Source organism: Nycticebus coucang, chromosome 10 (genome assembly GCF_027406575.1).
Source record: "Nycticebus coucang isolate mNycCou1 chromosome 10, mNycCou1.pri, whole genome shotgun sequence".
Lineage (NCBI taxonomy): Eukaryota > Metazoa > Chordata > Mammalia > Primates > Lorisidae > Nycticebus > Nycticebus coucang.
This window is the reverse complement of record NC_069789.1, coordinates 58583328-58726801: the sequence shown is the minus strand read 5'-3', so window position 1 is coordinate 58726801 and position 143474 is coordinate 58583328. Positions and strand designations below refer to the sequence as shown.

The 143474-nt window shown below is 45.8% G+C and overlaps 1 protein-coding gene and 1 non-coding gene across 7 annotated transcripts; both read left to right on the top strand.

Annotated features, from left to right (window-relative positions):
• The first annotated feature begins 37606 nt into the window (after positions 1–37606).
• Positions 37607–141958, top strand: ATP2B4 (ATPase plasma membrane Ca2+ transporting 4). 6 transcript variants are annotated; one of them, XM_053605553.1, is made up of 22 exons: positions 37607–38031; positions 92138–92783; positions 104419–104616; positions 105204–105461; positions 105947–106072; positions 106769–106894; positions 108000–108035; positions 109456–109617; positions 113322–113536; positions 113895–114137; positions 115025–115266; positions 116544–116775; positions 118317–118496; positions 119219–119306; positions 119728–119834; positions 121856–122047; positions 122509–122722; positions 124540–124751; positions 125735–125842; positions 127621–127797; positions 131193–131300; positions 137395–141958. In XM_053605553.1, the coding sequence occupies exons 2-22, from the start codon at positions 92600–92602 to the stop codon at positions 137704–137706; spliced, it is 3720 nt and encodes a 1239-aa protein (XP_053461528.1). In that variant the 5' UTR covers positions 37607–38031; positions 92138–92599; the 3' UTR covers positions 137707–141958. The 6 variants fall into 6 exon arrangements, with proteins under 6 accessions (XP_053461528.1, XP_053461526.1, XP_053461527.1 ...); XM_053605551.1 differs by having other exon boundaries at positions 131193–131373; XM_053605552.1 differs by lacking the exon at positions 108000–108035 and having other exon boundaries at positions 131193–131373.
• On the top strand, positions 67253–67443 carry LOC128598068 (U2 spliceosomal RNA). The gene has a single exon (XR_008383572.1). It is a non-coding gene; the product is annotated as a U2 spliceosomal RNA (small nuclear RNA).
• Positions 141959–143474: the final 1516 nt, after the last annotated feature.

The following is a 143474-nucleotide window of genomic DNA, read 5'->3' as shown; positions in this document are numbered from 1 at the left end:
ATCCTCACCCCCACCCTGCTCTGAGAGGGACTAGATCACTATTCTCTATCTGGCGCCCTCCCAGCACCGTTCCTTCCAGTCCCTGTCCTGTACTCACCTCCGAGAATCTCGTGTTCAATTTGTTCTGGTCTAATGGATGTGGCTCCTCCATTGCTGCTTGTTATCTGTGCTTACGGCAGGTCTGACTCATCAGAGGGCTGTCTCCCTCATTACATGGAGACTTCCTGATCCTCATCTTCTACCTCCAGGGTCCTCTAGAATTCTATCCTTGGAGTGCACCCAAGACATAATTTTCAAGGTTCCAAGGTCGTTAGTTTGCGGAGAATCCTGATGGAGACCAGAGAGACCTCAGAAAATAGGTGCAATGACATGAACCTGAGGCCACTTGGGTTCCAAGAGTTAACAGCCTTTCCCAGAAAAGGCTGTTGAACTATCTATCATACTAGCATGGCCTGAGTGGAGAGCAGCCCCCCATTTATTTTTTGTTTTTTTTTTTTTTTTTATTGTTGGGGATTCATTGAGGGTACAATAAGCCAGGTTACACTGATTGCAATTGTTAGGTAAAGTCCCTCTTGCAATCATGTCTTGCCCCCATAAAGTGTCACACACACCAAGGCCCCACCCCCCCTTCCCTCTTTCTGCTTCCCCCCCCATAACCTTAATTGTCATTAATTGTCCTCATATCAAAATTGAGTACATAGGATTCATGCTTCTCCATTCTTGTGATGCTTTACTAAGAATAATGTCTTCCACGTCCATCCAGGTTAATACGAAGGATGTAAAGTCTCCATTTTTTTTAATGGCTGAATAGTATTCCATGGTTTGTTTGTTTTTTTAGAGACAGAGTGTCACTTTGTCGCCCTTGGTAGAGTGCTGTAGCATCACAGCTCACAGCAACCTCCAGCTCTTGGGCTTAGGCAATTCTCTTGCCTCAGCCTCCCGAGTAGCTGGGACTACAGGCGCCCGCCACAACGCCCGGCTATTTTTTCTTGTAGTTTGGCCAGGGCTGGGTTTGAACCCACCACCCTCGGTATATGGGGCGGGCGCCCTACTCACTGAGCCACAGGCGCCACCCACCCCCCCATCTGTTTTTTTTTTTTTTTTTTTGTAGAGACAGAGTCTCACTGTACAGCCCTCGGGTAGAGTCCCGTGGCATCACATGGCCCACAGCAACCTCTAACTCTTGGGCTTACGCGATTCTCTTGCCTCAGCCTCCCGAGCAGCTGGGACTACAGGCGCCCGCCACAACGCCCGGCTATTTTTTTGTTGTTGTTGCAGTTTGGCGGGGGCCGGGTTCCCCCATCTGGTTTTAAAGGTGAGAGATGCTTCTTGCTCATTTCCTTGAATTCCCTTAGAGGGTCACCCTGTGCAGGAGCATATGGAACTAAGCCAGCAAGGTGAGAAGGGCAGTCTCATGGAGGCCGTGGAGGGCAGGGGTCAGAAACCAGAGCCACAGAGGGAAGGAAGGCAGGGGTGGAGGAAAAGACAATGGAAGGAAAGTGGGTTTGGAGGAAAAAGTCATAACCAAGACAAACAGAATGGGGAGAAAAATGAATACTGGCAAAAAATAAATAAAGGTGGTATGACAGAATCAGAAACCAGAAAACCAAGAAACATTCACAACGGCAAAGCTACAAGAACACTTTTGCCAACAGCTATAAGAAATGTAAGAAACATTCTCAGGAATTATTAAAGTATCCAGAAAGAAGGCTGGGGGTTTTAGCATTTTAGTGCCTGTTATGGCCTAGTGGCATTCTATATATTAGATCTTTCAATTTTACAATATCCCTAAGAGGCAGGTGTTATTATTAATACCTTTTTCCAGCCAGGCATGGTGGCTTATGCTTGTAATCCTAGCACTTTAAGAGGCTGAGATGGGTGGATTGCTTGAGCTCAAGACTTCAAGACCAGCCTGAGCAACTGCCAGACCCCTGTCTCTACTAGAAATAGAAGAACTAGTCGGGCACTGTGGTGGGCACCTATAGTCCAGCTACTTGGGAGGCTGAGGCAGGAGGATTGCTCAAACCCAAGAGTTTGAGGTTGCTATGAGCTATGACACCATGGTACTCTACCCAGGGCAACTCTTACCCAGAGTAAGACTCTGTCTCAAGCTCCACCACCTCCCCACCCTCCCACCAATGCCTTTTTACAGATCAGGGAACCCTGGGTTAGAGTGACATCTCCCAGGTCACAGGGAGAATTCAAGGCAGGGCTAAGATTCAAATCCAGGTCTGATTCCAAAGTTTGTGCTGTTTGATCACACTCTTCCTTCTGTTCTCCAGCTGTGAAAGTACTCTCACCTTGGACTCTAGTCCTAGCGAGACTGAGGTCTGCCCCAGCATGATACAAACATGAACTGAGTGCTTGCTATGTGGCAAGGGCCTCTGTCCATCAAGGAGTTCGCTGTCTGGCTGGGTTGCCAGCTTTCTTCTAATGTTTGATGGCTTGGTTTTGAATCTCTAGGCTAACAGGATCCCTCTGAAATATAAATAGCTGTCCCTTTCCTCCAAGGTCATGGCCAAATTAGAGTCAGAGACAAAAGGGAGCTCTTCTTGGTCACCTAATCTGGATCCATCAACTCCCAGTTAGGGAAATTTTCTTAGGGAAACTTAGTCTGCTCTAAATTCCAGGTCCTTCTTAAGTGCATTTATTTTGGGAATGTGATCTTGGGAAGATGGTAATGAACCAAGAAAAGAGGGTAGTGGAAAGGTTATCCAGAGCCTACTTCCATAGGCCCATTTTCCCCTAAAGGCAACAGTGGTCTCCTCCCTGACTCTCTTCCCTGCTGAGACAGTGGGATAGGTGGGGAGGGCGGATGAAGTGGCAATTATCAGATGGGTTGGGAGCACTGAGAGGGATGTAAAAAAGACTAGGAGAGCTGCCGCCCAGAGCCCAGAGCCCATGTCTCTTCCTCACACAACCAGAACTCACTAGCCCAACTAAGGAAAGAACACCTGACCCCTGACCATGCCGGAGGAAGGGCAGGTAGCAGAATAGGGGCCTGGCTGCACTGGGGTCTTGGGAATCCTTGCTTTAGGCTTCAGGCTTAGACCAGAGCAGTTCCAGTGTCCAGTGAGTTACTAAGGTCTTGCCTAGAGGCTGACGGAAGGGAGCTAGGACTAGACATAATTGTACATGAACCATTCAGACATATAAAGGTATAAACAGTAATATGAACACACTTTAAAACTTCCCTTTCTAGCTTAAATAAACCACTGATGATACCACCGAAAACCCTGCCTAGCCCCGCCCGCCCCCCGCCAACATGACTGCTGTTCTGGCTGGTGTGGATTTGAAGCTTACCACCCTCGGAGTATTCTCCGCCCTAGGGCTCCTGCTGCCTCTCCTTCTGTCACTTCTGTCACCACTGGCATCCCTCTAACTCCCTCATATCAGGACTCCGTTCATCCAGGGCTGCTAGATAGGGCTCCCCTTGCTGCCTGGCCTCTCTCTCCCTGCCCAGGTGGCCGAGCAGACATCAATATTTATGTGAATCCACCAGGCTGGCCTTCCACAGGGAGGCCCAGCAGAGAGAGGCAGGAGTGGCCATCCCCAGCATGGGCGGGCTTTAACTCAGAGCAAGTGGAGAGCTGTGCCAGGCCCAGGTGTCTGGTATCTTGGGCTGGGCTGAGGGCAGTGTGAGCCAGGAGCTGGCCAGGCCCACAGACTCCAGCCCTCATGCCTGCAGGATCTGACGTGCGCCCATGCCCCTCTTCTCATGGTGGCAGCCCCTCCCACCCTGGCTGAGGTTTGCAGCTCCTGTTTACTCTGGTGGTGGGCCAGGCGAGATCCCTGGGTGAGGCTGAGGGGAGAAGATAAGCAGTTTATTTACCCCCAGGGTGCAAGGCTGCAACACAGCTGGCTGGCTGGAGGAGGTTTTGGAGAGCTGACCGATCTGTCCCCAGGGTTCCTGTCTACCCACCAGCAGCCTCTCCTCTCAAACCTATTATGTGCCACACTCCTGAATGGGACCCGGCTCTCCAGTGTTCCACATCAATCACTCCACTTCCTCTCAGCATGGCCTCTTGGTTCTGGTCCTACTGTCCAAACCAAGGACAGGAAGGATGGTCCTCCTGGTCCATCCTTCTCAGGAAGCCTTTCTTGGTTAAACTTCCCTGGCCCTGACTATTCAACCCTCCAGGTTCCCTCTATTCTTCATTATGATTAATTGGCACAATGATAATTTTTTCTGGTAAAAATACGGCCTCGTGTACTGAGCAGTATCTTCCATGCCTCGACAAGCTTCTGGAGAGCAGGGACCACAGCTAATCCATCCTGGGAATCTTTCACAGCTATTTTCACAAGTGTTTGTTGAGTGACTGAAAAACCTCTGCCCTCCGCATCTTTCTGAGGGTTTCTCAAGGATGGGGCCACCCAAGTTTTCTCTTTTCTTGAATTCTCCCAGTAGAAACAATAAAGGGACACCATTTCTGATCATTGCATGAGTGGAGAAAAGCCTTAAAGAAGTGTTTGCTGATAACTAATGAGCCTCCCTCCCCACCACCCACTGCTCACCTGCTCACCCCAAGGTCCACTAAGCAGCAGGAGCAGCATTTATTATTATTGTTTGTTTGTTTTTTGTAGAGACAGAGTCTCACTTTATCGTCCTCAGTAGAGAGCTATGATGTCACAGCTCACAGCAACCTCCAACTCCTGGGCTTAGGCGATTCTCTTGCCTCAGCCTCCCAAGTAGCTGGGACCACAGGTGCCCGCCACAACGCCCAGCTATTTTTTTGTTGCAGTTTGGCCGGGCTCAGGTTTAAACCCACCACCCTCAGTATATGGGGCCAGCACCCTACCTGCTGAGCCACAGGCACCACCCAGCATTTTTGATTATTATTATACTCTCATCACATTCCTTTGTAAACCCTGGCTGATCTTATTTTGGTTTGAGGGACCTGGTCTGAGCATTTGTCTTCTCATTCACTAGACTCCACGATGTTCTTATCAAACACCCTAAAATGACAAAGCAATCTTCCTGCAGCTTTCCCATTTCCACCCTAAGATGGAGTTTTTACCATATATTTGATCTTCATGGGTGGGTCTCCATTCTACAGATAAAGAGACTGAAGCTTTCAGAGATGGAATAACAGATCTGGAGTTCCCAGTTTGGACACAGGTCTTCTGATGCCAGCCTACCTCATCACCCTGACACCGCTCCACCCCTCTCACCACCTCCAGCAAAGTGTCTCTGCCTTTTTACTGCCCACAAAGGTCTTAGAGGACAACGAGAGCTTCATGCAAGAAAAGAGAAGACTGAGGTAGCCTTAGGTCCATACTGGGGATTTTTGGTGGGCATGGCAGCTCCCGATGGAGGGCAGTTCTGGCCAGGCAAAAGAGGTGCGCCACTGCAGAGCCAGTATTCCTGCCTGAGGAGCTCCACACTTCCTTCCACCCACCAGCGACTCAGACAGCACCATAGATCAGTGATTTTCAATCAGTGTGCCCTGGCCTACTGGGTATGCCATAAAATTTTTTTTAAATCATTAAATTATTTTCAAAAAATGTTCAAAACACAATAATACATTCTTTGTTTTATTCTCTCTTTTTTTTTTGTTTTGATCAACATAATTTAAGTGTGCTGTGGAAGTTTAACTATAGATTCAAGTGTGCCTTGAGATTAGAGAAGGTTGAAAAACTGTCACAGATCATTAAAGTAGCACAGATACATCCAAGACACCCCCCTGCTTTTTTTACTCTTGGCCAGATGTGGACAGCACCCAAGCTGTCCTTCTTTTGGTTTCTGCAAGGGCCCACATGGTTACAGCTGCCACATTCTGAAGACTTAGCACAGAGCCCTCTGTTAAGCACACACCTCCATCATCACATCTTCCTCACTGAAATTACCCACAAGGAAAATGAGTCCTTGTTTATAGATGAGCCAATGGGAGTCCATAAGGTTAAATAACTTGTCCTAAGACTTGTAGCTAGTAAGTGGCAGTATGCAGATCCAAACCCAGGTCTTTCTTTTTTTTTTTTTTTTTGAGACAGAGTCTCACTCTGTCACCCTGAGTAGAAGGCTGTGGCATCATAGCTCACAGCAACCTCGAACTCTTGGGCCCAGGCAATGTTCTTGCCTCAGCCCCCTGAGAAGCTGGGAGCACAGGTACCCACCACAAAGCCTGTTTTTTTTTGTTTTTTTTTGTTTTATAGTTTTTGGCCAGGGCTGGGTTTGAACCTGCCACCTCCGCTTTTAATTGCTTTCAAAAGCGGCTCCCCGGGAATGTATTCTTGAGCCCCCTTTGAGCCACAGGCGCCACCCCCGTCTAGTTTTTCTATATTTAGTAAAGACAGGGTCTCACTCTTGTTTAGGCTGATCTCAAACTCCTGAGCTCAAAGAGTCCACCTGCCTTGAACTCCCAGTGTGCTAGGATTACAGGTGTGAGCCACCGCGCCCAGCCGCAAACCTAGGTCTTTCTAAAGCTAATTCAAAAACCTGTCCATTATACTGCTTCCCATAAACTGTTATTTCCACCATCCTGCTCATTAAGACTGCAGATCACCTAGGCCAGGAAATTTATTTTTCATTTTATTTCTTTATTTTTAATAGATCAAATAGTTACAAATACAAATATTTTAATACATTCAAATAGTTCAAAACATACGTTACAAAAGAGTGTCCTATGAAAAGTCTTCCTCTCATATTTGATCCCCAAACATGTAATCACTCTTCCCAGAAGGAACCGATATTATCTGTTTGGTATATATCCTTTCATATACACATTATGCAAACTCAGTAATTATGCATAAATATTCCTTCCCCGCCCTTTTTAACAAATGACAGGATATTATACACACTGCTCTGTGTTTGCATTTTGTACTAAACAATATGTTCTGGGGTTTATTCCATATCGAGACATGAAACGTTCCTCATTTCTCTTGATAACTACAAAGTATTCCATTGTCTACAAATCCATTTAACCAGTCCTCTATGATGAATGTTTAGCTTGTTTCTAATCTTATGCTATTAAAAAGAATGTGACAGTGAGAAACTCTGTATATAATGTCATTTTGCACATGTGCAAGGCCATCTGTAGGATAAATTTCTAGACATGAAATTGCTGAGTAAATAGGCTGTGGAATGAAACATTCCCCATGTGAGGCAGAATAGATTGAAGGAGAGAGCATTCTGGTGCCTTTTATCCTGACCCTGTCACTTCCCAACTGGGTGACCTCAACTGAGTTACATAGCCTCTTTATTCCTTGGTTTCCGAGTCTGTTAAAGTATTTGCCTCCTTGTAGAGTAACTGCAGGGTTCGAGTAAAAGAGGTAATGTATCTACAGTGCCTGGAACAAAGGCTGGCTCTGGAGATACTGACAGAGGGGCCAACGGTGCATTCCCTTGTTCTCCATTGCTAGCAGAAGCTTTTCCCACTGACCTGTCCTCTCGCCCTCCCTCTCTCTCCGTTACTTTCTTGCACTGTAACACTTCCTTACACCATCTGCCTGGTACCCTAGTCTTTTGTGTATATCTCTTCCCAACCTGGGCTATCTCATTCATTTCTGAAACACCCTTACGACCTATCATAGGTCCTGGAACACGGTAGTTGCTTAGTAAAGGTCTGCTGAATCAAAAGTCACTCTGGAAAGTATCCCTCCCAGCTCAACCTCCTACATGCTTGGTACTTCAGCAAAGAGAGACAAGGGTCTCCTCCAGCCAGCAGGCTGAAGAGGCAGCCAGCCTCCCTTCCTTCCTCACTGAGCCTTGGTAATCAGGAAAGGTTTGTAAAACCCCCAGCTTCTGTACACCCAGAGCCTGGTGGAAAACGTTCAGAAATCCTGCTTCTGGGGAGGAGGGTGGAGCATGTCCCCCTCCCCTCCCCCCTCCATCCCCTTCCTCCGTGTCCCCCGTTTGGACTGTACACCACCCGGAGATCATCGCTGGGGACTGTTGCCCGGAGAGCGTAGGGAAGTGGGAGGAAATCATTTCAATTTCTCTCTGGGAGCATAAATGCTTTTTTAATTGCTGTCAAAGCGGCTCCTCGGGAATGTATTATTGATAGTAGTGGAAATGAAAGAGAAGAAGAAAAGCAGCAATGTCTCCTTGGCTGGCAGGGCAGCCCTCCCACTGCGGATCTTCCTCCCTGCTAGACTCCGGGCTCCAGACTCCCCTCATCCACACACTGGCTCTCAGGGTCTCCTCCTCCACCTCCCCTGCCCCAGGCCTCTCTTCCCACCTGCCTGGAGTTTGGGTTTCCCGGATGTTGCTCTCTCTAGTCCCTACCTTCCTCCCTGCTCCAGATTGGTCTCTTTCCCTGCCTTGCAGGAGCTCCGTCCTCACTTGCTGTCTTGGCCCTTATCCCCATGCCCATCACTCTGCAAATCCAGCTCGCCTTCCTCTGCCTGGCCTTCCTTCTTACCTCTGGGCCCCACCTTTGCCTTCAGCTCCACCCCGAAGCCTCTGCTTTCGTCTCTCTTCTCCCTGCCTTTCCCATGTAACCCCTCTAACCACTGCATTCTAACCCCCTCTTAGCACCTCACCCTCTCCCTTTTCTACTTGGCTCCTTTTCCTGGGGTCTTGGACCCTTACACCCCCAAACCTGGAATATAAATATTTTTATTTTCATTCTCCTCTTGCACCCAGACCTCCACCCATTTTCAAAATTCCCAGTCTTTAATCCTTGCTGTGTGCCCGTTGGTCAGGTGGACTTTCATCTATCCTGCTGGCTTCGCGCGCCGCTCTCATAGAACCCAGACGAGCTAGCCCTGAGGACCCCAGGTGTAGAGAACACCCAAGCTCCTTCCTGAACTCCAGCCTGTGTCTCAAGATCCTCCCCCCCACAGAGTTCTCTTGCAATAGGTCTCAGTTTTCTCTTTCCTTATCCCAGAAGCTGCCAGTCCTGTGGGCTGGATATTCCAGGCCCCCAAAAGGGCCTCCTGTGCCTTTAAGAAGGCACAAGCCTTCAGGCCCACCTGCTCCTCTCTACCCCTTTCCCAGCTGAAGGGAGGGGAGTCAAGCTGAATATTCCAGTACAGCCCCCTCCAGACCAGCTCATAAATACTGGCTGATCTTCACGTGGGGGACAGGAACTGTTCTACTCTTGTGGAGCCTGGGAGAAGGGTGACAAGGCTCATTTATCTCCTCCATTCTCTCACCAGTGCCTTCCCTTTCCCCCCTCTTTCCTATTCCCCTTCTCACTCCCAGAGCCTAGAAGAAATGAGGAACAGGATGAGGAGGAGAAAGGATAATTGAATCTCCAGCTCTCCAGGCTCTCAATACCCTCAAATGTTTACTGAACAGCTACTGAGGCTGCTGACTTACACAGCAAAGTATGCCCAGCCCTATCCCTGTTCCTCAGACCCCCCCAAACTATCCTTCTCGCCACACTGCCAGAGGTCCTGATCAGAGCCTCACTCCCCATCCCAAAGGACCAGAGCTGTAGCCTGAAAAGTAGTTGCTATCAAAGCAAATCTAGTTGCTATGATGGCTGCATAGTTTTAGTTTTCAGACCAAAAGGCAGTAAATTTCCCAAACCTCTCTGCAGGACAAGCCCTTGTTCCTACTTCTCCTCCCCTACGCTGAGCTTCACCACCCCTATATCTCTCACAGGGCTCCCCCACCTCTGGGGCCCATAGCACCCCCAGTCCTGCCAGCTCCCTATGCTAGCCAAGTCTGGTTCAGCTCAGCTGGATCTGACCCCCCAGGCTTGGTTCTGCCTCCGTGCCTCAACCTGTTCATTAAGCTGTATCTTCTGCAAAGCCTGTATTTGAAGCTGTGGAAGCAGGTTTATTTGTTTGCTCGTTTGTTTGAGACAGAGTCTCATTATGTCGCCCTAGGTAGAGTGCCAGGCCGTCACAGCTCACCACAACCTCAAACTCTTGGGCTTAAGCAATTCTCTTGCCTCAGCCTCCCAAGTAGCTGGGACTATAGGTGCCCGCCACAACAGCTGGCTATATTTTTGTTGCAGTTGTCATTGATGTTTAGCTGGCCCAGGCGGGGTTCCAACTCGCCACCCTTGAGGAATGTGGTTGGCTCTGTAACCACTGTGCTAGGGCACTGTCCTAGAAGCAGGTTTCTTTCAAGTCCCTCTGAGGCTGCATCCTCTCACTACGCTTACCACAATCCGACCCCACCAGGACTTGCTCCGGCCCACAGCTACCTGAAAGGCACCATGACCACACCACCACTGTTAAGCAAAGCTCTGTCCTACCCACCCTCCAACATCCCAGGCAGACGGGCTGCCTTGGGGTCAGCTAATGCCGGGCCTGTGCCCCTGATGAAGGGGTCTGGAGAATCATGCTGTCTTCCGATCTAATCACACTGCAGCAGATAAACAATTACCAATGGCTGCAGTAGACTGGGGGTGGGGGGCCTGCCAGGGGCTCCTCCTCTTGTCCCTCTAGGGCCCCCCTCCATGCTAGCACAGTAAACAACACATAGGGGCTGAGGAGCACTGCCTTCCCCAGCAAACTCATTGCTCCGTCTCCTCTCTGTTGTTTTCACCTCGCTTTCTCTGTATCTCTCTTCTGAGTTCTCCTCTCCTCTCGTTTTCTCACATTTCTTCAACTTCTTTTCTGCCTTCGCCCTTCTTTATTTCTCTCCCCCCCTCCCTAGTCCCTTCTCACCCCACAAATCCATACCACCTTCCCTCCCTCCTGCCTCTATATTTAGTTCAGAGCTGGGGGTTTAGAAAGGCTGCCGCTGCTGGAGCTGGCATCTAGTGTTGAAGGGTCTGTTAGCATTTCCATAAGAGGCTCAGCTGGGATGAGTTTATAACTGAGACGTTTCCTTCCTTAACTACACCAGGCCCTGGGCTGAGCGTAGGCAGAAAGGGAAACTGAGTACATTGGCGAGTTCTCCCCAGACATGCGCAAGCTCTTTTTTATTTTATTTTAATTTTATTCAAATTAATATGAAGGTATAATATTTAGGTTACATTGTTCTCATTTCCAGGGTAAAGTTCCATTCGTAAAAGAGCCCCTCAACCCGGAGGAGCGTGTTATCCACCCTCACAATGGGCACATGAGGTGAAATCTTGCCTGGGGCCCTCCCTCCTTCTGCTAAACATCTTCCTCCCTCCGCCCTCCGGTTTCCCTCTACCCCCCAACCTGGACTATAATAGTGTTTTAGTGTTCTTATGAATTAATTCTTAATTGTTTGTATATTGATTTCATATTAGTATGAGTACATTGGCTATTTATTTTTCCATTCTTGAGATACTTTACTAAGAAGAATGTATTTCAACTCCATCCTGGTAAATGTAAAAGATATAAAGTGTCCACCTTTTTTAATGTCAGGATAATATTCCCTGGTATATATATACCACAGTTGGTTGATCCATTCATGAGTTGACGGACACTTGGGTTGCTTCCATGACTCATGACTTGGCAATTATGAATTGAGCTGTAATAAACATTCTAGTGCAGATGTCTTTGTGGTAAAATGTTTTTTTGTTCTTCTGGGTAGATACTTAATAATGGGATTGCACAGTCAAATGGAAGATCTACCTTTAGATCTTTGAGGATTCTCCACACTTCGCTCCAAAAAAGCTGTGATTAGTTTGCAATCCCGCCAGCAGTGTAGAAGTGTTCCCTTCTGTCCACATCCATGCCAGCATCTGGTGTTTTGGGACTTTGTGATGTGGGCTAATCTTGCTGGAGTTGGGTGATATCTTAGAGTGGTTTTGATTTGCATTTCTCTGATGATTAAAACATGATGAGCATTTTTTCAAATGTTTGGCCATTCATCTGTCATCCTTGGAGAAATTTCTGTTCAAATCTCATGGGCATGGCTCGGCACCCATAGCTCAGTGGTTAGGGCGCTGGCCACATAAACCAAGGCTGGCGGATTCAAACCTGGCCCGGACCTGCCAAACAGCAATGACAACTACAACAAAAAAATAGCTGGACATTGTGGTGCGCACCTGTAGTCTCAGCTACTTCGGAGGCTGAGGCCAAAGAATCACTTAAGCCCAAGAGTTGGAGGTTGCTGTGAGCTGTGACGCCTAGGCACTCTACCAAGGGTGACATAGTGAGACTCTGTCTCAAAAAAAAAAAATGTCATGGGCAAGCTCTTTAAGAGAAAATATACTATGGGTTAATTCTAAGAGTGGACCTGGGGCCTGGGTAACCAGCATTCAGGAGGGCACAGTGAGTTAGGACTCAGACACAGGTAGGATTTCAGAAGCCTAAGGACAGAGCCTCCCTAACCAAAAATGGAGCAAGCAATTGTTCTCATAAGTCATCCTTGGAGAACTTAGAAAGACCTCCTCCCCCAAAGTACCTCACCAGCCTGCTATGGTGTCCGGAATCCCCACCATTAAAGCCATTTCTTTATGTTAAACCAATGCTTCTAGAAGACCTCCGATAAAAATTATATCAAATATTTGAGGGACACTAAACAGTTCACCAAATAGTTTGAACACAGCATTGCTTTTGAGCCTCACGATTGTGCGATCAAGACAGAGAATTAGTATAATATGTTGATGTAACTTGCAAGGACAACAGTTTAGTGTGATAAAGCTTGAACTTGAATGTAGGTCTTTTACCTCTAACTGTTGTGATCTCTTCCCTGCAGTGAATTCACCTGCCAGCCCTGGGGTTAGGCCACAGGGGGAGGACCTGCCACTGGAAGGTCAAGAGCCTCAGGCACAGGACCAGAAGCCCGGCTGGAATCCTAGTTTTGCTACTTAGTGCTAAGTCACCTTGGGCAGGTCACTTCACTTCTCTGAGTCCAAAGGAGGACTTTTTCTGTGAGAGTTGAAGGACAGAGTGATGCAAAGCTCTGCACATAGTAGGTGTTAACAAAGGGTAAAAAGAGCACTGATATGTTCACATAGGGCTCAACCAAATTTCAAGGGAAAGGACGGCAAGGGTCTGGGGAGGGGTAGGCCCAGCGTGTAGGAGCAGCAGTGAGGGCGGGGTGAGGGGTTCAAATGTCAGCTACTATGTAGTCCTTGGAGTTGGCCCAGAACTTTGTGATATATAAACACCATTCACATCTATCCATTCATATACTCCTAAGGGCTTGAGATGGCTGAGAGTGGGAGACAGGACCAGCGTTATAATCCCCATTTGGCAGATGTGGAAACCAAGATTCAGAAAGGGAAGGCAATCTGCCCAAAGTCATAGCTAATTACTTCATTCATTCACTTCCTTATTAGATGTTTATTAAATCGTAGCTATGTACATTAATGTGATCATGGGACACCATACACTAGTTTCATAGACCGTTTGACACATTTTCATCACACTGGTTAACATAGCCTTCCTGGCATTTTCTTAGTTATTGTGCTAAGACATTTACATTCCACATTTACTAAGTTTCACATATACCCTTGTAAGATGCACCACAGGTGTAATCCCACCAATTCCCCTCCCTCCGCCCACCCACCCCTCTCCCTCCCCTCCCTCTCCCCCTTCCCCCTATTTTTAGGTTGTAACTGGGTTATAGCTTTCATGTGAAAGCCATAAATTAGTTTCACAGTAGGGCTAAGTACATTGGATACTTTTTCTTCCATTCCTGAGATACTTTACTAAGAAGAATATGTTCCAGCTCCATCCAAGTAAACATGAAAGAGGTAAAGTCTACATCTTTCTTTAAGGCTGCATAATATTCCATGGTATACATGTACCACAATTTATTAATCCATTCGTGGATTTATTAGATGTTTAGTGCTCACTACATGCAGATGCTGTGTTATTCATTGGAGGCCAAGGTAGGAGGATCACTTGAGGCCAGGAGTTCAAGGCCAGCAAATTAACTGAACATGTAGCCCAGGCAACAGAGTGAGACTCTGTCAAAGAAAGGAAAGAAAGAAAGAAAGAAAGAAAAAAGGCCGTGTAGCATGTGGTAATTTAAAAAAAAAAAAAAAAAAAAGATTACTATGTAGCCCTAAGGTCACGGTTACTGGTTCTACTGGTGACAAGTGGGGGTTGAATATAGGAAAGGAAAAAAGTCCCCAGCACTCCTGTATGTACCATCTCCAATCCTTTAGCTTTATCCCCCAACCCCAGCTTGAAAGGGCCTCGTTGCTGCCGTGTGTCTCTGAAAGGTGGGCAAAGACCTTGGCTGAGTGTGCTCACACCTCTAATCTGGCACTCTGGGAGGCCAAGGTGGGAGGAATGCTTGTGCTCAGGAGTTTAAGACCAATCTGAGCAGGAGTGACCCCCCCATCTCTATGAAAAATAGAAAAATTAGCAGGGTGTTGTAGCCAGTGCCTGATTCCCAGCTACTTGGGAGGCTGAGGCAGTAGGATCATTTGAACCCAGGCGTTTGAGGTTCCTGGGAGCTAGGCTGATACTATACTACTCTAGTCTGGACAACAGAGAGAGCCTCTGCTTTAAAAACAAAAACAAAACAAGTTAAGTAAAGAGAACTTGAGCCCTTCTAGGCACTTCATCTTTCCAGAGCCAAACCACAAAAGCTGTATCTACCACCCCATGGGAAGATGGCTATTCCTCTTTAGCAAGAGCAGCTGAAGGTTCCCCTGAGTCTAGGACCCAGGAAGCCTGACTCTTTCTTAGTCCAGGATAGGGCTGTGAAGACTTCAAGTAAACTAGAGAGCAGATGGGAAGAGGTATTCCATTCCATCCACTTTCCTCCACCTTCCTGGGCCAAAGGGAGTTACTTCCTGGCTTCTGTTATACCAATTTCTTCCTCCTGGGGTAGAAATGTCTTTTATAACATGAGGACATGTGGATGAGTAAGGGGTGGGAGAAAGGAAGAATAACTTCAGGAGTTGTAAATAGGATCATGGGGTTGAGAGAGTGTAACCTGAGTGACTATGCAATTTCCCTAAATCTCTTGGGGTGGCGCCTGTGGCTCAGTGGTGGAGCGCTGGCCCCATATACCAAGAGTGGCTGGTTCGAACCCAGCCCCGGCCAAACCGCAACAACAACAACAAAATAACCAGGGCGGTGGGTGGCGCCTGTGGCTCAAAGGAGTAGGGGTCCGGCCCCGTATGCTGGAGGTGGCAGGTTCAAACCCAGCCCCGGCCAAAAACTGCAAAAAAAAAAAAATAAAATAATAATAATAATAAAATAAATAACCAGGGTGGCACCTATGGCTCAGTGGGCAGGGGGGCAGAGTGCTGGCCCCATATACTGAGGGTGGCAGGTTCGAACCCGCCCAGCTAAACTGCAACAACAATAAAATAGCTGGGTGTTGTGGCTGGCACCTGTAGTCACAGCTACTCGGGAGGCTGAGGCAAGAGAATCGCCTAAGCCCAGGAGTTGGAGGATGCTGTGAGCTGTGACACTACAGCACTCTACCAAGGGTGATAAAGTGAGAAGACTGTCTCTAAAAAAAAAAAAAAAAAAAATCCCTAAATCTCATCCATTCATTTACCCACCCATCCACCCCAGCCACTCATCCATACTTCTAATCAATCAATCTAATTTACTGGGCATCTAAAAGACAAATATTAGCACCTCAGTTTTTTCCTTTTTTTTTTAATAGTTTTTGGCCAGGGCTGGGTTTGAACCCACCACCTCCGGCATATAGGGTTGGTGCCTACCCCTTTGAGCCACAGGCACCACCCTCAGTTTTATCCTCTTTTTCTTTTTCCTTTTTATTCACAAGACCTACGGGTAGGAAATAGGCATGATATTTTTCTAGAGGCCATCTCTTCAACCCATCAGCCTCTAGGAAGAACTAACTCCCCAAGTAGATAAACCAACTCCTCTCCCCACCCCCCATCAGCTCAGGCCTGTAGTGAGCAATCTTTGCTGCCCAGATCATGTATATTTCACCCAAAGCCCTCCAGAACCATCTACCTGTTTTCATTGTCCCCACCCCCACCCCAGGGAACCCTGCTGCTTCTCACCTGTGCTGTTTTATTTTTTATCTGCTTCCTTATTCTCATGGCTTTCTGGAAAGAGCTACAGTCTCAGAAAACCTCATTTTCTAGCTCTCTCACTCACAGTTATGTGACCATACCCTCAAATTCTGTAGGCCTGTTTCTTCATCTGTAAAATGAGCATAATATTATCCGTTGTTGTGAGGATCAAAATGAAATAATGGAGTGAGAAGCCATTTTGTAAGCTTTAAACAGTCCTACTTATGTAAAGGCTTATCATTAATTCCCCTTGTTTCTCTGACACCAATGAGAAATGAGCTGGGGGAAGCCTCAGGACTCTAGGTCAAAGTTGGGAATGATGCATTTGAACCCTAATGCTGCCCTCTGGCTCGCCAGGTGACCGTGGGAAAGCCATGTAACCTCTGAGCTTCAGTTTCCTCATCAGGAAAGGAGGTTTGCCTCCACAAGCCCAGGAGAGGAGATGCTCATAAACAGTGATTGTTCACCCTCTATTTTAGAGATGACCGCCAATTACCATTTATTGAGCACACGTGATGTGGTCTCCTGGGCTAGGTAAGCAGACCTTCCAAAGACTGAGGCCTTGCCCAGAGAGAGCAGATAACCTAACCCAGCCCTGCCAAGGGGCACAGCAAGGTACCCTTTCACCCCATGTGTTCTCTGCCTTCTCTGCTCCTTGGATAACTGACTTGGGTAGAAATGGCAGCCAGACCTCTTCCCTGGCATAGGGCACTATGGTGGGACCCTGCAGTATCAGAAAAAGGGAGGTGCTGGGTATAGTAACGAACATCTGTAATCCCAGCACTTTGGGAGGCTGAAGCAGGAGGATCCCTTGAGGCCAAGAATTCCAGACCATCCTGAACAACATAATAAGACCCCATCCCTACCCCCCAAAAAAATTTTTTTTTTTTTTTTTTGTAGAGACAGAGTTTCACTTTATCACTCTCGGTAGAGTGCCGTGGCGTCACACAGCTCACAGCAACCTCCAACTCCTGGGCTTAGGCGATTCTCCTGCCTCAGCCTCCCGAATAGCTGGGACTACAGGTGCCCGCCACAACGCCCGGCTATTTTTTTGTTGCAGTTTGGCCCGGGCTGGGTTTGAACCCGCCACCCTCGGTATATGGGGCCAGTGCCCTGCTCACTGAGCCACAGGCACCGCCCCCTACCAAAAAAAAAATTAAAAATTGGCTGGATGTGGTAGCATGCACCTGTAGTTATTGCTACTCAGGAGGTTGAGGTAGGAGGATCTCTTGAGCCTGCAGTCTTTAAAAAACTTGAGACCGTCTTTAAAAAACTTTTCTTTTTTTAATTTAAAAGAAAAGGAAAGGTTTCCTTGTCAATGTCTGGGTCAACTCAAGGGCTGCTAATCTCTGTGTCTCGGTGTCTTGCAGCTGTCCCTGCTTTCTGCGTCTGCCATCCTCCTGGAGGAGTCTCAAGCTGGCATTGTTGCAGTAACAGCCTAAACAGTTCCACAACTTTGTCCTTGCTTCTCTCTTATACATTCTACCCAGGGCTGTCAGATTAATCTTCCTGAAATACCGCGTTAGCCTCTCAGTTTCCTGCTGGGCACTTTCAATGATGCCCTGTTGCCTAGAGGATCAAGTTTAAAACGATAACTTCATCAGGTTGACCTGATGCCAATCCTGGCCCTGCCCTCAATGGATAGGATACTTCAACCTCTCTGAGTGGTTTTCTCAACTGCAAAATCACGCAAATAGTACAACTATCATGTTACTCTGAATAACTTTTAAAATACTGTCATACACTGCATGACAATATTTTGGTCAACAACAGATTGGATATATGACAGTGGTCCCATAAGATTCTAATACCATATTTTTACTGAACCTTTTCTGCATTTAGTTAGGTTAGGACGTACAAAGATTTACCTTCGTGTTATAATTGCCTACAGTATTCATATAGTGACATACCGTACAAGTTTGTAACCTAGGAGCAGTAATACTGCTGAGGTATATAGTGGGCTTTCCCATGACAAAATTGCCTATGATATACTTCTCAGAACCTATCCCCATCTTTAAGTGACACAGGACTGTATATGCAAGGTGCCATGCCCAGCTTGTAGAAATGACTCAGTATCCGAGGTCAAGTGCAGTTCTCATGACTGTAGTCCTTGCACCCTGGGAGGTTGAGGTGGGTGGATTGCTTGAGCTCAGGAGTTCAAGACCAGCCTGAGCAAAATAGAGACACTGTCTCTACTAAAATAGAAAAGAAAACAAAAAATCCCAGGTGGGCGCCTGTAGTCCTAGTTATTTGGGAGGCTGAGACAAGAGGATCGCTTGAGCATAAGAGTTGGAGGTTGCTGTGAACTATGATGCCACATCTCTCAACCCCAGGGCAACTGAGACTCTGCCTCAAAAAAAGAGAAAAGAAAAGAAATTACTCAGTACCCATTTTCTCTTCCCCTTTTCCTCTCCTCTTTTTCTTGGCCTCACTTCCCACTACAGTCTCCTCCAGTAAAAGGCATGGTGTGAGCCCTGACTGCACGTCACTCTGGGAATTCTTGGAGGCTGATGATAACAACCAATACATAACATTTACAAGGACCAGGAGGGCCCAGAGAAAAAAGTAAAGATTTAGGGATTGAGAATTAGGCTGCAGACACATCCAACTTTAAACAAAAAGGGGAGATGAAGCCTGCCCCAACTACAGTGAGCCCTGAGAAGACAGAAAACACACCCTGAGATAAGAACACTGGTTCTTGATATATGAGAAACACTGTTAGAAAATATTGAGCATGTAACTTAAATGGGCTTGGCTCAGCCTCTGGGGAACCATTCATTATTCTTTCAAAGACACTATTAAAAAAAATAATAAAAGGCCAACATTTGCTCCAGAGTTCATGCTCTAGCACGAGCAACCAGGAGCCTTGAGGCACCAGAGGGATTAGGGGCTGATGGGTGCAGCCACAGAGCAGTGGCGACAACAACAGGATGACTTCATTTACTGAGTTATCAAAACCCACAATGTCTGAAAACCGCAATGTCTGCCAAGAAAGAATATGAGTCACCAGGACCTACAGGAAAGAGGGGCCCAGGGTGGGGTGGGGTGGGGTAGGGTGGACAGGGTAGGGTGGGTCGGGTGACATGATGAAAAAAGCAAGTATTTTGACAACACACGGATTCAAATCCTGACATAGCTTTGGGTACTTCAGCTTTCTGAGTCTCAGTTTCCTTATCTTTAAAAGTGGGGCATAGTGGCCGGGTGTGGTGGCTCCCGTCTGTAATCCTAACACTCTGGGTGGCCAAGGCAGGTGGATTGCTTAAGTTCAGGAGTTCAAGAGCAGCCTAAGCAATAGTGAGACCCCCATCTCTATTAAAAATAGAGAAACTGAGGCAAGAGGATCGCTTGAGCCCAAGAGCTTGAGGATGCTGTGAGCTATGATGCCATGGCACTCTACTCAGGGCACCAGAGTGAGACTCTGTCTTAAAAAGAAAAAAAAGGGGGGGGGGGAAATAATAATAGTGTTTATTTCCTAAAATAATCCTATGAAATAAGTAAATAAGGTTGTTTTAAGGATTAAATGAGTTCAGTTGTAAAAAGGACCTCAGCAATAAACGGCACTTATTATAGTGATTTTCCCCAAAGCTGTTGAAAGGACCTCACTCTCTCCTCATTTTCTACTACCTCCAATAGGAATCCTTGGTTTCAATTTTTATATTCTTTGGGGGATGATCCCCTCAAAGCTCAGGCCTCACTACTTTGGTTCTCTGGGAGGTCAGACTGCCTGGTTTAGATCCCTGAAAACTGAGAGACTTGTATCAGCTCTCAGTGGACATTCCGTGACAATTCCAGTGCCCGGTCATCTTACTCCCTTTGAAAACACAAGGCACTTCTCTTCTGATCTACTTAACAGAAAACCACAGACTATTCTGGGACCTTCTCATGTCATTTGTGTCTTGTTTTTTACTCAGGTCGTGAGTGTAAGTTTCTACATCCAACTGTACCATAACATTTTCATAACTCTTCCTGCAGCTAATACAAAGCTATGTCCATACTTGATGCTAAAGCTACATACCTATATTCTGAATGAAGGAATAAGCTTAGCTTAGTTAGAGCATTAATTAGGCTAATGGGATGGGGGCTCAGGTCATTCGTGCTGCTCTCGTATGAGGTGGGGGAAGGAAGTGGGGAGTTGAGTATTGAGAGAGTCTCCTACCACTGACAGTCAGAACTAAGGCCTGCAGAGGGGCCCAGAAGCTTTTTCTTCCCTTACTTTATTGTTTTCCGTGACAATGATCTAATGCAAGGTGGCTGGGCCCTTTAGGAAGGGAATAACCAGATGGACTCAGACTGAGATATCAGTGCAGACACAGCTGCGGCTGGGGCAAACCTCAGTCTGGCTAGGACGAGAGTCCAAGACAACGTGAGTGTCTCTGTGTGAGTTTGGAAGTAGGTGGTGCTGTGTGTCTAGTCAGCCTAACGGGGCATAGCAGCCAGCAATGTATGGGGCAGCCGATTATCTGGAATCCACGAGAGGTGCTGTCATCAAAAGAGCAGTTCAAATGTAGAAGGGCCCCACACAAGGCAGCATCCAGCCTTGGGGAGGCACCTGTGGACTGGGCCACAGCCAAGAGAGGGACTGAACCACAAGGTCTCCTGTCTGATTGGTGAGGGCTCTCGGAGGTGAAAGAAGCCTGGCAGGCATGGCTGCCTCATTATTCTTGGGTTGGGATAGTCTTCAGCCTCCCTCCTGCAGGTAAATACCTGGTTAGAATGTTCTTCCTCTCATCTAAGTTCAGAATCTCCAGATAAAGACGAGGAAGCCAGAGGGAAAGAATACTGAGAAGGTAATTCATACAAGTCTTGCTTCTCCCACTGGCAATAAATAAACCAGAGCTGGCCAGAAGCCAAGGTAGGTACAGGAACTGGGGAAGACAGAGGAGGGGAACAAACAAAAGGAGCAACTGACAAATTGATCTGCAAGACAGGATAAAAGAAGGGTTCTGCTGGCTAATGTATTTCACAGTATCTTCTAAGTTGAGAAATCTCTGAACAGTATGACCCATCCAAAGTGCGACCTTTAGATTTGTTTCCAATGCCTGCTGAATTCCAGGCCCCTTTGCTCTTTTGGGTAAAATCACACACACTCTCCCTCCCTCTCTTTCACATACACACATGCACACGCGTGAACAACCCACTGGTTCTCTGAATGGTGGGGGCAGCGGAAGAGTTGTATAAAAAGGATAAGAGCAAGGCCTCCAAGTATCCCAAAGTTTTGAGACAAAGAAGAAAGTAATTTTAATCTCAAGAAACAGAAAGTACAGAGCTGGACAGATTGTCCATGAGACCAACCCACAACCAATAGCTACCCCTCCCCACCCAAGCTTAGGAACTAACATCCTCAGGGCTGTTCCTGGGATGGGTTGCAGGCTGGGGTCACCTCAGACCGAGGGCTGCTAAGGCACATTGCTTTTGTCATGGACCCCTCATGGCCTCCCCTGCATGGCACTATCAGGATAATAATGTCTGGTGGTCTGCCTTTCCTCCATCTTCTACACACGCCAACACGCTCGCCCTGATGAAACCTCGTTATGGGCCCAGCACACTTGCGCTGCTCTACTCTGCCACCTCTGATGAGGTCAGGTTATACCAAACTGCAGGGAAGTTAAAAAAAAAAAAAAAAAGGGAGGGGGCTCAATGTATAACAGAAGATACAGGAAGAAGGAGAAATTCATTCCTGTTCCCTAGACTAGTGGAAAGAGACAACTGGGGTTTTGTTTGTTTGTTTGTTTTGTTTTTAATGAATATGGGCCATGGGTCAGGATTTTTTCCATTGCAATTAAGAGAAACCCAACTGTAATCGGCTTGAGTCAAATTTATGTGCTTATCAGGCCCAGTGCATACACAGCTCACAGGATATGAGCAGGACTGATTCTTCCTCAACTCATCACTGGACTTTTCTTTATGTCCACTCCACTCTCAGGCAGGCGTTGGCAAGGCAGCTCCCAGCAATTCCAATTAGTTAGCAACCCCACCCACTAGTTTCAATTCTACTGGTGGTAATTTAAACCAAAGACCCAGAATTGAGTCTCCTTGCCTGGTTTGAGTTATGTGCACACTCCTGGAACCAAGGGTAGAGTCAACTGCTCCCAAATAGCACATTCTTAGCATGAGAGAGCAGTGATGTTTCCTAAAAATGAGCTGTTACCAGAATCAGACAAGACTGCAAATGACCACTACAAAGACTATCTTGAATCAGTGGCATCAATCAACCACTACATGTGTCAGGGGAAGGTAAATGGGATGACATAAAGAGCTTCTTTTTTTAATTTTCTCTCCTTTTATCCCCCCCTTGAGACAGGGTCTCTCTCTGTCTCTCTTTGTTGCCCAAGCTGCTGTGCAATGGCACCATCATAGTTCACTACAGTCTCAAACTCCTGGGCTCAAGCAAGTCTCCTTCCTTAGCATCCCAAGTAGCTGGGACAATAGGTGCACACCTCGTACCATCTTGCCTGGCTAATGTTAAAATTTTTTTTGAAGAGGCAGGGTCTTACTATGTTGCCTCAGCTGGTTTCCAGCTCTTGGCCTCAAGCTATCCTCCCACCTCAGCCTCTCAAAGTGCCTGACATGAAGAATTTCTTTCTTTTCTTTTCTTTTTTTTTTTTGGAGACAGAGTCTCACTTTGTTGCCCTGGAGTTGAATGCCATGGCGTCAGAGCTCACAGCAACCTCAAACTCTTGGGTTCAAGTGATCCTCTTGCTTCAGCCTCTCAAGTAGCTGGGACTACAGGTGCCTGCCATAGCACCGGGTATTTTTAGAGACAGGGTCTCACTCTTCCTTAGGCTATTCTCGAACTCCTGAGCTCAAGCAATCCACCCCCCTTGACCTCCCAGAGTGCTACGATTACAGATTACAGGCATGAGCCACCATGCCTGGCCGAGACGAAGAATTTGTAACAAACTCTTGCCTCTCCAAGAGCCAGGGCTCAATATTTATTTATTTTTTTTTTTTATTTTTAATTTTTTTAGAGACAGAGTCTCACTTTGTCACCCTTGGTAGAGTGCTGTAGCATCACAGCATAACCTCCAGCTCTTGGGAGTAGGCAATTCTCTTGCTTCAGCCTCCCGAGTAGCTGGGACTACAGGTGCCCACCACAACGCCCGGCTATTTTTTTTTGTTGCCGTTTGGCCAGGGCTGAGTTTGAACCCACCACCCTCGGTATGTGGGGCCCGTGCCCTACCCACTGAACCACAGGCGCTGCCCCCAGGGCTCAATCTTATCCACCTTTGTCTTTCCAATCTTAAAACAGAGGTTGGCATACGGTCAATGCATTGAACTACCCACAAAGCATAAAGGGAAAACTAAGTTCAAGAAAAATGAAGATATAGTTAGAAGGGATAAACACTAGTATTTTGTAGCACAGTAGAGAAATTACAGTTAATAATTTTTTTTTTTTTTTTTTTTTTTTTGAGACAGAGCCTCAAGCTGTCACCCTGGGTAGAGTACCATGGCATCACAACTCACAGCAACATCAACTCCTGGGCTCAGGCGAGTCTCCCGCCTCTGCCTCCCAAGTAGCTGGGACTACAGGTGCCTGCCACAATGCCCAGCTATTTTTTGGTTGTTTGGCGGCTGAATTCAAACCTGCCAGCTCAGATGTATGTGGCTGGCGCCTTAGCTGCTTGAGCCACACGCACTGAACCTAGCTTGAGTTCTTTGAGGGTTCTCCATACTTCCTTCCAAAAATGTTGTATTAGTGTGCAGTCCCACCAGCAGTGTAAAGGTGTTCCCTTCTCTCCACATCCACACCAGCATCTGCAGTTTTGAGATTTTGTGATTTGGGCTATTCTCACTGGGGTTAGATGGTATATCAGGATAGTTTTGATTTGCATTTCTCTAATAAATAGGGATGATGAGTATTTTTTCCATATGTTTGTAAGCCATTCATCTGTCTTCATTAGAGAAGATTCTATTCATGTCTCTTGCCCAATGATATATGGGATTGCTGGCTTTTGTCATGTGGATTAATTTGAGTTCTCTATAGATCCTAGTTATCAAGCTTTTGTCTGGTTCAAAATATGCAAATATCCTTTCCCATTGTATAGGTTGTCTATTTGCTTTGGTTGTTGTCTCCTTAGCTATACAGAAGCTTTTCAGTTTAATGAAGTCCCATTAGTTTATTTTTGTTGTTGCAATTGCCATGGCAGTCTTCCTCATGGAGTCTTTCCCCAGGCCAATATCTTCCAGTATTTTTCCCATGCTTTCTTTGAGGATTTTTATTGTTTCATACCTTAAATTTAAGTCCTTTATCCATCTTGAATCAATTTTTGTGAGTGGAGAAAGGTGTGGGTCCAGTCTCAGTCTTTTACATGTGGATAACCAGTTCTCCCAGCACCATTTATTGAATAGGGAGTCTTTCCCCCAGTGTATGTTCTTGTTTGGTTTATCGAAGATTAGGTGGTTGTGAGTTGTTGGTTTCATTTCCTGGTTTTCTATTTGATTCCAAATGTCTATGTCTCTTTTTTTGTGCCAGTACCATGCTGTCTTGACCACTATGGCTTTGTAGTACAGCCTAAAATCTGGTATGCTAATGCCCCCAGCTTTATTTTTATTACTAAGAACTGCTAAAAAGAAGAATTGTAATGATCCCAACATAAAGAAAAGATAAATGTTTGAGGTCATAATACATAGCCCAATGACCCTGATTTGATTGTTACACATTGTACACAGGTATCAAAATATCACACATACCTCCAAAATATGTACAACTATTACATAACAATTCTAAAACTTTTATTTATTTGTTTATTTATTTATTCATGTATTTATTTATTTATTTATTTTATTTTTGAAGACAGCATCTCACACTGTTGCCCAGGCTAGAGTGTCATGGCATCAGCTTAGCTTACAACAACCTCAAACCCCTGTTTCACGTGATCTTCCTGCCTCAGCCTCCTGAATAGCCGAGACTGCAGGTGCCCGCCACAACATCAGGCTGGTTAATTTTTCTATTTTTTAGTAGAGACAGGGGTCTCACTCTTGCTCAGGCTCGTCTTGAACTCCTGACCTCAAGGGATCGGTCCATCTCAGCCTTCCAGAGTGCTAGGATTACAGGTATGAGCCACATCACCTACCCAATAATTCTAAAACTTTTAAAACGTTTAAACAGGGTGGCGCCTGTGGCTCAAGGAGTAGGGCCCCGGTCCCATATGCCGGAGGTGGCGGGTTCAAACCCAGCCCTGGCCAAAAACCAAAAAAAAAAAAACGTTTAAAACATTTAGCCAAAAAAAAATCACCTCTCCTGGGTATCCAAAAGAGGTAGAAACTACTTGAAAATTCTAGTTTTCATAATTCAGGAGATCTGATGAGTTGGGGTTGAGATTATTGTGAAGAAAGTGAAGGTAACACTAGGCTCAGTGGCTCACACCTGTAATCCTAGCAGTCTGGGAGGCCAAGGTGGGTGGATTGCTTGAGCTCAGGAGTTTGAGACCAGCTTGAGCAAGAGCAAGACCCCGTCTCTACTAAAAATAGAAAAAACTAGCTGGGCATCAGGTGAGCAGCTATAGTCCCAGCTACTGGGGAGGCTGAAGCAAGAGGTTCTCTTGACCCAAGAGTTTGAGGTTGCTGTAAGCTATGATGATGCCATGGCACTCTACCCAGGGAGACAGAGTGAGACTCTGTCTCAAAACAAACAAACAAATAAAAAACCTGAGATAACTTTGGTGTCAGACAGAGAAGGTTTTGTTTCTGGTGTGTCAGGGGAAGATGACAGAAATGTCCTTGGCCATAGACTGGGAGGGAAGGAATGGAAACCTGGGAGAGGGAACAGAAAATGTGGCAAAGCAGCTGGTACGTGAGGCAGCCTGTGCTTACCAGCCCTGCATGCTGGAGACTGGAGACCTCCTGGCTCATCCACCAAGATGTCAGACCTGGTAAAAAAACTATTTTGTGAACTTTAAACAACTGACTAAATCTTAAGTACACAAGAGGGCAAGTGGAAGCAGTGGGTAGGAATGGAGGAAAGTTAGAGCTCCGGAAGCCATGTACCCCAACAGCAGAGTCTTTGAAGGAGAACATAGGGGCTTTAGAGTGAGGGAACCAGGTTTGAAACCAAGTAATGCCACACACCAGCTGTGTGACCGGGTAAGTTACTGAATCTCTCTGACCTTCAGATTCCTCATCTATAAAATGAGAAAAATACTAACCCCAAGGTGTCATGAGGTTCAGACATATTCGAAGCCTTTGGAAGTGTATGACCAATGGTGGGTATATACTCCACCAACATATCCTATTTCAAAGATTTATGAGCATTTCAACATTTGTTATGCCACAGGCAGCCTCAGAAATGGGGGAGGGAAGAGAGTGGGTTCCTGAAGGAGCGTCATTAACCCTGCTCTTTATTTCCTTGCTTGGTGTCTGTGGCTTCCAAGGGAGTCAAAGACCCACAGCTCTGTCCCCAGGTCTTGTAGGACCCAAGGTTAGAGCAAACCAGGCAGATGGCATGTTGCTCCTTCCTAAAGACCTCCCCAGATTGTAGGTTCATGGCCTGCCTGCCTCTGAAATTCTTTTAGTTAGTTTCTTGTGATGATTCCTAACCCTTGAGCATCAATAGTAATTCACATTCATTCATGTGTTCATTCTTTCCTTTTTGCTATAATAATTATTAGACACCTGTTATGCCAGGCACCATGCCAGCTGCTAGAAATATAAAAATGAGTAAGAACCTTCTGCCCTCAAGGAGTCTGGAGTCTAGTAGGAACGAGTAGACAATCATCATGGTACACAGTAAGCGCCTTAACAGAGGTTAACTCTAAACACTTTGGAAGCCCTGAAGGGCTGCTCACCTGGATTTGGGAGAGGTGGGTGATTCAGGGAAGCTTCCCAGGGGAGGTGACACGTGAACTGAGCTGCATGTGTGCATCTGAGCCACAGTTATTTTGTGACTATTTCTCAGACTTTATCATGCAAAAAGCACAATAGGTTGGTTATTATCGCATGGGGATGATAACACGTTCTTATCATGCTGACTGCACTTGGGTAATTACCAAGCAGAAGTTACAGCTCAATGCCTGTGAGTACAGCTTGGGCACTATGACCTCTGGTGGTGAATGGCACCTTATGGTCCTGAAACCCGTGGTCCAGTCAGGATGAACCACAGGGGTCGTTGCAGCCTCCTTGATGGATGGAAAGTGCTGGAATGGAGGCCAGGGCCTCATAGAGAAATCAGGAGTGGCCCACCAGGAAAAAGTGTGTCCACATAAAGCTATGGAATCAGGAATCATCTTTTCCAGAAATCTGTCTTGATTCAGAATCAGCTCCTGTTCAGGCAGTAGCAGGAGCACTCCTGCCTGGAATGTGGAAGGGGAGAACCACGTGTTCTCTGAAGGTCCCCACCTGTCAGAGGAGCCCATTTCAGAATGTACCTCTATATTTCTAACTTATCCCAAGGGTCTTGGCTCAAGGTACTGCACTTAGCCTTCCCCTCTCATTAATCAGCCAGATTGCACACCGCCATGGGAAAGGCACCCCATTATATCTCTCAACCCGTCCTTCAATGCCACAGATATGTGGCACCAACAGTGGTCTAGAAAAGTTAAGCATTTTGCAAAGGCCACTCAGCAAACCCAAAATAAATATTGTCTTTGGTCACTAGCAGACAAGCCACACCCCTCCATGTGACTCAACAGGATTAACTTTTCCTGTCCAGAGACTTTTTTTTTTTTTTTTTTGTAGAGACAAAGTCTCACTTTATGGCCCTCAGTAGAGTGCCGTGGCATCACACAGCTCACAGCAACCTCCAACTCCTGGGCTTAAGCGATTCTCTTGCCTCAGCCTCCTGAGTAGCTGGGACTACAGGCGCCCGCCACAACGCCCAGCTATTTTTTGGTTGCAGTTCAGCAGGGGCCGGGTTTGAACCCGCCACCCTTGGTATATGGGGCCGACTGAGCCACAGGCGCCGCCCTTGAGACTTTTTATTTTTTGAGACAGGGCCTCAGGCTGTCGCCCTGGGTGGAGTGCCGCAGCATCACAGCTCACAGCAACCTCCAATTCCTGGGCTTAAATGATTCTCTTGCCTCAGCCTCCCAAGTAGCTGGGACTACAGGTGTCCGCCACAAGGCCCGGCCATTTTTGATTGCAGTTGTCTTTGTTGTTTGGCAGGCCTGGGCTGGATTTGAACCCACCAGCTCCAGTGTATATGGCTGGCACCTTACCCACTTGAGCTACAAGCGCCAAGCCATGAAACTTTTTTTTAAAGACAAGAGTTTCACTTTGTCGCCCTCAGTTGAGTTCTGTAGCATCATAGTTCACAGCAACCTGAAACTCTTGGGCTTAAATGATTCTTTTGCCTCAGCCTCCTGAGTAGCTGGGACTACAGGCATCCGCCACAACGCCAAGCTATTTTTAGAGACAGGGTCTCGCTTTGGCTCAGGCAGGTCTTGAACTCCGGAGCTCAAGCAATCCACCCGCCTCGGCCTCCCAGAGTGCTGGGATTACAGGCAGGAGCTCCGGTGCTGGCCCCGTCTACAAACTTTCTCCCCAGCACCAGCCACCAAATCCCAGAAGAAAACTAAGATGGCAGATGAAGCCAGCCTGCACCAATCCCTCCTCCCCACCTCCTCCCTGGCTCTGGCAGGCACCTCTCACTTTCAGTTCCAGGTGAAAAAGGGACCTCTAAGGTACAGCTCCAGGCTATGAATGTCAGTCTAGAGTGGGGTATTGGGGAAGACTCAGCAAAAGCCTTAAAATGCCACCTGAGTTAGTGCCCACTTTTTGTTTCTGGTGCCCCGTGAGAACCCGCGATAAGGACTGAGGGTAGACGTTCTGAAGAATGTGCTCACTTCTAATAGATCAAAGGTGTAACCCAAGGAGGCTGCAGAGTTCCTCAGAGGAGCCTCTATTTGATGAGCTCGGAGGCAGGGCCGTGGCTTGAAGACCTACCAAGGCTCTGGGTGCCCCCTTCTCCAAAGGTCTGGTGAGACTCAAAGGAGTAAGGACGAGAGTGGGGCAGACAGTCACTGGGGAGTGAGCAATTTTTTTTTTTTTTTTTTTTTTTTGGTGTGGTTTTTGGCCGGGGCTGGGTTTGAACCCGCCACCTCCGGCATATGGGGCCAGGGCCCTACTCCTTTGAGCCACAGGCGCCACCCGGAGTGAGCAATTTTTTAAACATTCACCTACTCCAGCTCTCCTTCTTCCCACCCTGCCCACTTCCCAGGTTAAATACAAAGAGTCGCTGTGCTCTACTCTGAGGACAACTGAGATGGACACCGTCTTGACAGACATTTAAGATCATTCTTCTTAACACAATAACTCAGAAAATGCCAGGAAGGCTATGTTAACCAGTGTGATGAACATGTGTCAAAGGGTCTATAAAACCAGTGTATGGTGCCCCATGATTGCATTAATGTACACAGCTATGATTTAATAATAAATAAATTTAAAAAATCATTCTGAGGTCTTGCCTTTTCTTTCTTTCTTTTTTTTTTTTTTTTGGCAGTCTCACCCTGAGCAGTGGGTAGAATGCTATGTTATTCCTGCTCACAGCAACCTCAAAGCTCAAGCAATCCTCTTGCCTCAGCCTCCCAAGTAGCTGGGACTACAGGCACCTGCCACAACACCTGGCTAGTTTTTTCTATTTTTAGTAGAGATGGTATCTTGGTCTTGTTCAGACTGGTCTCCAACTCCTGAGCTCAGGAGATCGGCCCAGAGTGCTAGGACTTCCTGAGGTCTTAAACTGAGAAGGACACACCTTGGCAGACATTTAAGACCTCTCTTTACCTCTTCCTCAGACACTCTGGGTTGGGTCTGGGCACCACTATTTCTCTTCCTGGTTCTTAGTCCTTTCTGAGTTTCATTTCTTATGAAATTAGGGTAATGACACCTACTTCTTAGGACATGGCTAAGTGAGAGGAAATAAATGCAAGTAAAGTGGCTTGCTTCATGTTTGGTGCACAGTAGGCTCAATAAATATTAGGTGAGTGAGCGACTGGAGGGTAAGTGCACAACCCAAGCCTGGGAAGCTTTGGAAAGGGTCAAAAAAAAAAAAAATGTGAGTGAGGAGCTGCTGAAATAACAGAGCGACTGAGGGTGGCTAGATCAGGTCTGAGCCTCCGCAGCAAATTCTACTAGGTTTTCTAGAGACCCTTTCTTCTGAGGTCTCCTGCAGGTGAAAAGGGAAGGGAAGGAGAATTTCTGGAATCCAGGCATCCAGGCTCCAGTGTCAGAGTGAGAACCAGAATGCTGAAATTCAGTTCCTAGAATGAAAACAGGTTCTACTGCCACCCCTATCCCTTTCCCAGGAGCCCCTCCCAGCCAGGGCTGCTCTCCTAGCATTCCCCCAGTCTATGAATCCAGAAGCTCAAAGAATTGGCCTGGGACGTTGGGGGTGAGAAAGCCTGTTACCTCAAGGCAAGGGGAAGAGCCTTGGACCAGCAGTCAGAAGACTTCCGTTATATTCCTGCCATGAAATGTGTGCTGCCGAACAATTTAGTCAACCTTTCTGAGCCTCAGTTTCCCCAGTTATAAAATGCAAATTTTATGCCTTGTCCTTCCTATCATATGCAACTATTACAAGGATCAAATTAAATAGCATATGTAGAAAAGCACTTTGTAAACTGCAAAGTACTGTGCAAATGTGGGAGCACTATTAAAGACTCTGGAACAGGGGGCATCTGAGATGGGACAGGTTGTAAAGTCTTCCTGTCTAGCATGGGGCCAGGAAGGATCTTTCCAATTGGGTTTCCTTTGATCTTCATTTGAAACTTAATGAGTACTTAGAGCAATGCTGACACTCTAATTAGGAATTCAAAATTAAATTTTAAAATCATCACTTGTTCCCTTCACTCACTTCCTCAGCTCTATTGAGCACAAACATTAACAAAAACTGTTTCTAAATGGCACTAATTTGCTGTACCCTGAAACAAACTAGAGACAAATATTTTGTTAGAAAAACAAACCACCAACCAAACTTGAGTTAAAGAAAAAACAAAACAACCACCTAGTTAATGAGTTCAAAGTGAAATTCAAACCAAACCACTGTAGCTTCCAAAACATTTGAACCAGAATGAAATTAGAACAGTAAAATATGCTCCCAAGTAAATCGACCAATTCTGCATATCATCAAAGGCCCTGAATCAAAAAGATGCTTCTGGACCCTACCTCCTGTATTTCCGGTTTTCCCATGTCAAATTCTGCACTCCTTCGTTTAACAGGATGCACAGATTGTCTTTGATGCTGCTAGTCACTGGGACAGAAAGTCCCCGAGATAATCCCCTCTCCAAGAGCACACAGCTCAGCCCACAGGCTTTTCCTGTGAACAACTTGCTCCCACTGTCTGGCTTCACCTGCCTTTAACAGGACATCTGCCTGAGATTGCAGAGTAAAATAGAACTCTTGGCACCACCACTAACCCTCATTATTGCCAGAATCAGAGCGTGAAACCAACAATATACAAAGAACAAAAAATAAATAAATAAACAAAAGTTGAGCAATGAAGACCTCTGTGGTACCAGTGACTAGGTGGTCCTCTTGAGACCAGCTCCTCAAGCCAGCAGAGAAAGTGTCCTTTGATTTAAATTCTGCATTCTACCCTTGCAGATTCAGACACACTTTATGATGATCTCAGTAAAGGTTGTTCCATGCAGTCTCTCCACAGGAATCCCAGGAAGTGGGAAAAATGAAATTGTTGCTGTGCAGTAAAGCTGACCACCCACACTCAGCAAGGGGTGAGCTGGAAGTCAGGCCTCCTGTGGAGGGCCCAGCAAGGTTCCTGCAGTGGAGAAAGAGGCCCAGCCTGCTGCTGTTATTGCCGCTGAGACAGCTGCTGCTATTTGCTTATCTCTCATATGAATACAGACAGAAGTATCCCTCCTTATCTTCCTTAGATCCTCTCAGCTGAGCAGAGTCCTCCTGCCTGATTCCTGAAGCAATCCCCACCCTGGACTTGAGAGTTCCCCGTTTTGACTGTAGATGAGACTGTCTTGGAGGGTAAAGCCTGGCCATCTGGGTTCCCATGGGCCTGGGCCAAGTCCATGGGCTTCTGCCTTAGTGTCTCTGCCTAGCATTCTTACCGCCTGCCCCCAGCTGGAGCTCATCCAGCTTTTGGGGCCAACCTGCAGCTAAATTAGTTTCCCAAGCTGTCTTCCTGGATCCTGTTCCTTTCCCATCAGAACACTTGCCCTGGGTTATGTATGATAAGAACAGACAAAGGGCATGGAGGCAGACGTTACTTGGATAAATGCCCTGCCTTCAGCCATCACCAGGCCTGCTCTGCAGGAGAATAGAAAGAAAGACACTGGGAAGCATTTCAAAGTCCAGCTGCAGTCCCGCCAACCCTAAGAAGTGCTCCAGCCCATCTCTTCAGCTTCCCTTTTGCTAAGCTTTCCCTGGGCTTTTCATCTGGATCCAAGTTTTAGACTTAATCATGTACGTCATTCTGTTGTTATCCGTTTTATGTGTCTCCACAACTAGATCAGAGGCTTCTGGAAGGCAGGGACTATGTTACATATGACTATGTTCTGTAAAATTGCTCAGCTAATTACACCATGTCTAATTATCCCTCCCACTGTCTCTATGTTTCCAATCTACCCTACACACTGCCGTCCCAGCCAGTTTGCTAACCATAGACCCTGTGAGGCCACTTAGGGTCCTCCACAGATGAGACCCAAAACATCTCCCCAGCCTTTCCCCTTTTTTCTTTCTACTGCAGACCTCTCTCCATGTCCTTCCCTTTACTTCCCCACTCCACCCTCATTCCTCACGCAAAGCAGGTAAAAGCTTCCTTTCAGAGATTTTTTTAGGTACTTCCAATTAGTTTCTCCTTCCTAGAGCTTTCTAGTAGTCTTGACAGTCCCTGAAATTTCTAGCGAAATATTTTTATTTTTCATCTTTTAGCATGTACTACCTAGCACATAGTAAGCACTCCATAAATATGTTACCAAGAATAAGTATAGCACCACCTTCTATTGTGGTTTTTATGCTATGAATCTATCTTCCCCCGCGCTCCTCTAAATTCTAAGCTTATTGGGCGGTGCCTGTGGCTCAAGGAGTACGGCGCCTGTCCCATATGTCAGAGGTGGCGGGTTCAAACCCAGCCCTGGCCAAAAACCACAAAAAAAAAAAAATAAATAAAAATAAATTCTAAGCTTATTATCTTTATATATCTCTTTGGGGAGGGGGGAATGGAGTCTCTTTTCATCACCCTGGGTAGAGTGCCGTGGCATCTTAGCTCACAGCAACCTCAAACTCTTAGGCTCAAGGGATCCTCTTGCCTCAGCCTTCCCAATAACTGGGACTACAGCCTCCACCTTGATGCCAGGCTAGTTTTTTCTATTTTTAGTAGAGACAGGGTCCTGCTCTTACTCAGACTGGTCTGGAACTCCTGAGCTCCAGAGATCCACCCACCTTGGCTTTCCAGAGTGCTAGGATTACATGTGTGAGCCACCGTGCCTGGCCTTATCTCTGTGTATCTTATCTGGGTCCAGTGGATGTTGAAACAGTAGACATTCAATAAATGTATACTGAACCGAATAGTGGGTATTCAGCAACACTTATTGAATGAATAAAATGCCCTGAAATGAGTGTACCTAAATCGTAGGTACTAGCTCAGTGGGTTTCTATATTACTTTCTATATAACATCTCTATATTACATAGTACAAGTGACCAAAAAACCCAGTTTCGTCTAGCGTAGGCATGCATAATGAGTCATATAACTCATGTACAGGAAAGGCAAGGGTACAGTAGGATGTGAGGTACAGCTGCCTCCGATGCTGCCAGCACTCATCCCTTAGCTTTCTCTCTGCATGTGATCTGGAGTCTTCCCTGGGGTGGGGAACAAGGCTCCTGAAACTTCCAGAGCCCCTTTCCTTACAGTGCTTACTGCCAAACCAAGCCTAATTCTTTCTGCGATTTTAAGTTTAAAAATCCTAGGAAAGAACGTAATTGGCTCAGCATGGGTCAGGTGGGGGTAGGACCTCTAAAAAAATAAGTTTCCATTTTGACAGTGAGGAGAAAGAACACCTTAAAGAACCAGTGGGCTAACTGAGAGAATGCCAGGAAGGCTGTTAACTAGTATGATCAAAGTGTGTCAAACAGTCTGTGAAGCCAGTGAATGATGCCCCATGGTCATATCAATGTACACAACTATGATTTAATAAAACAAAACAAAACAAACAAAACAAAAAAAAGAACCAGTGGGCCCAGGGAGAAGGTGAGACAAAAATGGTAGTATCCACAATAGGGATTGATGCCATTTGCATTTAGGGGAGATGGCTGGGGATTTGGGGAACTCGAGTAGAGCTTTCAAGAGGCATGGAAACATATTCTCTTAAACACATAAGAGTGTCCTGTAAGTGCCTTGATTGTATTTTCTTCAAGTGAGAGATGGACTGGGGATAGGGTCCACAGCAATGTGAGCCCTGCAGAGATGGACCTGCTCTGGGGAGACCACAGCACCTGGCTGACGAGAGGGTAACTGTAAGGTCAAGAGGATGACAGGGGAAGAGGGACTCCTCCGAGGCTGAGCAAAACCTGCAGAATAGTCTACTATGAATTTCTGATGCTTGTGGCAGTGCCCTCCCTATTGCCCCAGGGGGGCCAACTCCATTTTCCCACATCTTGTGGTTATTTTTACGGATAGACTTTATTTTTATCTGTTCTAGACCTCAAAACTGCTGCTGGAGGAAACAAGCCACCAAGGCTTCTGGGTTTCCAGAAAACAGGCTGCCACAGAAGATCAGGAACCTGTGATCTGGAAGACCAGAAGATCAAGCTACGGTCCCCCTGGAGTCACATTGACTACCTCCTGTCTATAGCAGGAATGGGGATGAGAATGACGTGGAAGAAGCATTCCTCTCCTCTCATCCCATAACCACTCAACCAGTCAAGGGGGAGCACTGCTTTGAGAAAGTGAAGATCAGCGGCCACCAAAGAAATCATAATCTCGCCTGTCCCTGAATTCTGGCTGTCCCTGAATCCTGCCAGCCAGAGGTGGGACGGCCATCAGAGCCTCTTTAGACAGCACTTCCGCTGAAGAGCCTGTCTCCCTGGATGAAGAGCTTACCTTTCAAACAATAATCAGCTGTGAAGGGGCATCATTTCCTGGCCCCCACAGGCCAGTCAGCCAAAGCAGACTTTTTCCTTAATGGGACCAAACATCTGCTCTAAATTGTAATTCCCCCAAGACAAGTTTACTGAACAGTTAGGCAATGCCTCCACACACAGCCACGGAAGATGAGCTTAAAATATACTTTAATGCATTTAAAGAGCCATTTCAGAGATTGGCTTTCTCATGATAGAGATACAACTGACACTTACTGGGTGCTAAAATGTCAAGTTATTGCCATCCAGCAGGGAGACCAAAAAGCCATTAAATCTGAAGCTCTGTTCAGTTGATTCCTTTCCTTTTCTCCTCCAACAACTGATTCAGGCTCCTGAAGCTGACATTTTGTTAGGACCTACCAAAATCTAACAAGGTACCATTTCTATCTTTGAAATGCCCTGGGGAGGTAGAAAGAACCAGAGGAGTTGGGAGAGGGGTAGGGAGCAAATGAGAATAAAGGTCACCTTGTGTCCTGTAAGTACCTTGAGGGTGAGACCTTCAATCTCTAGAAAGGAAGAATTGCTTAGGAAATAATCGTGAACAGTTTCTGTAGAGAGTGACTCTGAAATCTCCTCCCACCCCTGCAGCAGCCCTACCTCAGCTAGGCTGGGCTGGAGAGGAGAGGTCCAGGCATAGGCAAGGGCCTACTTGGGATTTGGTTCCCAGGATAGATGGCGGCAGGTAACCTCCAGCACCACTCCGACGAACTCTGAGTCCCGAGCCCAGCCAAACGCTCTAGAAAATGTCTTTCCTTTTGTCTGTTTAAGTTTTCCTTTTGTCTTAGTTCAGAAATGGGATGTGGATGAGTTATTCAGGAAGAGTAGGATAGGAAAACAAGGAGAAGAAAGAAAGGAGCTCAACAATAGGAAACTGGGAAGAGTACACATGGATGGAGGGAAACCAGACCCCTGGGTCTTACCCCCAGCTCTGTTTCTCCACGTGCACACGGCCCTGTGTCCTCAAAGGAGAGCGGTGTGTTGTGAGGTGTTGGGGTAGGATGATAGGATCAAAGAGGCCATTTCCCAACCCCCTTTTAAGAAGACTGGGAAGTAGTGTCCAGTCACCGTCCTCACAGCATAATGTACAGCTATCACCCGTGAGAGATGTATGTCAGCCTGCCTTCCATAAGCATATCAGTATGAGTGAGTGTGTTTTACTGAGGTAGGTGTGGGAATATATCAGTCAAGGAAGACATGTCATGTGAACCAGCTGATAGTGCAAGTTTGGACTTGAAAGCCATAAAGTTCTATGCAGAATCTATGGGTGGCACTGTTGCACAATGCTGGTGGGTATGTGGGTACAGGGGTGTGATTAACAGTTTACAGGCTGTGCATAAGTGCGCATGGATGTCTGAGTGTGTGCACATCAAGATGGAAATGTGTGCCAGAGAATGATACAAGTACAGGAAAGTGCATGGACTTTGGAGACAGTCCAACTTGGCCTTGATTCTTGGATCTGTCCTTAACCAGATGTAGAACCTTGGGCGAGTCACTTAATTCTCAATTTCCTCAACCATGAAATGAGGATGATAATAAGTACCTTTCAAGATTGCCATAAGATACTAGGCGCAGTGGCTCACGCCTGCAATCCTAGCACTTTGGGAGGCTGAGGCAGGTGGATCGCCTGAGCTCAGGAGTTTGAAACCAGCCTGAGCAAGTGTGAGACCCCCGTCTCTAAAAATAGCCGGGCATTGTAGTAGCTGCCTGTAGTCCCAGCTACTCGGAAGGATGAGGTAAGAGGATTGCTTGAGCCCAAGGGTTTGAGGTTACTGTGAGCTATGACGCCAGGGCACTCTACCCAGGGCAACAAATTGAGACTGTCTAAAAAAAAAAGAAAAGAAAAAAGATTGCCATAAGAATTAGAAATGAGGTTCGGCGCCTGTAGCACAGGGGTTGTTACGGTGTCAGCCACATACACTGAGGCTGGTGGGTTTGAACCCAGCCTGGGCCTGCTAAACAACGAATGACAACTGCAACAAAAAATAGCTGAGCATTGTGGTGGGCGTCTGTAGTCCCAGCTACTTGGGAGGCTAAGGCAAGAGAATTGCTTAAGCCCAAGAGTTTGAGTTGCTTTGAGCTGTGACACCACAGCACTCTACTGAGGGTGGCTTAGTGACACTCTGTCTCAAAAAAAAAAGAAAAATTAGAAATGATATATACCAAGCTTTTGGTGCCATAACTCACACATAGTAGGACTCAAAAGTAGGCAGCTATTCTCTTGCACTATGAATGTATCTCTGGTGGGTACAAGGGCAAGAGGAGCAACATGTGACCTGTGAAATGTAGGTGAGAAAGAATGTGTGTATGTGTGTGTACAGTCCTATCTTCCCTCTTTCCAGCCTCCTATTGAGATAGGAGTAGGAAGGTGGGAGGGGATAATACAAATGTCCACAGACACTTGGGTTTCTGGGTCCTGAGTGTAAGTGAGCAAAGGTTGAGAGGCCTGTTAGGAGATGCAGGAAGCCAACGGCCTGCAGAAGCTTCCTTTTTTCCCCCCCCTCCACCCAGCGACGGTTGAATACCACCACCCACATCCACTCCCCACCTCCATCTCCTCCCGCCTTCAGATTTCTTTTCGACAAGTGAATGCAAGGGCGGGGAGGAAAGCCAGGAAGAAAGCCTAGGGGAGACAGGATTCCTCCCTTTCCTTTCCCCATTCCTCCTTAAGTCAAACCAGGAAGCAGCCATAGCTCTGAGCCAGGCCACCTTAACAGTAGAGTAATGGTCTGGCGTCGCGCCAAGTCCCACCTCTGTTCAAGCTCCTGCTCCTCCCCTTTCTCCTCCCGCACTGGTCGGGGAGAGCTGGTGAGCAAGAGTCTGGCCCGAGTTGGCTGGAGCTGTTGCCATGACAAGCATTTTCTCAAGAAAGCGCTGCTGTTGAGACTGTTCAAAGCTGGGGTTTGGTTGGGGGGGAGGAAGGCACGAACTTCCTGGGGAACCATCCCTCCGAAGAGAGCAAGATCAGAGACTCCCGCCCAGCTCCCCTGCACCCTTTTTCTTCTGGAACCTGAGAGGTCCTTCCTATTGGAAGGACGGGGGGAAGAGACCCAGCCCACTCCCCGCCGTAGCTGGAAAGGCAAGAGAGCAAAGCCAGCATCTCTAGCTTGTTTGCCACTCTGGGGAGACCGGTGGGTGGTCACCCACCGTATCCCCATCCATGGAAACCCGGAGGGAGAGTCCCGCTTGGAGAAACCTGGATCTTTGCTAGAAAGAGAGGTAGGCTTGCTCAGAATGAATTGACTCGTGATTTGCAAACTTTGTTTCTTTCTTTCCTCTCTACTGCTTCTAAAACTCCCTGAATTTCCTCTTCCTAGCATATTTCTCGCCACTGGGTTTGGGTGATTTATTTTTAATGTGTGTGCACAGATTTATCAAAAACTGCATTTCTGTCTTATTCTCAGTCCTGAGAAATGTAATCACACAAGTGATTTCTTTTTCTTTTCCTAGTTTTTGTCATTCCTGGGCCATGGGGTAGGGAAATAGAGGGACTGTCTTTCTCACACTAAAATTGAGATCTTGGAAAAAAACATTTATTTCCTCTCCCGAATTCGTTCCTGCACTCCCCCTCCCCCTTGGCTTGGGAATGAGACGCAGAATGGAAAACTGTTGCAAAAATATTTTCCGCGTCTGTTCCCTTTCTTGAAAGCCCAAAAGAGAGATGGGAAAAAAAAAAAAGTAAGAAATCTTTAGCAGGAAGGAGGGGCTGCCTCAGGGACTGGGAGTGGGGCACAGTAGGGGAGGATGTGGGGTAAGCTAGGAGAAGTTGGGGGGGGGAGAGTATACAAATTAAATTTCTTTGGCTTTACAGAGGAACCTCAGCAGTTTCTCTCTCCTGCTTACAAAACATCCTCGACTTTCACGTCTATAATTAGCTATGGAAAAAGCTGGGAGTTCCCTGGTATTGCTGTTGTTTAAGTGAGTGTGAGCGTCCAGAACCAACTGTATGAGTGTCTCTGAGGGCACCGCCCCACACATCTCTGGTCCCAGAGAGGAAGAAGGAGAAGAGGGTGAAGTTGAAAAGTTTTCAGTTTCCAGCTTGAAGATTGTGGGGCTAGGGCGTGTTAAGCAGATGGTAGGGACCACGGGCGAGCTTGGGAAGGTTCCTGAACATCTTGGGTTGCAGCACCAGCTTGCTGAGGAGCTGGAAATTAAGGCATTGGGATTATCCTTCCTGCTCTTCGTTCACACACACCCCACACACTCACATACTTGGCTCGCCTCATTCCCTGAGGCGTCTAGCTTCACACTCCTCCACCTTCCTGAGGGTATGGTCACTCTTCTCCTTCTGGGTGTGGAGGGTGTAGGAGTGGCCTCCTGCTTCCTGGGTGAGCAGTGGGCACTCTGCGGGCCAGAGACACCTCCCTCTGGGTCATTCCTGCTGGGCTTACAATAACTCTTGGACTTGAGGCAGGCGCCTGCTGGCTGGGTAGGGGGAATGTCAAATGAAGAAATAGGCGGTACTCTACTGAGGCCCCTGCTGGGAAGGCAGAGGAAGGTGGGGAGGGCGAAGAGACAAAATCCCATTCTACCGGATATATGAAGTCTTACCCTTCCTCACTCCTGATGATTGGAAGGTCCTGAGAAGAAGGGGTGCTGGGGCTGTTCAGCCTGCAGAACATGGCTGCCACCTGTCAACAATGCCAGCCTTCATCTGCACACCACCTTATTCAAGAATTTGGCTTTTCTTTATAATCTCTATAGGTCCTTTTCTCTTTCTTCAATGCTCCTGGCCTCACACTCAACTCCCAAAGACAAGGGTCAGCCTTGCCCATCTATCATAGAACATTCCAGATTTACCAAGCTTTGACAGGAGAAAAGGGAGATGTTGATTCTCAAGACCCTAAGAAACTGTTCCAGCTTAGTTTAAATTGCCACCAGTGCATGGTTTGACCTTGTAGGGGAATGCCCCACCTAAACCTGTCTGTCTGTCCCTGGAGAGATTCTTCAGGCAATCTGAATTCTTTGCCCCCCAGGTTGCCCCTCAGACCGGGTTCCCCTACCCAGCCTAGTTCTCTGCTCCTCAGACAAGCCCCTGTCATCTCCAGTTGGTATTTGGAAAGTAAGAGGGAGAAGGAAAGCGGAATGACAAAGACAAGGCCTCTAGGCCAGTCAAACTGGGATGACAACCTTTCTCTGCTCATTTCCCCTTTTCTGTAGGTCATAGGAGTGGGGCTGGAATCCAGAAGACCTATGTGGAGTGTTTTGTACTTGGCTTCCTCTTTCCCCTCTTTGTCTGCTCTTTCCTTTGTATGAACCATTCTTGTTTCCCTGACTTATTTCCTCTGTGTGGGTTAAAACAGAAATGACAGGGACTTTTTGCTTCTGCTTCTACCTTGAGCCAGTCTTCTGTGTTCAGCCCACATGAGCTTGGGTTGAGAAGGAAAACCAGGCAGGATCTAGTTAGAACAAGAGCCAAGGGCTGCAGGTCGGAGAAGAGGCTGCTGGGAAACAATCTGTGTGTGGTGAGATAGTGGAGAAGCCAAAAGAGAGAGAAGGGGCGAGATCAGAGGTGTCAGAGGATACCCCATCCCCCCTTCCCATTACTCTAGCTCCTTTCTGACTGAGGTCTTCAGCACCAGCCCTTCTATCTGCCCTAGTTTTCCAAGTTTCATACACAGATCTCTGGAATAATTCAGAGAGGGTGAACTGGAAATGGAAGACCAAGGTCCAACTTGTGGCAAAATCAATGTTAGGAGTGCAAACCAGTATAACTCCTATAGAAGGGAAGTTAGCAACATCTAACAAAACTATATACACCTTACTCAGCAATCCTACTTCTAGGAATTTATCCAGAAGATGCTTATTCACAAATACGGAAAAATAAATGCACAAAGTGATTTCGTTAAGGCGTATTTGTAAGAAGAAATCACTGGAAACTAACCAAATGCCCCCCCTTCTTTTTTTTTGAAACAGAATCTTACTCTCTTGCCCCTGGTAGGGTGCCATAGCATTACAGCTCAACCTCAAACTCTTGGGCTCAAGTGATCTTCTTGCCTCAGCCTCTTGCTGGGACTGTAGGTGCCTGCCACAACACCCAGCTATTTTTAGAGATGAGGTCTCGGTCTGGCTCAGGCTAGTCTCAAACTCATGAACTCAAGCCATCCACCCGCCTCGGCCTCCCAGAATGCTGGGATTACAGGCATGAGCCACTATGCCCGGCCACCAAATGCCCATTCTTAAGAGACTGGTTGAATGAAGAATGGTGCGGTCTAGAGCCACACAATAGGGTGCTAGGCAGCCAAAAAAGACAGGAAGAAGGAAGGAAGGAGCCCTATTAACTGATATGATATGATTTATAGAGTATGTTATTAAGCAAGATGTAGAAGATTGGATAGTATGCCGCCTTTGAGGTGAGAAAGCAGGAGAAACAAGAATATTTTTGTAAACATGCACACACACAGAGAAAGGATTAATGAGAAATCCGTTAACATGGGTAGGACGTGTGGATGGGAACAGGCTGGAGGAGACGGGTGAGAGTGAGACTTTTCTGGTTATACCTTTTTAGACAGTTTTAATTTTTGTACCATGTAAATATTTTACATATTCAAAAGATAAAACTGACCATAACAAAAACAACAACCAAATATCAATTCAACTACAAAGGAAAGAATTAATCCAAGTAATTTTTAAGCTTAATATTCTGATCCTTAGTGGAATTTACATTAAAGAAAAAAAGACTTTTTTTTTTCTTTTTGGCCGGGGCTGGGTTTGAACCCGCCACCTCCGCATATGGGAGTGGCGCCCTACTCCTTGAGCCACAGGCGCCACCCAGAAAAAGAGAAGTCTTGAACTTTACATTGTAGGTTTACAATTGCTTGTGATACTGCTGTCATAATTTGGAAACTATGTGGTTTATTGTAGGATAGATTGATGAGTAACTGTGTTGATATTTCTAGAAATTGGGGCCTGACTATGGAAAAAGAGAGATATAAGTATGAAATGGGAGAAAGGGAGGAAGAATCCTGTGGGTTTTTTGTGTATCTTGTAGGTCTGTCCACCAAAAATGCTGGAAGCAATGCTCCCCAATAGCACTGAAAACACCTGATACCTGGATTTTTATTTTTAAATATCACTTCCCACTAAAAGAAACCAGTGCTCCTTCGAGAAATGGCTGATTCCAAGTCTGGGACTGAGAAAGTACAAGTGAGCCAAGTGCCAGAAAGCTAGGGCATGCTTATGTCAAAAGACACAGGAGTAGGCTTTAAGGGGCTCCCTATCAGGTGAAGGAGAGACACCAAAAGGATAACAGTAATGGGATTCCTGAAAGATTCCTTGAGTGTCTTCTGACAGTTAATGGGTAGCAAAGACCAGGAAGGGAAAACAGAAATGCCGACTAAGGCCCATGCACTCTGGGAAGGAGAGGTCAGGAATTCAAAACCAGCCTGAGCAGGAGTGACACCTCATCTCTATAAATATAGAAGAATCAGCAGGGTATAGTGGTTTGCACCTGTAGTCCCAGCTACTGAGGCAGGAGGATCACTTTAGCCCAGGAGTCTGAGGTGAGCTATGGTGATGCCATCATACTCTAGCTGGGGCAACAGGGCAAGACTGTCTCAAAAAAAGAAATGCCAACTTATAAAATGTGGAAGTAATGGCAGATCTTGTCTTCAAATTTAATTTAATTTCTAATTGAAAAGTAATAATTGTATATATGAGGTACAGTGTGACATGTGTATACATTATGAAATGATTAAGCCAAGCTAATCATCATATCTTTCACCTTGCCTAGTTATCATTTTTTGATATAAAAATGTAATTTCTGCTCTCTTGACAATTTTGAAATATGTGTTACATTACTGTTAACTGTAATTGCCATGCAATAGATTTCAAAAATGTATTCCTTTTATCTAACTGAATCTTTGTACTCTTTGGCCAACATCATCAGAACTTTAAATCAACCAGTTTGTAGCCGCTGATATTCTAACTGAGTCAGGCTAGCATCTATGAAAGCTAAAACCATTAGGTAAAAGGTTGGTTCTTACTGTATTTTAATTCAGGCTGCTAAAACAGACCACCACAGACTGTGTGGTTCAAACAACAGAAATGTATTTCTCACAGTTCTGGAGGTTAGAAGTTCAATGTCAAGGTGCCAGCAGGTTCAGTGTCTGGTGTGAGCAGTCTTCCTGCTTTGCAGATGACCTGCAATTTTTTCATTGTATCCTCACATGGTAGAAGGAGGGAAACATTGTGTCTCAAGTATCTCTACTTAGAAGGCTGCTAATCCTATTCAGGAGAGTTCCATCCTCATGACCTCCCAAAGGCCCCACCTCCTAATACTATCATGTTGGGTTTTAGGCTTCTTCATATGCATATATATTCATAAACATTCAGTCTATAGCACAATTTATCAAAAATAAGTCTGTCTTACAATGCAGAAATCCAGCATTTACCACCTTAACCAAGTAATCAAATATTGGCAGTGGTTGAGACTACCTGACATTAGAGCTTCCTTGGGTTGCAGTAAGATGTTTGGCCATACAACTTATGTGCTTGTCAAAAATGTTTATCCTGAATCTAAGAAGAGATGGTGGAAAAATTCAGAAAGTGGATCTTTCTCAATGACAAGTGACTGAGACGCTTCAAAAAAGTAAATGTCATAAAAAATATAAAAATTTTGCAGCTCGGCTGGCTTGGCACCTGTGGCTCAAGCAGCTAAGGTGCCAGCCACATACACCTGAGCTGGCAGGTTCAAATCCAGCCTGGGCCCGCCAAACAGCAATGATGACTGCAACCAAAAAATAGCCAGGCATTGTGGCAGGCATCTGTATTCCCAGCTGCTTGGGAGGTGGAGGCAGGACAATCACTTAAGCCCAGAAGTTGGAGGTTGCTGTGAGCTATGATGCCACGGCACTCTACCCACGGCAACAGCTTGAGGCTCTGTCTCAAAAAAAAAAAAAATTATGTGTTGTAGGGAGAAGGGTGGGGAGGTGGAAAGCAGTCTAGAAACTAAAAAGACGTTATAGCCAAATGCAATAAATGAACTTTAATTGGATCCTGGGTCAAAAAATAAAAAAGACTATAAAAGATATCTTAGGAAAACTGGGAAATTTTAAATATACAGTAGAAGTTCCGTAGTTGACCACCTCCTTAAGTTGACTTAATTTTCTTTCTTTTTGTAGAGACAGAGCCACCCAGTTGACTTAATTTTCATAGATGGGACGCGTTCCACATGTATGTACCAGGACAGTAGGCCTAGTTCCTTATGTTGACCACCTCCATAGGGTGACCAGTTTGTTACAGTCCCTTGGGTGGTTACCTTACAGAAGTTCTACTGTATATATTAAATGATATGTGATTTTTGTAGGTGTGATAAATGCTAATGTGGTTTTGTAGGAGAATATTCTTATTCTTAGAGATTATGCAAACATATTTAGAGACAAAGCGTCTGTAAGTTATTTTAATGGTTCAACAGAAAATGTGTGTGAGTATATATACACATCAAGAGAGTGTGTACAAAATATCAACAATTGGTGAACCTAAGTGAAGGGTCTATAGTTATTGCACTGCTCTTTCAATGTTCAAGATTTGATATTTTTCAGAATACTAAGACAGTGAGAGAGGTCAACACCCGAAAACACTCCTAGATTCCTGGACTCCTCTCACCCATTTCCCAAACTCCAGACCAAAAGGATCATCTTTTCTAAGTTCCAGAGTGCTGAAAGTCCTCCAAGGGCACACAGAGGGATCTGTCTGACAAAGTGATTTCCCTCTGGGAGTCTTCTTTCCCACCCTCACTGCTGTCAACACCAGGCTTTTCCTTCCAGGTGGGGGAGGCTGGGCCACAACAGGTAGTGAAGATGGGAGGCAGGATGACAGGATGACAGGTGTATATTGCACCATGGGCCAGCTAAAGAAGCCTAGGGATGGAGGGCTTCCAGAACCTCTGGCCTGTCTTTTGAGAAGGAGGGTCTCGGATAGTAAGTAAGAGGAGAAATTCACCAACAACACAGAAGGCTGACCAACCTTTTGCATCCCTTAGAATTCTCTGATGAGGTGATTCTGAGAGAAATTGGCTGTCCCTGCCCTGAGCCTTCAAGCCTGAGCTAAGCAAGGTTTTAGAGGCACACACACCCCCACACCCCACACCCGCCCCACCATTGGCAGGGACCACCCCACCATTGGCAGGGACCAAATCACCAGGCTGTATCCACCCCCCACCCCGCCAGTCTGGTCCTGGCTGTCGAGAGAGATCAGGTTTCCAGGATGAATTTTTTTTTCTTACTTTTCTCCCTGGAAACCCTGGGGCTAGTCCTGTTATGACTCAGGGCTCTTTTCATGTAGGAGAGGGCTGTTGATCCTGTAGTCAATTCCCCTTCTGTCTTGGCTGGGAAGCTTGAAAGAATGGGAGCCAGGAAGCTGGAAGGGGGTAGACAGGGAAGAGTTTGCCCCAGTCCCCCTGCTAGAAAAGAAAACTGGTGGTCTGAGCTCTTGTCTGCTGTGTGACCTTGAATATCTCTGAGTTTTCCTCTCCTGCACTGAAACCACATTTAGACATGTCTTTTCTTTTTCTTCTTTCTTTATTATTATTTTTTTATCAGACAGTGTCTCACTGTGTGCCCTAGATAGAGTGCTGTGACAATCATAGCTCACAGCAACCTCAAACTCTTGGGTTCAAGCTGTCCCTTTGCCTCAGCCTCCCAAGTAGCTGGGACTACATGCACCTACCACCGCACCCAGTTAGTTTTTCTGTGTTGGGTAGAGACAGGGTCTCGCTTTGCTTAGGCTGGTCTCAAACTCCTGAGCTCAGGCAATCCAACTGCATGGTCTCCCAGAGTGGTAGAGTTACAGGTGTGAGCCATCACTCCCCGCCAAGTTTGGACATTTCTAATTCAAGACCTTTTCTATGGAAGACAAAGAGATAAAACTCGTAATGTCCAAACAAAACTCTTGTATCAAGGAGCCTTGTATAATGTAATACAACCTGCAACTTTTCATCCTACCCAGGATGGCCAAAAAAAAGTAACCAAAAAGGGGCTCGGCACCTGTGGCTCAAGCGGCCAAGGCACCAGCCACATACACCTGAGCTGGCAGGTTTGAATCCAGCCTGGGCCCGCCAAACAACAATGACAGATGCAACCAAAAAATAGCCGGGTGTTGTGGCGGGCGCCTGTAGTCCCAGCTACTTGGGAGGTGGAGGCAGGAGAATCACTTGAGCCCAGGAGTTGGAGGCTGCTGTGAGCTGTGATGCCACGGCACTCTACCCAGGGTGACAGCTTGAGGCTCTGTCTCAAAAAAAAAAAAAAAAGTAACCTAAAAGGATCTGCTTTTGGACCCCCACCCTTGAAGTTTGGAGGTAGAATAGGTTCTAAGATTTCCCACATCCATCTGCCTGGAACTCCACTTGGGAAATATTTACTCAGTACCTTCCAAGGCCATAATTCTACCATGTTCTAAGCTGGAATCTAAGAAATATTGGCTATAGGCAGAGAAGTCCAGGGCTGCAGCAAATTTACTATCTTCTAGGGAACATGATCCCTCAAAAAGTTATTAGCTTGAAGCATATGAAATTGCCAATAGCACTTTTGACCTACAAAAGGCAATTTTACCTCTAATCAAACAATCCCTGAAAAAAAAGAAAAACCAATTTCATATGGTTCTACCTGATAGTAACATGGTTAGGCACTGGAAACCAGGGAGTGCAGTCAATGCTGTAGGCTAGGGAGATAGGGTTTTTATCTGAACCTAATCAACCTGAGTTGGGTTAGGAGACATTTGGGTAAAGCTGCCAGGTGCCAGACCAGCTTGCCCTCCCTCTCAATCCAGTCTCTTGGCCCTAGAGGTAGACACATTGGCCAAGCCCTTGTCCAGACACTGGTTGAGATTCCAGCATTAGTCCTCCTGGTAACTGGCCAGGGCAGCTGCCCAAGAGTAGAGAGGAAAGTACTGGGCAGCTATAGTCCACTCTGCTGTATCCTGAGTACCCTGCTTCACGTCTTGGAAACTGAAAATGGAGGAAACTTTTAATAAAGGAAGAAAAAGGAAATACTAGCCCTTTCTAGAGGCAGACAAGAGCAAGAACACGCTGGAAGCTTCATCTGGCACAGGGACAGATGGCCTAGTGATGGCTGGTAGCTGTTAATGGAATGGCTGGGGGCTGAAGAGGTGTTAGTGGGAATGGGGAGACCAGAATTTGTCAGGGTTCAACTGGAAATTATTCTGGATGAGACGATTGCGAAACATAATTTGAAGGAGAAAGGATAAATTTGATCAAGGAGAGGACAGAGGAGGGAAGGGGAGTTTGGGAGGAAGGGCTCTGCTGCTGCATCAGAGTGATGACAGTCTGAACTGTGGAGGATCAGATGCTGTAGCCAGTGAGGGTGGCTGTCTGCTCTGACCCACTGAAATGCCTCCAGCTTTTGTCTGAGCCAGTGCTGGTATCATGGGCGGGATGGCATCTGGCCTCAGTGGCAGCCTGCTGCCTGCCTGGCTCTCCTGGCACTCAGAGACCATTAGGATGATTTTTTGATGTTTCCTCCCTGCCATCTGTATTATAGCCTTCTTTGTGGGGAGCACTCATAGGACATCTGTTAGGACACTAGGACAGGCACAGCTGGCATCCATTCTTCCAGGAGCTTTCTGACCTTGTACAGGGGAGGTCAGCCACCAGGCTTTAAGCTAGAGGGGCAGCTCATTGTATTGAGCCAGAGCATTTGAGATGATAGAGTTGAAGAAATAGTCCAATTTCCCTTTATCACCTGTGAGAAACTAAAATGTAGAGATTTGCCCAAAGACACTGGACCAGGGCTCCAGCCCAAGTTCTCCCCACTCCAAGCCTGTGACCCTCAACCCCATCACTGCATCACTGTGTGATCAGATCAACACCAAACCTCCTTGGTACCCAACATCTCTGCCCACATCACGGGACATCCCTGTCCCTCTAAGGATGGCATACAGTATGGTGAGGCCATGTGCTAGGAGCACTTTGGAAGAAAGCTTCTCAAAACCATAAAGGTGCCGTGCAATCATTGTTATTGTTGCTGCTATTATTAACAATTAAGGTCATTAGCCCTAGAAAAACTGCAAAGAGAAGTACTCTTGGCACCACTCTCCTTGCTGTGCAGCTCCTAATGGTCCTCTCCACAGCTCCTCCCCGCACAGTGGGCCTTGAGCTGGGAGCTGCAGGGTAATTGCCAGGCGAAGCAGAAGTCTTAGAAAGGGGTGGGCAGAGCCTTCCTCCTGCCCTGCCCTTTCCTTGGGTCCAGCTCCTCTGAAAGGTCAGAGGAAGCGTTGAGGGAAGTGCTGTTATCTTTACTTCTTCCATGGCAGCCGATTAAGCCAGATTGGCCACAGAGCTCTGATTTGGGGTCTCAGAGTAAACAGGACCAGGCCTGTATAATGTGGTGGCACAGGCCGATTTTATTGCCAGAGCCAATCTGTGATTCATTTGCTTGTTCATTTATTCATTCAGCAAACATGAAATGAGCACAGACCATATGCCAGGCACTATTTTAGGGTTTGAGGAGAAGCAGTATCCAGGAGGCCAGGAGGCACTGAACATCACTGACCTTCAACAAGCCCTGACCGCAGCAGTGTTCCAGGGAATTTGCCTTTGTTTCCCTAGAGATCACCTTTTACCTCTGGCTTCAGAGAATTAAGGCCTAGACTCCACACACATCTGAGCTGGGAGGGGCCTTAGACACCAGTGCAAGGAAGTTCCTGGTGTTACCAACGAGACTATGACCTGAATGGTAGAGGACTTGCCCGTCCTTTTTTCAAGGAAGCCTTCTTTTGGACCAGGGTGTAGTGCTAAAGCTGAGTATTGGTCCAACCTGGTTTATGCAGTCTTTGGCTTGGGATCCCAGTGTTGCCTGATTTTACAATCTTCTGCTTACATCTGAAGCCTCTGACTTAGAAAGACAGAGACGTTCTGTTGCTGGGATGCCCAGAAGGGATCCAAGGGATACCTAGGAATAAAAAAAAAAATTCCAGAGAAACCCTTCAGTTTTTTCTCCAATCCTCACTTCTCATTGCAGCCCCTTCCCTCTACTTTCAGAGGCAATGTGGGATAAGGGATAAAGGAGTGGATTTGGATCATGCTGTGCACATCTTTCCTGAGCCTTGGTTTTCCCATCTCTAAAGTGTGTATACAGTGAGCTATGATGTCCCCATTGCACTCCAGCCTAGATGATAAGACAAGAACATATCTCAAAAAAAAAGGATGTATAATATTATCTTTCCTTATCTACCGCCTAGTGTGTTGTGAGGGACAAATGTGCACACACATTGAAGTGCTAGATATATGTCAAGCTTATTATTCCAGTGCTCCCTTCTCGTTCCCCACTCTCTCTCTACAGCCCAGCCCACACCCCAGAACATCCTTCTCTGTTCTCTCATTGTCCACTCCAGATCCCCTTCTTCTCGTGCCCTCCTCCTTGCCTAGATCAAGACCTAAAGCAACACTTGCTGCATCTTAAATGACAGTGACAACAGTAGAAGTGATAATCCGAGCTTACATTCATGAACTGTGTGCGAGGTATTAAACTTGGAGTATCCCATTGAATATTCCCAGTGAATAGTGAGGTCAATACTAGTATTGTCTTCATTTTGCAGATTAATAAAAATGTTCATAAAACATGAGGCTGAGATTTAACCCTAGGCTAGCCCATTTATGGATTTCCTTCTTCCATGGCTGAGTGAAGAGTTGACAAGCACGTGGAGAGTTTCGACACATTTATTGAATGTCGACTAAATGCCAGCTGCTTTCAAACTATGTCACAACAACCACCTTCCGAGACAGGTATAGGATTTGTCTTAGAGATCATCTGGGTGTGAGAACAGAAGCGTACTCAAAGAAGCAAAAGTAAAAGGGGGCCTTATTAGAAGGCTGCAGGGAAATAGCAGGGAAGTGAGAGTGGGAAGTGGAGTTGTGTGGGCTGTGCCTTCTCCCTGGGGCTGCAGCATTCTCTTCCCCACAGATGGGCTGCTCTGCTCCCTCATCCACGTGCACAGGCCCCATTGTGGTTAACCAAGCAGCAGGTTCAGCCTCCAAGTCTATGTGGCCTTCCCATCTCACTCTCCAAAGTAAATCAACTCGATCTCTCAATCCAAATGCCAAGCAAGGCTGATTATAGCTTAAATCCACGTCCACCCCTGCTCCAGTGATCTGTGGCCTGCTACAGGGAATGGAGACTAATGAAACACAGCCACCCAGACTCGTCTCTTGCACAGGGGCTATGGGTGGGAGCAGATGTTTCTAAAGGGAAAATTCATTGACTTAGGTTGATTCAAAACCTCAACTGTGTTCTACACCACACCAAACTGTCTCTCTGATATCTCACAGATAATGCTTTGGTTGAAAGCCCTGATTAAGAGCATGCAGGCTGTCTCAGAATCTGTGGGATCAGGGGGCCTTGCTGTGTGCCAGATGTTTTATATACATTATCTTTTAATACTTACAACACCCCTACAACTTATTATTGTCCCTGTTTTACAGATAAGAAAGCTAACATTCAGTGGGTTGAGTAGCATGTCCAGAGGTCATCTGGCTGGTTAGGGTTGGGGCTGATATTTGGCCCAGGGCTATCTGACACCAAAGCTCATGGCCTTTCTATTACACGACACTTCCTTCCCAGAAAGATTGTTTTACTTTGATTCTTCTGAAGTGCATGCTTTATGAAGGCAAAGGTCTTAATCTTTTTGTTCACTGGTATATCCTAAGCACCTAGAATAGCACTTGGCGCATAGTAAGTGCTCGGTCATTGTCTAGTGGATTTTGCTTTGGTAACTTCTGCAATCCTGGGATCCCCAAAGTCGGGGAAAAGAGGGTCATTTAATAAGTCTTGGAGAATGGGTCATGGAAATAAGTGGGGTAACCCTCTGGATGTACTTCTGATCCCTAACTCCCACAGTCTACTTTGATGGTAACATTAGGAGCAATGTAGAAAAGTCTAAAGGAAAGTATGACCCTAAATTTCTCCCTTTCTTATCTATGTTTCCTGTTTACACAGCTGACCTAAGACATTTAGCCCTGTGAGTGGAGCAAGTGAAGGGAGATTTTCCAAACATTGGAAAATCCACTTACTGGGGCTAGGAAACAGGACAATCAGGTCTATAGTGATAGAGAAAAGAATGCTAATTTCCATTGGGGTTTTAGTCCCAGGGTTAGAGCTTGCTAATTCTGAATCCTGTCCTGTGCCTTTCTCTATAAAAATGCCCTATGTCCCAAATCACCTAGTTGCCTCCTAGTCCCAGCAAACGTTGTTGGGTAAGCGCACAAGTTTAGGGGAGTCAGGGAACTGAGTTTAAGTCTGCCTGGCCAGGTTTATAACACAGCCCATTATTTCCCAGTGCATAAATTACTTAGGCTCCCAGGTACAGTTTTCTCTGGAAAATGGGAATGTACATGAATAAAGAGTGGTATACATTCTGAGTGCCTGGCCCGTAGTAGCGATCATCGAATTTTAATTTTTTTCCTTTTTGTCAGTTCATTTCTCCCTTTTTAGTGGATCCTGGCACCAGCATGCCCACCTTTGCTTGGTAATCTTTGGGCTCAGTGAATTTATAAAAAGGATCATAGCCCATTTTCTCCCAGTAACTGAAAGGCTCAGAGGCCACAGCCCCTGTAACTCTCCAGTAAGGGGCCTACAAGAGCTGACGAGGGGCTCTGCCATTTCCCTCTTGGTGCTTGAGCAATACGAGTCCTGGCAAAATAAGGCAGAGTGATAGGTGGAGTGCTGCAGCCACCGCACCTTGTTTGCTCTTGCCCTGTATTCCTCCCCCAGGAGCAAATGCTGTAAGAGTCAATTCTGGGAAGAATCTTGGAGGGAGTCAGACTGGGTAATGATGCTCTACTTGCTTTTGTAGAAGCTATGGCCCAAGGGTACCATCAGTCCTTCGGATCAGCCATTAGCTGCCACTGTAATTGAGCAGGCCACTGAATAAAAGGGCAGGAGGGTCCCAGGCTGGAATCTCTCCCTGCTCTTCCCAGCACACACTCACACAGAGGCTTTGCCTGGCATGAAGTAGCAGCTTTGTCAAGGTCATGCATGAACCAGAACTTGCCTTCCCTTAGCTAAAAGGGGCTTGGCACTGAGTGTATTTCTTTCTCCTGCTTCCTATGGATCACTTAAGTGTTCCAGGCTCTCTTGGAGTGGGAGGAATTCTCCAGTTCCCTCCCAGTTTCTCAGGGATAGCATCCAGCAATGATAGATACTTTTAGAGAAGTGATTAACAGACGAGGTGTGACTATTAGCTGGGAGTTCATGTGAACAAGCCCGTGGCAGCATGGCTGCTGAGATGCAATGACTTGTCAGTTCTGGCTACAGTAGCCTGTGAGCTACTTGAAGGAGGAGTGATGCCTTGGTCGCTTCTGTATACCCAGAGTTTAGCACAGTCCTTGCCACATAGAATGAGAATCAGTAAAATGTAGAAAGATGGATGGGTGGATGGATAGGCGAATAAATGAATAAACAAATAGAAATTTTTCCTTTAACTAGGGTTAAGAACACAATAAAGTTTACCTTCCTTCCCAGCGCCCCATTCCCTGTTCCACTCCTCCACATCTCATGTCTGAATAATTGCAAAGGCTTCCTAATGATATGGAGGGTGTTCTAGAGAAGTGAATTCTGGATTAGAAGCTGGGAGATGTGGGATTTGAAACATTTACGTTTTTCTGTCACTTTGCAGGGGTCCTCAAACTACGGTCCGCAGACCACATGAAGTGGTGTAATTGTTCCCGTTTTGTTTTTTTACTTCAAAATAAGATATGTGCAGTGTGCATAGGAATTTGTTCATAGTGGTTTTTTTTTTTTTAAACTCTAGTCCGGCCCTCCAACGGTCTGAGGGACAGTGAATTGGCCCCCTGTTTAAAAAGTTTGAGGACCCCTGCTAGAGAAATCACTGAACCTTTCTGGGCTTCAGTTTGGTCATGTGTAAAATGAATAGTTTGGGCTAAATGTACTTCAAGGATGTTTTAACTCTAAAATCCTCTGCTTCCTCCTACCCAAACAACCCTGCAGATTAATTATAGTTGGGTGCCAACATTTAAAAGTAAGATTTCACAGAAATCCAAATTGCTTGCTTCTTCTCCTAAACCAGAAGCTCTGATAATACTGCCCTTTCCCCATGGCAACGGTCAGCAGCAGCTGAGTAACAAGTGTGCTCTGTTCTGTTTGCCACGTTCTCCTCCTCTCCCTGTAGCCTCATGCTCAGCTTGCTTCATTTATTTGTTGCCTTCCTGGTCTCTGTAGGCTTTTGAATGTGCAAGCCTAGAAATGGGGAAAGTAAAACTTCTAAGAGCAGAGGCAAGGGTACTTAGGAAGGGGTAACAGCCTTGGGAACCAGCTGTCTTGCTCAGCTGAGCTGGGCTTAGCTGGCAGACATCAGGGCATCTTCCTAGCAAGTTGGTGACTTAGAAGTATGAAAAGAAACAGTGCCCAGTGTCCCAGGATACTTTACTTAGAGATTTGGTTGCCCAGAATTATGTGGAAGCTCCACCTTTATCTACCCCTTCTCAGATTCGTCCTGGGGGCTTGTAAGGCCCTGCATACTTTATGTGGCCACCTTTCCCAGCTAGAAAGGAGAGCTGGGCTCCACTCAGAACCTTGGCAACAGTGGTAATTCCTTTTTTGTTTCTTTCTGGTATCCAACCTCCATTAGTGTCTTTGGCACAAAACAAGTCGGGCTATTGGAAGGCCAGCCTGCTACAGTGTGAGGCGAGGAGATCCAGGAGCCCAGCTGTATTTAGATCAGTGAAGTGCATTCTCCTGTTTACTTACTTGGCTTACTTCATGCCCTGTTGCTGTGAACAGCTACATTCCAGTGCTCCCCAGTCTGGCGCAATCCACACTTCAATACCCCAAATTCCTTGTCTAGGTGGGAGCTAACCTCTGCCTCAGTTTAAGGCAGGGCTGTGTCTCCCTCATCCCCTGTCCTCCTGTCTGAGCCCTAGGCAATCTTGTCTCCCTCATATCCTAACCAGGTAGATCATCCCTGCTTACCCAGCTCACTAACTCGTCCTACTTTCTGGTTTGTTCACTTGGCCTATGCATATTGCTTCATAATCTGATCAATGAATCTACCTATAATCTAGGGGTGTGTGTGTGTCTGTGTGTAGTTCTTTCAAAAAGTATCTACATTATCTTTCCTTTCTTTTTCTTTGTTTCTTTTTTTTTTGAGACAGGTCTCACCATGTCACCCTCAGTAGAGCGCTGTGGCATCACAGCTCACAGCAACCTGAAACTCTTGGGCTTAAGTGATCCTTTGTCTCATCCTCCCAAGTAGCTGGGAGCACAGGCACCTACCACAATGCCGGGCCATTTTTGGTTGCAGTTGTCATTGTCGTTTAGCTGGCCTGGGTTGGGTTTGAACCCGCCAGCCTGGTTGTATATGGCTGGCGCCATAACCACTGTGCTACAGGCACCGAGCCAGCATCTACGTTTTCTTTCATCAACTTTGTATTTCTCAGTTATCATTCCTCATTTGGCAACTTTCTCCCTTCGAATATTTCCCTTTTCATATGCATGGTAACATAGCTAAACCCTACTTTATTTTGTGTTCATTCTTGTTTCAGTCGCTTTCAAGAGACACTGCATCTTTCAGGAAGGCTTTGGTTGTTTTTCCAGTGTGCTTTAATCCAAAAGGAGAATTTTTAGCAAACTGGTTCTTTGTTTTCAAAGAATATTTACTTTTTTCCTCGATATAAAAGTAATACATAAAAATATCTCACCTTTACCGAGCACTTATTATACATCAAGACAAATGCTAGAGTTGCAGGACTTCATTTCTTCCTCACGACAACCCTATAAGGAAGGTGTCATTCCAATCATCCCTTTCAAAAAAAGAAACCCAGGCTCAGAGAGATAAAATACTTTTTCCAAGTTCCCACGGCTGCTAAATAGTAGATGTGGAATTCAAACCATGCCTCCCAAACTTGAGAGTCTGAGCTCTGCACTGCTTCTGTACAAGATCATTCCAGAAAGTCTGGAATATTCAGAAAAGGCTAAAGGGAAAAATAAAATCTCCATAAGTCCATAGATAACTTTTAATATTTTGTTGTATTCCCTTTTATTCTTTTATGTGGATGATTGTGTACATTTTTTAAACAAAGTTGGAAGCATGCATGTGGACCTTTTGTTTGAATTTATTCCCTACTCAGTAGTGTATATCACGAGCATTCTCCTAAGGAATTGGTCACAAATCAGCCCCAAACATAGTCCCTTGAAATCTAATAATAGCAGACAACCAAAGGCAAAATGTCTGCGTGGTTTTAGAAATAAAGATGCTGGTGGCCACAGCTTTGCCTTGAAAGCTGCCCATCTGGAGCCAGCCAGGGCGGGGTGCATAGGCCTGAACCTGGGATGAGAGATCAGAGGGGGAGAAGGCTTGGCAGTCTTGGGTTGCCTTTGGGAAGTGCTTCCCTCCCTCTGCCTGTCTGGATCCCACATGAAGGTGTGAGAAGATGAGCAGGCCAACTTATGTTTGAAGTGGGAGTTAAAATGCAAAGTGGCTTTTACACAGGCTTAGTTAAAGGGCAGGCTTTCTGGAAGAAGATCTGGAACACCCTGAATAAAGCCCCCTGGAAACCCGTGAGTGGGATTACTCATTAATGGCACAGAGCCTGGCTCCTTCTGCTGGTTTGGTTTCTCACACTGGCCCGTGGTTGGAGCAAACCATAAAGCTTTCTTGCCTTCGTTCTCTAAAATGTGTATGTGTGAAAGAGAGGCTAAGTATATTTTTTTTTTTTTTTTTTCTCATTTTTTTTTTTTTCTTTTTTTTTTATTGTTGGGGATTCATTGAGGGTACAATAAGCCAGTTACACTGATTGCAATTGTTAGGTAAAGTCCCTCTTGCAATCATGTCTTGCCCCCATAAAAGAGGCTAAGTATATTTTATCTGCAGCTATCTTTTTAAAGAAAAGAAACTCTTTAAAAAGAAATCATCCAAGAATAGAACAGGAAGAGACGGAGAGAAAGTAGTTAGGGAGATCGGGAAGCTGTCACCAGCTGAAAGGTAATTAGCAAATGTAGGGCTTGGGGCAGAAACAAAAAGTGTCTAGTGTATATGGTGGGGATGGAGAGTCGCATGAGGTGGGCCTCTGGATGCCCCTCAGCACCAGGGATACTTTCGAATGACCTGAGGTGCTAGCCTTTTGGAGGTTATACCAACTAGCTGCTACAAATTTAAGAGTGACAAAAAGTCCCGGGAGCCTCCAAACATACGAGTTTGTCTAAGGAATGTTGACACACATTCAGTGCAGGATCTAGGGCCAGGACATGAAGTCTTGGGTTCATCCATGAGCTGGTACCACATTGGTATATGACTCTGGGAAAGCCTGAGGCACCACTCTCCCCTGGTCCCTAGGGAAGTTTCACCCCTCCACTCCCCTCTTTCCTGGGCATTTTGGGGAGATAAATGATAAAAATAGAAGGGGGATGTTTTGGGTTTATATTCTTTTTTTTCCTGAACAGCCCAGAAAGTTAATAAAGGATTTTTGATTATTACATTGGTTACCCCAGAAGAGAAGAGGGTGTTACTGTTGTGTCCCTTTAAACTTTAGCTTTTCACTCTCTTTAAAATACCAGATAATATAATCCTGTGTCCCTTAAAGGGTTATTACAAGAATCACTTGAGATAAGGGATGTACAAGTGCTTTGTATACCTAGAGTACCTGCAAAACAAAGATGATTATCTGTGGAGACTCTTAACTGGGCAAGTCCCTCCCTGCTCTCCTTACTCCTCAGAGGTTTGGGAGACATTTCTCCAGTCCCTGTAAAATTTGAGCCCTCTTTCTTGAGTAGGTGGCTTCTCCCCATGCCGTAGGATGGGAGTTAGTTCCAGCAAGTGTGCACGACATGCTTAAAGTGGGTGAAAAATCGAGAATGTTGGTGCATTAAAAGAGTCCCTCAGTTGAGGTCCACTCTTGACCAAGCCAGTAGTAGCTAGCAGTGTGACCTTGAACCAGTGTCTTATCCTCTGAGCCTCAGTTTCCTCATTTGTCATTTATTTCTCACCACAAAGGATAGTTATGATAATCTAGGGGCAGAGGAAAGTCAAAAGCACTGTGCTCTACAGATCAGAAACATTAAGGCCACAGAAACCCTGTGGTCCCCACTTGTACCCAGTCAGGTGGGTCACAGTCTCCACTCTGTGGCTCAGGGGCTCCCTAGGTTCAGTGGAGTGTACTCCAGGTTCCCTCCCCCTCATCCCAGCGCTGCTGAGGAGTAAGGGAACACTCCCTTGTATACCCTGTGATATCTGTGTTGAAGCATCTCAAATTTACCACAGCCTTCCCTCCCACTGTGATGTAAACAGAGCAGCTGCCACACTGGCATCCCAGAATCACCCCAGTTTTGCCCCTTCCTCTGGCGTGTGTCCCTGGATCAGTTGACCATCATCAAGCACGCCTGTCATGTAAAGCATGGAGCCAGGCCCTGTTCCCAGGGGTGTTGGCAGCCCAGGCACCGGGCTCTCCGGAGGAAGCTGTGCTGAGAAGTGGGCTGAGCCACCGAAGCCACAAGCTTTTGTTTCAGGGAGGCCAGGTGAAGGGCGGGGGGGGGGGGAACTGGCGGGGTGCCGGTGTCCTCCCCGGGCTGTGGTGCAAGATGAAGGTCCTGGGGGAGGCAGAGGGGCTGCTTGGCTGGCTGAGCCGCGGCACGGCGCCTGCCCCCCTCGAAGCATCGCTGCTGCGGCGGCGGGACCGCCCGCCTTATTTTGGACTGTTCGCCGAGGCAGGCCTCAGGGCTAAAAAGCCATTTGTTTCTCAGCTGCTCCCGGGGCCAAGCGGGGAGCCAGCTGCGCCGCGCGCAGAGAGGGAGTCGCGCCCAGGGCGAGGGCGGGAGCTGCAGGTCGGAACTCGGCCCGCCCGGAGCGGGGCGCGGGGCGCGACGCGGCGCTGGCGAGGCTGTCCCTGCGCTCCAGTTCCGGGGCTTACCTGATTCTCTCACCTCGGCCTCCCGAGTAGCTGGGACTACAGGAGCCCGCCACAACGCCGGCTATTTTTTGGTTGTAGCTGCTGCCCAGCTCCCCGGCCGCCTGCCACTCGTCCCTGTCCTCCAACTCACACAGCCTTCACTCCCTGCCTCGGAGGGGCTAGTCTGCATTTTAGGGCCCAGAAGTCTTGGAGAAAGGGGGTTTGGGTTCCTCCCCAAGCTGTTTTATTTTGGGTCCCAGATTGCATGTGGTCCCAGTTGATAAGTCCCTGTGAAATGTGATGCCGGCCCAAAGCAGGACTCCGGGCCACTGCGAACTTCACACTCCTTCTGGCTACGGTCCCTAGAGGAGGACTGAAGTTCAGCACCCCTGCCCTTCTACATGCCCTCTCATCCCCTGCCTCACCCACATCCACCAAAGAGTCAGAATTTTTAAATTGATTGATATTTCCTTATTAAGCAGATATGGTCAAATGCAGTATATTGACTCTGCCTTGCCAATGAAAGTTGTCCGCTAAAGGAGAGTCCTTGAGGGGCACAACCATGACAAGAACCTTACTTAACAAATGCAAACATTGTAACCTAATTGTACCCTCATGTTAATCTGAAATTTATTTATTTATTTTTGAGATAGAGCCTCAAGCTATTGCTCTGGGTAGAGTGTTGTGGCGTCACAGGTCACAGCAACCACCAACTCCTGGGCTTAGTGATTCTCTTGCCTTAGCCTCCCAAGTAGCTGGGACTACAGGAGCCAGCCACCCAGCTATTTTTTGGTTGTAGTTGTCATTGTCGTTTGGCTGGCCCTGGCCAGATTCGAACCCACCAGCTCTGGTGTATGTGGCTGGCGCCTTAGCTGCTTGAGCTACAGGTGTCCAGCCTTAATCTAAAATTTAAAAAAAAATGAAAGACAGTCTTGCTACCCTTGGGTGGCTCCATGGCTATCATTGAGTGTGCAGGTTAGAAAATGTTGCTGGCTGGACCTGGTGTGGTGGGTGCCTGTAATTCCAGCTACTCAAGAAGCTCAGGGGGGAGGGTCCCTTAAACTCTGGAGTTCCAAGCCAGCCTGGGCAATACGGTGAGATCCTATCTCTTAAACTTTGCTAGTGGAAATAGTTGAAACCTATTTCTTTCTCCTCCTCATCATCCTTCTACTTTCTTTTTCTTCTTCTTCCTCCTCTTCCTCTTCTGTCACTCTCTTTTGTTTCTAGTTTACTCTCTTCCTTTTGCTTTTTTTATTTCTCAGGGGCACAACATTGGATAAGTCAAAATCCTTGGTTCAGGACACATTTTCTTTGTGAGTTTATGTATGTTCCTCTTTTGCTGCTTATTTATACAGTGATTAATGTATTTTAAGAACCTAATGAACACACTTGGACACACCACCCAAGCCAAAAATGAGATCACTACCATTAACTTGCGTTCACTTATGCGCCCTTCCTATGCTATCCCCTACCTCATCACCTTTCCCAACCACTATCCTGAATTTTGTGTTCTCTTGTTAAACATGTGTATGCCTATGGGAGGCCAACTACTCAATTCTGCCAATATATGGTGAGAGAAACCATAGACAATATGTAAATTAATGGATATGGCATGTGGTAATAAAACATATATATTATTTGTTTTTAATTTATAAGCTTTATTTAAAAAATGTACCAGCCAGGTGCAGTGTACATGCCTGTATTTGCAACTACTCAGGACCTGAGGCTAGAGGATCACTTCAGCCCAGGAGTTGAAAGCTGTAGGGCGCTGTGATCGTGCCTGTGAATAGTCATTGCACTCCAGCCTTAACACTGTATTGAGACCCCCCCCAATACTTATATATCCACTATACATGTTTGTTTCTAAAAGAAATAATTCAAAAAGGAGAAAGTTTACAAGTACTTTTCATTTTATTGGGCTTTACAGATACTACTTTTTTTTTTTTTTTTTTACAAATGGGAGTTTTGTGGCAACGTTGTGTGGAAGCAAGTCTATTGTCACACTTTTCCAATAGCACGTGCTCACTTCATGTTTCTGTGTCACATTTTGGTAATTGTCATGACATTTCAAACTTTTTCTTTTTTATTACATCTGCCATGGTGATCTGTGATCAGTGATCTTTGACATTGTTATTATAATTGTTTTGGGGCTCTGTGAACCATGCCCATATAAGATGATGAACTTAATTGATAAATGTGTATGTTTATCAGGCCCTTTCCTCGGGCCTACCTATCCCCTGAGACACAACAATATTGAAATTAGGCCAATTAATAACCGTATAATTGCCTCTAACTGTTCAAGTGAAAGGAAGAGTCACACATCTCTCACTGTAAATCAAAAGCTGGGAACCATTAAGCTTAATAAGGAAGGCATGTCAAAAGCTGAGATAGACCAAAAGCTAGGCCTCTGCTGCCAAACAGTTAAGCTAAGTTGTAAATGCAAAAGAAAAGTTCTTGAAGGAAATGAAAAGTGCTACTCTAGTGAATATATGAATGTCAAGAAATTAAAACAGATTTTTTTGCTGTAATGGAGAAAGTTTTAGTGGTCTGGATGGAAGATTAAACCACAACATTCCCTCAAGCCAAAGTCTAATCCAAGGCAAGTCCCTACCCTTCTTCAATTCCCTGAAAGCGGAAGGAAGTTGGAAGCCAGCAGAGGTTGGTTCATGAGCTTTAAGGAAAGAAGCCATCTTCCTAATTTAAAAGTGCAAGGTAAAGCTAATGTAGAAGCTGCAAGTGTCTAGAAAATCTAGCTAAGATAATGGATGAGGCTGGCTATGCTAAACAATAGATTTTCAGTGTAGGCTAAACAGCCTTCTGTTGGAAGAAGATGCCATCTTCTACGACTTTTCATAGCTAGAGAGGAGAAGTCAAAGATTCAAAGGACAGGCTGACTCTCTTGTTAGGAGCTGATACGGCTGGTCACTATAAGTTGAAGCCAATGCTAATGTACCATTCTGAAAATCCTAGGGCCCTTAAGAATTATGCTAATCTACTTTGCCTATGCTCTATGAATGGAATAACAAAGCCTGAATGACAGAACGTGTATTTATAGGATGGGTTACTGAATTTTCTTTTTTTTTTTTTGAGACAGAGCCTCAAGCTGTCACCCTGGAGGTTGTCACAGCAACCTCCAACTCCTGGGCTCAAGTGATTCTCCTGCCTCCACCTCCCAAGTAGCTGGGACTAGAGGCACCGCCACAATGCCTGGCTATTTTTTGGTTACAGCCATCATTGTTGTTTGAACCTGCCAGCTCAGGTGTATGTGGCTGACACCTTAGCCACTTGAGCCACAGGCACTGAGCCAGGTTACTGAATATTTTAAGCGCACTATTGAGACCTACTGCTCAGAAATAAGGGTTCCTTTCAAAATATTACTGCTCATTTGCAATGCACCTTGTCACCCAAGAGCTCTGATGGAGACATATAAGGAGATGAATGTTTTTATCTGCCAACACATCTATTCTCCACCCCATGAATCAAGAAATAATTTTGACTTCCAAGTCTTATTATTTAAGAAAAACATTTTGTAAAGTAGCCATAGACAGTAATTCCTCTGATGGATCTGAGCAAAATAAATAAAAAATCCTTCCAGAATAGATGCATCATTCTTGGCTAGGTGCAATGGCTCCCACCTATAATCCCAACACTTTTGGAGGCCAAGATTGGAGGATAACTTGAGGCAGAGTTCAAGAACATTCTAGGAAACATAGTGAGAACTTGTCTCTAAAAATACTTAAAAATTAGCCAAATACCCTGTAATCCCAGCTACTTGGGAGGCTAAGGCAAGAAAATCACTTAAGCCCAAGAGTTTGAGGTTTGCTGTGAGCTGTGACACCATGGCACTCTACCAGGGTGACACCTTGAGACTCGATCTCAAAAATAAATAAATAAACAAATAAAAATTAGCCAAATACATGCTCTTAGTCCTAGCCACTCGGGAGGCTGAGGTGGGAGGATCACTTGAGCCCAAGAGTTTGAGGCTGCAGTGAGCCATAATGGTGCACCTGTACTTTAGCCTGGGTGACAGAGTAAGACTCCATCTCTAAAAACAGCAATAATGGGGTGGGGAGAACATTCATGGATATAGTATCACAGGCCTGTAATCACAGCTACTCAAAAGCCTGACTCGCAGGAAGATCATTTGCGCCTAGAGTTCAAGTCCAGCCTGGGCAACATAGAAAGACCCCAGCTCTAAATATTTAAAAATTAAGAAAAAAGAGCATCCTCATGTAGGGGAAGCTCCAGGAACAACAACAACAAAAAAGGGACATTCATGACTCAGTGGGAGGAGTCAACATATTAACATTAATAGGTATTTAGAAAAAGTTGATTCCAATCTTCCTGGATGACTTTGAGGGGTTCAGAGAGAAGGAAGTACCTGCAGTTATAGTAGAAATAGCAGGAGAACTAGAATTAGAAGTGAAGTCTGAAGATGTGGCTGAATTGCTGCAATCTCATAATAAAACTTAAACAGATGAGGAGTTGCTTTTTATGGATGAGAAAAGAAAGTGGTTTCTTGAGATAGAATCTACTGGTGAAGATGCTGTGAACATTGTTGAAATGACAACAACAGATTTAGAATATTACATAAACTTAGTTGATAGAGCAGTGGTAGAATTTGAGAGAATTGACTCTAATTTTGAAAGAAGTTCTACTCTGAGTGAAATGCTATCAAATAGCATCCCATGCTACAGAGAAACCTTTCATAAAAGGAAGTCAATCGATGTAGCAAACTTCTTTGTCTTATTTTAAGAAATTGCCACAGCCATCCCAACCTTTAGCAACCACCACCCTGATCAGTCAGCAGTCATAACATCAAGGCAGGACTCTCCTTCGTGAGCAAAATTATTATGACTCACGAAGGCTCAGATGATGATTAGAATTTTTTGGAATAAAGTATTGTTTAATTAAGGTATATACATTGGTTTTTTTAGACATAATGCTATTGCACACTTAATAGACTACAATATGCTTAAACATAATTTTTATATGCACTGAGAAACCAAAAAAATTTGTGTGACTTGCTTTATTGAAATACTTTCTTTATTGTGGTAGGTCTGGAACTAAAATATCACTGAGATTTGCCTGCACCTAAAAGGAAGGTCTAAGATTCAAAAAGAAATGATGACCGGGGCGGCGCCTGTGACTCAGTGGGTTGGACGCCAGCCCCATATACCGAGGGTGGCAGGTTCAAACCTGGCCCTGGCCAAACTGCAATGAAAAATAGCCAGGCGTTGTGGTAGGTGCCTGTAGTCCCAGCTACTCTGGAGGCTGAGGCAAGAGAATTGCCTAAGCCCAAAAGTTGGAGGTTGCTGTGAGCTGTGACACCATGGCACTCTACCACAGACAATGAAGACTCTGTCTCAAAAAAAAATGATGACCAGATAAAATAGTAAACATGGAGCAAAATCTAATTTACTATTTTTTAAGAGATAGGATCTGTATCTGTCTCCCAGGTTGGAGTGAAGTGGTGAGGTCATAACTCACTTCAGCCTTGAACTCCTGGGATCAAATGATTCTGCTGGCTGTGCCCTTGCAATTATCTAAGGTTATAGGTGCATGCCACCATATTTGGCTAAATTTTTTAATTTTTTGTAGAGACAGGTCTCACTGTGTTGCCTAGATTGGTCTTGAACTGGCCTCAAGTGATCCTCCCAGCTAGGTCTCCCAAAGTGCTGGAATTACAGGCCTGAGCCACTATGCCTGGTCTAAAAAAGAAATCTAAATATTGATAGCAAAGAAAATAAAGGTAACAATGTCTGATTATTAGAAATATTTATACTAAATATATGTGTTAAGATTTTTAGGCTAACACTAAAAAACGATTAAATGTGAAATGTCCAATTTTGAATCAAAAATTTAGTTTATTACATGTGAAACAAGAAGCAGTATAATTAATCAAAGTAAGAGCCTAAACTATTGACAAGTTTGTCATCTCATTGGAAGCCTCTCTATGCCAGCAGAGAAGAAGCTTAGAAAGTGAGTGACGATGAAATCACGAAAGGCATTTTCCACAGCGTGTTGAGAACTAAATATTTTTCCTTACAAGAAGTGGTCCAAAAATAAATAAATAAATAGACAAGAAGTGGTCCAAAGCCTGGAAGAAATGGTAGTCAGTTGGTGCAAGGGCTGGAGAATACTATTGGTGGATGACAGAGTTTCAAAGTCCTGCTTCAGTGGTTTTAGCCGTGTTGTTTGCAACTTATGGTCCAGTGTTGTCTTGCAAGATGATTGGCCCATCTCTATTGACCAAGCTCAGCTGTTTAATCGCAAGCATCCTTATGATGTCATCCAGTTGGTTGCAGTAGGCATCCATTGTAATCAATTAATCAAGTTTCATAAAGCTGTAGTGGAAACTAGTGCCTGACCACTAAACAGACATCATTAGCTTTTTTTTAATGAACATTTGGTTTCAGACTATATTTCAGTTTCAGACTATATCTTTATCCATCCATTAAACTGCTTGAAATTGTCAAAAAATCCATTTTTCAACTGGGCACCTCGTGTCTACTAAAAAAAACTAGAAAAACTGAAGCAAGAAGATCTCTCTCTCTCTCTTTTTTTTTTTTTTTTTTCGTAGAGACAGAGTCTCACTTTATGGCCCTCGGTAGAGTGCCATGGCCTCACACAGCTCACAGCAACCTCCAACTCCTGGGCTTAAGCGATTCTCTTGCCTCAGCCTCCCGAGCAGCTGGGACTACAGGCGCCCGCCACAACGCCCAGCTATTTTTTTGGTTGCAGTTCAGCCGGGACCGGGTTTGAACCCGCCACCCTCGGTATATGGGGCCTGCGCCTTACCCACTGAGTCACAGGCCCCGCCCCTCTTTTCTTTTTTTTTTTAACTTTTTCTCTGAGACAAGAGTCTTTCTTTGTCACCCTTGGTAGAGTGCCATGGCGTCACAACTCACAGCAAACTCAAACTCTTGGGTTTAAGCAATTCTCCTCCCTCAACCTCCAAAGTAAGTGGGACTACAAGCGCCCGCCACAACGCCCAGCTGTTTTTTGTCGCAGTTGTCATTGTCATTTAGCTGGCCCGGGCCGGGTTTGAACCCACCACCCTTGGTGTATGTGGCCAGTGCTGTAACCACTGTGCTACAGGTGCCAAGCCCCACATGGCTCATTTTCAAAAATCAAATCACTAGAATGGCACTTCTCAAACCATCGACATACTGTGCCTTCATTAGCCACATCCTTCTCAAGCACTCCGTTGATATTTTGAGCCATTCTACCACCTATCTCATATTAAAAAAAAAAAAAAAACACAAATTTTTTATTGATCTATGGTTGCATAAAAATTGCTCAAAAAAATTTTTGAAAGCTAATCACATACCAAAACATGCATTTGAAAGAATGAGGATGTACCTTCACAATTATAAAAAAAACAAAACTGAGAAGTGAAATGTTGGAAATATCAACTGTCAAAATTAGTACTTAAGGAAATCAGACATTTCATACTTAATAAACTAATAGATATAGGTAGCCTCCAAACTAGTAGAGGAGAAGAAAAAGGAAAAACGGAAAGGAAACACAAATGAAGGCAATAGGAAATGCAGACAGCGCCAGCCCCATATACCAAGAGTGGTGGGTTCGAACCTGGCCCCCACCAAACTACAACAAAAAAATAGCCGGGTGTCCTGGCAGGCGTCTGTAGTCTTAGCTACTCGGGAGACTGAGGCAAGACAATCACCTAAGCCCAAGAGCTGGAGGTTGCTGTGAGCTGTGCTGCCAAAATTGTAAGGCTGTGATATAGAAGAAAAAAAATTACCATTTCTTTTTTTCCTTCCTTTTAATTTTATTTTAATAGATTTAGGGAATATTACCATTTCTTGAGTAGCTACAGTGTTAATCACTTTGAATCATTAATCTTTATAATTTTATGTAAGAATGCCAGGCACAAAGCAGGCATTAAAAATTACAGTTTCAAAGAGAACTATGAAACTCTAAGAAAAGAAATAGCCGAAGATGTTAACAGATGGAAAAACATACCATGCTCATGGCTGGGAAGAATCAACATTGTTAAAATGTCCATACTGCCCAAAGCAGTATATAATTTTAATGCAATTCCTATTAAAGCTCCATTGTCATACTTTAAAGATCTTCAAAAAATAATACTTCGTTTTATATGGAATCAGAAAAAACCTCGAATAGCCAAAACATTACTGAGCAATAAAAACAAAGCAGGAGGAATCACGCTACCAGACCTGAGACTGTACTATAAATCCATAGTGATCAAAACAGCATGGTACTGGCACAAAAGCAGAGAAGTAGATGTCAGGAACAGAATAGAGAACCAAGAGATGGATCCAGCTACTTACCGTTATTTGATCTTTGACAAGCCAATTAAAAACATTCAGTGGGGAAAAGATTCCCTATTTAACAAGATTGAAACTGGACCCACACCTTTCACCATTAACTAAGATAGACTCTCACTGGATAAAAGATTTAAACTTAAGACATGAAACTATAAAAATACTTGAAGAAAGTGCAGGGAAAACTCTTGAAGGAATCGGCCTGGGTGAATATTTTATGAGGACTCCCCAGGCAATTGAAGCAGTAACAAAAATACACTACTGGGACCTGATCAAACTAAAAAGCTTCTTCACAGCCAAGAACATAGTGAGTAAAGCAAGCAGACAGCCCTCAGAATGGGAGAAAATATTTGCAGGTTATACCTCCAATAAAGGTCTAATAACCAGAATCCACAGAGAACTCAAACATATTAGCAAGAAAATAACATGTGATCCCATCTCAGGGTGGGCAAGGGACTTGAAGAGAAACTTCTCTAAAGAAGACCGACGCAAGATCTACAAACACATGAAAAAAAGCTCATCATCCTTAATCATCAGAGAAATGCAAATCAAAACTACTCTGAGATATCACCTAACCCCAGTAAGAGTAGCCCACATAACAAAATCCCAAAACCAGAAATGTTGGCGTGGATGTGGAGGAAAGGGCACACTTTTACACTGCTGGTGGGAATGCCCACTAATACGTCCCTTCTGGAAGGATGTTTAGAGAATACTTAGAGACCTAAAAATAGACCTGCCATTCAATCCTATAATTCCTTTACTAGGTTTATACCCAGAAGACCAAAAGTCACAATATAACAAAGACATCTGTACCAGAAATATTTATTGCAGCCCAATTCACAATTGCTAAGTCATGGAAGAAGCCCAAGTGCCCATCGACCCACAAATGGACTAGCAAATTGTGGTACATGTATACCATGGAATACTATGCAGCCTTAAAGAAAGATGGAGACTTTACCTCTTTCATGTTTACATGGATGGAGCTGGAACATATTCTTCTTAGCAAAGTATCTCAGGAATGGAAGAAAAAGTATCCAATGTACTCAGCCCTACTATGAAGCTAAATTATAGCTTCACATGAAGACTATAACCCAACTATAGCACAAGACTATGGGGAAAGGGCCAAGGAAGGGGAAGGGAGGAGGGAGGTTTTGGTGGAGGGAGGGCAATGGGTGGGGCCACATCTATGGTGCATCTTAGAATGGGTACAGGCGATTGCACTAATGTACACAGCTATGATTTAACAATAAAAAAATAAAATAAAATTACAGTTTCCATCGCTTCTCGGCCTTTTGGCTAAGGTCAAGTGTAGTATCTGTTTTTATCAGTTTAATATCTGATACGTCCTCTATCCCAGGACAATATATTAAATGGATTTTTGGAGCAGGGAGTTGGAATAGGAGCTTGCTCTATCCACTCTGAACATCAACCTGGTATTACAGTACTTCCAAGAATGGTGCACCCCCTAAGGGGATCAAACTTCATTTAAATTTTATAATCATAATTTTGTTAAAAGTATAGTAATAATACTGTGTTTCAGTACCAAAAAAGGTCCGAAAGTTAATAGGCACTCATATTTATTGAGAAGTGAGTTAAATGGGTAGGGGTATTGATTCCAATCTAAAGATGAGCAAACGTTATAGTGAAAAGAAGAATCAAACATGGTGAGTATGAAACTCAAATCTTCTACTTAGGAACTCTGTGATTGTAAGCATAATATAACATGCTATTGAGTTTTCTTTTCTCTGCAAATAAGCCAAACAGTGCTTAACATATAATAATGCTCTTTAAATGCTAGATGATCACTAGGAGGTAGCTGTTATTGGTAGGAAAATTGTCCAACTTCACAAATCTGATTCCAATCAAAGTATTTAGAATTCAATCAAAGCTACTTTCATTTCCCCTCTAGGATGTGGTAGACTTTTCCTCTCTTCTCTAATGCAGAAGTATCATGTAATAGCCAAGAATGTGAACTTTGGGGTCAGGGAGACCTGGGTTCAAGCCCAGCTTGACCACAAATTAACTATAGGGCCTTGGGCTTTAGTTTCTTCAATTGTCAAAATGGCATAAAAATAGCTATCACAGGCTTGGTGCCTGTAGCACAGTGGTAATGGTGCTGGCCACATACACTCAGGCTCGGGGGTTTGAACCCAGCCCGGGCCAGCTAAACAATAATGACAACTACAGCAAAAAAAATAGCCGGATGTTGTGGCGGGCACCTGTAGTTGCAGCTACTTGAGAGGCTGAGGCAAGAGAATCACTTAAGCCCAAGAGTTTGAGGTTGCTGTGAGGTGTGACGCCACAGCACTCTTCAGAGGGCAACATAGTAAGACTCGTCTCACAAAAAAAAAAAAAAAAAAAAGCAAGACCCCATCTCTACGTAAAATAGAAAAACTTAGGAAAAGAGGATCACTTGAGCCCGAGTTGGAGGTTACTGTGAGCTATGACGCCACAGCACTCTATCCAGGGTGACAGATTGAGTAGTCTCTGTCTCAAAAAAAAAAAAAAAAATAGCTATCATGAAAGGTGTTATAAAGCATGCCACTTACTTTGAGTAATGGAGATCAAAAATCAGGTCCCAGACAGGCTCAGTGCCTCCCAACTGTAATCCTAGCACTCTGGAAGGCTGAGGTGGGAGGATCATTTGAGCTCAGGAGTTCTAGACCAGCCTGAACAAGAGCAAGACCCTGTCTCTACTAAAAATAGAAAAATTAGCCAGGCATGGTGATGGGCACCTATAGTCCCAGCTAAAGAGGGTGCTGAGGCAGGAAGATTATCTGAACCTAGGAGTTTGAGGTTGCTGTGAGCTAGGCTCAGGCCATGGCACTCTAGTCTGGGCAACATAGTGAGAATGTCTCCAAAAAAAAAAAAAAAAAATCAGGTCCCAGCCAAATAATAAAAAAGAGTAAGAGTTGAGTAGGCTCCCAGGAAGCAATGAGAAGAGAAGGGATTCTAACCCTAGAGAAGAGATTAATCTAGATGACTTTAAGTTCCTTCCAGTTTTACAGTGTTTATTTCTTCTATAGGCAGAAACAAGGGAAATATTACAGCATTTCCCTCCTTAACTTCTCACTGATGAGCAAGTCCCTAGTGTCTCTGGACCCAACAGGTAATGGACTGATTGATAATATTCAATAAACACCATCACAGTTATATTTGGTGCTTAATATGTGGCAGCACTATGTTTTTACCTGAATTAGCCCATTGTCCCAAAATCTTATAAAATATATATATATGTATATATATATATGATTATCTCCATTTCGTCAATGCTGAAACTGAGAAACAGAGGTTTAACTAACTTAACTTTCCCAAGGTCAAACACGTAGTGATGCTAGACCTGGGATTTGGGCCCATCTGTCCCCAGAGCTTGTGACTAGTCCCTGAGAAGGAGAACTCTCATGTCTGGGAAGTACCTCAAAGGCAATCTTACAAAAAATGTGTGGCTTTGCCAAACTCAGGTTTGGATTTTGGCTCTGCTTCTTACTGTGTGACCCTAGATAAAGTATTTAGCCCATTTTCTCCTCTGTAAAGTGTGAGCTACTACCCATTTCCCAAGGTCATTGGAAGGATCAAATGAGATAATATGAGAACCTCAAAAATCCTCAGTCTGACACTGTGGCTCATGCCTGTAATCCTAGCACTCTGGGAGGCCCAGGTGGGTGGATTACTTGAGCTCAGAAGTTCAAGACCAACCTGAGCAAGAGCGAGACCCTGTCTCTCCTAAAAATAGAAAAACTAAGGTAGGAGGATAGCTTGAGCCCAGGTGTTTGAGGTTGCTGTGAGCTATGATGATGCCATGGCATTCTACCCAGGCCAAGAGAGTGAGACTGTCTTAAAAAAAGGAAAAAAAAGCCTAAAGACTCTTGTTTCCCACTGGATTGGGAAAGCCTTAGCTGTTCCTGCTCTAATGAAGTGCCTGCCTACTCTGAGCTGATGATGGGCTGACTTTGGGAGAGTGAGTGAATGAAAGCCAACTCTTTTCCCACGCTCTTTAAAAAGATGACTTGTCTACCACCCTCAATACCCTGCTACCACACACTGCGTGGTGTTTAGAACGACAAGTCTGTTTCCCCTCCCTTTGTCTTGCCATTCAGCCCCATCAGGTCACCTGTTGAGTTCCCTGATGTTGCGCCAGGCCTTCTGTGGGCCCCCAGCCCTGGGCATGTTGGAAGCCACTGTCTGTGGTAACTGACCTCTACTCTCCTGGACCTCTCCCTCCATTACCACGACTGATGGGCCCAAGCTCCTGGTGACAGCAGCAGCTGGTGCCACAGTGCTGACCTTGGTCCTGCTCTCCCTTTTGCTCCCTTCTCACCTTCCTGTACCGGCACTGCTCTTCTCTTGGCTCTGCTTCTTTCATTTTAAATTCTTTATTAGGATAAAATATACAGAACATTAAATTTGCCATTTTAACTATTTTTAAGTATATAGTTCAGCGGCATTAAGTACGTTCATACTGTCATGCTGGCATCACCATCATCCATTTCCAGAACTTTTTCAACATCCCAAACAGAAACGCTGTATCCACTAACCCTCCATTTCTCCCTCCCTCCCGCCCCTGGTAACTCCCACTCTTCTTCCTGTCTCTGTGAATTTGCCTATTCCAGGTACTTTGTAGAAATGGAATTATACATATTTGTCTTTTTGCCCTTGGCTTGTTTCACTTAGCATAATGTTTTCAAGGTTCATCCATGTTGTAGTGTGTGTCAGAATTGTCTTCCCGGAATGATAACTCTATCATGTGAGTGTATCACACTTGTTTATCTATCCATTTCCTGATGGAGGCGCTCCTTTTTTTAATCCAATTTCTTTGGGTGTATCATCATTTGCTGTACCATGGAGAGAATAGCCTGCTCTTTCCTTGCAGCAGGAAACGGAAGATGGTGGAGGCAGAGTATAGCCAAGCGTGCTGTTTGTGAGCGCTGCTCTGAGGCCTCTTCTGGGGTTAATGCTTTCACAAGGTCTCTTTTCTCAAGAGATAATGCATGTGCGTGACATCACGTGAACCTCGAAGTACTAATTGGAAGAAAGTGATTATCGGGGGCCACAACCCTGCCTTCGCCTGCCTTCTGGTAGAAAGAGCCTGTTGTTTGCACGGGGGTTTTCTGATGTCAGTGCTATAGACAAAGGGTCTATCTAGACTAACTCCAGACCCACTTTTTCCCCCTGTTTATGTTTTTGAGGGTTTGTTTGGTTTTGTCTCTTATGTTCCTTTCCCTTGTTGGTCTTTGTCCCTTCTGCACTCAATGCATAGACCATACCATACTCCTAGGGCTTCCTCATACCGCTGTGTTCTGTCTTATTTAGACTCTATGGACTGCGAGTTCCCTGAGGGAAAGGGTCTTCGTGCTTCCTGTCTCTGAATTTTCCTCCGCCCTTTGCTGCTCTCCTCCTTTTTGCACACCACAGTCTGTACTTTCAAGGTGTCCTTGGCTAAAACAGACAGGCACAGACATCACACATATCCTCAGTGCGTCTCATAGTTACCTCTGGGAGGAAATAGAAGCACCTATTTTCATTCTCTGAGCTCATCAGCACAGGAATTCCCAAGCTGTAATGGCCCGGGCTGGGCCTAAAATGATGTGTTTGGTGCAGGCTGCTCTCTGACTCTCTCACTCTCTCCTGCTGCTGTTTCTCTTCACCTTCTTTATAGGACCTTGTAGCTTGTAGTACGCCTTAGCTTTTTCTAGGCTCTTCCTGTGGGAGTGTGGGTCTTAACTGAGTGAATCACTTCACCTTTAAGACCATGTGTTATAAAATCTGTAAAAGAATGAAATTGTCAGTCCTGTCTATCTTAAAAGACTGTCACAAAGATCACCTGTCAGAGTGCTTTGAAAACTGTGAAGCCTTACCAGAATGTGGGTTCTTACTCTCATCCACTTTTTCTGTCTTTCTATTAAGTCTTGCTGACACCCCTTAGAAACAGACCTCAGGCAGATAAATTCCTCACATGTAGCTGCAAAAATTAGAGGTTCGGGAGAATTTTATGATCAAAGCATACCAATGTCTTCCCAGTACACAGAACCCAGGACCCAGACCCAGGACTGGGAGGTACAGGAACAAGGTGGCCAGAGGCACTGGGAGGCTGGACAAGGGCCCAGAGGCAGTTTGCCTCCATTGTTCAATAGCTTCTTACTTGCACTGTATCCTCATACAAGGGCAATGGGCCTTTACATACCAAAAAAGTACTAATCCTTTCAATGAGATAGATTAGCTTTTGGTCTCCATTTTTTCAGATGAGAGAAACTAAAGCTAGAAGAATGGACTTGGAGAAAGGTGTACTGAGGTGTACTGGTGCTACCTGGGAAGGACTGTTATAGAAAGCCTGTGAGCTGTGAGGGCAGGAGCCTGGGCCCAGGAGGCTGGCTGCTCTGATAACCTCAGACCTGCGCCTAGTGCATTCCCGGCTCAAACTGGATTCACTTCTGGTTTTCTTGCTTAGCTATTTCTTAGGGCTTGGTGACCCAAAGGAGTGTGCCAGGTGGATGGTTTCCTGTACCTTTTAAAGGTTTTAGAAGGATGCCCATGGGTGCAAGGTCCATGTGGCAAAACTGAGGGTAGATTTCATCTCCTAACCACCTCCTCACCTGGTGCCTGTGTTCAGGACATACACTACACAAGAAAGCTCCCCTTTGCTCAGGTTGTGAGTGAGCTCTCTCTCATAGCAGCTTGATGACCACAAGCTAACCTATAGGGTAGATCCCAGAGGTTTGGGATACACACAGGTGAGCAGGTATGGGAGATATTTCTGCTCCTTATTTGCCACCTAATACAGATCCCTTTGCATCATTTGCCCCTGTTATGTATGTTGTGTAGCCTTTTTGTCCAGTGCCCAGCACGATATTTAGCTCATAGGCGCTTCAATGAAAAATGAAGGGGCTATTAGACTTTTCCCAAAGTCCTTCACATGGCTCTGATTATGGGATTCTGTGAGTTGTTTGATGTAGTTGGTAGGAAAAGCAAGGGACCTGCTCCTTGAAAAAGCCAAGAAATTACTGGCTAGCATAATTACTACTGATAAAATCGTAATCTGGTCTGACCTGCCTCCTAGCTTATGGTGAGCCAAGCCTGACCCCTCTCTGCTTTGAGAAGGTAGGAGGGCTTAGCCTATAAGGGTGCCACAGTTGGTGCTTCTGGGTATAACAGAGTCCTGAGCAACTCTCCCTGTGTGACCCAAGCTGGCTCCAGTTCAGGAGGGAGCCAAGGGTGTTCTCAGAAACTGCAGAGAGCTTTCCAGGAGTCTGAAAGGGGATTCCTTGGCCAGGTGGCCTTGTGTAGCTGACAGCTCCTGCAGGGAGGACATGATGATAGCATTTTGGCACTTTACCGTGTTCTACCCCATCTGGCTCCTTTGGAACAAGAGTGGAAAGAGTCCTGACTATGAGACCTGGAAAGGCAGTGCACTGATGCCAGTGTAGGGGTAGACAATGGTGGGCCTCAGTTCTGGGGAACAGCACCTTCATATATCACTTCTGGGGATAATGACCCCACCTGCCTTCTTTCAGGCAAAATTCAGAGCTGTTAGAGGTCCTTGACTTTCCCAAAGCAGCTTAATTTTGGCCTCTGTTCTCCCTGCCTCCTAGGCTTGGTTGGGTGGACATTTAATACAGTAGAGAAGTAGCTCAACTTCCTATTAATTCCCTAGGTTTATCCTACCCCCTGAATAGAGTCCCATCCTACAAATGGGACTATGCTCACCAGGAAGAATGGAAACTCTCAAGACTGTCCATTTTCTTTCCCTTGCTCTGTAGCCTTCTCTTCATTTTGCCATGTCCCCCTCCTAACTTGATTCTTGAAACTATTTCCTTAGGGGAAAAAAAGGCATCACCCCTCTTTAGGGCCAAACTTCTGTTTGTTCTCTGGGAAACTATGGCAACCTGGCCTGAGAGGGCACTTCTACCATCTTGGAAACTGATGTTTCAAAACCTTGTACACACAGCCTTGAACTCTGGCACTTTTTTCCAAAGAGGGACAGAAACCTCTGATCTGCTAACAGGAGGTTTTGAACAAACCAAGGCCTAGATAGCCCTTTTCTAAGGAGGTTAGCAGTGGCAGCCATGTTCTCTGTAAGGTCTGGAGTGTGGTTATGGGCAGTGTTAGCTGGGAATCTGGAAGTGTCTTCTAGGGTATGGTCTATACTCATTTTCCTCCTGGAAGTGTCTTCTAGGGTATGGTCTATACTCATTTTCCTCGTGTTCTTTTCCTCTTTCCCCTTCTCATGATTACTCAATTCCTCGGTAGACTAGTGTTGGAGGTGGTTATCTTTCAGCTGACACCAACTTGTTTTTTCTTTGTCTTCTCTTTGACATGTTCATCCTTTTTGCTCTGGTGCTACCTTTTAAAGCCCCAAGTTGGAAATCTACGGAGCTGTGATGATTAATTGCAGGAGCCCAGTGGAAGAATTCCACAGCCTTAGACGGCAAAGTTTTCATGGGACTTCCCTCCCATGAAGGCAAGCTCTCTTTCTTGGGCTGGCTGTCAGAGGAGGGAGGGAAGAGAGCAGGCTGGCATGTCCTCAGCTTCTCTGAGGTCTTGGCTGCTCACAGAGCGGGCTCAGAGGCTGAAACACTACAGGGAGGGCACTGACCCCTTGCCGCTCACTGAAAGGCTCATCCTAAGGTGATGGGATTTTGGAACAGCTGGCCAGGCTTTGGGAGCCTAGAGGATCTGGGGGAAAGCTTGCTCTGGCAAACTTCTGCAGATGCAAATGTTAGGCAAATAGCATGAGACGCCGATAAAAGTTTGACTCTGCTGGGTTAGGATGCCTCTTATTACTCCTACCTTGGTCCCTCTGTGAATCCTTGTGTAGTGGTAAGGAGAGATGAAAGAAGGCTGCCTTGTCACCAGAGGGATGAATTTTAGCCTCCATATGCCTGTTCCCCACCCAGGTTCTTTAGGTTCAGAGAGGAACTAAGATGGGACAGTGGAGCCATTTAAAGTTTATATTAATAGTTGGGTAGGACTAGCTTATTGTTTTCAGTTCTTGAATTTTCAACTTCCTTAAGAACATTGAAAGAAGCTGGGAGGCTGGTTATGGTGGCTCACATCTGTAATCTTAACCCTGTAGGAGGCAGTGGCGGGAGATCACTTGAAGTCAGGAGTTCCAGACCAGCCTGAGCAAGAGTGAACCCCTTGTCTCTCCTAAAAATAGAAAAAGTTAGCCAGACGTGCTGCCACACACCTGAAGTCCCAGCTACTCGGGAGGCTCAGGCTGAGCCCAGAGTTTGAGGTTGCTGTGAGCTGTGATGACATCACTGCACTCTACCCAAGGCAACAGAGGGAAACTCTATGTCAAACAAAAAGGAAGGAAGAAGCTGTCCTTCCTAGCGTAGCCCAGGTGCCTTTTCTATGTAGTCAGCCAGCCCCTTCCTCTATCAGGCTACTCCTCCTTTTGTGCTAGGTTGGGGAGCTTGGCTAAGCATGCTAAATTCTGACTTTTGTTTTTAATCCACAGGAATATTCTCTTATCCTTCTTTTTCTTTATCTCTGTTAAGGTTCCTCACTTCTGAGTCCTCTGTCTTAATAATTTGCCTCTGCTGCAAGTGTAGTTAGATGCTATATAAACATTGGCTCTGCGCCTGTGGCTCAAGCAGCTAAGGCACCAGCCACATACATCTGAGCTGGTGGGTTCGAATCCAGCCCGGGCCCACCAAACAACAATGATAGCTGTCAAAAAATAGCCAGACGTTGTGGCAGGCACCTGTAGTCCCAGCTACTTGGGAGGCAGAGGCAGGAGAATCGCTTGAGCCCAGGAGTTGGAGGTTGCTGTGAGCTGTGATGCCACGGCACTCTACCCAGGGGGACAGCTTGAGGCTCTGTCTCAAAAAATAAATAAATAAATAAATAAATAAATATTGACAGCCAGGCAAGCTCCAGATGGATTTGGAGAGTGCGGATTGGTTCACAGAGTCCCATCCTGTGTCCCTTTGGCCCCACTGACACAGATTGGCCCTGTGTTAGTGCCAGTGGTGGCAGTCCCAGAATTGTCAGACCTGCTTCCCAGTACATCCCTGCTCCTCCCTCTATTGGAGCTACTGTGGACTGGGACAGGGAGGATTGGTTTCAGAAATTATACAGGCAGGGAGAATTGAATTCCATCCAATTGGGCTGTCCCTGGAGATGCAGAAAAAGAGAGAACGAGAGATTGAAATAGATGGTTAGGTTAGAGAAGGGGGGTAGAGGAAGGGATATACATAGATATGAAAGAATAAAGTCAGAAGCTTGGGAATGGGATATAGAGAGAAAAGTGAGGAGGTGGAAAATTTGGTACTAGGTATTTTTCCCATGATTCCTAGCAACTTGGTGCTTTAGAAATAAAATAATCCAGAAAACATCCTATTTTGCCACTTCCTACAGACCTCCCCGCTGTCATCCCACACTCCTCCTCCCAGGTTTTTCCTTGGAGGTACTGCACTGGTGTCTAAAATGCTATGTGTGGGAGTTTGGAATCGAGTGGTTTATGCTTACCTTGGCCTCTCCCTGGAGAGTAGATGATTCCTGCTCTGACGGTTCATACCCCTCTGTCTGCACCAAACCCCTAAGACTCTGTGTCCTGGAGCTCAAGGGAGACTGCCTCCAATCCGTTCGGTCTACCAAAGTGTGGGGGGTAGGGGAGAGACAGGGCAAGTGCTAAAGGAGTAGTGCCTTGGTTTCACTGGTTCTCTCTGGAGATTAAGTCCTTTCCTGAGACTTCCATACTTTTCCTTCTCATGGTAATGGAAGCATACTGGAAGGTGGTTCATTCAGTCATTCCACAGGTTAGGCCAGGCATGGGGGCTGAGATGAGGTGGAGAGGTGATACAACCTTTCTGCTCACTTGGAGGAAAAATACACAGAACCCTTCACTCGCCCTCCCCTGAGACCCTTCCACCAACAGTGGCCAGCTGAGGCTGAGTCACCTCTGTGACTCTTTGTTTCTTTCAACCATGGCCTTTGTCACTGTGGATGTGAGCCCTTTTGACTAGATGGTCTTCCTACTCCCTCATTTTTGGATGCTTACTTTACACATCTATGTCTCTCTTTGTCCTTTTATGTATTCCCAAGTAATGGCTACTCAGCTTGAGTTAATACCTTTAGATCTAAGACAAGAAACACTGGCTGTTGGGCGGCGCCTGTGGCTCAGTCGGTAGGGCGCCGCCCCCATATACCGAGGGTGACGGGTTCAAGCCCGGCCCCAGCCAAACTGCAGCCAAAAAATAGCCAGGCGTTGTGGTGGGCGCCTGTAGTCCCAGCTATTCGGGAGGCTGAGGCAAGAGAATCGCTTAAGCCCAGGAGTTGGAGGTTGCTGTGAGCTGTGTGAGGCCACGGCACTCTACCAAGGGCCATAAAGTGAGACTCTGTCTCCACAAAAAAAAAAAAAAAAGAAACACTGGCTGTCTGTAACCTTAGGTCATAGTTGCTGCCTTTCTATCAGTCTACACCCAACTGTCCAGGACTATACCCTTTCACCCCTCTGGACCCTTTCCTTACATCCTCCCTTCTCCCCTACTACCCTACAGGAACTGGGATGTTGATGACAGTTGGTTTGACAGGCTTAGAAATGATGCCTGCTCTGCTCTTTTGACCTCAAGGTGCTGCCAAGATTGATTTCTATCCCAAGTTCTGATTTTTCCAACAAGAGTCGATGAGCTAACCAAGGCTGTCAGTTAGGACTTTGACCTCTCCTGGGGCAGCAGAAGGGCGCATCCCTGATGGGAGCAGCAGCGTTTTCCCTTTTTCCTGCCCTTTCTTCTCCCCGTGGGGGCTGTCCACATCTGTAGCCTTTCTGAGCCATGGTAGCATCTGGGAGACATTCAGTTATCATATAAGATGGAGGGAATTGGAACAGTCTATAGAATGTGCTCTTTTTACCGCTGCCCTGTATTTGTATCTAGTTAATATGTCCAGTGGCAGGGGGAAGTTTTTTCTTCTAATCAGTGCGTACCAATTCAAAAGGAGATGGACTAAGGTAAGAAAAGAGGAATGATAAAACCCTGTAGCATCTTTTGTATTCCAACCAGCTACTTCTGGAAGGTGACTCTCTCTTACTTACATGTCATTTAGTGATTAGCAACCTATAGCATATTCATACAAGTCAGCATACACATGTTCAGCACGGGCACACACACGCACATGTTTGCCACATGACTTGTGACTTCCACTCATGAACCACCCGTGGCCCCCTTCGTTTTTTCTTTTTCCTTTTTTTTCTTTTTTGAGACAGAGTCTCAAGCTGTTGCCCTGGGTAGAGTGCCTTGGCGTCATCATAGCTCACAGCAACCTCCAACTCTCGGGCTCAAGAGATCCTCTTGCCTCAGTTTTTGTAATTTTATTTTATTTTTCTTTTCTTTCTTTCTTTCTTTCTTTTTTTTTTTTTTTGAGAGAGACCTTCAAGCTGTTGCCCTGGGTAGAGTGCCATCGCATCATAGCTCATAGCAACCTCCAAATCCTGGGCTCAAGTGAGTCTCCTGTCTCTGCCTCCCAAGTAGCTGGGACTACAGGCGCCTGCCACAATACCCGGCTATTTTTTGGTTGCAGCCGTCATTGCTGTTTGGAGGGCCTGGGCTGGATTCGAACCCGCCAGCTCAGGTGTATGTGGCTGGTGCCTTAGCCGCTTGAGCCACAGGCGCTAAGCCAGTTTTTGTAATTTTAGTAGAGACAAGATGTCACTGTTCCTCAGGCTGGTCTCAAACCCTTGAGCTCAAGCAATCCACCTGCCTCAGCCTCCCAGAGTGCTAGGATTATAGGCATGAGCCACCACACCAGGCCTTATTTTATTCTCACAGCAGAGGGCCATAGTGCTCCCATCCAGTGGATGGAGACTGATCTCTCATCCCTCTGCCAACAACCTTTTCCACAGGCCTGTTTCCCTAGAAACAAATGTGTCTAAGGAGGAATGTGTTAATCACCCTTTAGCAATGCTGACTCGTGATGGCTAGGGGACCAAGCTGCTCTAACTAAAATTTTAAATCTTACTGGGCGGGAGTATCCTTTCACTCCAAGCTCCCCAAGGAGTAAGAATTGGATGAAAGTTCTCTGTACAAGTAGCAGAAATGTGTCTCTTCGGGAACAACCCTGGAGGTTGTTCTTTGCAAGCCTCCAGCCAAGAGTGATGAGGCTTCATGCCCTGGTGGCACTGATACCCATGGAGGTAATGGGGGCTTTGAAGCTCTCCTCCTCAGACCCCTGGTGGAATCCTCAGTGTCTTCATCCCTATGACACTGACAGCCGTGGGGGTACAGGAGGAATGACTTCCTCCTCTGGAGGAAGGAGACAAAGAGGCTCTGTCTGCTTTCAGTCATACTGTAAGTGGCAGAGAGGTGAGAAACGGGGTTTGGCCCTGGTCTTTGAGGAGCTGAGGCGGAGGCAGGGATCCAGCTCCTGAGTGGTCAGGCATGAATGTGGCCAGCAGCCCCACCTTCCCTTTGAAGGAGCTCACCCACACTCCTCACTTCAGCTTTCTGGCTCAGGTCAGAAGTTCTATTTTCTGGCTATACTCTTTTCGTTCCTGAGAAAGTTATGGCGACTCTTTTTTTCTTTCTTTCTTTCTTTTTTTTTTTTTTTTCAGAGCTGATTTAGGGGGTTGGGAAAGGAAAACTTTAAAAGTAAAATAATAAAAAACAGACCACTCTGCCATTACAGGCACATAAATAGCTTCCCCGTAGCCGGGCTGCACACTCACTTTGCCATAGCAACCTGAAGCGAGTGTTTATAGCAGCCTGTCAACCGGCCTGGAAAACAGCAGCTGCCGCCACTCCGCCAGCCACACAGCGCCGGCCACCGGGCCTCGGAGCAGTGGGCAGGCGCCCCTGAGAGACGGCATGGGGGCGGGGGGCCTGCCCCTCTGCTGGGGCGGTGGGGGAGGGCGGGAGAGAAGATGTGTGTGTTCCAGATGTGATGGAGGCAGTGATATTTTGGGAGCTGATTGTTTTCATTCTCCCCTCACCTGCATACAGGCCCTTCCATCTCTCATCTCCTGTGGAGAGAGAAGGCAGATGTGGGGGAGACTTCATCTGAACTGGAAAGGGGTCTGGGTGGCCCTCTGAAGCTCACCAGGTAGCTTGTTTTAACTTTCTGAATAAAACTTGGCTTCTTTTGAAGCCTGTTGAGTGACTTAGGTCTGTTTTCTTAAGGATTGAAGAGAGATGGCAGTGTTTCCTTGGGAAGCTTCTGGGTCTCTCTGGGAAAGGGGTCTGCAGAATAGCACCTGAAAGGATCAGAGGGGACAGAGGAGACGTGTGGCAAGACTTTCCTGTGCCTTCTCCTGCCAGCCTGGAGCTGAAGAATTTGTGCACAGAAATGCTTCAGAACCTCGGTAGTGTTCCCAAAATGTTCCCAGAGCCAGAAACTCAGGGGACTATGGAGACAGCAATAGGTTTTCTCGGGCGGTCCCTGTGGCTCAGTGAGTAGAGCGCCGGCCCCATATACCGAGGGTGGCGGGTTCAAACCCGGCCCCGGCCAAACTGCAACAAAAAATAGCCGGGCGTTGTGGCAGGCGCCTGTAGTCCCAGCTACTCGGGAGGCTGAGGCAGGAGAATGGCCTAGGCCCAGGAGTTGGAGGTTGCTGTGAGCTGTGTGACGCCACAGCACTCTACTGAGGGCGATAAAGTGAGACTCTGTCTCTACAAAAAAAAAAAAAAAAAATAGGTTTTCTTAACAGTTTTCCTGGAGATCCCGGTGCTCACTCAGGGTTTGAGAATTATTGCTCTATAGCACTAGTGCTGTGCAGGGCAGTGTGATCAGTCCACTTTCTAAAGCCCTGGGCTGAAGTGGTGGTGTGCCACTCTGTGCCAGGTGTGAAAAAAGAGTGAACAGGAACAGAGAGGTGGCAGGTTATCAAGGAGTGATCCTGGCTCTCTTTTAAATGCCATCTTTTCAGCATGGAAAGGTTATTTTCCTGTGACTTTCAAGAAATGGTTGGGCTGAGAGAAGGCTAGACTCGGCAAAGTGTGAAAGTGGGGGGCGGGGGTGTCTCTGTTTTCTGGACAGGTGAGACCCTCACGGAGTGGAGAGAGGCAATGGGAGTGGCCGGGCATGATAACCTGTGTGTAATATGCTGACTAGTGTCTGGGTCACACAAGAATGTTATATTTCACTTCTTCCTGCTGAGCCCTCGGGACAGAGCACTCCCTTTTGGTGGAAGAGATGTGGCCTCCTCTGTCTGAGGCCAAGCAGCTTTCTCCTTACCCATGAGGGCTCCGGCAGAGTCCGGGTCCTGAGACCAACCAGGTCCTGACTCCCAGAGCCCAGGGAGATTGGCTGGCCTCTGCCTCTCTGTGAGCATGACATGATTCTGCTGAAATTTGTTCCTAAAAATAACCCAGGATCCAATCCAGCTGCTAAAAAGCCTCTTTGTTCCCTTGGAACCAAAATGTGGAAAACCACAGCAGTCCCAAGAAAATCTATGCAGTCCAAGAGAACATACGCATTGAATACTTGAATGCGACTGCCTGGGGTCTGTGTCCTGTCTGGTCTCACAGCTTCCTGACAGTTCAGGGAGTGAGAAACAGATGCCCTTGCTAACCCTTATCCCCAGCATTCCCCGCCAGCGGTGGGCAGGGTGGGGAAAGGCTGCCAGCACTGTTTATCAATAGACCTGCTAGACCACCTAAAACCGGCTCTTGTTCTTCTCAGCCAACTGAAGGCAGTGCTCAGCATTGCTTTTCACCCTCCACATTTTTTGAGCTTGAGCTTGCTGTGAACACGCCCACATACCCTCTGAGTCAGGAAGGACACAGAGGTGACCCATGCCAGTGTGACTCAGATAAACTGAAAGAGGGTACCTTCCCCTAGACCCAAAGGACTGCCCTTTCTCCTCTTGATAATATTGATGCTATTTTAGGGTGAAGCAAATAGGCCGTGGCAAGGGGTGAGGACTGCCCTCTCCGGCACATTCCTGCTTCTCCCTCTCTCCCACTCACTCGGTTTCCCTACCCATGCCCTGGAGGCTTCCTGTCTTCATCTTGTTGGTTCCTGGGGCCTCTGACACCACTGGATCTTAGCAGACCAGGTGATCAGAAGCTGGTAATCATCAACCTTGGGTGAGTTCTTCGTATTGCTGTTTGGAGAAAGCCTGTGCTATCTATGGGCCCTATTTTTTCCCTCCCTTCTGAAGGCATCTGGCCAGGACTGATAAGTTTGGTGTCATTGTCACAGCACAGCACAGATGTAGCCACTCCAAAACTGAGAGGTGTGTGTGCTTTTTTATAAGACCTCAGGTGCCGAGAGTTGCGTCAATCCTATTAGGGATTCGTGGTGCGTTATTATTATTATTATTATAATTTTGAAACAGAGTCTCAAGCTGTGGCCCTAGGTAGACTGCATCCTAACTCACAGCAACCTCCAAGTCTTGGGCTCAAGCAATCCTGTTGCCTTAGTTTTTCTATTTTTAGTAGAGATGGGGTCTCATGCTTGCTCAGGCTGGTTTCAAACTCCTGACTTAAGCAATCCACCCGCCTCGGCCTCCCAGAGTGCTGGTATTACAGGCATGAGCCTCTGCATCCTGCCGTGGCCCATTATTCTCCATAGTCCATGTAAGGCCCCTCCTTTGCCCCCTTTCCCCCATGTCCTACTTCTGTTCCCTTCTCAGGCCATGGCCAGCTTTCTAATGTACCAATATGTATCTGCTTGTTTAAATATGTCCCTTAAAGGATATAGCATTGCTTTACATGCATGTGTTTTTAATTTATGTAAAAGCTGTTGAATCGTCTTTTTTCCTTCACAAGGTAATATGCTTTTAGGATCACCAATATTGTCATGTGTTCATTTAATCTGTGTTTCTGTCACACAACATTCCGTACTATCTAGTCTGCACACTTTACCTATCCATCACTGGGAAGTGTAGATCCCGGCAAATACAAATACTGCTCCGGTGAACATCCTTGCACATGCCCCCTCTGGCCCTGTATGAGAATGTCTTTGGAAGATGTACTCAGGAGTAAGTGCCTTGGTTTAGGTTATGCATAAACTTAGTTTGACCAGGAAGTACCAGGTGGCTCTGGAGAGGAGGGATGGATTCTGTATTTCTGAGATCCTGGTCAAACTAAGTTTATGCATAACCTAAACCAAGGTCTAAAGGTACCATATTTTCTCCAGATAGATGCTTTGATTCTAGCATTACACTTCTGATGAGGAGTTGAAGAAGATGCTCTTGGGATAGCAGACTTGGCACTAGGGGATTAAGTGAGGGAGCCTCATGCCACCTCCCAACGAGGAAGTGGTATTCTGTCTTCAGGAAGAGAGTAGCCACCAGAGGGCTCAATTCTGGGGGCCAGCTGAGAATTAGCAGCAGGTTCCTGAACCAGGCCACAGTGTGCCATCCTGTGGTCTGGATGGTGCCCCAGCCCTCACTTGGCTTCCTGGTTTGGGTGTGGCTTTTGGATGGTGATGACAAGTGCTGCCACTGACATGTTAGATAATCTGCATGTTAGATAATCTGCATGTTAGATAATCTGCCTCTGACCTTCTTCCCATGCCTCCAAAGGGCCTCTGTAGACCAGAAGGGCATGTGCGCAGGTCTGCATCTATAAACCAGCGGGTGTTAGAGAAGCAAGAACACAGCAGGGTGGGACGGCACTGGGAAGGAAGGAAAGAGTCCAGGAGAGTAGTGAGGATGGCCACCAGACCTGAGGGATGGGAACTGGCTGGGGGGGGCGGGTTAGAATCTGGGTTGTGGAAATACAGGGCCTATAAGGAGTAGGAGAGCAGAGCAGTGTCTGTGTGGGGTTCACACCTTCAAAGAGAAAGGCCAGCTGCAGATGTTTGAGGCTAGGCAGCCTGCCAGGCTTAGGTTCTTGCCAGCTGTCTTGACATAATACGGCCCTTGAAAAAGGATAGGAATGTCTGAGAAGAGTGAAGCTTAAGAAACTCCAGGTGATGCACAGGAAATGGCCTCTCTGGAGGGAGTAGAAAGGGAATCCAGAGCAGGATCTCACTCCCAAGAGCAATAAGATGATGGAGTGGAGGAAACTCTCATCTCTGCTGCTGGGCTCTCCAGGTAGGAATTAGGTATGCTTGGAATCACACCAATCTAGAGCCCAGTGCATTTTGACTTGGAGCTGTGGGCAAGAATTGGGGGTGTCTACCCCAGTAAACTGAATCTGTCCCTATACCTGCCCAGAAAGTTCAAAAGAGGTGTATATTTCCATGACCTATTTTAGAGCCTTTTCGAGGTCATGGACAAGGGACAGATAGGTTTATGTGGGCCTTCTCATCAACGTTCAGGAAGTAAATCCATAGCTTTGTTTCCATTTTCTTTTCTTATTTGTTTGTTTGTTTGTTTATTTATTTAGAGACAAGGTCTCCTTCTGTCACTCCTGGGCTAAAGTGATCCTCTTGCCTCAGCCTCCTGAGTAGCTGAGACTACAGGCACATGCTACCATGCCCAGCTAATTTTTAGTAATTTTTTTGTAGAGATAGGGTCTCACCATATTACCCAGGCTGGTCTTGAACTCCTGGCCTCAAGTAATCATCCTTCTTCAGCCTTCCAAAGTACTGGGATTAGAAGCCCTTTGGAAGGTTGCACTGCACCTGAATGTTTCCTTTTTTTTTTGAGACAGAGTCTCAAGCTATCGCACTGGGTAGAGTGCTGTGGCATCATAGCTCACAGCAACCTCCAACTCTCGGACTCAAGCAATCCTCTTCCTTCAGTTTTTGTATTTTTTTTTTTCTCCTATTTTTAGTAGTGAGGGGGTCTCACTTTTTTGCTCAGGCTGGTCTCAAACTTGTGAGCTAAAGCAATCCACCCGCCTGGGCCTCCGTGCTAGGATTACAGGCGTGAGCCACTGCACCCGGCCTGTTTCCATTTTCTCACAGCATTGTTTTTGTACTTGAGACAGGGTAGCTTGGGATACAGACTAAGGCACAATCCTGGCATTCTGATCTGTATTTCCCTGTATCAAACAGAGATGTCCTCCTTATAGGGTTGGCCCTCCAGCCCTCCTTATACTGACTGAAACAGTATCTGTAATAATGATAATAGCTACCACATCCGGACCCATCACTGCATATCAGCCACTATGCGAGGCACTATATAGCGCATGCGCACATGTGTATTTATGCATGATTTTGCTCTAGTTTTCACATGTACATCTGGCACATTATAGGTGTTCAACAAATATTTTCCCTTCCTTCCCACTTCTCCCCACCCCTCACCCCTGCTCCTTAGTATAGGGAGAAGGGGAGCCTCACTTGGGATGAGGGAGACTGACTCTGGGTCAGAGAAAAGACAACAGGCTTTGTGAGGGGCTTCTGAAGCAGGTTTCATATTTCAGTTTGGCGCATTCTCAGGAGGAACCAGCCTGCTTCCTTCTCCCAAGGTCATCTCTTCCTCACCCCCCAAATCTTGCTGGCACACCTGCCAAAGTGTCTCTGAGTGTGACGACTTGTTCTGAGCAAGCCTGTCAGCCCAGAGAAGAGGGCAGGGAAGGGAATGAGAGTCAGGCCGGAGTTGGACGGAGCTGCTTATTATTCCAGGCAGGCCTGTCTGCAGGGCTGCACCAGCCTGGAGCCCTAGCCCAGCCCCTCCTGTTTCCTTTCTCTCATTTCCCTGCGCACTTCATTTCCCACGCATCACACCAGGTTCACTAAGAGCCTTTGGCAGGGAGATTCAGAGAATGGGTTCAAATTGTGAAGTTAAATAAAATCTTCAGGCACTCCCTAAGCACTGACCTACTGGGCCCCCTCTTGGCTAAGGGGATCCCTAAAACTGAGTTGCTTGCCTTGAAAAAGGAGGTCAGACATGCCTCATCATGCCCCTTCCCTTTCTGAGAGATGTCCTTTGTGACTCATTAACAAGCCTAAGGCTATGCTAGACACACCTGCAGTCTCCTCAATATACACAACAACTCATTTGAGTCAGTCCAGTACTTTGTGTCTGATTAACTGACCCTTTATCTTTTTATTTTATTTTATTTTATTATTTTTTGAGACAGAGCCTCAAGCTGTCACCCTGGGTAATGTGCTGTGACATCACAGCTCACAGCAACCTCCAACTCCTGGGCTCAAGCAATTCTCCTGCCTCTGCCTCCCAAGTAGCTGGCACTACAGGTGCCCACCACAACGCCCGGTTATTTTTTTTGATTGCAGTTGTCATTGTTTGGCAGGCCCAGGCTGGATTCGAACCTGCCAGCTCAGGTGTATGTGGCTGTCGCCTTAGCAGCTTGAGCCACGGGCACCGAGCCTGACTCTTTATCTTAAGCATTCATTTTCTCAGACTCCTGCTCTTTTAGACAAAGCCTAACTCTTTTAGCCAATTGTCACCCAAAGAATCCTATAACCTGGCCAGTAGCAATGGCTCATGCCTATAATCCTAGTACTCTGGGAGCTGAGGCGGGTGGATTGCCTGAGCTAGAGAGAGACCCCCATCTCTAAAAATAGCTGAGTGTTGTGATGGGTGCTTGTGGTCCCAGCTACTTGGGAGGCTGAGGCAACAGGATCACTTGTGCCCAAGAGTTTGAGGTTGCTGTGAGCTATGACATCACGACTCTCTACTTAGGGCAACAAAGTGAGACTGTCTCAAAAAAAAAGAATCCTATAACCTATAAGCTCCCCCCCCAGATGTGCCACCTTTGGGGGCCAAACCAATGAATGCTTTCCACATGTTGATTATGAACTCGCCTGTAATTCCTGCCTCCCTAAAATCCCTAAAACTGTAACTCCACCATCATAAGCCCTCTTGCTCAAGGCTTCCTGGGTGTGGCTCTGGCTCATGGTCCTCAAATTTGGCTCACAATAAACCTTTAAATTATTTTCCAGAGGCTCGGCGCCTGTGGCTGTAGAGTCTGAGGGGCCAGCCACATACACCTGAGCTGGTAGGTTCCAATCCAGCCCGGGCCTGCCAAACAACAATGATAGCTGCAACCAAAAATTAGCTAGGCATTGTGGCGGGTGCTTGTAGTCCCAGCTGCTTGGGAGGCGGAGGCTGGAGAATCGCTTGAGCCCAGGAGTTGGAGGTTGCTGTGAGCTGTGATGCCACAGCACTCCACCCAGGGTGACAGCTTGAGGCTCTGTCTCAAAAAAAGAAAAAATTATTTTCCAGTGTATAACTTCTTTTCTGTCAACAAAATATACCCTGCTCTATAATCTGTTTTATACAAGGAGTTATGCTTTTTCCTCAGCCTGGGGAGATAACTCTTTAGCACCCTGGAAAGGCTTCTAGAAGTAAAGGATTCCTTAGACAAAATTGGGGGAAGCAGAGTGCTCGATTGCTGTTTCTGGTTTGGTGGCTTAGTGCACGAGGTTCTTGTCTCTGGCAGTTCCTCATTTCTGGAACTTGCTAGTGAGCCTAATTGCAGGTTGGATTATCAAATCAAGAAATGCAGGTTGTTTGCTTCTCAGCTATGTAAGAACTAGGGGGGTCTATTTTGGCCTCATTTCAAGGAATGTGATGTAGTTGATTCTATAAAAGAAAGAGTATGGGGAAAGGTCAGCATTTCCTCTAACTGGAAATGGATACTTTCTCTACTCTAGAGAATGCCTGTGTATAAAAGGTCTTAGGCTCGGCACCCATAGCACAGTGGTTACAGCACTGGCCACATGCACCAAGGGTGGCAGGTTCGAACCCAGCGTGGCCCAGCTAAAGAACAATGACAACTGCAACAAAAAAATAGTTGGGTATTGTGGCAGGTGCCTGTAGTCCCAGCTACTTGGGAGGCTGAGGCAAGAGAATAGCTTAAGCCCAAGAGTTTGAGGTTGCTGTGAGCTGTGATGCCACAGCACTCTACCGAGGGTGACATAATGAGACTCTGTCTTAAAAAAAAAAAAGCCCTCTTAGACGTATGTCAGAAAATAAGGGAAGGAGTAAATTGTAACAAACAGCACCAGGCAGTCAAGTCTCCTGAGTTGTCAAAGACCAAATCACTTTTTATCTCTGGACCTCAGTGTCTTCATTTGTAAGGTAGGAAAACAGTTGTCCTACCTAGAATAGATATGTCAGTGCTTCCACATGTCATCTACAGATTAAAGAAGAGATGGTACAGGACTTTCAAAGAAGAAGATTTAAATGACTTAATGATTCTGTAAGGTAATACGATACCTTGCCTCCGGAGGAAGGGAAGAGAGAGTTTACTCTTCTAGCCTGTCATCCCTTAGGCTTGCAAAGTGTTGGAAACAAGGAATGAGAACATACCTTAGCCAAGACCCAAGCTAAGTGGCTAACCCTGATCCACCTCCCAGGTATCTGAGCGTTCCATCTGAGCCGAGGCGGTATGAGAACTTTCAGATTATTCTTTGGCAATTGCCTAATAAGGTCATGGGCCAAGAAAGCCCAGCAGTTACAGAGAGCTCATGTTCTATAGGGAGGTATGGACACCCTAATATGTTTCTGAATTACAGGAGGACACTTATAGACATTCCACCTTAAATCTGGGGCTCCAGCTATGTCCCTTTGACTTTGTGCCAACAGCTTAGAGCTTGACCTGTGTGTGTGTCTCTAGATAAGCCGAAGGCAGACAAACCCCATTCTTCTCCACGTGTGTGCTTCAGCCCTGTATGTTCTAATCTTATATGATCTTTTCCATTGTTTACTTATGTGACTGTACTTCAGTACTCTGAGAAGAGGTTCAAAGCAAGGAATTCTGACTCACACTATCATTTTGATTTTCCAGAGATACAAGACCTTAGACCTAAGCTAGTGGTTATTGCTAATGGTTATAACCTAACTAATGGCTATCGTTAATGAATATGCCTTTGAATTTTCAGTTCTTTTGGGGAGGCAAGTGTTCCCTGGCAAGGAAAGAGCACATAGAGCTTTTGCTCTTCTACTTAAAGGCTAGATAACAAAAGTTCATCAAGATAAAATTAAACTTTCTCCCATCACTTGAATGCCCTTTACTCTTATACTAGACACTGGACATCTTTCTTCTTTCTTTCTCTACTTATTTATTTTATGGGGGCAGGGTCTTGCTCTGCACCAGGCGAGAGTGCATAGTTTCATAGTATGATCATAGTTTACTGCAGCATTAAACTTCTGGGCTCAACCAATTCTTTTGTCTTAGCCTACCGAGTAGCTGGGACTACAGGCACACACCGCCATACCCAGCTAACGTTTTAGAGGGTTTTTGTAAAGGAGTCTTTCTGTGTTTCCTAGGCTGGTCTCAGACTCTTGGCCTCATTCAATCTTCCTGCTTTGGCTTCCCAGAATGCTGGGATCACAGGCATGAGCCACCACACCTGGCCTGAATACCTTTCAGCTAAGATTTCCAAGCACTATTTTCATCTATAATCCCATTTCTTTATCACTTTCTTACGATGACATTAAAATATAGGGCCCGGTCAGGCAGGGTGGCTCACGACTGTAATCCTAGCACTCTGGGAGACTGAGGTGGGTGGATTACCTGACCTCACAGTTTCAGATTCCTGACCTCACAGCCTAAGCAAGAGTGATACCCCATCTCTAAAAATAGCTGAGCATGGTGGCAGGTGCCTCTAGTCTCGGCTACTTGGGAGGTTGAGGCAAGAGAATCGTTTGAGCCCAAAAGTTTCAGGTTGCTGTAAGCTATGACACCACGGCACTCTCCCAAGGGTGACAAAGTGAGACTCTATTTCAAAAAAAAAAAAAAAAAGAAAAAGAAAATGTAGGGCCCGTTCTTCTCCCAATTAAAGGTAGGAGGAACTGGGTGGCGCCTGTGGCTCAAGGAGTAGGGCGCTGGTCCCATATGCCGGAGGTGGTGGGTTCAAACCCAGCCCCGGCCAAAAACCACACACAAAAAAAAGGTAGGAGGAACTAACTTCTGAAAGGCTAAGTGACTGGCCCAAGGTATTTCTAGGAAGATGGTAAAGCTTGTTCTGAATCTGCCACTGGTTATTCACCAAAAAAATATGACTGAGGACTCATTATGTGCAAGTTCTCTTCTAGAAATCGGGGATAAACCTATGAACAAGACAGGGAAAAACCCCTGTCCTCCCTCCCCAATTGTAGTGGGCAAAGACAGAAAAAGTAAAACCTTTGCTTCGGCACCTATAGCTCAGAGGCTAGGGTGCCAGCCATATACACCAGAGCCGGCAGGTTCAAATCCAGCCAGAGCCTGCCAAACAACAATGATAACTACAAACAAAAAATAGCTGGGCGTTGTGGTGGACGCCTATAGTCCCAGCTACTTGGGAGGCTAAGGTAAGAGAATCGCTTAAGCCCAAGAGTTTGAGGTTGCTGTGAGCTGTGACGCCACTGCACTCTACTGAGGGTGACATAGTGAGACTCTATGTCAAAAAAAAAAAAAAAGTAAAACTTTTGCCACCCCATGGTAACTGAACTCAAGTCAATGGGAACTACATAACCAGGACTGGAATGAGTGCCCTGTGTTCCAGTGCTGTGCCCAGAAGCGCCTCTTCACATTTAAATGGCTGGTGTGTGACAAATGGCTCCTGCATGACATATAGCAGCCCTTCTCTGAAGCGGAAAATAGGGCTTAGGATAAGTCTTCTTCCCATCATTATCTCTCTATATCCTCGCCTCTACATGGGTCCACGCTCACCCCTTAGTCAGGATGTGTGAGAGGTAACACGGAACTCTGGTGCATTTATTGAGCTGGTTTGATCCCCTCTGGTACGTACTTAGAGGCTAACTTCTCTCCCCTGCTGAATTTGCTATGGCCCTGTGCTCTGAGTTGATAACTGTCTTATCTCTCACATCCCAGAGAAAGGTTAATGCTCAGGCTTTAAACTCCCTATCTTTTCACCTCAGGGGTCTTTCTTTTCCCTTTATTTAAAAAAAAGAGAGAGAGAGAGAGAAAGGGAGGGAGGGAGGGAAGGCAAAAGGAAGGGAAAGGAAAGGGAAGGGAGAGGGAAGGAACGGCAAGGAAAAAGAAGAAAGAAAAAGAAAGAAAGAAAGAAAAGAGAGAGTCTTGGCACCTGTACTTTAGCAACTAGGGCACCAGCCACATACAGCGGAACTGGCGGGTTCAAACAACAATGACAACTGCAACAACAGCAAAAAGCCAGGCTTTGTGGCGGGCGCCTGTAGTCCCAGCTACTTGGGAGGCTGAGGCAAGAGAATCGCTTAAGCCCAAGAGTTGGAGGTTGCTGTGAACTGTGACGCCATAGCACTCTATCTAGGAGGACATAGTAAGACTGTCTCAAAAAAAAAAAAAAAAGGAGAGAGAGAAAGAAAAGGAAAGAAAGAAAGAAAGTTAGTTTTAAAGAGAGAAAAAGATTCCACGCTGTATCACCAACTGCCAGAGCATTTTACTCTCCTCTTTTCCCCAAAAGCCTCTTTGGAAGAAGATGTAACTTATCCCCAAGACCAAAACTTGGTACCTGACCAGTTTACGATAGCAACAGGCTGCAGGATTTCCATGCAGCTGGAGGCTGAGTATTCTGAGGGGCTTTGGAAGATTTTGGCATCTTCCACTGGGTTGTCTTTCTGGTTTGTAAATGTGTATGTTGGGAGTAAGAAAAAGTGAAGGTGGGGGTGGTGGTGGAAGAGGGTGGCAGACTGGTGGGCCACCCTTCAGATCACTTGGGTCTGAACTGCTTTTTCTGACCACTTCTTACCTCTTTTAGATAAAGTTGGACTAAAGGACCTTGTCATAGGTGTCTCAAATAGACAATAAGAACATTAAAGCCATTAGAGGTCATAACCTTTTATTTCCAAGTTTCTGAAGTTGTGGGATTTGTGTTGGCTGGTTTGGGAGAGGTGACACATGAAAACTGGGCTATAGGCCGGATGCAGTGGCTCAGGCCTGTAATCCTAGCACTCTGGGAGGCCGAGGCAGGTGAATTGTCTGAGCTCATGGGTTTGAGACCAGCCCGAGCCAGAGCAAGACCTTGTCTCTAAAAATAGCCGGGCGTTGTGTCCAGTGCCTGTAGTCCCAGCTATCTGGGAGGCCGGGGCAAGAGAATTGCTTGAGCCCAAGAGTTTCAGGTTGCTGTGAGCTGTGACGCCACGGCACTCTACCAAGGGCAACAACGTGAGACTCTGTCTCAAAAAAAAGAAAAAACTGGGTTGTATTTTAAATTATTTCTCTATACTAGAGTTTAGAGGCTGCTAGGGCCTCCCAGGGAGATAGGAACCTGTCTCGAGTCAGTTCATTCAGCTTAGGCCTCAGCTATCAGTTCAGCTCAGGCATCAACTGTCACTTAAACCCTTATACTGGAATGTGTACCTCTTGCCCTTGCAGATGCTGGCTCCTCATCACTGCTCTAATAATTTATTTTTGTCTATCTTTGAATCTTTATTCCATAGACCCAGTTGTCATTGGGATCCAGGAAGACTTCCTTTTCTTCCTCCTCGTCCTGCTGCCTCTCTACCACCACAGTTGCTGGTTGTTGCTAAGGTTGCTGCCATGGTAACGTGTACATCCTGTTTATACCTCCATCTGGGCAAGTTGGTCTAAGCTAGGAACCTACCTTCCCTGGACAACCACTTCCATCACCACCTGAGACCACCAATCATCGTTACACAAAGTCCGTCATCCACTCGGTTCCCCCATCTTCTTCCCTTTTCGTTGTCAGGCTTCATACAGAAGAAAGGATCTAGGCTTGGGATTGCTACTCTGAAGCTTATTGCACAAGATATATTTGATCTATTTCCTAACTGGGTCCCCAGAGAAACAAGAAGTAGAAAGAAGAAACGCAGGAGAAGCTGATCAGTTAAAGGGAAACTCCACATCTTCTCTAGTTGAGGGGCTTGGTAACAGCAGACAAAATGACGAACCCATCAGAACAAACCTTGCAGGCCAACTCGATCCGCGAAGGGGACTTCAGCTGCACAGTAATGGAACTAAGAAAGCTCATGGAGCTGCGTTCACGCGATGCACTGACCCAGATTAATGCCCACTATGGAGGAGTACATAACCTCTGCAGTAGACTGAAAACCTCCCCTGTGGAAGGTAAAGGCCATGTCAGGGGTGGGGAATTGGAAGAAGGTGGCTGGTATTTCAAAATATTGTTTTCCCAGCTTTTAGAGAAGGCAATTTCTGGAAACCTAACTTGTGTACTTGAGTCCGCTGGGAAAGTGTAGCATCTGAAGCAGTGAAAGGAGACGAGGCCATAAAGAGTCATTTCTTTCCCAGAGACGATGTTTAGAAACCGTAGTAATTCTCTGACAATCATTCCTTCCTTTTTTTTCTATATCAGTGTACAGAAAGGAGGATAGTTATCTTACGATTATTTGTGCTACCAATGTTTTTAATCAGTAAATAATCACCGAGTCTTTATTCTGTATCAGTCTTTGATTACAAAAGATTTTTTTTTTTTTTTGAGACAGAGTCTTACTTTGTCGCCATTCATAGAGTGTCCTGGCATCACCACTCACAGCAACCTCCAGCTTTTGGGCTTAGGTGATTGTCTTGCCTCAGCCTCCCAAGTAGCTGGGACTACAGGCGCCTGCCACAGCACCTGGCTTTTTTTGTTGTTGTAGTTTGGCCAGGGTCGGGTTTGAACCCTCCACCCTCAATATATGGGGCCAGCACCCTACTCACTGAGCCATAGGTGCCACCCGATTACAAAAGATTTTAAAGATACAATTCTTCCCTACACTGATGTAGCGGCGGGGCAGTGGAGGGGGGTGGCATACAAAAAAGTGAGTAAGTCCACCTACCCAATTGAGCCCTTTTTTAATTGTATACAGTTGAAATGGAATGGTAAATCATAAGGTATATAGTTGCACCTACCATATTTTTGGATCACTTACCTTTTTCTGTCAGGGAATCAGGGATGATTTTTTTTTTCAGCCCTGCCTAATGAACTTTTAATATAATTCTTATTCGATTCTTGAAAGAGAATGAAAAATCCAGCTTCATGCTTGCCTGGCTCAGCCCAATTGCCTAGTGAGCCAGGGTATTATGAAATTTTGCCTCATCAAAATGTAGAGAGAACCAAAGGAAATGTGCTTTCTCACTTTTGTCTGGTTTTAGCATCTTCGTAGCAGATTCTTTCTTGGCCCTATATGTCAGGCAGTCCCTGGTTGAGTAGTATGAGACGTCGCAAAGATCCCATCTGTTAGAGGCCTTCAGCCTCATTTGGTCTCCTATTTCTGAACCTTCCTCAGAGGCCATTTCATATTTCTCACCAATTCCAAGAAGTTTTCGCACTTACACAATGCTATATATTATAAGTTAGTAACTTGGAGTCTAGACTCTTCAGGATGTAAAAAGAGAGATTTTTACATAGATATCTGTATGGTGCCGGTGTCTTGTTTTCTTTGCAACTTGAGTCTCCCTACATGTTCTCTTTACTTCTAGAATTTGGTTTCTTATCTCCTGTGCTTTGAGTTCCAATACTAGCTCTACTATCTACTAGTTAAATAGCACTGAACAGTTTACGTGGCCTCCCTGAGTCTGTTTCTTCGTGAAAATAATGTTGATAATACCTAGACCATAGAGTTACTGAGATTAAATAACCTATGTACAGTGCCCAAACTTATAATAAGTATTTAATGAATTAGTGGTCTCTGATTAAAATAGAGCCCATATGTCTGAAGATATTTGCCAGAATGTAAGCCCATGGACTATAGTGTATTATCATATCCGGAGAGGTTACTGCCTGTGTCTATTTCCGCCTTTCACTTCCTGCTTGTAAAAGGAGACCTGGTTAAGATGGCAATGCTTAGTTGCTTTCATGTGGTTTTAGCTACTGTCTAATGACTGCCTACTTTTGGGCACTTCCTACTTCTTGCCTGCAAGATTTCTTTATTCACTTTTATAACAGGATTGACCTAAAAGAGAGTCAGTTCCTAACTATGTTTTCACTGAAATTATAAAGAACTTTTGTAAAGTATACCCATCAGATTCTAAGCAGGATCTTTCTTTTTTCCCTTCCTGTCCTTGGTAGAGTGCTGTAACATCATAGCTCACAGCAACCTCAAACTCTTGGGCTCAAGTGATTCTCTTGCCTCAGCTTCCCAAGTAGCTGGGACTATAGGCACCTATCAGCATGCCCAGCTATTTTTAGAAATGAGGTCTTGCTCTTGCTCAGGCTGGTCTCGAACTCCTGAGTTCAAGCAATCCACCTGCCTCGGCCTCCCAGAGTGCTAGGGTTACAGTTGTGAGCCATTGTGCACAGCCCCTATCCTGTTCTTGATCCCTTTCGTCCATTCTCTCGCAAAGTGGAACTCAAGAGTCCAAATAAGCTGGAACCTGGGAAACTTCTAACAGAAGGATCCCCAGTATTTCCCCAAATTTTCCAAATCCTTTCCTGTAGCTGCTGCTGTTTACTCCTGATTCCCAGAGAGCTTTTGTTCCCAAAGGCCGACATATATTCTACTCTTTCAACATTAGATATCAAATGTTATAGACATTAACTAATGCTCTTGGATTCTTTCCCAATCCTGGTTTCAGACCTCTAGTTGAAAGCCATCCCTTCCAATGGCAGATGCCTCTCTTGCTATAGACCCTGGCCATGCCTATATCCCAGGAATCCTACCACTGGCACAGTTGTCTACCACTATCTCTTGCTTTCTTAGATTATAAACATGTATCTGGATCTGATTTTTTTGGGGGGGAGGTTCTTTTTGAGATAGGGTCTCACTCTGTTGCCTGAGCCATAGTGCAGGGGCACCATCAAAGCTTACTGTGACCTCCAACACTTGGATTCAAACAGTCCTCCTGCCTCAGTCTCCTGAGTAGTGGAGACCACATACATATGCCACTACACCAGGCTAATTCTTTTTTTTTTCTTTTATGTTTTGTAGAAACAGGGTCTTGCTATGTTGCTCAGGCTGGTCTCGAACTCCTAGCCTCAAGCAATCCTCTCACCTCAGCCTTTCCAAAGTGATAGCTTACAGGCATGTGCCACTGTGCCTGGCCCCAGTTTGTTTTAATGTAAGACTTATCACAGGGCTTGTTCTGGAGCTGTGGAGGCAGCATGTTGGAAAACAATCTTTATATTAGTAATGTTTAGCCCCCAGTGTCAACAATGACTTCTTAGCGTGTGAAAAGGAATGAAGGGATAAGAAAGGGAGACACAGAACAGCTAAGACACAGGAATATCAACTCAGATAAGGGCAATGCTGAGCTTTTAGTTGGGTAGGCAGAGAAAAGAGCATCGGTGTAAAGATGTCCTGATGAGCTGATGCTATAGAAAGTTAACCTGTTCACAGAAGACCACACTGAGGTGCCTGATGGCTTAGCATAATATTGTCACCTGTGGGAGGTCCCTGCAGACTAATAATAAGAATAAAGAAATTTACCTTGAATTCTTCTAGTAGGAAACTAAGGTAAAGTGACATCAGAAAGACGTGTCCTTAGAGTATAACCCTTTTCCTTTATTTTCTATGAACTTAAACAGCATTTGTAGTATAGATTGACAGAATTTTTATTTTCTTACCATAGCTACTCAAGGGACTTTTGAACTGGGGTTTATAATATTTTTGACACTTACATGGTTTTACTATCCTAGATTTATACAATTCTAAAGGCAAGTGAGACTTAATTTTAAAATGTGTGTACTCTCTCTCTTTCTCAGCAGGCTAAAAAGTTTAAGTGAGTTGTCTGAGTTCTTACTACCAAGTGAATGAGATGGGATATTTCATGTTTTCTGGCTTACATTCCATTCATGCTCTGCTGCCTCTAAATGTTAGAGCTGCAACACAGAGAATCTCAGAAGCACAGATAATTTTAAAGTTTGTTTTGCATTTTGATGTCTGATAAATGTCTAATTGTGACCCAGTCCCAATGTGTTAATACTGGCCTGTGTTCCTTGAGTATATATTAGCTAAGTGGAATAAGAGGAGCTGTCCCATTGGCCAAGAGTTGGTTAACCCCAAGAAGACCTGGAGAGGCCGGGCGTGATGGCTCACACCTATAATCCCAGCACTCTGGGAGGCCCAGGCAGGTGGAATGCTTGAGCTCAAGAGTTTGAGACCAGCCTGAGCAACAACCAGACCCCTGTCTTTACTAGAAATAGAAGAACTAGTTGGGCGTTGTGGTGGGCACCTATAGTCCCAGCTACTCGGGAGACTGAGGCAAGAGAATTGCTCAAGCCCAATTTCTTATCTATGCAAAAAAATAATATGGGATGGAACAGATGTGACAGGAAGATGGGCAACTGGCTGCTTTGAGATTTCCTTCCCTATCTTTAGAGCTTATAGTCTGTTGTGGAATATTAATTTCTAGATTTCCAATTTCTGGAATATCAATATCTATTTAAAGTTAGACACATTAACTTCTATCTACCTCTATTTCTTCATGCCCTCTGCCTCATAGCCTTGAACTCTTGCCCCAGCTCTACTAAGGATGCCCAATAAGATCCTAATAACAACTTAACTTGCCATGGTTGCAGAGATTAGCATTCTGTGGTCCACTCTGCCCATCACACCTTGGACAGATGCATTAGCAACCAGTTTAAGATGTGAGAAATAGGGCAGCACCTGTGGCTCAAAGGAGTAGGGCGCTGGCCCCATATACTGGAGGTGGCGGGTTCAAACCCAGCCCCGGCCATAAACTGCAAAAAGAAAAAAAAAAAAAATGTGAGAACTATCAAGCCAAAAGAACATCCTACAGGAAGAGGAAGGAGTGGAAGTGGGCAGCTCATCTCAAACACCTAGAAAGGAGCTACACTGTGATGTCAGTAATTGAGATGAGGCCAGTAGCTTCATAAAAAAAAAAAAAAACTTCGGGCAGGGTGCGGTGGTTCACACTTGTTATCCTAGTATTCTGAGAGGCTGAGGTGAGAGGATTCCTTGAGCTCAGGAGTTTGAGACCAGCCTGTGTAAAAGTGAGACCCTGTTCTCTACTAAAAATAGAAAAACTACACAATTATAAGAGAGACTTTGTCTAACAAATGCAATCAGTGTAACCTAATTCTTTGTACCCTCAGTGAACCCCAAACAATAAAAAAATATATATATATAATAAAAATAGAAAAATTAGCCAGGTATAATGGCAGGCACCTGTAGTCCCCGCTACTTGGGAGGCTGATGCAAGAGGATCACTTGAGCCCAGGAGTTTGAAGTTGCTGTGAGCTGTGAAACCATGGTAGTTAGCCTGGGCAACAGAGTGAGACTCTGTCTCAAAAAAAAAAAAACTTGGTAGAGGAATGGAAAAGGTTTCTGTAAAACTTAGGGGAAGCAGCATCAATAGCCAGATGATAGATGATTAAAAAAGAGTGAAATTGTCCTCTTTCTTTCTCATCCCCTTACCCCACTTCACTCCCACCACCACCAGCACAGGAAAATCCACCTTGCATCCTGGGAGATCCCCCTCTGGTCTGAGTTTCGTGTCTAGGGCTTATACAGGCTGTGGGCCTTCTCTTCCCAGCCCAACCCAGGTTTTGTGAACTTTTCTACCAAGGAGCTGGGCTTTGTGTAACCTGGCATCATGCCACCAGGCAGGGGGTAGAGAAATCTTAATGAGAATGCGGCTAAGTCTTCCTGAACCTAAGAGCTCTTTTTTTATTGTTGATTTTTATTGAGACAGAGTCTCATTTTGTTGCCCTCTGTAGAGTGCTTTAGCGTCATAGCTCACAGCAACATCAACCTTCTGGACTCAAGTTATCCTCTTGCCTCAGCCTCCCAAGTAGCTAGGACTAAAGGCGCCCACCACAATGCTCAGGTATTTTTGTTGTTGTTGGTTAGCAGGCCCACGCCTGGTTCGAACCCACCAGCCCTGGAGCCTGTGGCTGGCATCCTAACCACTGAGCTATGGGTGCCCAGCCCCTAAGAGCTCTTCTTGCTTTCTCCCCTTCTACCAGGCCTAGAACCCTGTATGCTGCATTCCTTTGGCAGCTCAGCAGCAACTCTTGAAGTTTTGGAGGATCTGGTTTGGTTTTTAACTGTCTTTTTTTTTTTTTTTTTTTTGAGACCGTCTCGAGCTGTTGCCCTGGGTAGAGTGTAATGGAGTCATAGCTCACAGCAACTTCCAACTCTTGGGCTCAAGCGATCCTCTTGCCTCAGTTTTTCTATTTTTAGTAGAGACAGGGTCTTGCTGTTGCTCAGGCTGGTCTCAAACATGTAAGCTCAAGCTATCCACCCGCCTCGGCCTCCCAGAGGACTAGGATTATAGGCGTGAGCCACGGAGCCCAGACTTTAACTGTCTTGTTCTTGCCTTGCATTGACCCGTCAGCTAGGGGTGGGAAGAAAGATGGCATTCCCTCATTGCATCTCCCCTTGAAAGTGGGGTTTTCGCTCTTTTTATTTAGCTGTGAGCACTTTATTTAAGGTGTGAGCACTGGGAATTTGACACTGGCTAGAAGCTTGTGCATGCAGGATGGGAGAAGGTAGCAGAGCAGAGTGCTGGGGAGGGTACCCTAGGGAACTTTCTCTCTCCTGGGCCAGACTTGCAGTATTCAAAGAAGTCGTGGAGCTGGGGGCCAGAGGGCTTTGTGGAGCAGAATGCAGAAGGGAACATAGTTCTGTAAGTCTATTATACTCTTACTGTGACCTTGAGTAGATTTCTTTATCTCTAGGGGCTTATACTATCCATGTGGGAGAAGATTCTGCTGTCTGCTTTGGCAAAGTATACCTCAGCTGGGAAGTCCCTCATGATGTCTGACCTAGCTCCACCCTTTCTGAGGCTGAGCCAGTTCTGATAAGGGGTGCCCCTGCCAACTGTCCTTGGCACTCCCTGCTGGAGCCACTGAGGGCTGGGCTCCACTTATCCACCCAGGCCCTAGGTCCTTACAGCTGACACAAATGTTCTACTGTGGCTTACTCCATCTTCCCGCCCATGCTGGACAGGGGCTGTGCAACTCCGCAGCATGGGGTAGGGGGTCAATGACTTCACAGCCTAACATCCTCTCCCAGGTCACGTGTTCAGTCTGGTTCTTAGGGCCAGAAGTACTCACAATTTGGGTGGGGCTTTCTTGGGTTCTTGAGGACAAGATTTCCTCTCATTTTCCTGATGAATTTCTAGAGGAAACCCTTTTTCTGTGTTTCCAGAATTCTCTCCCTGCCAAGTCATCTTTTCTTTCTCCAGGGGACTGTTTGAATATTTGGGAAGGCACTGCAGAGATCAGGACCTTTTAGAAACCTTTTCCGGGGCTGGACAAGTAATTGTTGGAAATTACAGCTGCTGAGATCAGGGCCTGAAAGCCATTCTAGGGCAGAAAGAATTGGAATAGAAAGCCCAAAATTGGGGATTGGCTGAGCGCCCAGTCCCACACGGCTTTCCTGCCTCCTGCCTCCCCACGTCAGAGAGGATTCCCAAGGCTACTAGAGCTTCAGCCCCACCTGCCCCACCCTGCTGCAGGGCATGCTGGGAGCTGGGGCAGCCACTTGACTTCTTAAGGTAGCTATTGCACCAGCTCTGGGGTGACTTAAGGTGGAGCAGATAGATGAGTAGAAAAAGGCAGAAAGGAAGCAAATGAATGACTTTGAGGGCATCTGGGCAAAAGCATGGCCTGACCTTTTTTGTTTTCCATAAAACGTATCTTGCTTCATTTGCTTGGGTCCAAGAAAGGCCACGAGGAACGTTTTATTAAATACAAAATTCATAGATTGGAGTCTGATGAACCTGATGGTGATTTCATCATCCCTGAAGACAGGAAGAAGACAGGACTAATTCAACCCTGTTGTAGACAGTGGGCACAGTGCTGGCTTGCTTCAAGGTACAGAGGAAAGCAGCACCTGGCCCTACCCTATGGTAAATGAAGTAGGGTGGCCAACTTCATCAATCCCATCCTTTTTGCCTGAGACTGAGAGGGGTTCCCAGGACGCAGGAACTTCAGCACTAAAACCTAGCAAGTCCCAGGCAAATTGAGACAAGTTGGTCACACTAGAATGAAGCCTCAGCTGAGTGGAGCTGCCTCAACACCCCAGCCCCCTCTGTGTGCAGGTTGGCATCCAGCTAACTCCTGTGGAGATATATGTAGATTCTGATGCTTATGAGTTCAAGCAGTCATACCTCGCCAGGCCTTAGTTTACTTACATGTAAAATGGGGTTAATCGTAACTACTACATAGGGTTTTGTGATGTTTGAATGAGAAAGCATGAATGTGCGTGGTGAAGCGTCTGGTACATAATAAGCACATAAACGTTAGCAATCTTATTTATCACTCATTCATTCAGTTCATTCAACAAATTTGCATGTGTATGATGTACCAGGCCCTGCTATGGGCCTGAGGAACACAGACAAAAATATTCTGCCATTGTGAAGGGGGACAGACAAACAATGAATGAAGACATCATATCCTTATCCTCATCTGAGAAGAGCTGTCGAGGGAAATGACTGAGCATGATGAGGGGAATTGAGAGTGCCAGGCGAGCACAGTGATGAGGATAGCCCTCCAAAAAGCACGTTTGTACAAAGATCTGAAGGAGCTGCGGGGGTGAGCCCCACCCAGGGAGGAGGAATCTGGGCAGAGGGAACAGCTTGTGCAGGGGCCCTGAAGTACAAGCAAGTCTCTGCATTCAGAGAATAGCAGGAAGGCTAGCCGGCTGGATCACAGTGAACAGGAGCAGGTAGGGGAGATAAAGGCCGGGAGTCTCGGGGACACATGAGTGCCTCAGAGACCATCACAAGGTCTTTGGTGCCTAATTTTATCCCAAGTAAAAGCCAGAAGGTTTTGAGCAGATGAGTGACACATATTGCCTCAGGTCTTTTAAAAAAAAAAAGATATTTCTTAACTGCTGTGCTGAGAACAGGGTGGAAGCAAGGAGACCAGGTAGAGGATGGTTGCAATAATCCAGATGAGAGTGATGTGAATTAGACTAGGGTAACAGAGTGGAAAATGGGAAGTGTTTGGACTTTGGATGTATTTTAAAAGTAGAGCTGATAGGATTTGACTTATATGTGTATAGAAAAGGGAGGGGCATGATCAAAGTTGATTACAAGGTATTAATTAATATGAGAGCAGAGAGGGACAGGCAGCCCTACACCCTCAGGTGGGTGCTCGGATAGATTTCTCTTGGGATGGGGGCTTCTTCAGGCTATTGAGATGCCCCTTGTGAAGGTCTTAATATATGATGTCTTGGTTTTCCCTCATAATCATCTACTACATCTTGGTAAGGAGGAAAAGACATCTTCTCTCATTACATGTCAATCCTGCTTCTTTAAGAAACATCCCAGGTAGATTAACAAATTACCAGAACTCCTCTATTTCTCTTAAGCAAACCTGGCCCTTCAGCATAGTAGTTCCAAGTTGGCACAGCCCTACCATCTCTAGTCCCTGGGGAGAAAGAACCCTGGCAACTCTGCCTCTGCCTGTCTGGGAATAAAGATGCCCTCCCCAGAGCAGTCCTTTCTCAGGCCCTTTCCTTTCCTACTGGGAACCTGACTTCCCAGGGAGATGGAGGCAGGGAGCACCTGGAAAGCAGTCCAGCTTGCTTCTAGCGCTTAGGCCTCAGCTGTGCCACTAAGCTAGAGGCCAGGGTGAGGTACTTAAGAGCCTGGGAGGCAGGAGAACCTGGGTAGGAACCTCAGCCACTGCTTTTCTAACAGCTCCCTATGTCTGTCTCGTAAGCACTAGCCAATGAAAGTCATCTCAAAAAAGGGCCATCAAGTCACCGACTGTGTAAGGAGGATGGCCATCCATCCGCTGTCCCCCACTTTATCTCCTAGTAGGACCCACATCTACCTTCCCAGAACCATGAGTGTCTGACAACTTCTTGATGGTTTTTGTTTTTAGGATGAAGAAATAGAAGCCATCTCAAACCTTACATAAAATACTCCCTTGGATACCTGTTTTCACATTTTCAAAATCTTTTGCTGTCCAAATGTCTTCCTCAGGTCTAACACAAATCTCCCCTCTTGCCATTTAAGGTAATACTCTTAGGTTCTATTCAGTGGAGATAGCAAGTTTGCTTTGCACCCTATGTCCACATTTCTTCCCCACCAATGTAATAGCCCTTCATGTTGTCTAAAGCATGAAGTCCCCTAGCATCACTAGCTACATTTGCCCTCACAGCTTTTCCTTACTGTCTATGTGAAGCTCAGTTGAGTATCCTCTTCCTCCAATCCTGACCTTCCTCAGCTACACAGGCTGAAAGGCAAAGACCTTCAAGAAAAAACTCACCCCTCCTTGCCTATAGGGAACCCATCAAACAGGCAGCCAACAGCTTCCAAAACCAAGATTAATTTGCTTCATTGTGTAATCAACTGGATAAGAGCCAACTGGTATTAATTGCTATGGTAGGATTTCCTCTCTTCACTTAAAACAGTGTTTTTCAACCTTTTTTAATCTCATGGTACACTTGAACCTATAGTTGAACTTCTAAGATACACTTAAGATTACTTTGATCAAAAAAAGAAAGAGTGAAAAAAAAGAATATACTTACTGTACTTTGAGCTTCTTTCAAAAATAATTTAGTTACCGATCTTTAAAAGATTTTGGGTACACCTAAGATCCTCTCACAGCACACCAGTTGAAAATCACTGCCTTAAAGAGTAGCCCCTCTGGGGTCCAGTAAAAGGGTCTAAGTGTAGGGAAGGCCCCTGAGAAGCATTCAGCCTATCTCTCATCCCTCTGGGAACAAGTGGGCTGGCGGGTGTGGGGGTGTGTGTATGCGATACGTAGTATGTGGTATGTTTGCGTGGTGTGTGTATGCTACATGTTGTGTGGGCACACAACACATACACTTAAGCATGTGTATGTGTTGGTGGGGAAGATACTGGTAATCCGGACTGTGTAGTATCTGAAAACTTTATGACCTAGCCCTTCTTGTTCTCTTTTTATTGAACTTGAATAATAGTCCTTCTCTTAATACCTACTTAGTACCAACTTAGAATAGTAGTACCTCTTAATGGTATGTGTCTGTGTGTATGTGACAAAAAAGGAGGGGCATGTACTTAAAGGGGATACCTCATAGTCTTGAAGTCTCTGCTCTGATGATCTCCTAAAGCTCCTGGAACTTGGAATCAGGATACATGGATAGGCTCTCCCAACGGGCTCTATCTCCATGTTACATGACCTTGAGGAGATAGCTAGTTCTTTTTTGGTCTCTCACTATTTATTTATTTGAGATAGGGTCTCACTCTGTTGCCTGGGCTAAAGGGCAGTGGCATCGTCATAACTCACTGCAGCCTCAAACTCCTGGGCTCAAGCAATCCTCTTGCCTCACCTTCCTGGGTGCACATTACTACGGGTGCCCACCACTAAACCCAGCTAATGTTTTTTGTTTGTTTGCAGTCCTCCCACCTCAGCATTCCAAAGTGCTAGGATTATAGGCATGAGCTACCTTGGCCTCTCACGCTGTATTTAAATCATTACAGTATTTACATGTGAGAGAAAAGTTCTATGTGAATTCCAAGAGATGTTTTAATGTTTATGTTCTTAGAGCTGGAGCCTAGCACGTACTCAGTGAGGAGCAGATGAAATTTTACGTCTGAGTTAGCCTATCCTGGTTACTAAGAGGAGAGAGTGGCCCTGTGACTAGCTAGTCCCATTTGGCTCATTTTCAGGCTGAAAGTTCCACACCCTCTGAGTCGTGGGCGTGGGCAAATCGAGATGGTTGGCCACCCTACCTGGATCTCACACTTGGGCAAATGAGGAAGCAAGAAGTCTTTTTAAAAAATAGATCTTTTAGCTGCCTTCTTTTATATTCCCCTTCCCCCCCCCCCCACTCATTATCCACCCTTATCTCATTTTCAGGTCTATCTGGAAACCCTGTGGATCTGGAGAGGCGGAGGCAGTTGTTTGGACAGAATGTGATACCCCCCAAAAAGCCCAAGACCTTCTTAGAATTAGTGTGGGAAGCCCTTCAAGATGTTACGCTCATCATCCTGGAGATCGCAGCCATCATCTCCCTGGTCCTGTCCTTTTATCGCCCCGCTGGTGAAGACAGTGAACGTGAGTGTCCTAAACAGATCAGCATGACCCTGGGGGATCTGAGTTCTTACCACCACCACCACCAAAAAGCACTCGGTACTGGTGGTTGACAGATTATAGCTTAAAACTCTTCTTCCATTATTTAGAATGGACTCTCCACAGAAAACCAACTAGTAGCTAGTAAACTATTCTCCCAACCCATCCATATTCCAAAGTTTTTTTTTCCCCCTTCTCCCATTGAATCCTCATTCATGGTGTAATGGATTCACTACCTTTACCCAACCAACAAAGCCCTGCATCTCAAAGAGCCCCTACCAATTATCTGGCATTATCATATGTAGCAGTGGGAGCCTGACCATGTTAAGAATCGTAAGTGTAAGCTTACATGTGACTTACCTACAATTTGCACTGACATTTTGTTGTATTTAGTCATTTGCTTCTTGTGGATTAACATAAATAGTTATACTGGTGCTGTGACAACACTCAGTCCTGCTATCCTCTGATATCCTCTTCTATTCGGGCATTGTTGAAAGGGGACTGTGGAAGTAAGACTCTCATTTCTGAATGTGAACAAAAGCCCCTCTATTTCTCTCCCTTCCCTGGCACAGAGTGTGGTCAAGTTGCAAGTAGCCCAGAAGATGAACAAGAGGCAGAAGCTGGCTGGATTGAAGGGGCGGCCATCCTGTTCTCAGTGATCGTCGTGGTGTTAGTGACTGCCTTTAATGATTGGAGCAAAGAGAAGCAATTTCGGGGGCTGCAGAGCCGCATTGAACAGGAGCAAAAATTCTCCATTATCCGAAATGGTCACCTCATCCAGCTTCCTGTGGCTGAGATTGTGGTGGGTGATATCGCCCAAATCAAATATGGTGAGAGCTCCGTGTTTCTTATACTTATGCCACCATGACCACCACCCCACATTTGAAGGGTAGATCCTTTGGCATGAGAGGGCTGAGAATTGCTGAAAACCCAAAAAGATCCCAAATTGTATTGGCTTCTACGTTAGCGTTTAAGGAAGTTGTGGGAAGCAATTTCAGAGAAAGCAGTAGCTGAAACTCTCCCCAAAGATTGTCACACTTGTACCTTGTGTGTCTTAGGGTTAAAAGTGTATAATATTCAAGCCATGGAAAGGTCTTTAGGAATTGGTAATAGTTTGAATTTATAATACCTGGAAAGGAGTCTTGTCCTGGGTTGTAGAGACCTTTAGTTGTCTTGTAAAGGCTCTGAGATACTCCCTGGGCCCTTGCTTTAATGGTAGAGCCAATGGGAGCAACCTGAGAAGTTGGAGGACCCCACCCTTAGCCAGGCTCTCACTCACCCTCCTTCACTGTGTCCCCTTCCCTTTGTGTACTAGGTGACCTGCTGCCTGCAGATGGGATCCTGATCCAGGGGAATGACCTGAAGATTGACGAAAGCTCTCTGACAGGAGAATCAGACCATGTCAAGAAGTCCCTGGAAAGTGACCCCATGTTGCTCTCAGGTATAGCCTCTGGCTACCAAGGTTCCCGTTTTACCTCTCCCTAGACAGCAGGGCCACAGGATCCAGACCCTTATTCTCTCTTCTGGCTCTATCCCATCTCCTTCCCTTGGGTTCAACTGGGACAGAGTATTGGTGGTTGGAATACAAGGACATCTGGCAATCTAAACGAGGGGAGTGTTTGTTTTGTTTGAGACAGAGTCTCACTTTTTCACCCTGGGTCAAGAGCTGTGGCATCACAGCTCATAGCAACCTCAAACTTTCAGGCTTAAGCCATCCTCCTGCCTTAGCCTGCCAAGTAGCTGGGACTACACATGCCTACCACAACACCCAGCTAATTTTTCTATTTTTAGTAGAGATGGGGTCTTGCTCTTGCTCAGACTGGTATCAAAATCCTGAACTCAGGTGATCTACCTGCCTCGGCCCCCAAGAGTGCTTGGATTACAGCTGTGAGCCACCATGCCCAGCCCCAAATGAGATTTTCCATGAAACAAATACTGTGAGGGCCTTGAAGGGGTTTGCTGGTTGTGGGTGGAGGAGGCAGAAGGAGGGCTTACCCTAAAACAGGTTAGATACATTTTCCTCATTACTACCAATTCACTTGGTCTATTCTTTTCCTACTATGCTAAGTATATCATTATCCATGGAGTAGGGGATTATTTAGAAACCCTCCTTTCCATCTTCTCCTTTTCCATATAGGGACCCATGTCATGGAAGGTTCTGGCCGGATGGTAGTGACTGCTGTGGGTATCAACTCCCAGACTGGAATCATCTTTACCCTCTTGGGGGCCAATGAGGGTGAGGAAGAGGAGAAGAAGAAGAAAGGTAAGGGGCATCCAGAATGAGATTCTTTTCCCTCTCATCCTAATGGAGAAACAAAGAAGCAAATCTGGATGGAAAGCCTGGTTGGAATAATCTGCTGGAATGAAGAAACAAGATATCCAGATATCCATACTCCTTGCTGAGATAAAGATATAAACCCTGGCTCTCCAGGGAGCTTTGAGGAAAACCAGATCCTGGCTCTAGGATCCCAAATCAGGGTGAATTTGAACCTCAACTTTTGTGTCTTTTGGTGAGTTACAAAGGGATAAAGCTTGCCTAAAAAAGAGCTGGCTAGGTGCTCTAGTTCAAAATGCCCTCTATGTACACCTCCTCCCCATAGTTTCTTCCTCAAAATGGGAGAGTAAATGAACCATCAAGACTAAGGGATAACTGGCCAGAAGAATAAAATGGATTCCTGATGAAACTGTGGGTTCTCAGTGCAAAAGAGACACAGCTAGGAGAGTGGGAACAGAGAGGTAATGTCTACCCTGAGGTTGGTCCAGTCTTTGCCATTCACTTGTTGCTGAAGAAAGGAATAACAGGAAAAAGAGGAAAAAATACTAAAACCAAATTTATACCTTTCCGTAAGCATTCCTTCTTCCCTTAGGGCAGAGAAGGATTTCTACCACTTGTCTAGAGGATCATCTTGAGCTGTTTAGTGGAGGACAATTCATGAAAAAGAAACTAGACAGTTCCTTTCTGCAGCTACCTGCAGATGAATAAGGAGGAAGCTTGCCTGGTGCCCCCGAAGTAACATGGAGATACCTTCAGGGCCTTTGCCGTTGGGCACAAACAGTTTCAGTCTCTTGCTTTCTAATCCCCATTCCATTTTTCCAAGCAATGTGACTCACCCTCCCAGCAGCAACCATGCTCCAAGAGAAAGCAGCTCAGGGGTGAGTGTGCACTCACCTAACTTGAGTGTTTGGTCAGTATCCCAAAGATTCATTAGAGCCTCTAGCAAGAATGAATGGAAGCAGACCCTTCCCTGAAACCCAGTCCCTTTGCTGTGGCCCTTCTGGGCTCTGAGCAGGACCAAGAAATTGGATATCTGATCTCTTAATAGTCATTCTGGGTTTCCACCCCACTTTTTTCTTTCTTGTTCAAACAGGTAAAAAACAAGGAGTCTCTGAAAATCGCAACAAAGGTAACCTTTCTACCCACTCATTTACCATCTCTACCTGCCTACGCTCAAACCAGACCTTTCCAGGCCATCTGCCTTCTCCCTTTTTGTTCCATCAATCTGTTATCTGCTGCTGTGGCTCAGATCCCTCATCCTGAGGAAGGTGCAGAGATTTGGGGTGGGGGGTGGGCTCAAGTTCCAATCCAATCTAAAATGGGACAACAGCACCCTCTGCTGTTGGCTGTAGAATCTCATGTCAAGGTTTCTCTCGGGGGACGTGTAGGATTGCTCTGCTCTTCCCAGGGTGCTGAACTCTTTGTTTCATTGCCCTCAGATGAGTTTAAACACCAGCAGTCATCAGTTTCTGGATTGGAAGACTTTAGGGTCCTTATGGTGGAGGGGGTTGGGGTGGGCAGTCCCTGCACCCTCCTCTTGCTTCCTCATCGGTGTCTTCTGGTCTGGATTCCTTCTCTCCTGGTCTTCTCAGGGGTGCTTGGAGATAGCCCTTTGTCTGGACCTGTCTCTCCACCTCTTTCTTTGTTCTCTCCACAATGTTTTCTTCCTCCTGATCTGATGTGTGTCTCTCTTTTTGGTGGCTGTGTTTGCATCTCGTCTCTTGTCTTGTTTGTGAGTCTGACAGCAGAGACAGGCTCTCAGGAAGAGCATCCTAAGCAAGGGACTGAACTCTGCAGGGGTAAAGTTGGAGACCAGCAAGAACTGCTCTCTTGGGACAAATCCTAGAGTTTTTTCCCTTTGTAACTAACCCACATCATAATGATCTTTAGAAATGACGTTATCACATCAGAGAACTAGGGCCAAACAGAAACAGTTCTTTACCTTTAGGTCTCTTTTAACTCTTTTAAAAACACAATGGATTTTGATGTTTGTCTTTACCTCTGCTTTCTCTTATTCCAGGGGGGTCCCTCACATCAGCTTCATCCCTCGCTGCCAAAAAGCTTAACCCCAAAATAATCCTGGGTCTGTGTGTCTTTCCTGATAGTCGAGAGAGAGAGAGAAACTATTTAATAGAGCAGGCTTATGCTCTAGAAACATCTGCAACCTTTTCTTTCCACCCCTTTCTGCAGTAAAGATTCATTATTTTAAGCACTGAATTTCAGGAAGGGGGGCTGTTGGTAATAGCCTTTACTGACTTCATTAATCCCCTTGCTGGAATAAACCTGGTTTGGGGCTCTGAAGCGATGCCAGGAAGCTGCCACTAAACGCACCCTTGTTTCATCTTCAGTTGTTAGAATATTATTCCAAAGACCCCAATAGAGGGTTGAAGGTAAGTTCCATGTTTAATATGGGGTGAGAGTGGTAGGAACTGATGTCAGGGGGCCCCAGGTATATTCTAGGAAGACAGGAGGGTTTTTTGGTTTCCACCTGCCTGCCACTCTGCTAACACTTTTCCTGCTCACCTGTCCTATTTCTGTGCACACCCTAGCAAAGACCCAGGATGGAGTGGCCCTGGAAATCCAGCCACTCAACAGCCAAGAGGGAATCGACAGCGAGGAGAAGGAAAAGAAGGTGTCCAAGGTGCCTAAAAAGGAGAAGTCGGTGCTGCAGGGCAAGCTGACTCGCCTGGCTGTTCAGATTGGGAAAGCTGGTGAGTAGGTAGAGCCTAGTTTTTGTTGATCAGTATCTTTCTGGATCCTCACTACTGTGATCCCCTTCTTCCCACACCAACCAGGACTGGCAAAAAGAAGCTTAAATTTCAGAATGGCTAATTGGGTCTAGGTAACTATGTCCCTACCTCTGCCACTGTTTGGCCACTCTACACACAGGGGTCTTCAAACTACGGCCTGCGGGCCACATGCGGCAATGTGATTGTATTTGTTCCTGTTTTATTTTTTTACTTCAAAATAAGATATGTGCAGTGTGCATAGGAATTTGTTCATAGTTTGTTTTTTTTTTCCTCCAATAGTCTGAGGAACAGTGAACTGGCCCCCTGTTTAAAAAGTTTGAGGACCCTTGCTACAGAGAGAAATTTGCTCTTTGTGCAAGGTTAAGGGCCTTGAGGCCCCTTTCACCCAAATGTATGAGAAATAAAGAACATATATCATGAGCGGCGCCTGTGGCTCAGTGGGTAGGGTGCCGGCCCCATATATCGAGAGTGGCGAGTTCAAACCCAGCCCCGGCCAAACTGCAACAAAAAATAGCCGGGTGTTATGGTGGGTGCCTGTAGTCCCAGCTACTTGGGAGGCTGAGGCAAGAGAATTGAAGTTGGAGTTGGAGATTGCTGTGAGCTATGACACCACGGCACTCTACCGAGAGCGATAAAGTAGACTCTGTCTCTAAAAGAAAAAAACAAACCATGTATTACAGCTCGGGGCCTATAGCTCAGCAGCTAGGGCATGGGCCACATGCACCAGGGCTGGCAGTTTCCAACCCACCCCGGGCCTGCCAAACAACAATGACAACTACAACAACAACAACAAATATAGCCAGGCATTGTTGCAGGCACCTGTAGTCCCAGCTACTTGGGAGGCTGAGGCAAGAGAATGTTTAAGCCCAAGAATTGGTGGTTGCTGTGAGCTGTGATGCCACGGCACTCTACCAAGAGTGACATAGTAAGACTCTGTCTCAAAAAAACAAAAAAAGAACATATATCACAAAGAAGATTTACATCAGAAGAAGGAAGACATTGATAACTGCTTACCTTCTCATGTTTTGGCTTATAAATTCCTCAAGGATGGAGAAGCCTGCAGTGTGCTGAAGGCAATTCCCTAGGATAGTAATAGCATCTGGCTAAACACAGAGTAATAAAACGCAAATAAAGGGCTCGGTGCCCATAGCTCAGTGGGTAGGCTGCCGGCCACATACACTGTGTGTAAGGAAGTCACTTCCCCATCACTCACCTCTATGCATTCTCTCTCCCACCACCTTCTTTCAATGGAGGGGCCCAGGGAAGTGAGAGGATGGGACAAAAGGAAGATTGCTCCTTCAGTGGCCTCATCCCCCAAAGTATGGTCTTTTACCGCTGTTCATTTTCTGACCTCACCCTCTGTTTACCTGTCATAATCAGTACATCTCTCTGTGTACAGCTTACCTGGGGTTCTTGTTAAAGTGCAGTTTCACTTCAGGAGGCCTGGGGTGGAGCCTGATTCTACATTTCTGACAAACCCCCACATGACGCCATGATGCTGACCTATTGAGCACCCATTGGGAAGCTGCCCACTATAGCAGCCACTCACCACATGTGACTATTGCAATTTAAATTAATTAAAGTTTAAAATTCAGTTCCTCAATCACATTAACCGTGTTACCATATTGGGCAGTGCAAATAGAGAATGTTCTATGCATCCCAGAAAGATCCATTGGGCTGTGTTGGTCTAGCCTCTTCCTTCCATTCTAATAACCTGGCTAATTTTGGCTACTCTGAATCTCTTGTATATAAACTGTATACCTCAAACTCTTGGGCTCAATCGATCCTCTTGCCTCAGCCTCCCATGTAGCTGGGACTACAGGCTCATACCACCACACCTGGTTAATTTTTCTTCTTTTTTTTTTTTTTTGAGACAGAGTCTCACTATGTCGCCCTCAGTTGAGTGCTGTGCCATCACAGCTCACAGCAACCTCAAACTCTTGGGCTTAAGCAATTCTCTTGCCCCAGCCTCCCAGGTAGCTGGGACTACAGGTGCCCATCACAATACCCGGCTATTTTTTGTTCGCAGTTGTTATTGTTATTTAGCTGGCCTGGGCCGGGTTCAAACCCAGCTCCCTAGGTATATGTGGCTGGTGCCATAACCACTGTGCTGTGGGCACCAAGCCCAGCTAATTTTTCTATTTGGAGTAGAGACAGGGTCTTGCTCTTGCTTAGCCTGGTCTGGAACTCCTGAGCTCAAAGAATCCTCCAGCCTTAGCCTCCCAAAGTGCTTAGGATTACAGGCATGAGCCACTAAGCCTGGACGATTTCCTTGATTTTACAAAGTCCCACGTTTCAGGAAATTGTTCAGTTTTAGGTAAATCAGAATGGTCAGTCACCCTCCCAATATGCCATACCAAAAACGTCTCTGTGCCTACATTTCCTCGCCTTTAAAAAGAGGACCACAGGCCAGGTGCAGTGGCTCACACCTATAATCCTAGCACTTCAGATGGCCGAGATGGGTGGATTGCTTGAGCTCAGGAGTTGAAGACCAGCCTGAGCAAGAGCAAGGCCCAGGTGGGCTCGGTGGCTCACCTCTATAATCCTAGCACTCTGGGAGGCCATGGCGGATGGATTGCTTGGGCTCACGAGTTCGAGATCAGACTAAGCAAAAGCAAGACCCTATCTCTACTAAGAATGGAAAAACTGAGGCAAGAGGATTGCTTGAGCCCAAGAGCTGGAGGTTGCTATGAGCTCTGATGCCATGGCACTCTACCCAGGGGTCAAAGTGAAATTCTGTCTCCAAAACAAATAAATAAATAAGACCATAATAGTAATGTATTTCATAGGTTGTTGTGAAGCAATTGTCTGGCCCACCGCAGACACCATATTTTTTCTGTTACTGTTCCATGTGTTCCATGATGAGGGAAATATTGAAAAGCCCTATTTTTTTTTCACCATGTAGCCTTGGGTAGAGTGCTGCGTCACAGCTCACAGCAACCTCAAACTCTTGGGCTTAAGCGATTTTCTTGCCTCAGCCTCCCAAGTAGCTGGGACTATAGGCGCCCGCCACAACGCCCGGGTATTTTTTTGTTGTAGTTGTCATTGTTGTTTAGCAGGCCCAGGCTGGGTTCAAACCCACCAGCCCTGGAGCATGGGGCCAGTGCCCTAACCACTGAGCTACAAGCGCCGAGTCAGGAAAGCCCTGTTCTGAGGGTCAGTCATAGGTGATGGCTAGCACTACAAGGGCATTTCTGTAAACAAACTGAATTGCCCCACATTCACCGGCTAGTAGGGAAGAAGTGAAAATTGATAAACTACTAGGAAATGGACTAGTATAATCACAACTTTATGAATTGTGGGGAGAGGGTAGGTTTGGGATAGAATAGTAGAATGCTGTTTCAGAAAACAGATGAACCCCTTTCTTTGAGGATGAGAAATCTGGTTTAGGAAACAGGCCTAGAGCAGGTCAACACCTTATCCAAAGCCACAAGTTAAGTTAGTGCAGTGCTGAGACTAGAACCTTTATCTTTGGAATGTAAAACCGGTGTCTGTTCCCTGTGCTATAATGTACGTGCAGCAAAGAAAGGGGAGGGGTTTTAACATGTCTTCCTAGAGATGGTGGTTTTTGGTAGCAAAGTCTATAACTCATACCCATCTATCTCTGACTAGGACCCTGGGAATGCCCGCCAGCCTGGGTTCACGTGATTTGTTTCCTTGGGCAGGTCTGATCATGTCTACAATCACAGTTTTCATTCTGATTATATACTTTGTGATTGACACCTTCGTGATACAAGGCAGAACGTGGCTGTCTGAGTGCACTCCCATCTACATCCAGTACCTGGTCAAGTTCTTCATCATTGGTGTCACTGTACTGGTGGTGGCTGTGCCAGAGGGGCTGCCACTGGCTGTCACCATCTCACTGGCCTATTCTGTGAAGGTGAGACTGAAACAATACTATCTCTTCCTTTAGGACAGGTAGGAGGAGAGGGTGTCATTCAGTGCCCCTTTCACTGAATTGGAGAATTGAATTCTCCAATTCTATCCTCTGTGAGCTTTGGGTGGTGCCTCACAAGAGCAGAAGTCCCTGGCACTGTGGAAGAATCATCTCACTCAGAAGCATCAATGTTTATATAGCCCAATAGAATCTTAAGAATTTGACAAAAAGTGTATCTTGCATTTGAGTATGAGACTGGAGAAAGAAATGTAGAAAGATTTTGGCTAGGAAATGCCTTATGACCTATATCCACGAGAGCCCAGTTGGCTCACTCTCAAGTCTTTTTTCCTCTCCTTTGTAGAAAATGATGAAAGACAATAACCTGGTACGACACTTGGATGCTTGTGAGACAATGGGCAATGCCACAGCCATTTGCTCTGATAAGACAGGCACGTTGACCATGAACCGCATGACTGTGGTACAAGCATATATTGGGGGCACCCATTACCGTCAGATCCCAAGCCCTGATATCTTCCTGCCCAGGGTCCTGGAGTTGATTGTCAATGGCATTTCTATCAACAGTGCCTATACCTCCAAGATTCTGGTAAGCCTTTCCTTTGCCAGGGCACTTAGAATGGGTGGTTAGAAGGGAACACTCACTGTCTCTGAGACAAACTCCCTGTTGTTTAGTCTGCCTGAATTGCTGTGCCACCTGCCACCTGCCCCTTCTCACTCCTAAGTGAACATACTTGGCTAAGACTGGAATAATCCATGGGAGTAGATGGAGGGTTGGAGGAGAGACCCTACAGGAGTCTGTAGCCAGGAAAAGACAATTATCTCCAAGGAAACTCTTGTTGGCAGTAGAATTGAGCTTATCTGGAGTAAACTACTCACTTTCCAGAAACAAGGAAGAGGGTATTAGAATAAGACTCATGCAGGGTGAGACACCAGTACTACCACAAATTACAAACCCCTAATCCTTGGGAGGCTTGGGGATCATGGTCACCACTGACCTCTGTCTGCCTACTCTTGAAAAAAGCAAAAAACAGCTGCATACAGTGGCTCACACCTGTAATCCCAGCAACTCAGAAGGCTGAGATGGGGGAATCACTTGAGCCCAGGAATTTGGGACTAGCCTGAGCAACCCCATCTCTTAAAAATGAAAACAATTAGCCAGGAGTGGTGGTACCATACCTGTAATCCCAACTACTCAGGAGGCTGAGGCAGGAGGATCACTTGAGCCTAGGGGTTCAAGGTTACAGTGAGCTGTGATTGTACCACTGCACTCCAACCTGCACAAACAGAGCACAAGACCCTATTTCTAAAGATAAAAATGTTTTAAATTAAAGGAAAAAAAATCGAAACACAAACCTTGTTTCCTTCATGGGCTCTGGGCATCTGAGAAAGTTTTGTAAGTGAATGCTTCCCTTCCTAAGTTCTCTTCCTGGTCAAGGCATCTTATTCAATAGTCTTGTGTGTTTTTTCTCTCAGCCTCCAGAGAAGGAGGGAGGCCTGCCAAGGCAGGTGGGCAACAAGACCGAATGTGCTCTGCTGGGCTTTGTCACGGATCTGAAGCAGGATTACCAGGCAGTGCGTAATGAGGTGCCCGAGGAGAAGTTCTACAAAGTGTACACCTTCAACTCCGTGCGCAAGTCAATGAGCACAGTCATCAGGAGCCCCAGTGGGGGCTTCCGAATGTTCAGCAAGGGCGCCTCTGAGATCATTTTGCGCAAGTGAGCACTCATCCCTGCTTCTACCCTTTAAGATCCTCCTTCCTCGGCTCAGTGCCTGTGGCTCAAGCAGCTAAGGCGCCAGCCACATACACCTGAGCTGGCGGGTTCGAATCCAGCCCGGGACCACCAAACAACAATGATGGCTGAAACCAAAAATTAGCCAGGTGGGCCCCTGTAGTCCCAGCTACTTGGGAGGTGGAGGTAGGAGACTCACTTGAGCCAGGAGTTGGAGGTTGCCGTGAGCTGTGATGCCATGGCACTCTACCCAGGGCAGCAGCTTGAGGCTCTGTCTCAAAAAGAAAAAAAAGATCCTCCTTCCTCTCAGAAAGATCTGGGTGACACCTCCCATGCTGAACCGATGTGAATGGCAGGTAAACCTTCCAGCCAGGTGGTGACATAACTAATATCTGCGCATTTCCTAAGGCCAAGCATTGTATTTAAGTACTTTAGGTGGCTGATTTTATTTAATCAACTCAGTGAGGAGAGCACTCTTATTATCCCTGTTTAGTAGATGAGAAAACAGAAATACCATAGTTAAGTTACTTGCACAAGGTGATACAGCTAGTAGTAGCACAGCCAGGACTCAGACCGTCTGCACTTCCGTTTCCTACTCTGAAAACAGAGGTGGTAATACTCACCCTGCTCACGGGACTGCTACGCACCTCACTATGATTAAATGATTCAGTGTATATGAAATGCCTTGAACATAGCAAGCACTAGAAATATTAGTTCTGTGTTCTCACTTCTTTCCTATTCCCAAGTCTGATTAGAGGGAAATCACATAACTTAAAAAAAAAATGGTTAGGTCATCCATAGATCACTAAAAGTTTACCCCACTTGGGTACAGGGCCAGTAGGGCTGAATTAACCAGTGCCCCAACTTGCCTTTAGTCAGCATCTTTTAATCAACACAGTCTTGTTTAGCATCCCCCTCTACCATGTACCGAGTGCTATTCTAAAAACTAGGGGTTGAAAAAGTCTCTACTTTCAAGAAATTTAAAAGAGCAGGTAATCCACAAAGGACTCAGCATTGCACTCATACATGAATAAGAACAGATGACATGGGAGCATCACACTCTCTGATTACCTAGACCTTATTCCATCACAGGCCACCCCACCTTGGAAAGAGGGACTCAGCTGAGAGATGGATAAAGGAGAGGTTTGCACATGGAACAGTGTCTTTAGGAAAAATACAGATTGCCACAATGTCCATAAATGATTGTAGAAAGATGTTGAGAGGGAAGGCAGACCCTGCTTTCTGACTGTGCACCTCTCCAGGTGTAACCGGATCCTGGACCAGAAAGGGGAAGCAATACCATTCAAGAGTAAAGACCGAGATGATATGGTACGTACTGTCATTGAGCCCATGGCCTGTGAGGGACTCCGGACTATCTGCCTAGCTTACCGGGATTTTGAGGATGGAGAGCCCTCCTGGGACAACGAGAATGAAATCCTCACTGAACTGACCTGTATCGCAGTGGTGGGCATCGAAGACCCTGTGCGCCCAGAGGTGAGTCTTTGGCTTGGAGAAGGAGCAAGTAAACATGAATGGCAGTCTTCCCTGGCCCCGGACCCCTGGCCTATACATAGACCCAGTATGACTTAATGGGAAGTCACCAAGAGTCATAGAAAGTGGGGTACTCATTCCTTTTCTAGTTGTGACCCCAGACAAATCACCTGTTTCTAACTGATAGGAATAGAGATTTCTCTGCTTCCTGATTCTCAGAACTGCTGTGGCATGCCAAATTGATAGAATACAGACTTCCTAGAGTTAATGCTGTCTAGGGTGGTGAGAAGCAAAGGTTCTGTTGGGATTATTATTTGAGAGAGAGCTAGGATAACTATTGTTAAGTTGAATGAGGTCAGGCCTGTTATCCTAGCTCTCTGGGAGGATGAGGCAGGTGGATTGCTTGAGCTCAGGAGTTCAAGACCAGCTTGATGGAGCAAGAGCCAGATCCTATTTCTACTAAAAACAGAAAAACTAGGCCGGGCGTGATGGCTCTTGCCTGTAATCCTAGCACTCTGGGAAGCCAAGGCAGGTGGATAGCCTGAGCTCACAGGTTCGAGATCAGCCTCAGCTAGAGCAAGACCTCGTCTCTAAAAATAGCTGGCGCGTATAGTCCCAGCTACTCAGGAGGCTAAGGCAAGAGAATCGCTTGAGCCCAGGAGTTGGAAGTTGCTGTGAGCTATGACACCATGGCACTCTACCAAGAGTAACATAGTAAGACTCTGTCTCAAAAAAGCAAACAAACAAAAAAAAATAGAAAAACTACCTGGTCATCCTGGCAGGTGCCTGTAGTCCCAGCTACTTCAGAGGCTGAGGCAAGAGTATCTCTTGACCCCAGGAGTTTGAAGTTGCCGTGAGGCTACGATGATAGCATAGCACTCTGCCCAGGGCAACAGAATGAGACTCTGTCTCAAAAATATATATAAATAAATAATAATAATAATTGGGTGGCAGAATTAAAGGGATACCAACTTTGTCTTTAGCTGCCTTCTTTCAATCAACACATTCTTTCTGAGCACCTGCTGTGTGCTGGACACTATTCTAGACACTAGGAGATTAAAAAGTCTCTGCTTCTGAGAAGTCTGGACAGATGGAGTATCTGTTGAGGCTCAGAGGCAAGAGGAAGTGCCATGCATTTGAGAAACCACAAAAAGTTGACATGGTTGGAGCATGGGCCAGGTGGGCAGAGAGTGGTAAAAGCTCCTGCTAGAAAAGAAAGCAGTGGCCAAGTCTCAAAATGCCATCCATGCCTTGCTGAGGAGCCTGGATTATAAGCGGAAGAGCAAGTATTTACCCCTGACTCCTGAAGCAAATTTCTCCTTTAATTCATCGTACAATAAGGTAAGTTCAAATGTGACTGTTATGGGGTGGACGGAAATGAGTTATCACCTAGCAACATAAGATTGACCAGACTTAGCCTATGCCCCATGAATCTGCTCCTAGTGTGCCTCTCTCCTTTCCATAGTAAAGGGACAGATGAACAGGGGTGGCTTACGGGATCACCACCCTCATCTGTGCCTTTCCTCTTTCTTCACTGTCCATAGGTGCCGGAAGCTATTGCCAAATGCAAGCGAGCTGGCATTACTGTAAGAATGGTGACAGGTGACAACATCAACACAGCCCGGGCCATTGCCACCAAATGTGGCATTCTGACACCTGGGGATGACTTCCTGTGCTTAGAAGGCAAAGAATTCAACCGACTCATCCGCAATGAGAAAGGCGAGGTGGGTCCTGGGTGGGAGGAACCAGGGCCTCACTTGACGAGGGAAGGACGTTACTAGCTTAAGGCATCTGGGACATGAGGGAGAAAGTGGGTGGTTTCTATACTAAAATTTATTCACATAGAAACATCCCTTTGTACCAAAACTGCTCAGATGGTAAAATTGGGAGTTGTCTTTCTTCTTCTTCCTATCTCCATTCACAACCTGTCTTTTCAGATGATGTCACCACCTTTTCGTGTCTTTTTCTGCTTTTTCAGTCATGGGATGATTTTGTAATGATTTCCCCCTACCCCACTCCTCATACGTCACTACCCTCTGGATAGCGATGGCTAATAGAGGACGTGCGTGGGTATGAAGCAGACCAAAGCGTTCCTGATCTACATAGAAATCAAACCTAAAACCTCAGACACACCACTTGGCCACCTGAGCCAACCATGAACAACCCTGGCCCAGTTCCTGTTAAGGGTAGAAGAATAGAGGCTTCGTTCCCAAGAAGGGAACTCTGAGGAAAAAGAAGAAAAAAAGGGCCTGAATGATCGCCATTAGTAAATCCACCCTTGGAGACTGAGTTGGCTGTTTTTTCTCCCCTGGAGGCCAGGATAAGACTCCCCCATGGGGCTGTGGAGTATCAGATCCCCCAGTAGCTCAAAGTATGTGGAGAAGTAAGATTTCCTGGAATAGTGGTTCTGAGTTTGACTGATCCAGGTGTGTTCTGGTGTTGACAGGTAGAGCAAGAACAGCTGGACAAGATCTGGCCTAAGCTTCGGGTCCTGGCACGATCATCCCCTACTGACAAGCACACACTGGTAAAAGGTGAGATTGGTTCCCAAGTGGGTCCCTGTGATTGGTGAAAGTAGGCCAGGGCGAGAGCAGGTAAGAACCATCAGCTCAAGCACCTCTGCAGTCTAAGTCGGGAGGTCCTGGGAGAGTACCCAGGCTAGTGGGGGAACATACAGTTTAGCAAACATCTGAGCCCTTGCTGACTATGACATATAACAAAGTTGTTTTTAACAATTACCATATTGTGTTTGCCAGTAGTACTTTGAACTAGGCAGAGCAGGTAAAACTATTCTCATTTTGTAAATAAAGAAGTTTAAAGCTGAGAAGACGAGTAACTTACCCAAGTGACTAGCTGGTAGATGGAAGTGGTGCAGTCTGACCCCCAGGTCTCTGTCTTCAAATGGCCCCCGGTGGCATACCTGTGCTCACTGTGTCACGTGTCTCTTTTTGCCAGGGATCATTGACAGCACTGTTGGGGAACAACGGCAGGTGGTGGCTGTCACTGGTGATGGCACAAATGATGGGCCTGCTCTGAAGAAAGCAGACGTTGGTTTCGCCATGGTAAGTTCAGCACAATGTCTTCCTCTGCCTGCAAGCTGCCTTCTCCATCAGGAAGCCAGGACAGGCTGTTGGTAACTCCATCTCTGCAACCTATCTGGCCAGGGATAACATGTAATTGGGGACCTATCAAGTACAAAGAACAGATAACAAAGACAGTGAGATCATGAAGGATTATTACCCAGGAAAAGCAAGATGGCACCCATAGCTCAGTGGATAGGGCACCTGCCACATACACCAGGGCTGGCAGGTTCAAACCCAGCCCAGGCCTACTAAAGCAACAATGACAACTGCAACAACAACAACAAAAATAGCCGGGCATCATAGCGAGCGCCTGTAGTCCCCGCTACTTGGGAGGCTAAGGCAAGAGAATCGCTTAAGCCCCAGTGTTTGAGGTTGCTATGAGCTGTGACACCACAGCACCCTACTGAGGGTGACATAGCGAGACTGTCTCAAAAAAAAGCAAGTCCAGCTTAAATTTACCCACAAACATGGTGATATTATAGAAAATTCAGTTCCATGTGAGATGTATTCTCTGGCCACCACTGTTCAGTACTCTGCTTTTCACTTGTATGGCTGGGAGCATCAGAATCATTTGGAAAGTTATTTGAAATTACATATTCTAAGATTCATCTTGATTCAGTAAGGTCTGAGATGAGGACCAGAAATGTTTGTGTTTTCAACATGTATGCCAGTTAAAAGAGGTTTTGTTCAGAGAGGTTTTGAAGCCCCTAGATTGTATCCTCTTGCTTACATAGCTTATGATTGAACTGTTTGTGATTTTTTTTGTGTGTGTGGTTTTTGGCCGGGGCTGGGTTTGAACCCGCCACCTCCAGCATATGGGACCGGCGCCCTACTCCTTGAGCCACAGGCGCCGCCCGAACTGTTTGTGATTTTTAAGCAGTGGAAAGATATTTAAGAAGGAATATATCTTTAGGGAACCCTCTTTTTAAAAGAAATTTAGGAAATTTTGAGAATTTGCAAAACTCAGAATTATATAACAAATCACAAGTATCCATCACTCAGCTTCAACAATTACCAGCACTTGTCTCACTGACCTTCCCCACTCCAGCTGATATTTTGAAGCAAATGAATCATGTCATTTCACCCATAAAAAATTCAGTACCATAAAATATATCTAAGAGAATCATAATACCATTATCTCATAACAAAATTGATGTTTCCATACTGTCATGAAGTATCTAGTCGGTGTTCACATTTTCTTAATTGGCTCATAAACATGGTTTTTATAGTTTATTTGTCCAAATCAGGATCCACGTAAGAGCCATACACTGCAATATGGGCTGGGGATGGGAGGGATGGCTTTGCAGAGCAATTTGGGTTTAACTCAATGAGGCCCTAAAGATGGATAGGATTTAAATAGATGGGGAAAGAGGATGTTTCAGGCTTGGGGAACTGATATGAGTAGAAGTCTAGACTGTAAAGAGATTCAGAGGATTTGAAATACATCAGTAGATTGTGGGCAAAAAAATTGTCGTTAAGGGCAATGACTGCCAGGCTTAGCTCACTGTTTCAAAAGTGAGATGTTATTCAGAAACCTTTAGTGGTTGGTTCCCCTTTGACAGGATTTTGAACAAAGATAGAACCTCTGAACTACGCTGCCAGATCTCCTAGAGCAAAATGTAGAGTTTCTCAAAAGTGTGGAGGAGACAAGGCTTCAATGAGATAATGGCAATGGAAGAATTTGGAGGTAGAATAGATAGGATTGGTTTCCTACCTTTGAATTAGTTTCCAAGATAGAGGTTGTAGTAGCAGGGAGAAAAGGACATCAGAGATGGCTGGAATTCCAAGTCTGGGTTCAGTAGTAAGGCAGTGGCATCTGCCCCCAGCTCTCTTCTGTAGAGTGACAGAGACTCATTTTCTCTTCATTTTCTTTTAGGTGGCTAGCAGGCCCTCTAACATGTGTACCTACTTCTGAAGCTTCCTAGAAATCGGGGTTCAGGATATAGACATGGTCTGCTTTGTCCTGCATGACACTGTTTTCCTTCCCCATCTTACCTCAGGGTATAGCAGGCACAGATGTAGCCAAGGAGGCTTCAGACATCATCCTGACAGATGACAACTTCACCAGCATTGTGAAGGCGGTGATGTGGGGACGAAATGTCTATGACAGCATCTCCAAGTTCCTGCAGTTTCAGCTCACTGTCAATGTCGTGGCTGTGATAGTGGCCTTCACTGGAGCCTGTATCACTCAGGTGAAGGGGTGTGGGCAAGCTGATGTGGGACGGATGAGGCAAGGACTAAGGAACATGGGATGGAGATACATTGTGTCTGCTAAGGAGAAAGGGCTAGTAATGTTAGGGGCAGGAGTTAGCTCTACCAGGTCTACTGTCTCTATCTGCTTACGTGGAACGATAAGTTACCTGTCATTAATTAGCTCTTAGGTGTCAGCCACTGTGATGAGCACTTGTATGTGCTCTCTCCTCTTCACAGTCAGCCTTGCAAGGTAGATACTATTATCCCCATTTTGCAGATGAGAAACACAAAGCTCAAAGAGATTAGGTAACTTTCTCAAGGTCACTCCCCTAAAAGTGACCAAATTCACAGTCTAGGTGGAGAGCAAGAGCTAAGCCATCTCCAGAGCCAAGCGGGGGCTGATGCAGAGGTGGGGTGGTTTCCGAGGAAAGCTAAAAGGACTGCTTCTTCTTCCCACCAGGATTCCCCATTGAAAGCTGTGCAGATGCTGTGGGTTAATCTAATCATGGACACTTTTGCTTCATTGGCCCTGGCCACAGAGCCCCCTACAGATTCTCTGTTGAAGCGTCGCCCCTATGGCCGAAATAAGCCTCTGATCTCACGTACTATGATGAAGAATATCTTGGGCCATGCGGTCTATCAGCTTGCTGTCATCTTTTTCCTTGTCTTTGCTGGTGAGCCGGGGTTGGGCAGCAGCTGGAGTGCTAGATGGAGATGGGGGCAGAGAATGGCCTGAGGAAGGAAGGTAGCACAGACTAGGAATAAAAGCAGCTTCACCTACTGAGTGCTTCCTGTATTCCTGGTACATGGTGCATTGTGCTATTTTATGTAGTCCTCTTAAGAATTTCACAAGGAGGGGCGGTGCCTGTGGCTCAAAGGGGTAGGGCACTGGCCCTGTATGCCGGAGGTGGTGGGTTCAAACCAGCCCCAGCCAAAAACTGCAAAAAAATAAATAAATGAAATCACTATCTGTAGCTGATATTGTATCTACCTTTAAAAAAAAAAAAAAGGAATTTCACAAGGGTGGCCTTATTGTTTATATTTTTATAGATCACAAAAATGAAGCTCAGGTCCCATCATGAGTAAATAGTTGGGCTATAATGCAAACTTATGTCTCCTGACCCCAGTGCATATAGTCTTACCACCATGCCACACTGCACGAAAGCATATTAACGGAACAAATAGAAGGAGGGTCAGATGGGGAAACCAGGGCTAACATGTAAAATATTTAATAACTTGGAGGCCAGGCAAGGTGGCTCATGCCTGTAATCCTAGTTCTCTGGGAGATCAAGGTGGGTAGATTACCTGAGTTTAGGAGTTCCAGACCAGCCTGAGCAAGAGCGAGATCCCCTATCTAAAAAATAGCAGGGCAGGTGGCGCCTGTGGCTCAAAGGAGTAGGGCACTGGCCCCATATGCCAGAGGTGGTGGGTTCAAACCCAGCCCCGGCCAAAAATTGCAAAAAAAAAAAATAGCAGGGCGTTTTGGCAGGCGCCTATAGTCCCAACTACTTGGTAGGCTGAGGCAAAAGGGTCGCTTGAGCCCAAGAGTTTGAGGTTGCTGTGAGCTAAGATGCCACAGCACTCTACCATGGGTGACAAAGTGAGACTTTATATCAAAAATAATAATAATAGGCTCAGAGCCTGTAGCTCAGCGGCTAGGGCACCGGCCACATACATCAGGCCTGGTGGATTCGAACCCAGCCCGGGCCTGCCAAACAACAATGACAACTACAACCAAAAAATGGCTGGGTGTTGTGGCGGGCACCTGTAGTCCCAGCTACTTGGGAGGCTGAGGCAAGAAGATCACTTAAGCCCAAGAGTTTGAGGTGGCTGTGACCTGTGACACCACAGCACTCTACCAAGGTCAGCATAGTAAAACTCTATCTCAAAAAATAATAATAATAATAAATAGCTGGGTGTTGTGGTGGGTACCTGTAGTCCCAGTTACTCAGGAGGCTGGACTTAAGCCCAAGAGTTTGAGGTTGCTGTGAGCTGTGACGCCACAGCACTCTACCCAGGGCAACAAAGTGAGACTCTGTCTTAATAAATAAATTAATTAATTAATACATAAAATATTTAATAATTTTAATAACCAGGCTCAGTGGCTCATGTCTGTAATCTGAGCACTCTGGGAGGCCCAAGTGGCTGGATTGCTTGAGCTCAGGAGTTTCAGACCAGCCTGAGCAAGAGAGAGACCTGGTCTCTACTAAAAATCGAAAACCTAGCCAGACATAGTAGTGCACACCTGTAGTCCCAGCTACCTGGGAGGCTGAGGCAAGTGGATTGCTTGAGTCCCGGGGTTTGATGCCACAGCACTCTAGCCTGGGGCAACAGAGTGAGATTCTGTCTTTTAAAAAAAATTAATAACAAGTATAGTTCAGATGCTGACCAATCGTAATGGAAACCAGCCATAAGCAACCCGTAAGTCCAGACCAATGTGTTCTGACTCCTGGTTCAGACCACACTTACTCTCCAGTGTTTCTCTTATCAGGTGAGAAATTCTTTGACATCGATAGTGGGAGGAAGGCACCTCTGCATGCACCACCCAGCCAACACTATACCATTGTTTTCAATACCTTCGTGCTGATGCAACTTTTCAATGAAATCAACTCCCGAAAGATCCATGGAGAGAAGAATGTCTTTGCAGGCATTTACCACAACCTCATCTTCTGCACTGTGGTTTTGGGCACATTCGTCAGCCAGGTGAGATTCTATCCAGGGCCGGGGTAGCATTTCTGGGATGATAAAGGCCAGAATCTGGGAGCCACTGTGCCCTAAGTACCCAGGAAAAGAAGTGAGGGAGGGATGGGGACTGATGCCATGAGCTTGAAACGCTTTGGAGTTCCCAATTTGCTTCCATTTGTGCATTGCTTTGGGGTCACAACCCAGTCTGCCTGTGAATAAAATAAGACTTGTAGAATCTTTTCATTATCTTTCTAAATACACAGAAATTTCACAAAGTGACCAAGAGAAGGGTCACTCTCTCTGCTTGCCCCTTACCATGCCTCCTGCTAGCATACATGAAACTTGTCTGTGCATATAGTAGGGACTATCTCCCTGTCCCTTTACCTTTGTTTTGAATGGGCTTATAGTGGAAAATGCTGGGTGATTCTACAGAGAAATATTGGGATGGTGAACGTGTAGTTGACATAGTCCAGCTGGGGCTCCTCCTGTGGGAACCAGGGTCAAAGGCGTAGCTGCCCTGGTGGTAAAAGGATTGAGCCCCTTCTTTCTTGCCCTAGTCAGAGGTACACTAAAACGCCTATGGATACAAGAGATTCTGAGCTTGCTGTGGAACAAACAAGCTCCCCTCCAATCCCTCAGCAGGGTATGTCCCTTAACTTGCCTTCATCCTCAGTTCTCTTGTCCATTGTTGTGCCTTCTCTTTGTCACCCACTGGCTTTAGTCACAAGAAGCCTCCAACTCCACCAGCTCCCCCAAATCTTACGTTCATCATAATCATAGTCACTATGTCTGTCTCCTCATCAGAGTGCTCTATAAAGACTATTTGTCTCTGCCTCTCCTTCCAGATTTCTTCTTTCCCCTTCCCCAGCAAGCAAATCAGGACTTCCACCCCAAGAATCCTGGGGCAGGGGAGATGATGTGGCTTTGGTGGCATTGGCTGGAGGACTGTTTTTCTGTTAGTCACCTCCCTGATGGCAGACTGCCCCCTTTCTGTGTCCTAGATTCTCATTGTGGAATTTGGGGGTAAACCCTTCAGTTGTACAAAGCTCAACCTGTCGCAGTGGTTGTGGTGTCTCTTCATTGGGATTGGAGAACTTCTCTGGGGCCAGGTGAGTATGGGCACACCTTCCCCTGCCTTTGCATGGCCTGCAGGTCCCCTCTCTTCGGCAAGAGACTGAGCAAGCAGTTGTGCAAACTCCCCCCTCCTCATCTTCATCTTCTCCTCTCTCCTAACCGTAGGATCCTGCATGGGACAAGCAGTGCCTGCCACACACGTCAGTGGTTCAAGATTTTCTCTCTAATGATGCCTGGAGGCAGGAAAATTCCTTAGCTTCTCTGAGAAGAATAGAACTTTTTTTTTTTTCTTTTTTGAGACAGAGTTTCCCTTTGTTGCCCTTGGTAGAGTGCTATGGCATCATAGCTCACAGCAAATTCACTCAAATTCTCAGGCTCAAGCAATTCTCTTGCCTCAGCCTCCCAAATAACTGGGACTACAGACACCTGCCACAACACATGGCTATTTTTTAGAGACAAGGTCTCGCTCTGGCTCAGGCTGCTCTTGAACCTGTGAGCTCAGGCAATCTGCCTGCCTCGGCCTCCCAGAGTGCGAGGATTACAGGAGTGAGCCACTGTGCCCAGCCCAAGAGTACAACTTTTTAAAGGAATTTCTCTTAAAAAAAGAAAAAAAACTGAAGCGTTGTCGAAGTGGAAGAGTTTGCAAAGCACAAGTCCTTATTCCAATGAATCAGCAATCTGTCTCTGGGCTGCGTGTGGACATATTTGGGGCTCCCCATCCTCTTCTATTTCTCTCCATGGCTTTCTCTAGGAGAAGTGCATGACTTGGCCCAGCATGGGGCTCATGCCTATAATCCTAGCACTCTGGGAGGCCAAGGTGGGCGGATTGCCTAAGCTCATAAGCTTCAGAGACCAGCCTGAGCTAGAGCAAGACCCCATCTCTAAAAAACAGCCAGGCATTGTGGTACGTGCCTATAGTCCCAGCTACTTGGGAGGCTGAGGCAAGAGAATCACTTGAGTCCAAGAGTTTGAGGTTGCTGTGAGCTATGGCACCACAGTACTCTACAGAGGGCAGCAAAGTGACACTCTGTCTCAAAAAAAAAAAGACAAAAAGCAGAGCTTTGATAGTCTTCCCATTTCAGAACACCTGGCTGTATGTTGGACTGCCCATATTCCCTCTTTCCCATCTGAGCCCTGCCTACTCCTCATCTTGTTTGTAGAGAACTGACTGAACTCAGCAAGTGATTTATTTTGAATTTCACGCCAAACCTACTCCTCCATATCTTCTGATAATGTGTCCCCTTCTTTCATGGACGGTCCCACCCACTTTGTCACTTAAAGCCAAAGCAAACTTTTAGTATCCCTTCACTACATTTTTATAACACAGCACTATTTTGCTTGTGGTAACTAAGAAGGGAGCCACTCACTTCCAATCTCCTTCTCTAGCTCTTGCCCATATATGTGCAACGTGACCATCTTCTCTCCAGATTTGTTTTCCCCCAGGTCATGATCTCTGTCTTTTCCTAGTGGACTATACCTTATAGTTATGTTTCTCCTAAAAGACAGGTAGCAAAATGGAGAAGGAAGAAGTAAGACAGAAAGAGGGAAATAAAGTAGGTAACTAGGCAGATGGCTGGTAGATAACTTAGAATATAAGCTCTCTTTTGTATGTCTGTAAATGTAAAAACCTTCCTGAGAGCTGAGCAGTTGGTGGGCACTTGGCGAATACTGCTTGAACAAATTGGTGCTTCTCCCAGTGGAAAGAGTGATAGGGCAAAGAGTAGCCTACCCAAGGGCCTGACCCATGCAAGTTGGCTGACAACTCTTTTTACCCTGATTCTGATGTATTCCCCTTCACTGCACCTGTTCTCAGATCATCTCTGCAATACCTACCCAATCCCTGAAGTTCCTGAAGGAGGCTGGGCATGGCACGGCCAAAGAGGAAATCACCAAGGATGCTGAGGGGCTGGATGAGATTGACCATGCAGAGATGGAGCTGCGCCGAGGCCAGATCCTCTGGTTCCGAGGCCTGAACCGCATCCAGACTCAGGTACTCAGAGAGTGGCCTATCCTCCCCCTAGGGAAGTGCTGGGAGGGAGGCAGTTCTTGGTGGCCAGCATCTCTTCCCCCTAAAGGTTTACTCCTGATGGAATGGGCAGCCCTAGCTCCCTAGCTTCAGGGCACCTGGAGTAGAGGCATCTATGTGAGCTTCCCTGAGAAGAGTAGTCAAAGTAGCCAGGCCACGTACACTCTTAGCACAGCCCTTTAGCTTTGTGTTGACTCTGAAGCCCACTCTTCCCGCTTCTGTTGAGTGGGCAAGCTTCCTGCATCAGGTATCTCACCCCAGGGTGGGAAGTAAATATTCTTAGTCTTTCCCTACCCTTCAGAAGGAAGGAGTTAGATAATATCTCCATGCCAACATCCCCAGCAGACGCTTAATGTCCTCACACTGCCATTATGGTAATGGAGGTTATCTGGAGGGATCTTTGTAAAAGAAACTCACCTTCTTTTACTTTCTCTTCCCCACTCAAAACTGAGGCCCTGGTGGGGAATCTGATGGTTTGATGAATGTAGTGATAGTCTCTCAAAGCCTTAGTACCTCTTACAGGTTCAGACTTGCTTTCTAACAAGGAAGAAGCTATAATTTCTTCAGACCTTTTCCTTCATTGGATTTCTGAAATGGGATAGAAGCTTCTCCTGCCATTCTTACGTCCCCTGCCTACAGCCCTACAGTAACTCCTTTTTTCCCACTTCTCATGCATCAGTTATAAATACCTTCTCTTGAGTGAATGGGCTGGTCTAGACCCTGATAATCCCATCTTTCCCTGCTCTAAACCCCCAGGCCTTTATTGTTTTACTCCTGAGATTCCCCAGCTCAAGAAACTCTAAAGTCCAAGGTCTCAAGTGTGATCTCCAGAGAACAGGCCTATTTCTCTCTGTTTATCAGCTGGAGATCCCAAAAATAAGTTTTACTCTCTAAAATCAGCCTTGTAGACAGTCTAGAAAGTTCCCCAGTCAACTCCACCTCCTTAGTGTATGGGTAAGCTAGGTGAAATGAACATTCTAAACTACATAGCTGGTAGGAACTTACCTCCCAGGGGCAGGACAATAGATGGGAAAGAAGGGATAGGTGGGGGAACCCTGGGGTTCCTTTGCCCTCTCTCAAGTTGTTCCACCCAGAAAGGAAAATGCCAGCAGGACCTGCACAAAGTGCCTTGTGGCATCCAGAGTTCCCATGCCCACTCCCGACTCCACCCCCTCCTCCAGGCTGCTGAGTCTATCAAGTGCCCTAGAACCTGGCACCTTTGGCTCCCGTCTCTTAAGCCCCCAGTGCTTTCCTTTGGGTTTGCTTTTTTCAAAATAACCTGTCTTTGCTTTTCTTCCCTTTTAGGATCACCTGCCTCCTTTTCTGCTATATAATTTTTTTTCTAGCCAGGATTCTCTCATTCCAGTACCTCTTTGCTCCTTGCCAGCCTTCTGTCATGGGGTGCTGAGATTCATGGGTCTTCCTTCCCCTCCAGTACCAGTTGCCACTCTCTTGACTACACACCTCTCTGGTCTCACTGCCTACATAGCTTTAGGCATACTACCTTTCCCTGTTGGAACATGAGACAGTTGGGCCAGAACAGCGCTAATGCTTACTAAACTTAAGCACCAGAAGCAATCTGTTAAAGATGCCACAGTGACCAAATCCATACCATTTTATGGTGCATCTGCCTCTGTGGGCAGACGAGGCTACCTGTGCTAATGTGCATCCCAGGTGCCCAAGGCCCACTCCTAGCATCAACTCTTCAGCCTCAGGAGGAATCTAACAAAATCTCCTGTGCAGTCGCAATGGTTGATCTTTGTTGTCATTCTCATTTTAACACTCAGGAGTCGGAGGTTCTGCCAAACTATTATCCAATTCTAGATGGGATTTCTCCTTTCAATTCAGGGGTGGAGAACCTGTGGCCTTCTAATTTCAAGATTGTTCTTCTTTAAGCACCAAAGGAGGCAAGAGAAACTTCATCTTTCTCTACTGCAACCCTTTTAATAAAAGAATTAGTTCTGTAAAATTTGGATTCAGTCAAGAGGGTGTACTTAAGGCCCTTAAAGCTGCAGGTTCTCCACCCCTGTTTTGGAAAGTCAACATGAGATCTAAGTTCATTGCGGAGGTTGGGATTTTGCAATAATGTAACTTTATAAGACCTGGAACCTTCTCAAATGTAAACCCCCTCCCTCCTACAAGGTCAGACTCCCCATGTGAGGGAGGGGTGGCATTTTAGCTCAAACTTTGATCTGGGTCCAGAAATTAACCCTAAACATTTCATGGCTTCTCGGGAAGCTTTATAAATAAAGGTAGCTGTCTAACTCGCAAGGGGTCAGTTTTCCTATCTTCTGGGGAGATGAGGTCAGATTGCTAGAATCAGCACCTTTTCTACATTGCTAATACATTGACCCTTGGCAGTAGGCAGGTGAATATTTCTGAGATTATTCTACCAGATCCACGAAGGATAAAGGGAATTCCTTTTGATTTGTTCCTTGTTACTTAGGGGTCAGGGATAGAGGTGGCAGATTTGATTGAAGCCCCGGATCAGGACCATTGCTGGAAAATGAATGGCATTAATTACCTCTGTCCCAGAGAAGTAACACACTGAAAACCAGAGACTGCTTGTTTAGCTTAGATCTGCTGCTGCTCTCCACTACCACAGCCAGCTAAAAGCTCTTCCTCCGCCTCCTCCCTCAGCCTAGTGGCTGAGTTATTCTTGGCATGTCTGCCATACGTTTCAGGCTCTCCAGTACATTAATGTGGCTAGCCACATTCTCTTTGATGGGCCTGGCCACTAGATCATTGAGCTGCCTTCTCAAGGGCCTTGCCCACTTCAGCTGAAGGAAAGAATATCTCAGAGAAAATACCCTAAAGAGGATGAGCCCAGCAACTCAGGGTCCAGGGGCCTTCAAGGCTACCTATACTACACTGCCCTGTTTTTTTTTCTTTAAACGATAAGATGTTTTCAGAGTATAGGTTAAAATCAGGAATAAGCTGCTACTCCCTGTCTAGCTGTTTTAGCTCAAACTTTGATCTGGATCCAGAAATTAACCCTAAACATTTCATGGCTTCTCGGGAAGCTTTATAAATAGAGGTAGCTGTGTAACTCGCAAACACCCTCCCAGGTTAAATGGGAAGAGAAAACTGGATTTTGGCTGGGTGATGGGACTCCACGGCAAATTGTTCCCTAAATGAAGTGTGATAATGCAATTAACCTTTTTTTTCTCCCTTCTCCTCACCATTGCTTTGTGTGTGAGGGAATCTCTCTCTTGTTTTCTATCTTGCTTGCTTTCTACCTCCTATCCCCTTTTCCCAGCTACTTCTATCCCCCTTCCCAAACCCTCTAAGACTCTCCCCTCCTCTATCTTTCCCTCTAACTATAGAGCAAAGCTGTCTCACTCTCTGATTCTTTGCAGATCGACGTAGTTAACACATTCCAGTCGGGAGCCTCTCTTAAGGGAGTCCTAAGGCGACAGAACATGAGTCATCACCTTGATGTAAAAATTGTTCCTAGCTCATCCTATGTAGCAGTTGCACCAGTCAAATCTTCCCCCAGCACTGCTGTTGCTGCTGCTGTTTCATCTCCTACTATGGGCAGTGAGTGACAGTCTATTATGATGCATGATTTGCTAAAATGACCACAAGAGAGCACGTGGCATCCACTTTAACCAACCATGGTTGTCTTTTCCTTTTGGTTTTTCCCTTTAATCTTTTTGACTTAAGGGAAGAAAAGACAAAAATCCCACTATAAAACCAGGCTGTGTGCCCTTTTATTTTTTTAATTTAGAAAAGCTATTAAACCATATCTATTTTGAAGACAATAATCCTGTTTCCCAATTGTTCTTCTGCATTGCTTGTTCCTCCCTTTTCTTGGGTTTTGTTTTGTTGTGCTTTGCCTTGTTTTTTGCTTTGTTTGGGTATGTCGTTGCTGTTCCTCTCCTCTCCTCTCCTCCTACTCCTTTAAGTCTAAAATCTACCTCGCAAGCTTAGATTGAGATTAGGCTAAATGGAAACCCAGGAACTCTCTTTACAAGGGGGCAAGTTTGGAATCTCCTGAAGAAAGATGTGAAGAGCGCTAATGTGTCCCTGGGTTTTTTTTACTAATGGACCTGTCATGATGGATCCAATATCGGGCCGAGCATGGTGGCTCAGGCCTATAATCCTAGCACTCTGGGAGGTCACAATGGGTGAATCGCTTGAGCTCACAGGTTCGAGACCAGTCTGAACAAGAGTGAGACCCCATCTCTACTAAAAATAGAAAAATCCAGCTGGGTATTATGGCAGGCGCCTGTAGTCCCAGCTACTCAGAAGGCTGAGCCAAGAGAATCGCTTGAACCCAAGAGTTTGAGGTTGCTGTGAGCTATGATGCTAGGCCACTCTACCCAGACCAACAGAGTGAGACTCTGTCTTAAAAAAAACAAAAGAGAGAGAGAGAAATAGAGCTAATATTGAACTTGATCAATAGTAATAGTCCCTGTCACATGACTTTTTTTAATAAATAATAATAATAATAGTCTTTTGATGACTCCTCTATTGTTGGCTGCCAATATTAGCATACCCATAAAAGTTGCAGCTGGCTGTGAAGAAAATAAGGTAGTTCAGTTCAAATGTGCAGGGCTGAACATCCTCATTGTTACCTTTTTCAATGACTTTAAACCACACTCTGTTTTAAGAATTAGCTAATTCTCGGGGCGGCGCCTGTGGCTCAGTCAGTAAGACGCCAGCCCCATATACCAAGGGTGGCGGGTTCAAACCCGGCCCAGCCAAATTGCAAAAAACCAAAAAATAGCCGGGCGTTGTGGCGGGCGCCTGTAGTCCCAGCTACTTGGGAGGCTGAGGCAAGAGAATCGCTTAAGCCCAGGAGTTGGAGGTTGCTGTGAACTGTGTGAGGCCACGGCACTCTACCGAGGGCCATAAAGTGAGACTCTGTCTCTACAAAAAAAGAAAAAAAAAGAATTAGCTAATTCAGGCTCAACACCTGTAGCTCAAGTGGCTAAGGCGCCAGCCACATACACCAGAGCTGGTGGGTTCAAATCCAGGCTGGGCCTGCCAAACAACAATGACAACTGTAGTCTCAGCTACTTGGAAAGCAGAGGCAAGAGAATCGCTTAAGCCCAGGAGTTGGAGGTTGCTGTGAGCTGTGACGCCACAGCACTCTACCGAGGGTGACAAAATGAGACTCTGTCTCAAAAAAAAAATAGAATCTTTTTCTCAGCCAGCTTTTCAATTGGAATGCTATCAACTCTCAACCTAAAATCTGGCATTCCCATTGGTAGATTATTGGATTCTTGTTAATGCTTATGCCTTCCTATCCCTGGTCCTTTTACCTTCCCCAAATGGGACCCAGAAAGGAGTGAGAAGGCACCCAGCTCTTTGCTGATAGTGCTATTAAGGTAGGAAAAACGTTTCTCCATATTAAAGATGTTATAGACGTCAAGTATCTGAGTGCATAATCAATTCCTTCCTCCCTCACTCTCAACCCAACCTCTCAACCCTGGGGCAGGGGTAAAGAAAGAGCAGTTGCATTATCTGTGGTTCACATGATTGTGAGCTGTGTAGGTTGACCAGACTTAGATTTGTTTTGTCTTTTTAGCCACCATAAGTGTTCTGATATGAAGTATGGGACATAGGGCTTGGTATATAGATACAGACTATTTCTTCAGACCCAAAGGCATATAATAAAGAACTAAGTAAGTCTTGCCCTACAAATATGCAAGAGACTCTCACTCTGGTCCTTCTGTGTTCCTGTTTTAATTCCTTTTTTCTTCTCATTTTGCCAGCCCCTCTAGCTAGTTCCTGGTTTTTTTTAAATATCCCTTTCTGGCAGGAAGGGTTAGTGTCAGATGCCCCAGTGGTATCATAGTAGAAAGAGGCTAAACAGAAGACTGAGCCCAATGGGCCCTTGTAGAGGAGCTGATAGAAGCTATGCTGCAAATCCTCAGCCTCAAAGGCTGGAAGTTCAGAGAGGCCACATCTGCTCTTTCTCCAGCTGTGCCTTCTTTGTAGGAAGGTTCTGGACCTATAAGTTATAGTCATGCATTTAAAAACCCTCTTTCCCATTCCAGATCTCCAAATGAATTCAACTATTTGTTTAACCATCATTACACAGACCTCTAAGATTTCCCTGAATGGGAAGGCCCTAATCCTTGTCTTCCCTACCTTCTGAAAAGAGGGCAGAAAACTACAGAATCCCAGCTGAGGAAATGGAGACTTTGGCTACCCTCTCATTGAGCTCCAGGGAGTAGCCTTTAGTATTCCTACCTAATCTAAGGTCCAGCCTGGTTGGAGCTCCAGAGTCACAAAAAAGAGTTGCCCTTCAATCAGCCTTTTCTACCAATACAACAGGGGTCCTAGAAGAGACATTTTTCAGAGGTTCTGAAAAACAACAAACTTGGAGGGAAGGGTTGATAGGTGACTGGGGAGTACTTGAAGTTTTCACCACACCTGCTTCACTGGCCCTGACTCGTCCCCATATCCTGCTTATGCACCAGGCCCCATGCTATAAGAAGGGAAGATGCCAGCCCTGGGGTGGATTGGTGGTGATGTTGTGTGGTTGTTCATTAGCATGTGTGAGGCTAGTGTTGGTGCTGAGGAGCATTCTGGCACAGCCCCATGCCCTCTACTTGCTCACCCTTCTCTCCACCCACTAGGCCAGGTGGTGCTCCCAAGCTCTCTGACTCCTCCTCACTTGAGCTTCCCTTACAGGTGGCTGGTTTCCCTTTAGATTCCAGAAGTCCTGCAGTCTAGCTGGATGACTGTTCCTTGTACCCCCCCAAAGAAGGCTTCCCTATTTTTTCCATCTACCCATCCTCAATTCACTTTTATCTCCCTTATTGTTTACCTATAACATACCATTGGTCACCCCAACAGGTGAGAGAAAAAGCCAGCAAACAGGTTTCCAGACCCTCACTCCAACACCAGTTGTTAAAAACATGTTTTCTATAATGGATGCCACATATCATTGTTTCAATAAAGCACTCAATGGAATAGAAGCAGGAAGTTTGAAAATCACTCATGCTAAAGATTGGGGGATGAAAGTACCTTCTGTCCTCTGGGACTGATTAGAAATTTTGATAGCCCAAGAGCAGATCAAAAGTATATGCTGCCTTTGATGGGTGGGATGGCTTTGGACCCATCCCTTGGCCAGTAACAGTATCTGTACCAGGGCTCATGTAGAAGGCATTGAGTTTAGGCTCACTTAGACTGAGTTGCCTCGCCCTGAGATTTGATGTAGATCGATGAAAACTTGGGACCTCCTGAAGACCATATGGAGCCTCCCTTCCATCTGATCTCACCTAGATGTGGAGCAAAGGCAACAGGACAGGTGAAAGTCACATATCAGATAGTCAAATAGGAATCACAGAAGGATGGAAAAGTAGATCCTCACTTTCTGTTCAGTATAGTGAGTGCATAGCCAGGCTCCTGGACTCTTCTTAGCTGAAGTGTTGAGATGATACTACTGAGTAGCAAGGAGTTGCCTTTTAAACTCTGAACACCCTCAGTCCCTCAGTCCTGGGTGGGTCTGCAGGCTGTGGGAGAGTGAGGCAACATAAGGAAGGCCTTAACCAGCACAGGCATAACCTTCTCCAGAGAAAAGAGACTAACAGGACTTACGGTGAGCCTTCTTTGCATAGTATTTTTAAAGTTTTCATACAGTGGTAAAAAAACCCTGGGGCAGGTGATCCAACCAGTTTATTTGGCTGACTCTGTGTGCTCTGCTGTCAAATTCTTGCCTCTTCCCCCAGGAACATATTTTTTGCTTAAACAGCAGAGGAATGAAAAACATGTCCTACCCCAACCTTCATCACTCCTCCCTACCCCAGTCTCACCACAACAATTTCTCCTGCATTACTCCCATTTCTTTCCTGGGGAAAGAATTTTTGGATAAGACTAGGCTCAGCTACCTCCCAACAACTGAAAACTGTCTTCCAACCATTTACCTTTCTACCGACCTCTCCAACCTCTTGGAGATCTGACCCTTTCCTCCTACCCCAATTCTACCAACCCAGGTTCTAAGCCACACTTCTGAGAGACCTACAGTTCAAACAAGCAGAGCTGCCAAAAGAGCCAGTACTTAGGGCGGTGCCTGTGGCTCAATGAGTAGTGCACCGGCCCCATATGCCGGAGGTGGCAGGTTCAAAAAAAAAAAAAACTGCAACAAGACTCTGTCTCAAAAAAAAAAAGAGCCAGTACTTATGATTAAGCAAAGGCTGTTCACAGGGATCAATTATTTCTTTTCTTTTTTTTTTTCTTATGGTAGAGACAGAGTCTCATTTTATCACCCTCAGTAGAGTGCTATGGTGTCACAGCTCACAGCAACCTCCAACTCCTGGGCTTAGGCTATTCTCTTGCCTCAGCCTCCCGAGTAGCTGGGACTACAGGCGCCCACCACAACACCCAGCTATTTTTTTGTTGCAGTTTGGCCGGGGCTGGGTTTGAACCCACTACCCTCGGTATATGGGGCCAGTGCCCTACTCACTGAGCCACAGGTGCCGCCCAGGGATCAATTATTTCTTACCAGTTTTTTCCTCTTGATCTTGAATTGACTGAATCCCTTCTTTTAATAGAACAAAGACTTTGATACAGGGCAATGCATTTCCCTTTGCCCAGTAAAACTGCAAATTGTTTCCTTTTTTCTAACTTCTTCATCTACCCCATCAGAAAGGCCACTTTTTTGTAACACTGCCTCCTGAATTAGGTTTCTCTCCTGGGTCCCTTCCTTTCCCTACTCTCTTCTTCCCTACAAGATCATGTTCCTCTTCACAATTTGGAAACAGCTGGAGAAAGTGGCATCCCTGGGCACTGTTGCTATGCATCAGAGACGTGGCCCTTGCATTTGAGTTGTGAGAACCAAGTCTTCTCTCAGTAGGCAGGAGGAAGGCATCTTTTGACACTTGTGTTTTATCCACATCTTCTAGGGGAGGGAAAGGAGTGGAGTTCTGCATTCTTGACACAATGGCGATTGTGGGCTGTAAATATATGCATGTCTCGTGAAAGGGCATATTATTAAATTGAAGAGTTTTAAGTCCCTGCATGCTGCTGACACAAATGAAGATTGGTCTGTCTGCCTGGCTGCACAGTATTCGTGATCACATACACGTATCACCCAATGTGTATTAAGTACAGATTGGTATAGTCTGGCTCTTTGAGGGCTTTAAAAAGATAACTAAACTTCAATGTATAGTTTTTCCACTCCACATTCACAAATGTTTGGCCTCAACACAGAAATCCACATGTTGGAATCATCTTTTTAAGTCTGGCTATTAATTTGCACAATGTTCCAATGTCCTTGCCCTCCATCTAAAAGAACTAATGAAATTTCTTGTTTTCTGTTTCATTTTAAGAGTGGATTGTTTGGGAATGCTAACTTTGCTTTGGGTTTGGAAACATCCTAGATGTTTGCCATCACTCACCCCACCCTACCCCAGTGCTTGAAATCTGAGCCATGGATGTCTCTAGTGGCCCATGATCTCTTCTTACCTGTTTGTTTTGAGTTGTTGATCAGTTGTGTTTTGTACGTTGGGTTTTGTTTCTCTCCTCAAACCACCAGTTCCTTGTTCTGCTGGCTAATTCTCACCTCCCTATTTTCTCATCCTCCTTTTCCTTTCCCTGGTATAGATCAAGGTGGTCAAAGCGTTCCATAGTTCCCTCCACGAAAGCATTCAGAAACCCAAAAGCCAAAACTCCATCCACAACTTCATGATCCACCCTGAATTCGCCATAGATGAGGAGTTGCCACGAACACCACTGCTGGATGAGCAAGAGGAAAATAATCTTGACAAGGTTTCTAAGGGGACTGGGGTGCTCCTGTTGGATGGTGAGGTCACGCTAAATGCCAACAAAAACAACAACGCGGTGGATTGCAACCAAGTGCACATTGTTGCCTCCCACTCGGACAGCCCTCTACACAGCCTGGAGACATCAGTTTGAATTTTCACTCTCTGTCTCCCATCCCTACTTTCTCTATTTCTTTTATCATCCGTTCCATCTGTAAGACGATGATGGAACTTTTTTCATGGTCATGTCAGCTGCTCCCAAGTGTGTGTGAACTCCCACCTGACCGTGAAGAGACAAGAACGTGGACCTACAAGGATTTCAACTTAAGCTTGAGTTGGGGTTTGTAGCAGGACCCAGTCAAACCCCAGGCAAGGTAATGGCAGAATCTCTTCCTGCGTATATCAGTTGTATCATTTTTAAAGAAATGACAACAATCCTCTTGGCATCATCCCAACCTAAACTCTCCCACTGTGTTCATGGGTGACATATGTCACCATCTCTGACTTCTGGATTTTAGTTTAATTCTGTTGGTCTTTGCTGTTTATAAACTGAGTTGAGGATTCAGAGAGAGACAAATATCGCCAACTGAAATTTGCTGAGTAGGGATGGAATGTGTAAAATCAGCCAATAGTGTGATTGTTTTTATAACAATTTCTCCCGTTTTGAAAACTTACACCTATAGGCCTCTAGTTCTTTCTGCCCTCCCAGTCAAACCTCCCCCAGGTTCCTTTGGCCTTTTGTATCCTTGTCTTCCTTTCCTTAGCTCTTTTTTTTTTTTTTTTTTAATTTTAGTTATTAAAAAAATGGAAAGGACATGGATAAACTTCGACCATTCTCCTTTTTGGCCCCCAGAGACCTTTTGATTTAGTTCTAGAATCAGACAGGTTTCCTTGCTAACGGGGTCCTTTTGAAACAATGAAGAGCTGGCAAGGATGTTTCTCTTGCTGCCTGGTTACGTTCTGCTTTTAAACTGCCATCTTGTCAGGTGTGGGTGATGTTTAAGTGCCAGGGAGATCGGCCGTGGCCATGAAGATCACATATGTGTGGTATGTAGTCTTTGCCACAAACTTGAGCTTTCTCCTGTTTCTAAAGTGGTGGCAGAAGAATGAACTGGGTATGACCCTGCCTCCTTACCAAACTTGGATAGTGAGGACCAGAAGCTGGCAAGGCTAGCACAGGACAGATTGTCAAAGTGGACTCCTGTGGGTCCTCACTGGGGTAACCACTGCTTTCAAAGCCATCTGCTAAGGCTCTTCCAGGGCAGCACGTGATTGTGAGAACAGTGTTGAGAAGCCTTGGGAGAGGCTCAAGAACCATTCTAGCATGGTCTGAGAAAACCTTCCTTCAGGGACCAGAAATCTTGAGCTTAGGTTCCTGCGTACCAGCTTTGACATACTCTTCAGTCTCTAAATCTACTCTTTGCTGTGCCCCACAACTTGTCCAGTCTCTGGGAAGGTCCCAACCTTTCTCAAATATTCTGATTTTGAAAATACGCATTCAAAGTGGGAGGCCCCCCGTGACATCTTGCTGACTTAAAGGAGCAAAATAGCCCCCTGAAGAGGCCCCCTTCCTCCTTCCACATGTCCCACTTGAGCCCCTCTCCAGCCATGTGCTCCAGCTGCTGCCCAGCAAAGCCCTGTGCCTTCTTCCCTAAACACTGCCCAAAGCATCCCCTTCCCAACTGCCTCTCAGGAGTTGGGGACTTTGCTAGGACCTTTCTTTAAGTGTTCCTTACTAGGACAAGGTAGCGCCACATTTGCAGGAGCTCCATTTTTATCCCTGCTGATGTTGACATAGGGGCTAACTCATGACTCGGACTCCTGTCTCTCCTCTTTCTAGAGGGACGGGAGTCAAGAGGGGGGCTTGAGGCTCTTCTGAACTGCCAAATTTCCATGTGTAAGAGGAAGGTGGCCTGATCCACTCAACCTTTTCTTCTCAATCCCTTCTCCCTCCCTCCTTTCACCGGAGCTGTCCAAGGCAGGAAATGTAAAGAAACAATACCCCCTACACATCCCCATTACTACATAATCCATCATTGTAGGGAACAGGACAACAAATTTGATTTGGGTTTTGTAAAGCTTACGTGCTTCAGCAGTTTTTTCTATGTCTTACAAATACTCATGGTGGGGGGGACACAGCTCACCCAAGGTGTTAGGTGTTCACATATATATTCATTAACTACAGAAGAAGATTTAATTCTATCAAATCTTTTATTACCTCAGATCATTTTGAAAAGCAAGCCAATACCCAGCTTTGAAGGCTATTTTGCTATGCCTGTTCCCAAAAGACTCTCACGGTGCCTGACAGGTTACTCTTGAGGGCTTGTGTGTACTTTTTTAAAGTCAACGGTTTTTTTTTGTGTGTGTGTGTTCTAGTTTCCATAGTAGGAGAGAAAATATAGAAATATATGCAAAAATTTATAGTTTTCTTTAGATCAGAAATTGATATTTTCAAGTCAGCCATATGTACTTTGTTTAAAGGATTTCAAATAAAGTGCCGTCATGTAACCCTGTGGAAGGGGGCACATAACCAGCTGTTTGACATGACAGGTGACTTAGTATATTTGTAACTGGTTTTAAAACCAATATGCCATACTTCCTTTTTCCAAACAGCCATCTTTATACTTAGGGGAAAACAATTTGTTGGGTTCTAGATTTTTTAAGACAAATTTTGTTGACATGGAATTAAGTAAGTTTAAGTGTTTACGTGCATATGGTTTTTTTTTTATATAGGTTTTTCTCTATTCAGTTTCAGTGATCCAACTGGCAGTGAGTAAATATGGCATAAGTTAATAATGCTTCTCCCCAAAATGGTGCTTTGGATTTGAAAAGGGCCTGCTGGAGAAAGGGAGAACATATTATCCTAGATTCCTCTCTTGATAAACCTAGGAAAACAGAGAGTAAACTGTGTATAGGACAGAAAACTCCCAGCAAGAAGGGACACAGCTGTCAGGGAATGAATGTGCACCCCTGTACCCTGTCCCACCCCCACATGGAAATGTTATAGACGTGATCTATAACCAGTGATCAGGATCAGGGGCCTCGGTTGAATTTATGTTTCTTGAAAACTATCTGGCAGAGTAGTACCAAAGACATTAATATCTCCTGGTCTGTAAAGATACTCTAAATTGGAGTTTGCATTTTTTTATGGTTTTCAACTTCCTGTTTCTCCTGGAGTTTTCTATTAGTGAGTTTTTTTGCAAGGATCTGATTTGTGACTCCTTCTCTCCCCTGGGAAGATTTTGTGCAATATATTAGATAGGGGACAGAACGCTAAATAGAAAAAGCAATGGCTGATTCTAGCCTTGCATGACCATCTTGGGGCTAGGTCCTCCCCATGGGTGTCTTCTGTCCTCCAAAATGCCTCTCCTATCCCTAAAGATGTTAACCGAGAGACCACCTAGAAGTCCCTCTGGACACTTGTGGATTCTTCAGGGTCTGAGTTTCTTCTTTCCCTTGAGCTTCAGCGGGGAGGGTTTGCGCAGTTAAATCTAAGTGATTACCTCACTGCCGAAAAACCAGAGAGGGGTGGCATACTCACATGTGCCCAGAAACCTCTAAATGCATCCCTTCCTTTCTTTCCCTTGCCTTACAACTGAAGCAGTCCATGATACCATCACAATATACACCCCCCCTCACCTTTCATATCTAGGGACCACCCTACTGCATTCGTGAGGGTGGGCACTTAAAACACCTGCTATGCTTAAGCCATTCCATCCTCTTCCTCAAAATAGACCAGACACCCTTCCACTTAGCTTGGCGCCAGTCCGTTTGCCTTCCCTTCCCTGCTGTTAGGCCTGCTGTTCCCTTTCCTCTCGATTAGGAGAGATGGAGGGAGATGAGCTCCCTGTGACGGAATTGGCCTTTGGTTCACGTTTTCTCCCCATATGTATATATGCCATATGTGAATATGCCATATGTATGTGCCAACAAATCTACGTTGTTCTTTTCAGATCAGCACGCAGATAGGACTTTTGAGTTTCTTCTTCCTCTCTTCGGTAACTAGTATAACAAGCACTGGTATTTTTGTACAAAAAGGAAAAACAAACAAAACAAAAGATTGACTGTTGCGGTCTGCATGACATAAACAAACCATTGGTGATATCAAAGCAATGTGTACCCCAGTGTGTGTTGCCATAATTTGCAATTCAGCTTAACAGTGCACCCAGATCTGTATTTGCATTCTGATATTATTTAAGCTCTATGTACAATGTTTTGCATGTATTTATATGGTTCTTCGGGAAAAAATTATATAAACTGGCAAATCTGAAATTCAAATGTGTTGTTTCACTGAGACGGAGAGGAGTTTTAAAAGGGATAATTTTTTGGAACCAATAAAGCTTTTTGCTGATGAACAGAAACCAACACTGCCGTGCACTGAGAATAAACACCCATGCCCACTTGTATCTGTGATGTCCTCGATGCGTCTCCACTTTTGGGTGATGCCATTGGTTGTTGAAATTGAGAAGGGAACCACAGCCGTGTCCAGACCTGTCTGAACAAGCATAGAAGTCCGCCCCTCGCTGCCCCTAGCGTGCTTCCCTCCTGGTTGCCAATTTCATTCCCTTGTAGTTACAAGCTTTGCTCTCTGCCCGCCTTGGTTAGACTCCACAATCCAGGAGCTGGAGCTTTGGGAGGAAAAGAAAGAGGCAGTCTTGGCAATCCTTTCCATTTTCTTTTCTTAATTTGTTTTTTCAACAAAATGCCTTTTGGACTTTATATTAGCTGCTTTTCCCTCTGGGGTTTTCCACTATTCCCTGCCCTTCCCTGAAGCTGTTTTTTAATTGTTCCATTCGTTAGGTCTCTTACTGGACTGACCAGTTTCAAGTCAAAATAGCTTCCTATTCTAAGCTCTCACATCTCAGACACTTCCTTCCTCTTACAACTCTCATCCAGGTGCAAAACCTATTCTCTCTCTTTTTTTTGTTTTTTTTTTTGTTTTTTTTTTGAGACAAAGCCTCAAGCTATCACCCTGGGTAGAGTGCTGTGGCATCAGAGTTCACAGCCACCTCAAACTCCTGGGCATAAGTGATTCTCTTGCCTCAGCCTCCCAAGTAGCTGGGACTACAGGCACCTGCCACAACACCTGGCTATTTTTTGGTTGTAGTTGTCATGTTGTTTGGCAGGCCCGGGCTGGGTTCAAACCCACCAGCTCTGGTGTATGTGGATGGTGCCTTAGCCCCTTGAGCTACAAGCGCCACCCCACCCACCCATTCTCTTTTTTTTTTTTTTTTTTTGAGATAGAGCCTCAAGCTGTTGCCTGGGTAGAGTACTGTAGCTTCACAGCTCACAGCAACCTCTCAACTCCTGGGCTCAAGCAATTCTCCTGCCTCAGCCTCCCAAGTAGCTGGGACTACAGGTGCCTGCCACAAGGCCCAGCTATTTTTTTTTTTTGGTTGTAGCCATCATTTTTATTTGGTGGGCCCAGGCTGAATTCGAACCCGCCAACTCAGGTGTTTGTAGCTGGCACCAAGGCCCCCATTCTCTTTTTTTTTTTTTTGTAGAGACAGAGTCTCACTTTATGGCCCTCGGTAGAGTGCCATGGCATCACACAGGTCACAGCAACCTCCAACTCCTGGGCCTAAGCGATTCCCTTGCCTCAGCCTCCCGAGTAGCTGGGACTACAGGCGCCCCCGTTCTCTTTTAAAACACCACAGGGCCTCTGCGCCTGTGGCTGAAGCAGCTAAGGCTAAGGCGCCAGCCACATACCCCTGAGCTGGCAGGTTCGAATCCAGCCCAGGCCCACCAAACAACAATGACAGCTACAACCAAAAAATAGCTGGGTGTTGTGGCGGACACCTATAGTCCCAGCTACTTGGGAGTTAGAGGTTGCTGTGAGCTGTGATGCCACAGCACTCTACCCAGGGCGACAACTTGAGGCTCTGTCAAAAAAAAAACCACAGGGAGAAAGGGATCTTGCCC

Bases quoted from the DNA above. Each gene is read 5' to 3' on its own strand.
- ATP2B4 (XM_053605553.1), top strand. From the start codon at position 92,600: ATGACGAACCCATCAGAACAAACCTTGCAGGCCAACTCGATCCGCGAA. The intron at 119,307-119,727 runs GTGAGATTGGTT...TCTTTTTGCCAG, and splicing joins CAAGCACACACTGGTAAAAG to GGATCATTGACAGCACTGTT. The intron at 124,752-125,734 runs GTGAGATTCTAT...TCTGTGTCCTAG, and splicing joins TGGGCACATTCGTCAGCCAG to ATTCTCATTGTGGAATTTGG.